The sequence below is a fragment of the Phoca vitulina genome, unplaced genomic scaffold (assembly GCF_004348235.1).
Source record: "Phoca vitulina isolate PV1807 unplaced genomic scaffold, GSC_HSeal_1.0 scaffold26, whole genome shotgun sequence".
NCBI classification, from domain to species: Eukaryota; Metazoa; Chordata; class Mammalia; order Carnivora; family Phocidae; genus Phoca; species Phoca vitulina.
In genome coordinates this window covers 26,244,036-26,372,114 of record NW_022589729.1, presented here as the reverse complement: position 1 = coordinate 26,372,114, position 128,079 = coordinate 26,244,036, and the positions used below count along the sequence as shown (strand labels likewise).

Genomic DNA, 128,079 nt, shown 5'->3' with positions numbered 1-128,079 from the left:
CAAGTATTATTAAGAATATGGACAGATTGGAATCCATATATGCTGCTGATGGGAATGTAAAGAGGTACACCCAATTTGGAAAACAATCTGGAAGTTGTTGAAAGGTTAAACATAGAGTTATTATAGACTCAGTAATCTATTTCTAGATATATACCGAAAGAAATAAAAATGCATATTCACACAAGCATTGTAAATGAATGTTTCTAGCAGAATTATTCATAATAACCAAAGTAGAAACAACCCAGATGCTTATTGATATACATAAAACATATATATTATATAATATTATTTGGTTATAACAAAGGAATAAAATACTATTACATGCCACAACATGGATGAACCTCAGAAACTTTATGTTAAGTGAGAAAAGCCAGTCAGAAAAGACTACATATTATGTGATTCCTTTTATAGAATATGTCCAGAATAGACAATTATATAGGGACAGAAGGTAAATCAGTAGATGCTTAAGGCTGGAGGAGGGAGGCAGGGGCTGATAGCTAACAGTGGTAAATATTCTAAAATTGATTGTGGTGATGATTATACAACTCTGTGATTATACCAAAAAACACTGAATGCACAATACATTTTAAATGAGTGAATTGTATGATGTGTGAATTATATCTCAATAAAGCAATTCAAAAAAATAGTGGCCAACATTTTAAAATCATGACAAATACCAGGAATTAAAAAATAAAATGAAAAATTAAGACAGTATCAGAATTTATAATGAATTTATACTAACTCAAAGATTGATGGGGTTGAATAAAAAAGTAAAAACTTATAACTCACACTGGCTATCTATTAAAACAGCTGATAGGAGGAAGGCAGGTAGAAGTTTCATTTCTCCTCCTCAATTCTGAGGGGGAACTCTTGAAAGGGAACTGTTAAAAATTTTAGAATGATAAAATACATAAAAAATGTTTTATTTAGAGAATAGGAAACAGTATTTTATTTAAAGATTTTATTTAATTATTTATTTGAGAGAGAAGGAGCATGGGGGGGCAGAGGAAGAGGGAGAGAGAATCTCAAGCCGACTGCCTACTAAGTGCAGAGCCTGCCATGGGGCTCAGTCTCACGACCCTGAGGTCATGACCTGAGTCAAAATCAAGAGCCAGATGCTTAACTGACTGAGCCACCCAGATGCCCCTGTAACAGTATTTTAAACTTGGATATTCTCGCTCAGTTTCTGAGAATTTCTTTCTCAAACTAATTTGTGGCACATATTTCTAAACAAGTTGCCTGAGCAGCAGTATAGTATTTGAGAAGCTTTGCTATCCTTAGCTTACTACTCTCCTCTAAGATATAAAGAAAGTTAAAAAAAAAAAAAAAAAAAGGAGTAGGATTGGAAATTCTAGAAAGCATTTCTTAGTTGTCAGGTGAGTAAATTATGTGATATACAAATAACTAGAAGAATGTGATCCAGACCCATTCTCAAGAGAAAGACAATCAACTGATACTGAGTGTGAGATTATCCAGATATCGGAATATACAAGTATTTTAAACAAGCTTTATAGCTATTCTAAAGGTCAAAATTAAAAAAAAAATGCTCTCAATGAATAAAAATATAAGACATTAATAGAAAAATAGAAACCATAAAAAAAAGAAATTCTAGAACTTACAGTTCAATACCTGAAAAAAAATCTTCACTGGGGAGACTTAAAACAGATGGAATTGATAAAAGACAGTGAGCATAAAAATAAATGGAAATAATGGAAATAAACAATGGAAATAATCCAATTTAAATAAAAAAGAAAAAATTATAAAATGAATTTGTAGGAATGGTTGGACAATAGGAAAAAGAAATATGTACATGGAGTCTGAGAAGGAAAGGAGAAAGAGAGAATATGGGAAAAAAAATACTTGAAGAAGCAAGACCATCAATTCCTCAAATTTGATGACTGACATAATTATATAGGATCTAGAAAATTAATAAAGTCCATGCAAGATAAATACGAAGAAAATATATTATATACGAACTACCAGAAACTAGATATAATGAGACTCTTGAAAACAGCCATAAAAAAAAATGATGCATTACATACAGTGGAACAATAATTTCAATGAAGGCTGACTTCTTATTGGCAGATATGGAGGCTAGAAGATAATGGAAAACAGTTTTTAAATACAAAAATAAAACATTCTGAACTCAAAATATTATGTCTAGTGAAAAAAATCCTTCAAGAAAAAAAAACCAAATAAGCACATTTTCAGAAATAAGAAAAGTAAAATAATTAACCAGGGCAAGCCATTGCCAGGAGACCTGCACTATCAGAAATAAATGTGCATCGGGAGTTAGGAGGCAGAGAAGTTAAGGGGACCCTAAGTTTGTCTGGTTCCTCTAATACAACTAGATGGTTATCAAATCATTCTGAACACCTGAGGAATCAATCAGAGATCTGAGAAAACAAATACTGCAATTCTACAAATAGAAAAACAACCACTGTTTGGAAGGTAGGAGGTGCTGAGACTTGAATCTAGTGTGACATAGCCGAGGCTAGGCGGAGGGGAGGGAGCCTGCTTAAGGAGGCTACCCTAAAGTAGAATAAGCAGCAGAGTGCAAAATCGGAACTTTTAGAAGTCTGCTACAGTGGGGGACCTGCCTGGCTTAAATGTGCTCAGATGACGAAGCGGGGTGGAATCCCAGGTGTGACAGGGTGATCTGAGGATCCCTGGGGTCTCAAAAAGATCAGGTGGTGCCTGAGTGCAGCCGAGCTCCCAGGCATTCGAGGGGAGAAACCAGCTAACAGTGAATTAGGCGCCAGCTATCTGCTCTGTGTTGCCATAACCAGCGAACCACCGCAGGGTCATGCGACTGCTTTCCAGGGAGGGGTCTGGCAAAAGGCAGAAGGGTTGAAAGACCCTACCCGGGAGGAACAGCAGAAGTCCTTAAAATTTGGAGTTTTGAAACTCAGTTGCATGGCCGAGATAAAAGCACTAGGCCACAGGCTGGGTGAACACAGAGTTCTGACGGAAACTGGGGATACAAGAGTGCTTCATTGCTCTTTTGTGAAGGCTCAATGAAGAATGGTGGGTGCAAATTTTCAGGAACGGGGCCAGAGAGCAGGGCACAGCCATATTCGTCCCACCCATCAGTGCTGAAAGCTTTCAGGGATCAAAACAGCACCATCTAGTGGAGTCCAGAGCCGCTTACACCGAGCGCGGCCTCCCTGCACCGTGGAGGCTCCTGTCCGCTAGGGCAAGTCGGCCTGAGAATCAGTACAACAGGCCCCTCCCCCAGAAGACCCCCTTGAAGAACTCGTTCACACCAAGTTTACTGATCATGGAGGGCTCCAAAGCTTCAACCCTTGGGGAAAACAGTATATAGCAATCTTTGTATTTTTATTCTTTATCCTTTTAGTATTATTTTTTCAGTTATTTTCTTATTTTTTTAATTCTTTTTCAATTTTATTTTTATATATATTTTATATATTTTTTCTTATTTTTTGTTTCCTATCATTGTATTTTATTTTATTTATATATAATTTTTAGTTATATATAATTATAATGTATAATAATATATATACATATATAATATATATTATATACATAATACATATATTAATACATAATATGTATATTATATAATATGTATAATTATATGTAAAATATAATCTATATTATATTATGGATAATACAATATGTAAATATGTATGATTATATGTAATTATAATACATAATAATATATATTACATAATATACATAATATTACATACATAATTACATACATATATTAATACATAATAATATTATGTATATATATATCTTTCTTTCTTATTTTGGGATCTAGTTTCTTTTAACAAGCAGACCAAAACACACCCAGGATCTAGCTTGTTGTTGTTGTTGTTGTTGTTGTTGTTATTGTTTTTGTTATTTTTTTCTTTTTCTTTCTTCTTTAGAGTGGAAAGAGAGACCAAAAGTAACAAAGACCAGAAAGGAACAGAAACAATCTACAGGAAGAGTGACTCTTCAGGTAATACAATGGCACTAAATTAATATCTTTCAATAATTACTCTGAATATAAAAGGACTAAATGCTCCAATCAAAATACATAGGGTATAAAAAATACCCATCAGTATGCTGCTTACAAGAGATACATTTTAGACTCAAAGACCTCCAGATTGAAAGTGAGGGGGTGGAGAACAATTTATCATGCTAATGGACATCAAAAGAAAGCTGGAGTAGCCATCCTTATATCAAACTATATTTAAAACCAAAGACTGTAATAAGAGATAAACAAGGACACTCTATCATAATAAAGGGGTCTATCCAACAAGAAGATCTAACAATGGTAAATATTTATACTCCTAACTTGGGAGCAGCCAAATGTATAAATCAATTAATAACTAACTTGAAGAAATTTATTGATAATAATACAATAACAGTAGGGGACTTGAACACTCACAGCAATGCACAGATCATCTAAGCAGAAGATCAACAAGGAAAGAAGGCACACTGGACCAGATGGACTTAACAGATATATTCAGAACATTTCATCTTAAAGCAGCAGAATACATGATCTTTTCGAGTGCACATGGAACAGTCTCCAGAATAGATCACATACTGGGTCACAAATCAGGACTCAACTGTACAAAAAACTGAGATCATACCATGCATATTTTCCTACCACAATGCTATGAAACTTGAAGTCAACCACAAGAAAAAAATTGTGGAAGGACTACAAATATGTAAAGGTTAAAGAACATCCTACTAAAGAATGAATGGGTCAACCAGGAAATTAAAGAAGAAGTTTAAAAATACATGGAAGCAGGGCGCCTGGGTGGCTCAGTTGGTTAAGCGACTGCCTTCGGCTCAGGTCATGATCCCGGAGTCCTGGGATCGAGTCCCACATTGGGCTCCTGGCTCAGCAGGGAGCCTTCTTCTCCCTCTGACCCTCTCCCCTCTCACACTGTTTCTCTAAAAAAAAAAAAAAAAAAAAAAAAATACATGGAAGCAAATGAAAATGAAAACACGACAGTTCAAAACCTTTGGAATGCAGCAAAGGCAGTCCTAAGAGGGAAGTATATAGTAATACAGGTATACCTCAAGAAGCAAGAAAAATCTCAAATACACAACCTAACCTTACACCTAAAGGAGCTGGAAAAAGAACAGCAAATAAAGCCTAAATCCAGCAGGAGAAGATAAAGAATAAAGATTAGAGCAGAAATCGATGACATAGAAATAAAAAAACAAAACAAAACAGTAGAACAGATCAATGAAACTAGGAGCTGGTTCTTTGAAAGAATTAACAACATTGATAAACCCTTGCCCAGACTTATCAAAAAGAAAAGAGAAAGGACCCAAATAAATGAAATCATGAATGAAAGAGGAAAGATCACAACCAACACCAAAGAAATACAAACAATTATAATATTATGAGTAATTATATGCCAACAAATTAGGCAATCTGGAAGAAATGGCAAAATTCCTCGAAACATATAAACTACCAAAACTGAAGCAGGAAGAAACAGAAAACTTGAACAGATGCATAACCAGCAAAGAAATTGAAAAACTAATCAAAAATCTCCCAACAAATAAGAGTCCAGGGCCGGATGGCTTCCCAGGGGAATTCTACCAAACACTCTTCTGAAACTCTTCCAAAAAATAGGAATAGAAGGAAAACTTCCAAACTCATTCTATGAGGCCAGCATTACCTTGATCCCAAAACTAGATAAGACCCCACTAAAAAGGAGAACCACAGACCATTATCCCTGATGAATATAGATGCAAAAATTCTCACCAAGATACTAGCTAATAGAATCCAACAGTACCCTAAAAGGATTATTCACCATGACCAAGGGGGATTTATTCCTGGGCTGCAGGGGTGGTTCAACATCCACAAATCAATCCACGTGACATACCACAATAAAAGAAAGAATAATAACAATATGATCCTCTCAATAGAAGCAGAAAAAGCATTTGACAAAATACAGCGTCCTTTCTTGATAAAAACCTTCCACAATGTGGGGATAAGGGGAACATACCTCAACATCATAAAGGCCATATACAAAAGACCGACAGCAAATATCATCCTCAATGGGGAACAACTGAGAGCTTTTTCCCTAAGGTCAGGAATATGTTGGGGATATCCACTCTTACTGTGGTTGTTCAACATGGTACTGAAGTACCTAGTTTCAGCAATCAGACAACAAAAAGAAATAAAGGGCATCCAAATCAGCAAAGAAGAAGTCAAACTTTCACTCTTCGCAGATGACATTATACTCTATGTAGAAAATCCAAAAGACTCCACCCAAAAATTGCTAGAACTCATATAGGAATTCAGCAAAGTCCCAGGATTAAAATCATCATAGATAAGTCTGTCACATTTCTATACACTAACAAATAAGCAGCAGAAAGAGAAATCAAGGGATCTATCCCATTTACAATTGCACCAAAATCATAAGATATCTAGGAATAAATCTAACCGAAAAGGTAAAACATCTGTACTCTGAAAACTATGAACAGTTATGAAAGAAATTGTGGAAGACACAAAGAAATGAAAAAACATTCCATGCTCATGGATTGGAAGAACAAATATTGTTAAAATGTCTATGCTACCCAAAGAAATCTATACATTCAAAGCAATCCCTATCAAAATGCCACGAACATTTTTCACAGAGCTGGAACAAATCATTCTAAAATTTGTATGGAACCAGAAAAGACCCCAAATAGCCAAAGTAATGTTGAAAAAGAACATCAAAGCTCAAGGCATCACTATTCCAAACTTCAGGTGTATTACAGAGCTATACTCATCAAGACAGTATGGTACCGGCACAAAAACAGACACATAGATCAATGGAACAGACTAGAGAACTCTGAAATGGACCCTCAACTCTATGGTCAACTAATCTTTGACAAAGCAGGAAAGAATATCCAATGGAAAAAAGACAGCCTCTTCAACAAATGGTGTTGGGAAAATTGGATAGGCACATGCAGAAGAATGAAACTGGACTACTTTCTTACACCATACACTAAAATAAACTCAAATTGGGTGAAGGACCTAAATGTGAGACAGGAATCCATCAAAATCCTAAAGGAGAACACAGGCAGCAACTTCTTTGACCCTGACTGCAGCAACTTCTTGCTAGACACATCTCCAGAGGCAAGGAAACAAAAGCAAAAATGAACTATTGGGACTTCATCGGGATAAAAAGCTTCTGCACAGCAAAGTTAACAATCAACAAAACTAAAAGACAACCTACAGAATAGGAGAAGATATTCACAAATGACATATCAGATAAAGGGTGAGTATCCTAAGTGATAAAGAATTTATCAAATGCAACTCCCAAAAAAACAAAAAATCCAGTTAAGAAATGGTCAGAAGACATGAACAGACATTTCTCCAAAGAAGACATACAAATGGCTGACAGACACATGAAAAAATGCTCAACATCACTCAGCATCAAGGAAATACAAATCAAAACCACAAAGAGATACCACTGCACACCTGTCAAAATGGCTAAAATTAACAACTCAGGAAAACAACAGATGTTGGTGAGGATGCGGAGAACCCTCCTACACCGTTGGTGGGAATGCAAACTGGTGCAGCCACTCTAGAAAACAGTATGGAGGTTCCTCAAAAAGTTAAAAAATAGAACTACTCTATGACCCAGTATTTGTACTACTAGGTATTTTTCCAAGGGATACAAACATAGTGAATCAAAGGGGCATATGCACTCCAACGTTTATAACAGCAGTGTCTACAATGGCCAAAATACGGAAAGAGCCCAGATGTCCATTGACAAATGAATGGATAAAGAAAATATGGTGTATATATATATTATATTCCATATATATATATGGAATATTACTCAGCCATCAAAAAGAAGGAAATCTTGCCAATTGGAACAACATGGATGGAATTAGATGGTATTATGCTAAGTGACATAAGTCAGAGAAAGAAAAATACCATATGATTTCACTCATATGTGGGATTTAAGAAACAAAACAGATAAACACAGGGAAAGGGAAGGAAAAATAAAATAAGATAAAAACAGAGAGGGAGGCAAACCATAAAGGATGTTGAACTCTTGGAAATAAACAGGGTTTCTGGAGGAGGGGGTGGTGCGATTGGTAGTGGGAGATGGGCATGAATAAGGGCATTTGATGTAATGAGCACTGGGTGTTCTATGCAACTGACTAATCACTAAATTCTAACTCTGAAATTAATAATACACTATATGTTAACTAAATTCTTAATTTTAAACAAAAAATTTTTTTAAAAAAGAAATATGTGTGCATCTAACATGAATTTTCAGCTATACTCTCTTCCTTCTCAGGGTTTTTTCCTGGTAACCAACCTCAGTCACCTGGTTTGAGAAGGAAAATATAAGTCACTCTTGCAAACCAGTAGCTCTTCTCAGGTGTCCCAAAACCTGCCGGTCCTATTACTTACTGTTGGTTCTTAAATGAAATACATTTAAGAAGATGAAAGTCATATCATGCATCTATTCTGACCACAACAGTATCATACTCATCAAAATATTGTTAGTAAACCACGTTGAACAATACATTAAAAGATCATTCACCACAATCAGGTGGGATTTATTCTGGGGATGCAAAGATGGTTAAATATTGGCAAATCAACGTGATACACCATATCAATAAAACTAGAAATTAATCACAAGAAAAAAAACTAGAAAAAACACAAACATGTGGAGGCTAAACAAGATGCTACTAAACAGCCAATAAGTCAATGAAGAAATCAAAGAGGAAATAAAAAAAATACATGGAGACCAATGAAAATGAAAACGCAACAGTCCAAAATCTTTGGGATGCAACAAAAGCAGTTCTAAAAGGGAAATCTTTAGTGCTTCAGGCCTATCTCAAGAAGTAAGAAAAAATCTACTAAGCAATCTAAACTTACACCTAAGGAACTAGAAAAAGAACAATAAACAAAGCCCAAGGTTAGCAGAAGGAAGGAAATAATAAAGATCAGAGTAGAAACAAATGAAATAGAAACTAAAATCAAATAAAAAAACAAAAAACAATAGGAAAGATCAATGAAACCAGGAACTGGTTCTTTGAAAAGATAAACAAAATGGATAAAATTTTAGCCATACACAGCAAGAACAAAAGAGAGGACAAAAATGAATAATACCAGAAACAAAAGAAGAAATACAAATGATTTTAAGAGACGCCTATGGAGAATTATATACCAGCAAATTGGACAACCTAGAAGAAATGGATAAATTCCTAGAAACATACAATCTTCCAAAAGTGAATCAGGAAGAAATAAAGAATCTGAACAGACCAATTATCAGTAACAAAAAAAAATCAGTAATCAAAGAAACAAAACAAAACAAAACCTCCCAACAAACAAAAGCCCAGGACCAGATAGATTCATAGGTGAATTCTACCAAAGGAAAAGAAGAGTTAATAGGTAAAACACCCATTCTCCTCAAAGTATTCCAAAAAATAAGAGAAAGAAAACTTCCAACCACATTTTACAAGACCATTAACACCCTGATATCAAAGCCAAAGACACTACCAAAAGAGAAAATTATAGGCCAATATCCCTGATAAGCATAGATGCAAAAGTCCTCAACAAAATATTGGTAAACCACATTGAACAATACATTAAAAAGATATTCACCACAATCAGGTGGGATTTATTCTGGGGATGCAAGGATAGTTAAATATTGGCAAATCATCGTGATACATCATATCAGTAAAAAAAAAGTAAAAATCATATTATTATCTCAATAGATGCAGGAAAAGCATTTGACAAAATTCAACATCTGTTTATGATAAAAACACTCAACAAAGTGGGTTTAAATGAACTTACCTCAAAATAATAAAGGCTGTATATGAAAAACCCACAGCTAACATCATACTCAATAGTGCCACTGTGGAAAACAGCATGGAGTTTTCTCAAAAAATTAAAAATAGAAATACGATATTATCCAGTAATTCCAATACTGGATTTTTGCCCAAACAAACAAACAAAAAAACTAATTTGGAAAGATATATATATCGCTATGTGTATTGCAGCATTATTTTCAATACCCAAGATATGGAAGCAACCCAAGTGTCCATTGATAGATGAATGGATAAAGAAGATAGTTCTTCTTATAGTTATATAGTTATATAGTATAGGGCCTAGTTATAGTTATATAGTTCTAGGGCCTAGAGGGTATTATGTTAAGTGAAATAAGTCAGACAGAGAAAGACAAATGCCGTATGATTTCACTTAAATGTGGAATCTAAAAAACAAAGAAACAAAAAGCAGAAACAGATTCTCAAATACAGAGAGCAAACTGGTGGTTGCGAGAGGGGAGGATGGTGGTGGGGGAGGCGCTGGGCAAAACGGGATAAGGGGAGTGGGAGGTATAGGCTTCCAGTCATGGAATGAATAAATCATGGGGATAAAAGGTACAGCGTAGGTAATATAATCAATGGTAATGTAATAGCATTGTATGGTGACTGATGGTGGCTAGGCTTGTGGTGAACACAACATAATGTATAGATTTCCTGAATCACTATGTTGTACACCTGAAACTAATGTAACATTGTGTGTCAACAATACTTCAATTAAAAAAAAATTAAGGCTGAGATGCCCATATGTTCCCTGAATTTTCCAGATTAGAATAAACTGAATAATGGAGCAAGAAGACAATTTGCAGTGAGTTGAGGAACTATTACTGCATATCATTTCTTGTCGTTTATATTTGTGCTTTACTGTATCTTTATTTATTTTTCTATCTTTTTTTAAGTCAATTTTTATTTACTTACTCTTTGTATGTTTCCTATTTTATTAAGGTTTCTATTTATTTGGGTTAATTTCTTCCTTTTTTAAAAGATTTTATTTATTTATTCAGGAGAGACAGAGAGAGAGGGAGAAACAGGCTCCCCACGGAGCAGGGAGCCCAATGCGGGATTCAATCCCAGGACCCTGGGATCACGACCTGAGCTGAAGGCAGACACTCAACCGACTGAGCCACCCAGTCACCCAATTTCTTCCTTTTCTTTTTGTTTTACCTACTGTTCTTTCTCCAACTATTAGGTTGTTTAATACGTTTTTAAGAACATTAATTGATATAGTTTTTAAGCTAATATTTTCTCTGAGCACTATTTTATCTATAGCCCATGAAGTCTGATATGTAATGTTTTCATTATGTTTTCTAGAAATCCTGCAATTTTAGTTCATATTTTCATTTCAACCCAACTTGTCTAAGAGAAAGTTTGTACATTTTTAGGATAGCCTTTTTTATTTTGCTTAAGTTGTAAATGCATTGCATATAACCAGAGAATTTTTCTTATATAATCTATTTGGAATTTAATTAGATTTTTTTATGGCTTAATATATACAGCCAGTTTTCATGACTGCTTCATGCCCACTGTTATTTGGGTACAAAATTAACATAAATTTATAAGATGTACTTTATTGACTACTTGTTAGAATGTTCTATATCCTTTACCTATATTTTGTTCACATGAAGTATTTTAGACTGAAACAATTACTCACTTGCCTTATTACCTGTCTGACGTAGTTCCTGCTTTATAAAATTTACTCCCACAAGCTTCAGGCAATCTCTATTTGTCCTTATGATGAGAAACAATAAAATTAGCTTACAACTTCTTCCTTTCTTCTTCTTCCCTCCCTTTCCTCCATCATTTAATTTTATTGAATGTTAAGATCTTTCTTGGTGTTTATATTTGTTGTTTTACAGATATTTAGAATTCGATTTCATTTCAGCTTTAAATTACATTATTTGATTTCCATCTACAACCTATGAAGGAAGGAATAAAGGGAGGAAGGAAGAAAAAACAGAAGGAAGGTAGAAAGGAAGTGAGGAAAATGAAACAACTGAAAAGTCCATCAATTAGAGAATAATTAAATATATTATGTTACCACCAGCTTTTGAAATACTATTGACATCTTATAAAGAATGAGATCAGTCCATGTGTATTGATATGGGGATAGGTCTATCATATACCAAGTGAAGATGAAAGTCTTAGAATATATACAATGTATGATATGCGATATATATACCACCTTATATAAAAACAAAAATATGCACATATGTATAAAAATACATTTTTAAGTGTGTATAACAGTAGCATCTGGAAGACAGAGCAAATTCTTTACAGTCAGAATCTCCGGAATGAGGAAGTAGATACGGAGTTTGGGAGGAATAAAGGGAATTTTCATTCTTTATCCTGTTTACATTTGTATTGTTGGAACTGTTTTACAATGTGGAAGAGTTGGCTCTTACACGCGACAAAAATAATACATTACTTCAAAATTGTAACTTAAAAAATACCTGGTCATAGAAAAATTTACTTGATGAATTTTTTAATCTTTTTTAATCTTTGGAAAATTTAATTTGGACCATACTTTCTTTCTCTTGCTGAGAACATCAAATACCTCTGTATGTTTTGGGTTCCATGGACCACAAAGGGGCAGTGGGTTTCTGGCAGTTACACTGTACCCAACTTTCTATAGAAAGATCAGACATTTTCCAACCTTGCTTTAGAATGTTTCCTTAAAAATGATTTAAAGTTTTCTTACAATAAATGGCAAGTAAAACAAAGTAAGGCTTTATTTTCTCCTTTTTTCTTTCTTTTTTTCTTTTTTAGAACTTACATATATTCAACATTTTATTTACTTTTTATAGGATATTACTTTTTAATGGCATAATTTTTCATGCATATAATTTTTATATATATTGATACATATACTATAAAATATTATAAAACAATACCTTAATAACGTTAAATATTACTGATAGTGGATTGAACAAAATAAAAAGGTATTCTTTTTTTTTTTTTTTTGATGTTGCATGTTGGAGGAAGAAGGAAGAGAGACTTGTCACATCAGTGTTGGTCCTCTGACGAGTGCTCCTGGGTCCCCCAAAGGGCACCCGTGGCACTGAGGCCTGGACGCGCCCCCGCACTGAGGAACCTGAGGTGCCAGGCAGCCAGTCACGGCACAGGGGGGTCTGCGGACCACCTGGTTCTTCGCGGTGCTCACAGAGCTCCTGGCCTTCAAGAATAACAACGGAACGAGTACCAAATCATGACCAGAGGTTTCCCACCTGCTACTGCAATACCATAGGTCCCCTTCTGCAGGCCTTGTAATGTAAATTTAAAGACTGAAGTATATAAAATACAACACAGGGCGCCTGGGTGGCTCAGTCGCTAAGCGTCTGCCTTCGGCTCAGGTCATGATCTCAGAGTCCTGGGATCGAGCCCCCTGTTGGGCTCCCTGCTCCGCGGGAGGCCTGCTTCTCCCTCTCCCACTCCCCCTGCTTGTGTTCCCTCTCTCACTGTGTCTCTCTCTGTCAAATAAATAAAATCTTTAAAAAAATACAACACAATGTTCATTTAAAGACTAGAATAGTTCCTGAGAAAATAAAGTATATAAAAACAAATTAAAATCCTTGTCAGTTAAAACCTTGCCTATTGTCTGATGATTAGTCTTAAATTACATTTGAGAAGAAGTGTATTAGGCAACGCACTTCTCAGTTTGGGTTAGACTTTTTATACTTCTCATGCTCTCCATTTTTCCTCCAAAGGAATCATGCTGAGTTTCCCTGAATTCAGTTTTAATGTGTAATGTTCTCTAGGGTTGCGATCTTGCACTATGAAGTAACAGATATCTACGGTCTTAACTTCCCTTTGAAAAATCAGTCTCTCTCTGCAGAACCAGGCAGCACCCTTTTAAACTTTGGAATACCCTAGGGCAGTCACCACGGCAGGGATTCTTTGATCGTTGACTTAGCTGCCCCATACAGCAGAGGTGGCAAGTCACCTAAACGCAGTTTGCTTTCATGTTCATCATGCTCAAGATAATCTTACAACCTAACGTTCTCTAAAAAGCAAAATGGCCATTATTGCAACGTTATTCTCAACACCTCACACATCTCACTGAAGTGATAACTCATTGAAACAGTTTGCCAAACCACCTTGATGGATTGCGCTGGCTTATCACCTCATTGTCTGACTTTTTCAGTTTCTCTGGTCTCCTCAATCCTGCCCACATATCCCACCACATTCCCAGCAGTGACTTCCCTTCCTTCACAGAGGAGACAGAAATGACCTGACGTGAATCACCTCCCAGCCAAGAGCCACCCTCTACTTGTGCCTTGGGTCCCATCTCTTCCTTTTTCAAGAATCCTCTGCGATCTGTTGTGCAATATGTTCTCAGTATCTTCCACTTGTCCTTCTTTACTCACCCATTCTCATCGAATTAGAACATGCTCAAATTTCTTCCATTCTATTAAAAAAATTCCTGCTTTATCCCTATCTCCCCCATGCCACCCTACTTCTCTCTCCTTCACTGTCACACTTACTGCCAAGCTCACTATAGTCATGTCTCTGGTTTTTGTACCTTACGTTTATTCCTCAACCTGTTCCTCTCTCAATTTCACACTTAATGATGATGATGTTCCTTTGAAGGTAATCAATAACATCGAAATAGCATTTTCAGTCCTCCTCTCTCCTGGTTTTCATTGGAGCAGTCCGGCCACTCCTTATCAGCTTCTTTCATCATTCCTTTTCCTATGGCAATCACTACACTTCAGATACCCTCAAAGCCCTGAACTCGGCCTGCATCTAACCCTGAAAAACTCATCTATTGCCTTAGTTTTGTAGACATCTGCTAACTGATAACTGCAAATTTTTTCAGAGCTCTGTTCTGACACCCAGGCTTGTATAAAGCTCATAGATTGGGTTCCCAGACTGTGGGATGGAAATTAGCAGCCAGGAGCATTTTTAGGGAATACTCTTAGAATCCACATCTGTGGGAGGGAAAGGCGGGAAGCAGTGACGTCTGCCAACTCTGGGTACCTCTGCAACTGGGATATCCCTTTAGAAGTGTCCTCAGTTGGAATGGAGGGTCTTTTCTTAATCATTCCTATTGGGCAGGCACTGGTTAATGGCAGGCCACCCTTGGAAGGAGCTATGACCTTGGGAGGAAAGATTTTCTTCAGCTGAATCAACTGCCTTAGGAAGCTGGTAATTGAGAACTTCCAGCAGCTGAGAGAGTAAGTCTTTTGTTTCTGAAAGGAATCTGCGTCGGTCATCGCAGCATCGACTGCAAGAATCAACTGCTTACTTAATATTTTTTCTTGGCTTCCCAAGAGATACTTCAAAAGTAACATTTTTGACACTAAACACTTCATGCTAAACTCCACTCCTTCACACTGCTTCTTCCTCCGAGTCCTCCTACCACACTTAGATGGCTATCATCCACTTAGTCAAGCCAGAAACCAAAGTGTTCTACTGAACCTTTTGTCTGCCTCACCCCCACCCACATCTGATCAGTCTAAATGTCATGATGACATCACATCCTAAATACCTCTTGCTCCAATCTAACTTGTACCCTCCCTGCTGCTGCATCTGTTGATTTGCAACCCTCCTGGGAGTTTCCCAGGTAGAATCTGAAACTGGCCGCTGTACTCTGTGAGCTGGATAGGGCAGAGGGCAGGGAGACCGAAGAGAGGCAGCCCACTCCAGGTTGGTAGGTGGCAGATGTAATAAGCAAAGGGAACTTACAAATGAAGCTTGCCTTGCACGGCAGCAAGATCACAGGATCCCTGCACCTGCTCATCAGATCTTAAGGTTTATATAGAGGCCTTAACTAGGTTCAGTCATGCGTACCATGCAGGTGTTCTCAATACCCCATGACTATCTATCTATGTCTTTGGAGTAACCTCTGGAAGTGGGAAAGGCGGATGGAACCTATATTCCAAGGACAGGGGAGGGAGTGAGGAGCTGAGATCCAGCTCACAGGTCAACCGGTGGCCACATCTTTTCGATGACCTTCCCCAACAGCCTCCAGTGTAAATTACCATCATAGTTTGCTTGGATGATGGCATTCTTGTCTTAAAAGTGGTTTCTCTATGCCTACATTTCCTTCCCTTCAGACCAGTCTCTCCCTACAACAGTCAGTGGTGTCTTTTTAGCAATTACTATAAACATCTCATTTCAATCAGTGACTTCCAATATCTTTAGTTTGGCCTACAAAGGCCTTCATCACGGGACTGCAATCTCTCCAGGTTTACCTCGCTTCACTGTCTCCTTCACTCCTTTCCACTCATTCCACACTGGCTATATACTAACTTCTTGGAAACATCGTGTTCTCTGCACATGCTTTCCATATGATCCTCCCTCACCCAAAATATTTTCTTTTCTCCCTTCAAGTCTCAGCTTATATATCACTTCCTCAAGGAAGCCTTTCTTGAGCATCCAGGACTAGGTTGCATCCCCTGGTGTTCATTGAAAAAGAGAGTGTCTTTCCTGGCACATGTCATCTTGTATAGATTTGGTTCACATCTTCCTTTCCCACCAGAGCACATGGTCCATAACAGCAGAAACAATGTGTCTTATTCACTGTTTTACCCCCACTGCTCAGCATGGTGCCTGCTTAATATTTGACTTAGTGTATGCCATTCCCTCTCTGTGGGATGTCTTCTCTAGGCTTGCAGACCTCAGGCTTTTCCCAGATGGCTTCCAATACACCCCCTAAAAAGTTAATTACCGCCTCCTCCATGCCACCACTTTACTTTGCATATACTTCCATTGTTACATTTTTCACACATTCATTTATTTAGCATTTAGAGTTTACAAATTGATGGCTCATGAGCCGCATTGCTCACAAAATATTTTTAGACTCCCTCTCCACATATAAAAATCAGTAGATTTCACTAAAAAATCAGAAGATATGACAATACTAAATATGTAGTCCCAAGACAGTTACCCACCTTGAGCAAATTTTCTGTTTTCTGGGATATAGCAGGCGCTCAATATTGTTTATTAATGGATTAATTGATTAATTGAAAATGATGAACACTTTTCTATTGATATTTAATTTCAATCAAATTTCAATTTTATAGGATCCACTGTGGACAATGACTATAGAATATTAAAAGAATAATTATGAACTCAAGGACAGTTCTGAAATATACATGTTGAACATTGAATGAATTCATATTTAATCCACAGAATTAGGTCCAGTTGTTCTTCATTAGCAAATTGAAACTTGAGGGTTTAAAGAATGTCATCAAGGCGCGTGGGTGGCTCAGTCATTAAGCGCCTGCCTTCGGCTCAGGTCGTGATCCCGGGGTCCTGGGATCGAGCCCCACGTCGGGCTCCCTGCTCTGTGGGAGGCCTGCTTCTCCCTCTCCTACTCCCCTTGCTTGTGTTTCCCTCTCTCGCTGTGTCTCTCTCTGTCAAATAAATAATAAATAAATAAATCTTTAAAAAAAAAAAATGTCATCATATTGAGAAGATCTTGAGTTAGGTGAACTGAATGGCTTCCAGATAAGAAAATGTGCTATTCTAGTAACAACAACCAGTCCTACTAGGGGGTTTTAGAACCTGGTAGTGCTATTACACATGCTTATGAATGAACACTAATAACAAATGGAAGTATAACTGTTACTTTAAATGGAAGTGTAACTGTTACTTCAAAATATTACTTGAAAGTGTAAAATATAAAAATGGAAAATGTTCTTTTTTTAGCCACGTTCCTTGGGCAACATTTTAACATGTAGATAGTTCACCACCTCACAATTTGATTAACCTTGAAGCTAATACTACAGTTAATTTTTGAAGCTCTTTACATTTAGAAAGTGTAAAGGGCAGTCTTTTCTCTATTTAATAAGGTAAATCCTCTAACATGATGTATAGTTTCTTATCTCTAGTGTTTGGTTCTTTAATATTGACAGAAAGATTGAATTAAAAGTACCAGAAAACCCTAATGTTAATGAATATGATAAAAACAAATATCTTGAAGGCAATAATATAACACAATGAATGGATATTAGGAAACAGAAATACTTTGACATGTAGATCAATCTTTTTAACAGAGGGAAAGCATGCAATAAAGGTTAGGTTACATGTCAGATCAGTCAAATTAGAACAGAAACAACATGTTCTGGCTTATTTATAAATAAAAAAAATGTTCAACATCGACAATTTAGATTCAAATCTTCAAGCAAGTTAAAACTTAGAGACTTGTAATTTTTCTTCTAAAAATTATGTTTTATAAAGGATTTTATGATGTGTTGATACACTATTCTTCTTTCTGCCATACATTTTTATGTCATGAAGCGTTGTTGATAAGACAGCATCCTTGATGAGAAAGAGAGAGGAAGGAAGAGAGATTTTTGAAATAAGCACCATTTTTGGTCAAGTATTTGTTATAACTTAGCCCTTCAACACTTCATATAATTAGTCATTGTTTTAGCTAGTTATTGATAAAAGCAAGTAGACAGACTTGGTGAATTATACCACAAATTCCTTTTTCAAATCTCAGTGTCATTTGATAGAATAATGCCATTTTTTAAACAATTTTTCTAAGTTACTTACCTCTTTTTCTCTTTGAAATGAGAAATACAAGATACACTAAGACACTTAAACACATATAAAATTTTTCTGTCCTGATTTTACCATAGTTAAAAATTTTTAAAGTTTTCCACCCATGTGTCTCTTATGAATGTTTTTATAGACTGTTCAAAGTATCTAAAAAGTTATCCTTATGTTGTTCATATAGTTCATTGTTCACAATGATGAGAACACATACACTTTGCCATTAAGTTATTTTTATAATATTCTTTTCTAAAAAAGATCTTATTTATGTATTTTAGAGAGAGAGAGCAAGCACAAGCATGAGCAGGGGGAGGGGCAGAGGGAGAAACACACTCCCCGCTGAGCAGGGAGACTGATGTGGGGCTTGATCTCAGGACCCTGGGATCATGACTAGAGCCAAAGGCAGACTCTTAACTCTGACTGAGCCACCCAGGCACCCATATTTTTATAATATTCTTAATCAAATATAAAGTATAATTTCCATTTTATACTGTATCTTTAAAAGTGTCAAAATCCTGATTCTATAAAATGATTTACATCATTTTATTGTATTATTGTAATATTTTACTAAAAACAGGATTATATTTCATTCATCAAGAAATATAAAATAGGGTTATTGTTTTTCTTTGTCTGACTTATTTCACTTAGCATAATACCCTCTAGGTCCACCTATGTTGTCACAAATGGCAAGATCTCATCCTTTTTATGGATGAGTAATATTCCATTGTATATATAATATTCTACATCTTTTTTATCCGTTCATCTATCAATAGCACCTGGGCTGCTTTCATATCTTGGCTATTATAAATAATGCTTCAATAAACAAAAAGGTGCATATATCTTTTTGAATTACTGTCTTTGTTTTCATTGGGAAAATACCCAGAGGTAGAATTATTGGTTCGTATAGTATTTCATTTTTAATTTTTTGAGGAACTTCCATACTGTTTTCCATAGTGGGTGTACCAATTTACATTCACACCAACAGGGCATGAGGGTTTCTTTTTCTTCACATCCTTGCCAACACTTATTTCTTGTCTTTTTGATTCTAGCCATTCTGACAAGTGGAAGGTGATATCTCATGGTTCTGATTTGCATTTCCCTGATGATTAGTGATGTTGAGTGTCTTTTTGTCTGTTCATGTGTCTGTTGGCCATCTCTGCCCCTTTTTAATTGGATTATTTGGGTATTTATTTATTTATTTTGAGAGAGAGAGCATGAGCAGGGAGGGAAGGGCAGAGGGAGAGGGAAAGAATCTTAAGCAGACTCCACACTGAGCATGGAGCCTGACATGGGGCTCAATCTTATGACCCTGAGATCATGGCCTGACTAAGCCAAAATCAGGAGTCAGACACTTAACTGACTTAGTCACCCAGGCACCCCATTTGGGGGGATTAAAATTCTTCATATATTGGGGCACCTAGGTGGCACAGTCAGTTGAGGGTCCAACTCTTGGTTTTGGCTTAAGTCGTGATCTCAGGGTCCTGGGATCAGGCCCCACATCAGGCTCCATGCTCAGCGAGGAGTCTGCTTGGAATTCTCTCCTTCTCCCTCCACCCCTTCCCACTGAGCTCACTCTCTCTCTCAAATAAATAAATAAATATTTAAAAAATAAAATAAAATTCTTCATATGTTTTGGATATTAACCATTATCAGATATATCCTTTGCAAATATCTTCTCCCATTCAGTGGGTTATCTTTTTGTTTTGTTGATGGTTTCCTTTGCTATGCAGAAGCTTTGCATTTTGATGTAGTCTCAATAGTTTATATTTGCTTTTGTTTTTCTTTCTCAGGAGACATAACTAGAAAAATGTTACTAAGGCCAAAGACAAGGAGATTACTACCTGTTTTCTTCTAGGAGTTTTATGGTTTCAGGTCTCACATTTAGACCTTTTACCCATTTTGAGGTTTTGTGTGTGTGTGTGTCATGTAAGAAAGTGGTCCAGTTTTATTCTTTTGCATGTAGTTGTCCAGGTTTCCTCATACCATTTATTCCTCATTGTATATCCCTGCCCCCTTCATCATAGATTAATTGACCATATAAAAGTATGGGTTTATTTCTGGGCTCTTTATTCTGTTCCATTTATCTATGTGTCTATTTTTATTCCAGTACCATACTATTTTGATTACTGTAGTTTTGTAGTATATTTTGAAATCTACAATTGCAATACCTCCATTTTTGTTCTTCTTTCTCAAGATTGCTTTGGCTTTTTGGGGTCTTTATATAAGTCAGACAGAGAAAGACAAATACCATATGATTTCACTTATATGTGGAATCTAAAAAAACAAAGAAACAAAAAGTGGACATAGATCTATAAACATGGAGAACAAATTGATGGTTGCTAGAGCGGAGGGGGATAGAGGGATGGACAAAATTGGAAAAGGGGACCGAGTGAGAGAGGCAGGCTTCCAGTTATGGAATAAGTAAGTCATGGGAATAAAAGGTACAGCATAGGGAATATAGTGAATGGTATTATAATAGCATTGTATGGTGACAGATCATGGCTACACTTGTGGTGAGCATAGCATAACAATAGAGTTGTTGAATCACTATGTTGTATACCTGAACCTAATGTAACATTGTACATAAACTATACTCAAATAAAAACCAAAAAAGAGGGGCGCCTGGGTGGCTCAGTTAGTTAAGCGTCTGCCTTCGGCTCAGGTCATGATCCCAGGGTCCTGGGATCAAGCCCCGCATTGGGCTCCCTGTTCAGCGGGAAGCCTGCTTTTCCCTCTCCTACTCCCCCTGCTTGTGTTCCCTTTCTCGCTGTGTCTCTGTCAAATAAATAAATAAAATCTTAAAAAAAAAAAAACAACCAAAAAAGAATGAGGAAAAAAAAAACAAATAAAAAAGTATAAAATATGTACTTTTAAATTATCTTATGAGGAAACACTTTCGTGTTTCCAAGCTCTTACAGAGACATGTGTTCCTGAAAATAACTTAATTTTAATCATTGTTATTAATATGCTCTTCTATCACTAGAAAGATTTGTACAACTTTGTTTCCCATCTTTATAACTTATACTTGGACCTATACTGGGAAGTGGGAGAAAATGCAAACATCTCTCTCAAAGTATAGGTTAATTTTTCCACATTTAAATACTGCACATATAAATCAGTTTATTTTCCAAATTGCCAAAGTGTCACAAATATGAAATAGCAAACAATACTCTGACTTCAGACAACTCAGAAAGTTTGTTGAATTAATTAATACTTCTAGGCTTAAAAAGTGAAATTATTTTTTCCTATATAATGACCATGAAGTAGGGGTTTTGTAGAACTTATATTTCTGAAATTTATAACATAAAGAATCTCTTGAATAACAATCTGAAGAAAATAATTAGTTGTAGGCACAAGCTTCTTCTTACCTTTCTCTGTGAATGCATCTTGGATATTTTAAGTGCCCTCTGTCACACTGCACTCTGAGTTCAGATCCAGTAATAGAGAATTCAGCTATATACGTATTTCTCTTACAAAGAAACTCAATATACTCGCCATGGAAAATATGTGGTCTATCATCAAAATCCCATTTCAGGAGTAAATTATTATTTTCCATTTCAACAAAAGATAATGTGCAAGGCTCTGAAAAAATAAAAAGAGGAAAATTATCTTGACACATCTTGGCACTAACAGGAAGCACTGTGGTTCCTATTCATGATGACCTTAAAATTCCCAGGCATTAGAGTGGCAACTAAGTTAGAATTAATATTTGAGTCAGAGAATATGTTCAATGTTCACAGAAAACAATCTGCCATTTGTCTGTGTGGTCCTGGATTTGGAAAAGATGTATGTCCTGCCAGTCACTTAGCTTTATGCCATTATGGTTTTCAAAGATAGTAAACAAAAAAGGTGGGTTTTTAAATTTTTTTATTGTTATGTCAATCACCATACATTACATCATTAGTTTTGGATGTAGTGTTCCATGATTCATTATCTGCGTATAACACCCAGTGCTCCATGCAGAACATGCCCTCGTCAATACCCATCACCAGGCTAACCCATCCTCCCGCCCCCCTCCCCTCTAGAACCCTCAGTTTGTTTTCCAGAGTCCATCATCTCTCATGGTTCATCTCCCCCTCTGATTTCCCCCACTTCATTCTTCCCCTCCTGCTATCTTCTCTTTTTTTTTTTTCTTAACATATATTGCATTATTTGTTTCAGAGGTACAGATCTGTGATTCAACAGTCTTGCACAATTCATAGCGCTCACCATAGCACATACCCTCCCCAGTGTCTATCACCCAGCCACCCCAACCCCTCCCCCCCCACCCCCCACTCCAGCAACCCTCAGTTTGTTTCCTGAGATTAAGAATTCCTCATATCAGTGAGGTCATATGATACATGTCTTTCTTTGATTGACTTATTTCGCTTAGCATAACACCCTCCAGTTCCATCCACGTCGTTGCAAATGGCAAGATCTCATTCCTTCAAAACAGGTATTTTTATAAAAAACATTGATAGTTACCAATAATTATTGAAATAATGTTCTTTTTCTTATTTTTTTCTTCAGAAAGCTTAAATAAAATCCCCATGAGACAAAGTATTTGTTTGATTATTAGATAGATAAAATATTATGGAAATGTAGAAAGAAGCTGGATTGTCAACAATGACTCAAACTCTATGACCTGATGGCATCCAGAGTGGTTGACAGTTTCCTCTCTTTGAAATTTCCAGTTATTATGGAATATCAATATTAGATTAAGATGTTTTGAATTCTAAGCATTGAAAATATTATTGTGTCCTTTCACTAATGCATTAAAACAAAACAAAATAAAAACTTAAGATAATTATTAGGATACTCAACAAATTCCTTTGATTTTTTTCATAATAAAAATATCGCTATTTTCAAAATGTCAAGTTATTTCAGAAAATGAGTTGTTTGTGTCCTTATTTGCCTCCTGGATGACATGGCACCAAACAGTAGGTCCTGAGACAGGTTAAAGGTCCAGAGTTGCTAATAGAGCATATAAATCATATATAACTGTAATACATTAACAAACTTCTTTATTCAATATTTTCAGTAAGTATTTATCGATTCCCTAAGTGTCAGATGTTATGCTAGAAGTTCTATAGACAGAATAAAAATGAAGAAAAATAATCAGAAAGACTCTAAGAGAATCTTTATAGTCACTGCAAAATATCTTTGAAAATGAGGTCAAATAGCACTATAATTTAAAATGTTATAGTTCTACAAAACATAATATTTTAATTAAAACAAGTTAAAAATTAATTCATGGACCTTCTGTTCTCAGCTATGACAGAATAGTCTATATCAGACCAGCTAATCAGAATAGTGACAGAATAGTCTACATCAGACCAGTTTTTTCTACTAAAAACTAGAAAATTTGAAAACTGACATGAAGCATGTATTTCAAGGAATTAGAGCATTTCGAAGGCACTCAATACTCAAGATGCCAAGGTTCTGGTAAAAGCTCATTCAGATGAGTCCAACATTCTGTGTGGCATTTCCTCTTTGGGCATTTGTTGATTCTCAGCATGAGCTGAGAGACTGTAGAGAATGGTCAACAGCAAACATAGAGCTAGCAGAGCTTTTGGAAATCTCATGTTGTTGAGGATAGAAAAACAGAAGTTTAGGTCAGACATGACAGCCAGGACTTGAGTGGTCAAGAACCCAGAGGAATGGGAGATACAGAGAATGAATGTGATACTCTGCACTGGCTGTTTGCTCCCTTGAAGCATTTGCCTATTCTTGGCTTGTGCAAAGAGAGAGGATAAAGAGCCAAGCAGAAAGTGAATGAAAAGCTACATTAAGCTTTTTTGGCAGTCTCCCAGTAATATGAAAGGCAGTCAAGAAGGAGGAACCTTGGTATAAACACCAAACTCTTAGTGAAGAACCCTGCAGGGTTATGTTCTATTAGTAGGAGCAAACAAAGGTCTGAAAATAAGCTTAGAAAAAGCTGCATTTCTAATTAGATTGAAGCCAATTTCCCCTACACTATCAGCCAAAAGAAGAGATGCATATTCTCTGGAACAAGATGACATCATCGTTTCAAGTCTCTAAAATTTTCCATACATAATATTTGATATTCAATCAACTGTTAACAGAAATAGCAAAAAATTAGGCTAGAAATCAAAGTAGGCCTACAGATGATCCAGATAATGGAGTTAAAGATAAGTGTGATTAACATGGTGAAGAAATAGATGTTAAGATAAAGTTTTTCATCAGACAACTGAAATCTACAAAAAAAAAAAAAGCATAAAATGATATTCTAGAAATACAAGGATATTGAGAGCTCAGTAGATGAGTTTAAAGCAGATTGGACACATCTAAAGAAAGGATTAATGAATTGGAAGATACATCAGTAGAAAATTACCAAATGGGAACAAAGAAGATTAAAGGCACCTTCCAGAACTATGAAAAACATCAAGCCACAGATTCAAGAAGTGCTACCAACTTGAAGCATGAAATGCTCAGGGGCGCCTGGGTAGCTCAGTCAGTTAAGCATCTGCCTTTGGCTCAGGTCATGATCCCAGGGTCCTGGAATCCAGTTGTGCATCAGGCTCCCCGGCTCAGTGGGGAGTCGGTTTCTCCCTCTGCCCCTCCCCCATTCATGTGCGCACGCTCTCTTTCTCCCTCTCTCGCAAAAATAAATAAATAAAATCTTTAAAAAAAAGAAAAGAATGAAATGCTCGGAGAAACACATACCAAGGCCCTGCATAAATAGCCTACTGAAAATAAAGGGGAAAAGAATCTCAAAACCAGCAGAGTACAAAAAGAAACTTAGTTTCAAAGATGTACCATTAAGAATGGCATTGACTGGGACACATGGGTGGCTCAGTTGCTTAAGTGTCTGCCTTCAGGTCAGGTCATGATCCCAGGGTCCTGGGATCGAGTCCTGCATCGGGCTCCTTTCTCAGCGGGGAGCCTGCTGCTCCCCCTGCTTGTATTCTCTCTCTCTCTCTCTTTCTCTGAAACATGAATAAATAAATAAATAAAATCTTAAAAAAAATAAAGAATGGCATTGACTAACAAAAACTATAAAATGCAGGGGCGCCTGGGTGGCTCAGTTGGTTAAGCGTCTGCCTTCAGCTCAGGTCATGATCCCAGGGTCCTGGGATCAAGCCCCACATCAGGCTCCCTGTTCAGCAGGAAGCCTGCTTCTCCCTCTCCCACTCCCTGATTGTGTTCCCTCTCTCGCTGTCTCTCTCTGTGTCAAATAAATAAATAAAAATCTTTTTTAAAAAAACTATAAAATGCAGAAAAGGATAAAAATGACATCTTCTAAAGCATGGAAAGAAAAAGAGGGAATTCTATCTCTGGTAAAATTCCTCTTCAAAAGTGAAGGAAAATAAAGAAATTTGCAAGCAAACAAAAACTGAGAAAATAATAAAGAAATAATATTTTTCAGGCATGTGCAAAATGATCCCAACCAGAAATAGCAACAAACAGAAGAAGATGAGAAACAAATCACTCCAAAACATATCAACAAGTCTTAAAGAATATTTTTGGAAAACATAATATTCATTGTATCTTTGGAACTTAAACTATATGTAGAATGAAAATGCATGACACAGTAATACAAAAAGTGGGAAGGGTAAATCAAGCTAAAGTGTTCTGGGTCTTGGAGAGGTGGTATAAGTCCTAATTTATATTCAACTGTAGTAAGTCATGGTTGAATTATGTAATTTATGTGATAACAATTTGAAAGGAATCCAAGAGGAAAGTATAATCGACAACCTAGTAGGGAGTGAAATGGTTTAAAAAGAATTGATTTACCCCGAAGAAAGAAAAGAGAGAGAGAGAGAAGAATAAAGAACAGATAGGATATATATCTAGTACAGTAAGATGGTAGCTATAAACCAAATACATCAGTACTTATATAACATGTATATGGACAAATAATATAAAAATTTGTCAGACTAAATAAGTATGCTTTAAAATAAACAACTATATATTGCTTACAATATATACACATTAAAAGTAAGAAACCAAAATGTTGAAAGTTAAAGAATGAAAAAATGTATGCCTTGTAAATACTTGTTGAAAGCTTGTACATCTAAAGTAGACTTCAGGCAAAAACAAACAAAAACAAAGTATTAGTATAGATAAAGGAGGACTCTTTTAAAATTATACAGGGCCAGTACACCAAGATTTAATATGCTTCAATTTGTGTGTACCTAGTAGAATAGTATAAAAAAACGAAAGCAAAAATTGAGAGAATACGAGAAATGTTTTTAAATGCACAGAGTATAAGGGACTTTAACATACTTCCTTTGGTGACTGATAGAAAAACAGACACAAATCAGCACAGATATGAATGAACTTAATATGAAAAACAAAATTCAACTGACATATATGCAGCAACAGTGAATCCAACAATGACAATTATTTGTTTATTTCAAGTACAAAAGAATGTGTACCTACAATAAACATATGCTTGTAATAAAGTAAGTATCAATGAATTTCAAAAGATTTATATAATTCAAAGTGTGTCTCAATGGATTCAAATTAGAAATCAATAACAAAAGGAAACTAGAAAATCTTCCAATGCTTAGAAACTAAAAAACAAACTTCTACATAACTCAGAGTGCATACAAGATATCAAAATGGGTATCATGTATTTTTTAACTGGATGGCTGAATAATAATAAAATTCCAAAATATAAAAATGTGTGAGATAAAGTTAAAGTTGTGCTCAGTAGGAAATTTAAAGATATAATTATATCCTTACTGTATCATTAACAAATTAAATTAAATTTTCTTTAAAAATCCTTTAAAAAAGAAAGGCTGAAAATCAGTAATATAAGTATCCACCTAAAAAGCTAAGAGTAATAAAATAAATTTAAGAAATTAGAAGAGAGAAAATAATAAGAATTTAAATTATTAAAAGTGTAAGCAACATTTGATGAAAGGGTAACAAATGTAAATACTAGTTGTTTGAAATGCCTAATAAAAGTTATAGACCCAGGGCCTGGATGGCTCATTTGGTTTACTGACCAATTCTTGGTTTTGGCTCAGATCATGAATGATCTCTGGGTCCTGAATTGGAGCCCTAGGTTGAGCTCCAGGCTCAGTGGGGAGTCTGCTTTCTTTCTCCCTCTCCCTCTGCTCCTGATCCTCCCCCTCTCTAAAATAAATAATCTTTTTTTAAAAAAAACCCAAACTTCAAAAAAAAAAAATAGTAATAGACCCTTAGCAAGACATGTCAAGAAAGAAAGATACAGCTTAATAGCAGCAAAAACAAATGACATATCACTAAAGGCATTAAAAAGAATGTAAAAGGATGTTGTAAACAAGATTATGTCAACAAATTTGACAATTTAGATATTATTGACAAATTTCTATAAACCACCCTACCAAAACTGACAGCTGTCAGGATCTTTCTTTAGAGAGAACTTGATGTTCAAATGGCATGTTCGGTGGATTCCTACAATTATTAAGGAAGAAATGGTACCAATCTTACACAAATTCCAGGGAATTGAAAAAGAGGGAGCTTACCAATTCACCATATGAGGAAAGCAGAAACTTCATACCAAACCCAAAGGAAAATAACAAAATAACAGACTGATCTCTCTCATAAAAATAGATGTGAAACTTCTAAGTAAATACAAGCAAATAAAATACAATAACATGTAAAAAGCATAATTCATCACAACCAAGTGTGATTTATTACAGGAATGTAATCATGCTTTAACATTCAGGAAGAAGCAATATAATTCCAGGGGGAAAAAGTAATAATATGATTATTTTAATAGACAGTGCTAAAATTAAACACTCACTGAAGATTTTTTTAAAAACTCTTAGAAAAATAGAAATTAAACTTTCTATATTTTTAATTTGATTTTGAAGTATTTATAACACTATAATTAAAGATGAATTGTTGAAAGTTTTACTTATGAGATTGGGAAACAAGATACCCACTACCTCTTCTACTCAGTATTGTACTCAAGTCCAAGCTGGTGAAATAAGATAGTAAATAAGTCAGATATGGAAACAAAAAAATATTTTCTTTTTATTTAAAGATATGGTTTTTTATGTCTCCTGATAATTTTCACTAATAAGGCATAACTTGCTTCAACTTTCTATCTTTGTTTCCCCATTGCACTCATGTTTTCTATTATAGTACCAGTCACATGGTACTAAATGATAACTGTTAACATATGTACCATACCACCATGACTTATTCATCTTATAGCCCCATAAAACACCAGTACTTAGTGTATGGTTTGTATTTAGTAAATATTTGTTAGGGCAAGATGGACTATAGTTATTTATGATCTACAGGAGAGAATAGAAACCAGTGATGAAATAGGCACACTGATACACAAAGATAGCAAATTAAGCATTATAATAGTATTATATTAACTAACAGAGAAGAGAAAGTGGGAAAAGATATGGTTTTATTTTATTAAATAGGTGGCTATTTCGTAGTACATACCTAAACACAATGGTGGCGTAGTCCACACTCCCTCTAAACAATAGGACTCCTTAGATCCTTGAAGGAAATGGTGATCAAAACATTTGTATTCTACCGAGGAACCATTTTCATAGATGTCTGACGTTGAACTAATTATGACTCCATTTTTAATAAGTGGAGGAGATACACACATTCTTTTAGATTCTGAAAAAATGATTTTAAAAGCATACAATGAATTTCTATAATAAACATCCAATACTTTAATAGTTGCTATAGATATAAAATAAGATAGGGACTCCTGGGTGGCTCAGGTGGTTAAGCACCAACTCTTGATTTCTGCTCAAGTCATGATCTCAGGGGCATGGGATTGAGCCCCACCTCAGGCTTTGTGCTCAGCGTGGAGTCGGCTTGAGGATTTCTCTCCCTCTGCCCCACCCCCACCCCACGCTCTCTCTCTCTCTCTCTAAAAAAAAAAAATAAACAAAAAGAAATAAAATGAGATATTTCACGTAAAAGCATTTTTAAGATAGCTGTCAAATTTTAACTATTGAGAGCATAGTTCTACAATAACTTCATACTATAAAATTGATTATTGCAATTAGAATCTCATATTATAATATTGAAAAACATATTTAAAACTGGCAAAGTATTAATAAACATTATTTTATTTTTCCCTTTTTATCTAGATGTGAAAATGTATGAAACCCATTTGAAGCCATGCTTTCTGCATGTATTCTCTTCCATTTTTTTCTTATTAAAAGTAATAGTTCCATATCTAAGCAGCACACAAAATCTTTCAATCTGATCAAGCCCTTTTCTGAAACAATAGTCTCCAGCAAACCCCAAGAAAAGCAATGTTTTCCAGAGTTATTGATTGTTCACATTAGGGGGATCAGTCCTCTGACAGTCTGGTGATATCTATAAGATCTATTAATTTCTCCCTTTATAAAACTGACTTATTGGAATTAAAAGATGTCAGCATAGTCATCCTATTTAGGTGTATGTGCTTACTGGAAATTGATCAGATCATTCCCAATTTATAGATTAGAAGATGATGGTGGTGAGTTGGGTAGGGTCTGTCTTATACTTTGAACCCAAGTGGTGATATTGATCACTTGAGAAATTGTCAGAAAGCATTGTTTTACCTTTTCTAATACATAAAGGATATTTCACTTCTCCTCTATTGCATTGTACAGATAATTCAGACAACGAGGTTGATGGAGATAAGTCATATCCTTGTTTACATACAAAATCTATTAAATCTCCATGTAAGACCTTTCCTTCATACTTCCACTTCATCTCTATGTTATTTCTGTACATGTAGTCCACATTAATAGTACATGGCTCTGTAAAACAAAATGTTCTTTTAAATTATTTATTCATTTGACAAATATGAAGTTTAATGTATTTTTAAAAGAAAAATTTTGACAGGTATCAAAAGCAATGTTTTATATTTAATATTTACATTATTAAAACTCCTCACACATATACATAATAAAGTATACACTTTATTGCTATCAAATGAATTTATACATTTCTTCTTATTATTATTATATTATAAATTAAAACCACTTAATTTGAACATTAAAAACTATTATTTAAGGGGCGCCTGTGTGACTCAGTTGTTAAGGGTCTGCCTTCGGCTCAGGTCATGATCCCGGGGTCCTGGGATCGATCCCCGCATTGGGTTCTCTGCTCAGCAGGAAGCCTGCTTCTCCCACTCTCACTCCCCCTGCTTGTGTTCCCTCCCTTGCTGTGTCTCTCTCTGTCAAATAAATAAAGAAAATCTTAAAAAAAAATCATCTAAGCTAGAAGAGACACACTTTAGACTTAAAAGTGAAGAGATACAAAAGGATATACCATGCAAATAGAAGCAAAAAAAAAAAAAAAGCCAGTGTAACAATACTTATATTGGACAAAAGAGACTTTAAAATAATGACAGTAACAAGAGATAAAGAAGCATTATGTAATCATTATGATTAAGAAATCATTCTAACAAGAGCATATAATAATTGTAAATATATATACACCCCAAAAAAACAGTCTAACCTTGTACCTAAAGGAGCCAAAAAAAAAAAGCCCAAGATTAGTAGAAGGAAGGAAATAATAAAGATCAGAGCAGAAAGAAATAAATGATGTAGAGACTAAAAAAAAAAAAACAATAGAAAGGATCAGTGAAACCAGGAGTTCTCTGAAAAGATAAACAAAATTGATAAACCTTTAGCCAGATTCATCAAGAAAAAAAGAGAGGACAAAAATAAATAAAATTAGAAATAAAAGAGAAGTAAAAACTGACACCACAGAAATACAAAGGATTATAAGAGAATACTACAAAATTCATATGCCAGCAAATCGGACAACCTAGAAGAAATAGGTAAATTCCTAGAAACCTATAATCTTCCAAAACTAAATCAGGAAGAAATAGAAAATCTGAACAGACCAATTACTAGTAACAATATTGAATTGGTAATAAAAAAACCCCAACAAACAAAAGTCCAGGACCAGATGGCTTCATAGGTGAATTTTACCAAACATTTAAAGAGGAGTTAATACTTATTTTCCTCAAATTATTCCAAAACATAAAGGAAGAAGGAAAGCTTCCAAGTACATTCTACAAGGCCAGGATCACCATGATACCAGAACCAGACAGACACTACAAACAAAGATAACTACAGGCCAATATCCCCGATGAACACAGATGCAAACATTCTCAACAAATTATTAGCAAACTGTATTCAATAACACATTAAAAAATCACCATGATCAAGTGAAATTTATTCTAGAGATGCAAGGATGTTTCAATAGTCATAAATCATTCAATGTGATACACATCAACAAAACAAAGGATAAAACTGTATAATCATCTAGTATATGCAGAAAAAGCATTTGAGAAATGTCAATATCTACTCATTTAAAAAACACTCAATAAAGTGGTTTAGAGGGAACATACCTCAACATAATAAAGGCCATATATGATAAACTCACAGCTAACATCATACTCAGTGGTTAAAATTGGAGAGCTTTTCCTCTAAGATCAGGAAAAAGAAAAAGATGTCCATTCTTGCCACTTTTATTCAACATAGCACTGAAAATTCTAGCCACAGCAATTAGAAAAAAAAAAGACATCCAAATTGATAAGGAAAAAAGTTAATGCAGATGACATGATCCTATACACAAAAAACCCTAAAGACTCCATAAAAAAACTATTAAAAGTAAAAAATGAATTCAGTAAAATTGTAGGATACAAAATTAATACACAGAAATCAATTGCATTTCTATGCACTACTAACAGAGTAGTAAAAAGAGAAATTAAGAAAACGATTTTATTTATAAATACGCCAAAAAGAATAAAATACCTAGGGATAAACTTAACCAAGGAGGTTAAGACCTGTACTCTGAAAACTATAAAACATATTGATGAAAGAAATTGAAACTGACACAAAGAAGTGGAAAGACATTCCATGCTCATGGATTGGGAGAATTAATATTGTTAAAATGTCCATACTAACCAAAGCAATCTACAGATCCATGCAATTCCTATTAAAATACCAATAGCATTTTCCACAGAACTAGAACAAATAATCCTAAATTTTATATGGAACCACAAAAGATTCCAGATAACAAAAGCAATCTTTAGGAAGAAGAACAAAACTGGAGGTGTCACAATCTCTGATTTCAAGATATATGACAAAGTTGAAGTGATCAAAACAGTATGATACTAGCATAAAAATGGACACATAGATTTATGGAACAGAATAGAGAGCCCAGAAATATATCCATGCTCATATGGTCAGTTAATCTATGACAAAGGAGGCAAGAATATTACAATGGGAAAAAGACAGTCTTCAATCAATGATGATGGGAAAACTGGACAGCAACATGCAAAAGAATAAAACTTTTTAGGATAATATAATAAGGGCCTGATCTTACCCCATACCCCAAAATTAACTCAAAATGGACAAAAGACCTAAATGTGAGACCTGAAACCATAAAATTCCTAGAAGAAAACATAGGCAGTAACCTTCTTGGCTTTGGCCTTAGCAACATTGTTCTAGATATGTCTCCTGAGGCAAGGGAAACAAAAGCAAATGTAAATTATTGGAACTACATCAAAATAAAAAGCTTTTGCACAGCAAAGGAAACCATCAACAAAACAAAAAGTCAACTCACTGAATGGGAGGAGGTATTTGTAAAGGATATTTCTGATAATGGGTTAATATCCAAAATATATGAAGAAGTTATACAACTCAACACACAAAAAAAACAAATAATCCAATTAAAAAATGGGCAGAGGACCTGAATAAACGTTTTTCCAAAGAAAACATATAAATGGCCAACAGACACATGAAAAGATGTTCAACATCACTCATCACCAGGGAAATGCAAATCAAAACCACAATGGCTAGAATCAAAAAGAGAAGTAACAAATGTTGGTGAGGATGTGGAGGGGGGAAAACCCTCGTGCTGTGTTGGTGGGAATATAAATTGGTGCAGCCACTGTGGTGAACGTTATGGAGGCCCCTCAAAAAATTAAAAATAGAAATACTATATGATCCAATAATTCCACTTCTGGGTATTTACCCAAAGAAAATTAAAACACTAATTCAAAAAGCTGTATGCACCCCTATGTTTATTGCAGCATTATTTACAATAGCTAAGATATGGAAGCAACACAAGTGTCCATGTAATGGAATATTACTCAGCCATTAAAAAGAATGAAATCTTGCCATTTGCAACAACAAATCTTGACATCTACAACAACTAGATGTATCTAGAGGGTATTATCCTAAGTGAAATAATTCGCAGAAAGACAGATACCATATGATTTAATTTTATGTGGAATCTAAAACATAAAACAAACGCATAAACAACCCCCCCCAGAAATTAAGTCATATATAAAAAAACAAATTGATGGCTGCCAGAAGGAAGGAGGGTATGGGAATGGGCAAAATGGGTGAAGGGGTGTGGGATATATGGGCTTCTGATTATGGGATGAATAAATCATGAGGATAAAAGGTACAGCAGAGGGAATTTAGTCAATGGTATTGTAATTGCATTGTATGGTGACTGATGGTATCTACATTGGCGGTGCTCATAGCATAACATTTAGATTTGTCGAATCAATATGATGTAGTCCCCAAAATAATGTAACATTGTGTGCCAACTATACTTCAGTAAAAAAATATATATATACATATATGTATACATATATATGTATATTACAATCACTTAGGTTAAGCATGATCTTCTCCCTATAAAATAAAAATCATGAGGGGCGCCTGTGGCTCAGTTGGTTAAGTGTCTGACTTTTGGTTTTGGCTCAGGTCATGATCTCATGGGTCTTGAGATCAAGCCCCAGGTGGGGCTCCATGCCCAGCGCAGAGTCTGCTTGAAGATTCTCTCCCTCTGTCCCTTCCCCCACTCATGCGCATACTCTTTCTTTCTCTCTCTCTCTAAAATAAATAAATAAACCTTAAAAAAATAAAATAAAAATCATGAAATAGAAAATGTATTTATTGTACAATATTTGTGAGACACCTACCACTTGAGGTACATCAAAGAACAAAGCAAAGATCCCCACCCTCATGGAACATACCTTCTAAATGGGAGAAACACGCATGGACAAGCAATAACTATAATAAAGATGGGTGTATAATCTGTGGCCATCTTTAAACCACATGCAATAAATAAGATGGGAAATGAGTAGTGGAGGGAGAGGAGGGGCTATCGAAAGGGATGAGGTAAGAGAAGTTACACTTTTAAGTTAAGTGGTTGTGATAGGCCTAAGTAAGAAATAGTATTTGCACAGATGAGTGAACCATGGCATTTTCTGAGCGAAGGGTGTTCCAGGAAGAGGAAACACCCCTGAGGTGAGAGCATACTTAGCTTATGTGAGGAAGAGCAAGGAGACCAGAGTGGCTGGAGTAGAATGAGATGGGAAGATCAGTACTGGGGGGGATTAAAAAGGTTCATAATGTCTGGAACAATAATTCATAGATGGAAGATTCTGCTCCTTATCACACCATTTTTTCCCATTTGTAGTGAGAATACTTGCAGTTCCTAAGGATAAATAAGATGTACCAAGCTCTGCCCTCTTGCCCTGATGACAATAAATAATCTTCCCCCATTCAGTATTTGCTTTGATTTATTAGCACCAAGTCTATGTGTCTAGAGGCAATTTTTCCAGAAGCAGAATGATAGATTTCCTTAAACCTTTCCAGTCTTTATCCTCAGAGATGACTGTATTTCCATTCAATGCATTATCAGTCACATCATCAAAAACTTAATATCAAAAACCTTTATGAAAATATGAGAGCAATAGAAAAGCTATAGGTAGACATATCTGAATTCGAATGAGAACAGCAGCTAAGAATGACTTGGAATAGAGAAGCCACAAAGGAGATGTTGAAAGAGCTTAAGACTTAAAATATAAACATATAGATATATACACAAACAATATAAATAAATAACAGGAAAATAAAAATGGTTGCAATATACATCATTGTATCTTGTATCATTGTCAAATGAATAATATAATTTATGTAAATAAAACTTTTATTACAAGTATGAAAAATCAAAGTCATTGAATAAAACAACCTCTGGCCACTAGAAAATTGAAAAATGCTCAATTGAGTATACTTAAATAAACCAAATGAAAGATATTAATATATTAAAAAGTTAATATATTAATACTTAAACAAATCAAATGAAAATAAAATCAATTGATTAGTACTTAAATAAACCAAGTTAAAATAATTTTAATTGTTGGGTTAACAATATATGAAGATTAAAATATTCAAGTTGACAAGGATTAAGACAACTACTCTTTAATCCACTGATGGTAGAGTTGTAAATCAGATTAACTTTCTGAGGGACAATTTGGCAATGTTGAAAACACACTAAACTTCCATCAAAAAGTGACTAATTTAATTATGGCACATCTGCATTATGGAATACTAGGCAGCCATTAAAATGTATATTGTAGAAGTATATCCAACCATGTTCATAATATAGTTTGTGGGAAAAAAACGAATTAAATAGCCTCTCATGACAGCATATATTTTTTGTAAATATGTGTTGTGTGTGTGTGTGTGTGTATAAAAAGGTTTAGAAAACCATTATCTAAGTCATTAATAGCATTTGTTTCAGCCCAAGTTACTGATATTTTCTGTTTTCTTCTAGTTGCTTCTATATATTTATTAATTTTTTTGGTAAATAACAATGATTTGCATTTATAGTTTGAAATGCTAATATTTATAATTAAGTGACTATTTTATTTTAACTTAGAGAAAGTTTATGATACCATTACCTATTTGTAAAAGTCACAACGTAACAAGTTCATTGCAACTGTAGTGACCGATTACATTACTTTTAAATGTAATTCTGACTAGCAAAATTAAAAAATGAGGCAAATCTATAGGCTTGAAATGAAAGGTGAATATTATGTTCTGAAAGTTATCTCAAACGAGATAATTATTTAGATAGCTCTCCTAATTCTCCACTTGAATCATTAATGTTAGTTACACCATGTCTTAATTCAAAATACATTTAAAATAATCATAAACATGTTTTTATTTGCTCAACAAAATAGAACAAAGGTGACCATTCAAGTGAGGAATTGACAGCCAAGAAAGCTATTAACAATATGCTCTCCCAAGGAAAGAATTGGATTGATTATTCTCTCCAAATGACATTCTGGGGACAATATAGGGAGAGATGCTGAGGATATCAGTTAGGAAAAAAGTAATCAGTCACAAAAATGTGAATCTACTTAAGGCCATTGAAATGCACACTTAAAAATGGCTAACATGGTAAAGTTCTGTTGTTCAAATTTTACCACAATTTTTAAAAAGTAGTAGGTAAGAACTAATGTAGTTTTAGACCCTCTGATATTAGATATTCTGCTTACAAAAATGAGAAGGAAAAACACTTTGGAAAAAAAGATTTATACAAAAATCATCATTTCCATGCTATAAAATGTTATATAAAAAATAACATAAAAATACAAATGTAATGGTATGAGAAATTCAATGGGTTGTTATGAAAGGAATAAGTTCTAGGGATCTAACGTACATAATGGTGACTATAGTTAACAATATTGTTTTGAATACTTGAACATTGCCAAGAGAGTAGATCTTAAATGCACTCATCATAATGACAAGAACAACAGTAGTACAACTATGACTATGTGAAGTGAAGGGAATGTTAATTAACCTTATTGTGGTAATCATTTCAAAACATATATGTGTATCAACTCATGGCATTGTACACCTTAAATTCATATTATATGTCAATTGTATCTCAATAGACCTGGGAAAATTAAAAAAAAAATACAATGCATCCTCTGTCTTACCTAAGCAAATAGGTGGGGATGACCATCTTCCTTGTTCACAATGAGATACTTTTGCTCCACTCAGTAAGTAATATTCATTGCATCTATATTCCACCGAGGACCCTGTTGTGTAGCTTGCCAGTAATCCGTCAACAACAGCCCCATTTATTACATCAGGTGGAGGCTTACAATTCTCATTATTTTCTAAGAAAAGAGGTTATTTTAAAATTAATATGAATTTATAACAACCTAAGGATATCATATAGTTACTCATACTACTGTACCTCATTATTTGTATTACATAGTTTAGGACAGTTGATTTCTAAATTCTCCAGAAATGAGAAAAATGTTATTCAGACCAAATATTCTAAAAATTTACTAAGAATAAACAGTAAATGTTTTGCCTAAAAACACATATCTGTCACTTTTCTTATGAAGGAATCATGATACAGATATTCTTAAAATGTATAGAAAGGTAAATAATAACCTGAAGATTATGGTCAATTCTAAAACTATTTTTTGTCATTATCCACTTTTATTTTTTAATTCTCATTCTTTTCATCCCAGATCTCAGTCAATCCATGGATGAAATTGTCTACTTTTTCTCTCTTTAGTTTTTCTCTTACTCTGCTCATTTCTTTAGCATCCTTAATAGCTTTTCTCTTATGCAATAAATATCTTAAGTAAACATGTTTGTGGAGATCTTTCTAGGAGAGATCAAGAAATGAGAAGGGTGACAGGAAAGGTAGCACACAGGAGTGGGTGCGACCATAGCCTGGTTGTGCGTTAGTGAAACCAAAGACCAGGGACAGGTCTCAGAATGTATAGTATAGGGCTCAAACTGGCCAGATGCATAAGTAATATCAGAAGGATTGACCCAAAGGCAGGAACAGAGTGCTCTAACATGACTTTGTAGGACATGAAGGGAGAGAAAGTAGATCATGATCATGGCCAGTCACCCATTCCACTGTTACTTATGTGCTTTCATCTAAAGCTCAGAAGTCATGGTGTCAAACAGGTCAGATAAGAGTGCTTAATTAGCACTAATGTATATTCAAAAAAATTTTTTTAGTTTCCCAATTCTTTATATTGGGTTAAATTCTACAGAAGGCTGCATACACACAAAAAAAGTAGCAGAGTAGGTGCTGAATCAGTGTGTTTTCTAAGAAATACGTGGATTAAATAAGGAAAATGAAAAATTTTTACACAACAGGCTTAGCTATTGCTGGTAAGTGTAGCATACATACCAACACACTCAGGAGGATGTGTCCACTTTCCACGTTTACAAGTTATTTCTGTTGATCCATGAAGATGATACCCACTTTTACATTCATATGCCACTTTATCCCCATTGTAATAAATCGTAGAGTCCAGGTTTGCTGTACCATTCTCAATGAAGGGTGGGTCCCCACAGGCTGTCTTCTCCTTTTCTTCTGAAAAGAGACAAATTAAAGAGAAGAGACCATTTAGCTACACACGCAGACTTCATCCTAGGGAAAGCTGATTAAGGTGTTTCTAACCAATGCATTTTGGAGGTTCTGTCCATTTTCCATTTTTACAACGTATTTCTTCTGATCCTTGTATCTCAAAATTAAGTTCACATTCTACGTGAACTGTTTCTCCATCACGATAAGTTGTTGAATATGTTTGAATTTTGGAGTTTAGAGGCAGAGGCGGAGGAGGACATCGATTTCTTCTTCCTTATTAAAAAAAATCACCATATTTAGTCATATAATTACAAAAAATAATATGTAGATTTAATAAGCACATTCGTAGAGCCAAGTACCATAGGAAGTATGGAAGACAGACCCTAGGGTCACCCCTTGATCTCCACTTTTGATGTTTTTGATGTTCACTTGCTTGTGTGATAACCCTCCTCATAAGCAGGAATTGTGACTTGCTTCTAACCAATGAATGCAGCAAAGAAGATGGGAGTATGTGATTATGTATGCATGATACGCAACAGAGTATGGTAAGGCCATTCTTGCTGAGAGACCCTTTTCCTGCTGATTTTGATAAAAAGCAAGCCCCCACATTGTAAGCTCCCAAATGGGGAGGCAAGGGGCAGAGGGCTGCCTCCAGCTGGCAGCCAAGAAGAAATTGAGGCTCTCAGTTCAGCTGTCTGCCAAGTACTCAGTGCTACCAATAACCATGAGTTTGAAAGCAGATTCTTCCCCAGTCAAGCCTCAGATGAGACTGAAGCCCCAGCTGACATTTTATTGCAGCTTTGTTCAACAGGAGGGCAGAGGAGCCAGATAAGTTAGGCTCAGACTCCTACAGAAATTATGAAATAATACAAGTGTGCTCTTTTAAGCTGCTAAATTTGTAATGGCATTGTTATGCACCAATAGAAAACTAAAAAAGCAAGAAAATTAAAACAGCATTCATTATCTCCTCTAATCCTAAAATAACTTTATTAAGCAGGGACAATTATTTCCCTCATATTATAGATAAATAAACTGAAACTTCTGAAGTAAGTAAATTAACTATGAAGTGGTGGATCTGTTCTTGTACCTATGTCTATATGAATTAAATAAAATCTGTTCTTCAGTATTCTAAAACACAGACTGTCTTAATTTTCTATTGCTGTTGTGACAAATTATTATAATTAAGTGGCTTAAAATAGCACAAATTTATTCTCTTACAGTTCTGGAAGCCAAAAGTCCAGAATCAGTTTCACTGGGCTAAAATCAAGTTGTCAGAAGAGCTGCATTCCTTCTTCAAGCTTTATGAATCAGCTTCTTCACCTTTTCAAGCTTCTGGAGGCTGCATGCATTCCTAGGCACATGACCTTTCCTCCTATTGCTCCATCCTCTTGCTTCCATTCCATTGTCACATCTCTATTCCACTTCTGTAGTCAAATTTCCCTCTGCCTCCCTCTTATAAAAAGGCTTGTGATTATATTTAGGGTCCACATGGATAATCCCAGAAATTATTCCAACCTCAAGATCTTTAACTTTATCACATGTGCAAAGTCCCTTTAGCCATATAAGTAAGGTAACATTCACTGGTTCTGGGGATTAGGATGTAATTTATTATTATTCAGCCAACTGCACTGCCTACCCTACATCTAATGACTATTTACTAGAGAAAATAACAGGCACATTGGCATGCTAATTTGGATGGGGGGGTGGAGTAGCTATTAAGTAGGTTTACCATTTATTTCTGAAATAACATGCTATAGACAATTTGCTAACAATCTTCTTCTCTACTGTTAGACCAAGGCTCTTGGGCAGGACTGGAAAATTCAAAACAAAAATAAAAACATTGAAGTTATCATTTGGTGCATTTAAAGAATTAGGATCATTCCGGGCAATCTCATCTCATACCCCTGGTCATCTCCCTCCCCTCCTAGCATTTGCTTCAAATCTTCACCCCCTCTTCCAAGTTCTACTTTCCTGTCTTCCTCTTATCTATCAATAATGACATTAATTTCTATACTACAGAGAAAATAGAGGCTATCAAGACCTTTACCTCTCCCCATCCCCCCAATCCTCAAACTCCTACTTATCTTTCAGTTCAAATGTTATCCATCACCTCCAAAAATGCTATCCCGCACCATACCAATCAAAATCTTCAGTGTTTGTTCAAATACTTTATACCTGACTTTATTATATTTGTCACATTGTGTCAATTACTTTTTCAAATTTGTTCCCTCTGCTAGGCTTGGACTTCCTTCATATCTCATTGTAGGTATGTTTAAATGATGCTTGAATTGTTGTTTCCCAGTAGGTGATCATACTATCTGCTTGGACATGTCCAGTGGTAGAAACTTACCATAGACATTACATTTTAGGAGAGCTCTTACTCGAGGACCATAGTTTTCATTTTTACTCTGGGTAATATTCTGCTGATTTTTCTGTTCTTTACCCCCACCATTTTGAAGACTGTTTTTTCACATCAGGAAATATGTAGCCAAATAGGAAAGTACCCTCACAAAGCTGCCAGCTTGGGATAATTGGGTCTAGTAATTCCCAATAAATAAAATTTATTCATTATAATAAGAGAGTTTAAAAGTTATATCCACTCTACAAACTAATGTAAAATTTAAGATTTCTTCCAGATTAAATATTGCTGAAAATATCTAGCAATGATTTAAAAGACCATACATATTTTTAAAAATAGCACTCCTCTTAATACCCTCTAGTTCCATCCACGTCGTTGCAAATGGCAAGATTTCCTTCTTTTTGATGGCTGAGTAATTGTACGTCAGTCAGAGAAAGACAAATACTATATGATTTCACTCATATGTGGAATTTCAGAAACAAAACAGATGAACATAGGGGAAGGGAAGGAAAAATAAAATAAGACGAAAACAAGAGAGGGAGGCAAACCATAGGAGACACTGAATTCTAGGAAACAAACTGAGGGTTGCTGGAGGGGAGGTGGGTGGGGGGATGGGGTAACTGGGGGATGGGCATTTTAAGGAAAGCACTTGAAGTAATGAGCACTGGGTGTTGTATGCAACTGATAAATCACTAAATTCTGCCTCTGAAACTTAAAAAAAATAGCACTCAGAACAAGAATTAGATATCATCAGAAACATTTTTTTTATAGAAATTAAAGCTGATTAAGACATGGTGTTTTATTTGTACGAGTGTGAAATTTTAAAAATTACCTTCACATACAGGAGATTCTGGGTACCAACCAAAGTTATAGCACTGAATTAAGTCAGATCCACTTAGATGATAATTTGTATGACAGAAAAACTGAACTACATCTCCTTCTTCATATGTTTGCTTTATAGGATGAAAATAACCATTTTCTATTAATCTTAAAGAGCACTTTAATTCTAAAATGAAAGAACAAATAAAATACAAAAGAGTGTTATTTTTTCTGTTGAATAAAATTCACCTACTACTTATATACCATATCTGGAATAGAAATTAGTAAATTTGCCATATGTTGTTATATATAACAAAACTTGTCAATTCCTATATTTATTAAATATCATTAGGTTTATTTTAATTTAATTATCTGAGCTAAAAGAAATTCTTTTTCTATTTGAGAGCTTTAAATGATCAAAGCCTATGATCAAAATAATTAAAACCAGAAGCAAAAAAAAAACCCCAAAAAAGTATGAAAAATGAAACATGAGTGTGACAATTTATATACACTTCTGGACGAGAGGAAGTTTTTAAAATGAGACTAGATTGTCTTTAAAATGAGAACCTACTGGTACATTTTGGTGTGAGAGACCATCCATGTGTGTGACATTCTACCTCCTCGGTCTTCTTCCCTCCAGTGGTATAGTAGCCAGCAGCACATTCATACTGTACTTTGTCCTTCACTTGGAATGTTTTCTGCGTTGTGGAATAATTTCCATGGTATAATTCAGGGACCAAACATGTTTCTAGAAAAAAAATCAACGTTATTTATTCTATGAAATTTATCACTAAAACTATGATATTAAAAAGAAATCTCAAAATGTATTTTCACAAAATCTTAAGCATATTTGGCTGAATCCACCTTTGGCCAAATTGAAAAATAGCCAGTTTGCCTTTGAGTCTCTATTTCCTTTTTTTATACACCTTGTGTCTTAATGCCACCAGTCTTCTAGTCTTGAAATTCTAGTCTAGTATACTTGGCAGAAGGCCACAATTCAACTGAAGCCTTGTACAGCTTTTTTGATTCTGTGCCATCTGAGGATTTGTACAATTTAAACAACTAAAAACACACTAACAAAGTATACATATTCAAATTACTGGATTATTTTAAGTATACCTGATACTGGTTTACCAATAAAGATAATGGGCATTGTCTCAAATTCTTCTCTAATAAAGGAAACAGTAATTTATATATGTTGCAAGAAACAGGTTTAAGGTTTTTTCATCCTATTCCATTCCATTCCTTTTTTTTTTTTTTATTTTTTTTTTTTAGGATTTCATTTATTCACTAGATCCTGTGGTAATTCTATGTTTAATTTTTAGAAGAACTGCCACCCACCCAAGTGTCCCTCAATGGATAAATGGATAAACAAAATGTGTATATATGATATATCTATATATGTATATATATATTTATATATATACACAGTAGAATATTATTTAGCCATAAAAAGAAATTAAATTCTGATGCATGCTACAACACAGATGAACCTTGAATACGTTATGCTAAGTGAAATAAGTCAGACACAAAAGGATAATATTGCATGACTCCTCTTATACAAAGTACCTAAAATAAGGAAACTGATAGAGACAGAAAATAGAAGTTACCAGGTACTGGGGTAGGGTGGGGGATAGAGGGATTTGTTGTTTAATGGGTACAGAGTTCCTGTTTGGGTTGATGAAAAAGTTTTGGAAATAGTAGTGATGGTTATACAACATTGTGAATGTACTTAATGCTACTGAATTGTACACTTAAAAATAGTTAAAATTTCATGTTATGTATATTTTACCACAATTAAAAAAAAAGATCAAGGTTTGCCAACGGTTGGTGGAAGGGAAAAATGGATGAATAGGTTGAACACAAGGGATTCTTAGGGCATTGAAACTATTCTGTATGATATCTTAATGGTGGATACATGTCATTATACATTGGACAAAATCCACAGCATGTATAAGACAAAGAATGAGCCCTAAAGTATGAACTTCAGTTAATGTATCAGTATTGGCTCATCAATTGCAATAAATATACTACACTAAATGAAAATGCAATAATAGGGGAAAGTGTATGTGGCCAAGGGCAAGAAGGGATACATGGGAACTCTCTGTATTAGCTGCTCAATATTTCTGCAAATCCAAAACTGCTCTAAAAATAAGTCTATTAATATTAAAAAAATTAAATAGGAACTAATGGAGTAGGTGAGTTGTGGGAGTTGATAACTCTTGGGTTAAGGAAACACCTAACACCTAAGAAAAACAATATAATATCAACTTCTTGCATTTGCAGACATACTGAAAAATTAATTCTATTAAAGAAAAATGCCTATCAATATAAGAAAGTACTAGCCTCACAGTCTCTTATCTTCAGTTTCAGGAAGTGATTCTTAAACACATACCATGTTCCTTCTTACAGGTAGGTTGCGAAGACCATCCATCAGCAAGACACTGAACCACTTCTTCATCCTTTCCTCCAGTGGTTTTATATCCTGAATTACAACCATAACGCATGTTCTCTTGAATTTTGTACATTAATGTTGCATCAGAGATGTAACCATTTCTCAGCTCAGGCTTAGTGCATTTTTCTATGGGAAAAAAATCTTTGCTTAATTTGGTGAAATTAAGTTTGTCTTTTACTTAGTTGTAAAACCAAGGCAAAGTTTAATATTTTTCTTGGAATTTAAAGGAGAGAGAAAAATCTCACTCAGTTCCCTGATTTGATTTAATTTTGGAATTATCTGGATGTTCTGCATCAGATTTCTTCAAAAACTGATTCAACTTGACAATGACATTCTTTGTTATTAACTTCAGTTCTTGTAGTGACTCCCACCCTAACACATCTACTTTTAGAAAATATAACAGAGCTCTTTCACTAACTAATCGTCATTAATGGCAAATAGAAGGAATTTCATTTGGATTTACTTCCTAATATTTTTAAATCTACTGTGTGTGACAATTTTTAACACCGTGTAACACAAGCACATACCCAGCCTATGGGTCCTTAAATAAGTCTGCAGATACCTTAATGTGAAAACTTTGTTCATTCTGTTTTCTTTTAACTCAGCAAATGATCACCTGGCCACACAATAAGTCCGTGTAGCCAGTCCATAGTCAGGCTGTGTAGACCGTGACTGAATCATAGACATGTTACTCAAAACCTTTGAGTTTGCAGAGTTATTTTTTAGCAAATACTTGCAACAATGTTGTGTTAGATAATAAATGTACCTCAGCACTGAATGAGCTCAGTAATTTTTTTAAGCCCTACTATTAGACCCTCATAACAAACCAATTCAGAAAGGTTAAGAGACTTGTCCAAGGTTAATATTAGTTTAAATATATGTAGTACTTGCTGTGTGGCAAGCACTTTATATGGATTATCTTAGTGAGCAAGGTTTATGCCCATTTTATAGATGAGAAACTTAGGTTCACAATGCTCACTTTCCAATGGTGGATCAGAATTCAAATGCAGGCAGGTGAACAGCAGAGGTTGTATCTTAACCATTAGACTACATGCTAACCCTGAGTTCTTCTCTTCTGGTGCCTATTTCAAAGCTCTTGCTAATGTTTAATTTATTTTTAAGCTCTAGTTAGGAATATTTCTTTCTTTCTTTCTTTGAGTTAATCTGTGGTCTATGTTGATACTAAAAGTGCAATGCTTAAATTTATGGTCTGTTCTCAAGTCATGGAAAGGATAATTATCCTAAATGGATATGTTCACTAGATATATCAAGCATGGTAACCATCATACTCATTTCCTCTTCTAAATGAAACAAACCCAACTAAAGCCTCTACTCTGCAAAACAGAGCTTAGAGAATCTTTTGTTCAAGAGAGGTCAGCTGATCTAATGGAAGCCCATTAATAGTTTGACCATAGGGTAGCCTGGCATGAAATAATGAGATGAACCAATCAGATTTCCTTTTTCTAAATTTGAACTCAAAATTCAGAAAACACATTTTTCTGAATTTGTGGGAGAAGTTGGCACACAAAGGAGAGATGAGTCTTTCAAAGGATAAAACACTGGAGTAACAATTTTATTCTTCCTAAGTCCAGTGTCAAGCATTTTTCTGGCTTCCTATGCATTATTATCTGTATAAGTTCCTCATTCCTTAAAGTAACTCATTTGCATCTGTTTCTTGCAATATGATAATACCATTTTCAATAATTATCCGTATTCTCTTTACAGGGTACTGTTAAAAACAAAGACAATAACATTTTAATAAGAAATATTATTTACAGAATTTCAAAATACGTCTTCATTTTGCAAAAGAGACAGTGGGCCAGTAATTTGTTCTTATTGACCAAAAGGTTTCACCACCCACCAGGTTTTCTTGGACCTTTATGGACTGATCTCTTTAAATATTATAAACATTTTGTGGACACAGCCCACAGACTCACTGAAGCAACGTGGTTCTGGAGACCAGCCCTCTCGGGTACATGTGATTCGCTCCTCTTGTTTCCCAGTTTCAGTGGTATAACCAGCCAAGCAGGAAAACAACAGTTTTTCATTTATTCCCATTGGAAAGTAATAGTTTTTAAAAGAATAGTAATATTGGGCAATCCTTCCATTTTCCACACTAGGAAGACCACAGGGTTTCTCTGAAATGAGTAAATATCAAGCTGAAAACTGAAAAACATATCTAAAACCATGGAATGTGTGATCAAATGGCAGTAAATTTTTTAAATTCAAAGTGTTTGCAGTGACTTTAACTTGTACTTATTTTTATTACCTGACTTTTTAAGGGGATTCTGTGGCAATCTTTTTCAGTCAGAATTAATCTGCTAGCAACCCCAATAACCAACAGTCAGAATAAAACTGGTCAGGCTACTTCCTCAGGGAAGCTTTCCCTAACTTTGTAACACAGCACTTTCTCATAGACATATAATGCAAGCTGCATATGTAATTTAAAAATTTCTAGTAGTCACATTAATAAAAGGAACAGTTGAAGTTAATTTTAATAATATGTTTTATTTAACCCATTAAAATATTAAAAATGTTTTTCATTTTTTTCTTACTAAGTCTGAACTCCAGAGTATATTTATACTTATAGCCCATCCCAATTTGGACTAACCACATTTCAATAGCTGTATGTACCTAGTGGCCACCATATTGGACAGCAGGGTTCTAGAATAGATGAAGTTCTACCTAAATAGGCAAACCCACAAAATTTTGAAATGAATGGTTTTTTTTAAAGAAAAAGACAGAAAACTAATTAAAAATAATAATTATAAATAATAAGAAAATAATTAAAAAATAAAAAATAAGTTTTTAAAAAAATCTTATTTAATAAATTTAAAAATCTTGTTCGAGCAAGAGATTTACAAAACAGGACATGTAAATGGTCACAGACCTCATAAAAAGTACTCAGCTTTCTTTGGCAATATTAAGGCAGAATGTACACCTGCCATTTTTAAAAAGCACTCATCCCTTATGAACACTGCTGCAAAAATTCTCAACAAAATACTAGCAACCAGAATTCAGCAGCATATTAAAAGGATCCATGAGTAAGTGGGCTTTATCCTTGGAATGCAAGGATGGTTCAACATATGAAAATTAGTCAATGTTACACACCACATCAACAAAATGAAAGAAGGAATAAAAGTATTTATCTGTGCACTCAAAGACATGTAAAAGAATGTTCACAGCAGCACTATTCATGTAGTCCCAAACTGGAAACAATCCCAATGCCCATTCCATGGAAGAAAAGATAAACACAATTTAGACATGCATTCAATGGAATATTATACAGTAATACAATGCTGAATGTCATGCAGCAGTGGTGAATGCTGAATAGTGAATCTCACAAACATATTACTTAGTGAAAGAAGCCTGTCACACATAAGTAAATATTATATGTACTGACATAATTTTTTATTGAGGTATAATTGATGTATAACATTATACTAGTTTGGGATATACAGCACAATGGTTCCACGTGTATATTTGCACATATTGCAAAATGATCTCACAATAAATCTAGTTAACATCTGTCACCACAGAGTTACAATTTTTTTTCCCTTGTGATGAGCACTTTTTAGAACTGCTCTCTTAGCAATTTTCAAATAGACAACACAGTATTGTTAACACACATGTGAACATATATAGGACGAATTGTAACAAAGAAATAAGGTGATTATATGACACATTCATAATTCTAAATGTTATTTGTGGTTAGAAGGAAATTAGAGGTAATGATGTGTCCATCACAAGTAAGATGGATAAGTAAAATATCTGAAACACTATGCAGCAGTTAAAAGCAACAGAATAGATTCAGCAACATGGAAATGTATTTAAATGATAGCAAGTAAGACAAAACAGTACAGAGGTCAAATTGATGTCAAGCTTTCATTTATGTGAATGTAAAGCACATACACAAAACAAGACATAATTCAGAAAGATAGTTACATATTGTATTTAAGAACATATCAAACACACGATAATGGCTCCATTATCAGTTTGATGCTAGGGGAAACGGAATTCAGGGTCAGGGATAAAGGGAGGAAGTGTATAAATAAAGCAAAAGTGGAACCTTTCATAGGCCAATGATGATTGCCTGCTACAAAATGAGAAGTACCATTAATTCAATTCTTGCCCCTAATATTCCTAATGGGGATGAGGGAAAGCATGGAAATATGAGATTATTGTTAGCTTGTTTGTTTGTTTGAGTAAAAGAAGATTATAACCATATAATAATTAGGAAATTATCTGGGAAATGCAAAGTCTTTTTTTTTTTTTTTTAAAGATTTTATTATTTATTTGTCAGAGAGAGAGAGCACAAGCAGGGGGAGGGACAGGAAGAGGGCTCCTTGCTTGCTCCCGCTGAGCAAGGAGCCCAATGCAGGACTTGATCCCAGGACCCTGAGATCATGACCTGAGCTGAAGATAGATGCTTAACCAACTGAGCCACCCAGGCATCCTGAGGAAAATGCAAGTCTTCATGGTATATAGATGACAGAGAATTATATCAGCTGGTTTTTCCCTATTTAGACAGAAAAATAAAACCAAAGGAAACTATTCACGCAAAAATTATCTTATTATGGAATTGAATGTATCAAATAAGATGAATTCTATTTATTTCACTTTCATAATCTTAATTGCAGACCCTTTTTTGGTAGGAAATTTGTAGCAAACTATTACCTACAAGGCAATTATAATCCATAGGATATTTTATTTCAACAGATTCCCTAAGGTGTTTATTTTAGAAAAGTCTTATTACTGTAGTTTCCTCTTTTGTATATTCACTCTTGCTGACACCTAATTATCCTTTCTTGTTTCTTATCCCTACAGCCTAATAACACTATTAACTATTCCTAAATAACCCACACTTATATACTGCCTGCTTCACTCACACTTATTCACACACCGAGCTCTGGCTATAAAGATTTCTAAGAGTTAGGGAATCCATGGGTTGGTTTGGACAGTCCTAACTTACACTGGTGTCTCACATAACTATTAATAGAGCTCCATTTCACTCTCAAAAGTGTCCTTATCTGCATAACCGATTATACAGTCCTCCTCCTAATCACTACTTACAAATTTCAACCAATGAATAAATTACGATAAAAATCAAAAGGTGAAGATTCAAAAATCTTGATGATTCATGGCTATTTCTTTTTTAAATTTCCCACACTAAGCTCTCATTTTATGAACAGAGAATTAAAATTGTACAAGCTGTGCAATGTTAGGAATAAATTCTAGTATGAAATTAGAATTAAGGTTAACATATGACTTCTAAATGGTGGTACTGTTAGACTGAAAATCCTTTAAAGTGTTTAGATCCTCACCTCCTATGTCACAAAACCTAGAGATACAAAGCTGTTTTTTTTTTTCTTTTTTGTCTCTTGTTTTTCTAAGTTTGTCACTATAAGAATAGTTTACTAGTTACGCCCAAAGGAAAAAAAAAATCTGCTTAAGTATTTATAACAAATTATAAGAAGCATGCTTTTTATAAAATTGATACACAAAAATGAAAGACTATAAAAGTTCAAGTTACATGAATGTTAGAATTTCCCTTTATAATTTTTAGAGAATAAGGAATATGAAAAATTAGTTTTACCTTCTGCATAGAGTTCTCCTGAGATGATTAATATGATGATAAAAGCCGACTCTTTTGACCTCATCTTCAATGGTGTGCCCAACAAAGATTTTAACAATTCTAAAGCACTAGGGAGTCATTAAGTACACAATACTTTGCCTGAAGAAAAAGTTAATTATTTACAACATCTTTCGAAGTGTCTTTGTAACAAAACTTATATTTCATTTAAAATATTTTCAAATAATTCTAAAATAACACGACTATGTTAATTGACAATACTTTTCATGCCAGAGTCCAATAAGAACACGATAACTTATAAGGGCAACAATAGCAACAGCACAAATCATTAACTCAGACTGCATAAAATCAAGGTAAATTTTCAACTTCAATTCCCTATTGTAAGTCCATGGAGTAAAGTTCACCTGTGGCCATTGATTTCTTTACCACCATTGATCAAATGGAGAGATGAACTTAGAAACATGACATAATGGATACCTCATGTTAAAACACAGTTGTCTATGTTACACTGCTTAAAGAGAAAAATGACCTACTTGTCTCAAGCAATGATAAAACTATATTATTGATAGTAACGTCTAATATTTAGAGCATTTGTATTCTGTGGCGAGTGATGAAATCAGCATGTGCTATGTTATCATTCATGTGTGAAAAATGTTTTGGGTGATCACTATATACCAGGTCATGCTCTAATCCTGGGTATATAGCAGTGAAAAGAAAAAGATTAAAATTACTGTCCTCATGGAGTTTACATTCTAATGGGTTTTAATTTAAACTATAAAATAATATAGTGAGGTGAGAGCTGTTATTATTTTTATTTTGCAACTTTTTATTAAAATAAAATATATTCAGAGAAAAGTACACATGCCATAACAGCACAGAACAATGAATTCTCACTAGTCGAACACATTTCACAATAAGAAACAGAATATACCAGCATCTCATAGGTTGTGGGATTGAGTCCTGCATCTGGGCTCCTTGTTTCATGGGGAGTCTGCTTTAATGATTCTCTTCCTCTGCCCCTCCCCCCACGTGCGTGCACGTTTCTCTCTCTCTCCCTTCTCTCTATATTGCCATGGTATCTTATAACACTCCTTTGGTTTAATTTTTAATCAATGAATATAAAATAAATCTTTGTGAACAGTGTCAGAAAAGTACACAACCTCATTTTTTAAAAAAAATATTTTATTTGAGAGAGAGAGCGCACCCACGTGCGCTCTGGCAATTGTGGGGGAGGGGCAGAGAGGAAGAGACAAGCAGACTCCCCACTGAGCAGGGAGCCCTGTTCAGGCTGGATCCCAGGACTCTGGAATCCTGACTTGAGCTGCAGGCAGGCACTTAATTGACTGAGCCACCCAGGTGCCCCACAACCTCATTTTTTTCCAGAGAGTTGTCATGTTAGGAAGATTTTGGAGTCACTCAATGCTGATTTATAATCTCAATATCGAGATTGTGTCTTTGGAAAATGAGAACTCATTTGTACCTACATTTCTACATTTCTAAAATAATTGTAAAAATAGTAGCTACCTCAAGCATGTTATGGAAATTCTGCTGAGGATAATTTAGTACTCCACATTTTACTGATCCCTAAAAAAGTCGCTATTAAAAATGGTTTTAGAAATAAAATCCTAAGCCAAATTTCATAAATACATTCCAAGGAAGTATATCTCAATTCAGGGGGGAAAAGGGGTAATAATGCATTTAGTGGAAATATCAAAAGATAATAAAGATGAAATTATAAATGTGTCATTCTCTCTAATTCTCTTTCCTTCTTTCTTCCTTCATTATCTCTCAAACTTACCTGTCGATAATAAAAATCTAAAATCTCTCTACTTCATATAGGTTTTGAATAGCCAACTATAACAACAGTTTCTTTTTAATTATATAACTGAGTATATTCTATGGACTATATACATACTTGACAAAATATCATTTCTACCCAACATTTTTCCAAAATTGGCACATTAGGGATAAACAACGAAAAGTTTGGCTCACTTCTCTTATTTGTATCTCCTGTAAAGTTTGCTTAATACAAGCCAAAGTACACTTCCAAGACTTTAGGACACCGCAGCTCTTATACCAAACTAGATTTTACCCAGTAGATGCATGCTCAGAAAAAAACAGATGTCAAAAGTGAATATCATAAAGCAGAAGCCACATTTATGTTGGTTCTACCATTTTGCCTGGTTTGAACAATCCTGGAAGCACATGGCTTTACTGAAACTGGTGCAGCAGAAGCCTGAGACTCTAGTATCTAGCTTCATGGATGTCAAGGGGCAGGTTATGGAGTATTTACTGTTGATAACAATTACAGTAAATATGGTATGGTCCTGACCCCAGCATTGTGCAGGTGTGTTCCTGATTCAACTTCAAGATCTTGGCAGAAACAGCACATGCCCAGGCCAGTTTTGTGGTGTGCTAGTAGGAGTACTGGGAGCATATATATATGTGGGGCAACATCACAAACTGTATCTTACATCTAATTGGAGCCTCAGTATAACACTGATGGAAATTAAGGGAAAGGGAAAATCTTGATATTATTAAGAGAAAAAAAGTTACCTTCAAACAAGCAGTAATAAGACTGATGAACTTCTTAACATAAGTGATGAAAACAAGGAGAAAGTGGAATAACATCTTTAATATGTTAAATGAAAATAATTGCCAACCAAGAATGCTATAACTACTAAAAATATTTTCAAAAATAAAAGAAAGATGTTTTCAAATAAATAAAAATATAAAGAGTATGTCAATAGTAGAACTCTACCCAAAGAACGGCTAAATGGAGTGCTGTAGACTAAAGGAAAATGAAACATGAAAATTCAGGAAGGAAATAAGAGCAAAGAATAGGGGGTCGGGGAAGGAGCTTAGGTCTGTGGGTAAATATAAGAGAATATTAACTGCACAAAAGAAAACTAATAATGCTTACATAGCAAATAGATATGTAGAATTAAAATGCATGGCATCGATAACACAAAAGCCAGGAGGGAAGAAATGGACTCAGTGTGCTTTGTTTCTAGGACTTTCAAAGAAGTTGGAGAAGTAATAATGTCTACTTAATTATCATTACTCAAGGTTCAGTATTAAAATTTCTAGGTTAACCACTACAGAATAATGTTTTAAAAATGTGTAATTAATAGATTAAAGGGATAAAAATAATCACAAAAAACTCACACATGATAATCCTAAATAAAGACCAGAAAGTAGGAAGGAAGGAACAAAAACAGATTTCTGCTTATGGCTAAGATGGAGTAACAGGAACTGGATATACCCTCCCACCTGAAACAACTTAAAAAAAAAAAAAAGACAAAATTTAAAAAACAATAGTTTTTAATACATTGGAGATTAGTCAATGAGATGAGCCCTGTGATCACCCCAGCCTAGTGCCTGAGGGTTTCTTGCCACACTACACAGTATGGTGGTCTTCCTGAGGTGAGGAGATAGAACTGAGAATTATGAAACCAAAGCAGGTAGGATTCAGAGTGCAAAGTACAGGAGAGAAGTGAGCTGCCCAGACAGATCTGCAGAGTGTCCACATTAGGTTTTTAGCTGAGTACTGACCAGAACATCTGAATGAAAAATGTATCAGAGGCCAAGAAAGGTATCACCTGAGAACGTTAAAGGGAGGAATGCCTGGAGTCCACTTGGGATTGGGGAGAATTCCTGTTCTCACAAATCAGAGTGGAACTCTTCATGATTTACATGGCATTCATAGTGCTCTCAGGAGGTTTTTACCTTAGTAGTGGGGAAAAGCTGAGCTTAAAGCAATACCAGAAAGGATCAGTTCCCAAGTAAAGTAAATGAATTCCAGAACAAACTCAAAAGTATTTATAGGAGTACAAAATTATCCAATAACCAAAGAGGTAAGATTCACAATGTCCCCAAAGGAGAGAATGGGAAGGAAAGAAAATATTTGAAGAAATAATGGCTGAACATTTTCCAAATTTGAGGGAAACTACAAGAACATAGATCAAAGATGATCAAACACTAAGAACAAGACGCATAAAGAAAACTAGAGTAAAACAAAACATAATCAAATTGCTTAAACCTAGAGATAGAAAAATTTAAAAGCGCTCAGAAGAAAAACACCCCAGAGGAACAAAAACAAGAAGAGAGTAGACTTTTTGTCAGACACATTGCAAGTCAGAAAACAGTTGAAACAACATCTTTAAGTACAAGAAAAAAAAGAAGAAAGAAAGAAAGGAAACCTGCAACCTAGAACTCTATACCCAGTAAAAATACTTATAAAAAATGAAAGCCAAAGAATAGATAAGCAAAATATGTTTTTCAGACATATAGAAGCTGAAATTCTTTACTAACAGGCCTGCATGATGAACCATATTAAAGGAATTCCTTCAGGCCCAAGGAAAATGATGCCAGATGGAAATCTGGATCTACATAAAAACTGAAGAGCACCTTAAAATAGCACCTATGTGAGCAAGTTTAAAGATTTTTAGATTATTTAAATCTTTTAAAAAGATATCTGATGGTTTAAAGCAAAAATGTTGAAAATAATAACAAATTACTGTGGGTTTATAATATACTAAAAGTAAAATGTTGACAAGAGCACAAAGATTGGGAAGGCAGAAATGTAGTATGTTACAAGGTCTTTATACTATATGTGAATTGGTATAATATCACTTACAGGTGGATTCTGATACGTTAAAGATATTTACTAAAAACCTGAAAGTAACCAATAGAATAACATAACAAGGAGTTATAGGTAATAGCCAACAAGATAGATAAGTTGGAATCATTAAAAAAGAAAAAAAGAACCTATTTAATTAATCCAAAACAGATCAGAAAACAAAAGGGTGGTAATGAGGGAAGCAGATGGGATGAATAGAAAATAAACAGCAAGAGGACAGATTTAAACTCAGCCATACCAGTGATCACATTAACTGTAAAAAGTCTAAATATCCAAAGTAAAAGGCAGAGATGGGCTGACTGGATTAAAATATAAAGGCCCAACTATATGCATTCAACAAGAAACCCATCTTACACAAATATACCAATAGGTTAAAAGTAAAATATGGATAGATATACCATACTGTAGTGGGTTGTATGGTGGCCCAAAAAGATGTGTCTATAGCATAATCCCCACAGTTTATGAATGTGACCCTTTTTGGAAAAAAGGGTCATTGCAGATGTAATTAAGTTGAGAATCTTGAGATCATTCTGGATTATCACAGTAGGCCCTAAATCCAATGACAAATGCCCTTATAAGAGTGAGGCAGAGAAAAATTATATAGAAGAGAAGACAATGTGGCCACAAAGGCAGAGATTGGAGTGATGTGGCCAGAAGCCAAGGTACATCGGGAGCCACCAGAAACTGCAAAAAGCAAGAACAGATTCTCTCCCAGAGCCCTCAAGAGAGAGTGCAGCCCTGCCAACACCTTGGTTTCAGATGAATGGTTTCCAAAACCATGAAAGAATACATTTCTGTTGTTTTAAATCAACAATTTTGTGGCAATTGTTACAAAAGCTCTATGAAACTAATCCACATGCTAACAAGATCAAAAGAGAACTGGAGGGCGACTGGGTGGCTCAGCCAGTTAAGCGTCTGCCTTCTGCTCAGGTCATGATCTCAGGGTCTTGGGATTAAGTCCTGCATTGGGCTCCCTTCTCAGCGGGGAGTCTGCTTCTCTTTCTACCCTTCCCCCCTGCTCGTGATCTCTCTCTTACTCTCCCCCTCTCTCTCTCAAATAAATAAAATCTTAAAAAAAAACAGAGAAAGAGAGAGAGAACTGGAGTATAGAACAATGTAAATGTAATAAATACCAATGAACTTAAAATGATTAAAATGTTAAGTTTTATGTTATGTATATTTTAACACAAATATTTTTAATGTAAGACAGAGAGAACAGGAGTTGCTGTATTAAGTCAAGTGAAATGGATTTTACAACAAAGAATATTACCAAGGATAAATAAGTTCATTCTACAATTATAGAGTGATCAATTTATCAAGACAACATAATAATCCTAAAGATTTCCACAACTAATAAAAGAGCTAGAAAATTTGCAAGTATTTGTTATTTAAACACATGTATAGGGATGCCTGAGTGGCTCAGTAGGTTAAGCGTCTGCCTTTGGCTCAGGTCATGATCCCAGGGTCCTGGGATCGAGCCCCACATCAGGCTCTCCACTTAGCGGAGAGTCTGCTTCTCCCTTTACCTCTGTGATCTCTCTCACTTTCACTCTCTCAAATAAATAAATAAAATCTTAAAAAAAAATAAACACATCTGTAAATAATCCATGGATCAAACAAGAGATCAAAAGAGAAAGTATTTTGAACTAAATGAAAATGAAAAACATAATAACAAAATTTGTGAGATATAGCTAAAGCAATACTTAGAGGTAAATCTAAAGCACTGACTACCTATGTTAGAAAACAAGGATTTCAAAACATTGACTCACCTTCTACATCAAGAATTAGAAAATGGGGGCACCTGGGTGGCTCAGTTGGTTAAGTGTCTGCCTTCGGCCCAGGTCATGATCTCAGGGTCCTGGGATCAAGCCCCACATCATCAAGTCTGCTCCCTCTGCCACTCCGCCTGCTTGTGGTCTCTCTCTCCCTCAAATAAATAAAATCTTAAAAAAAAAAAAAAAAGAATTAAAAAATGAGGACCAAATGAAATTGCAAGTAAAGAGAAGAAATGAATAACTGATCTAAATTTCATATGAAGATGCAAAGGAAATAGAATAGTCAAAGCTACTTTGAAAAAGAACTTGGAGGACTTATACTACTTTGATTTCAAGCGTTATTATACAGCTACAGTAATCAACACAGCATAATATTGGCAAAAAAAAAAAAAAACAGATCAGTGGAAAAGAAAATAATTCAGAAAGAGACCATTACTTATATGGTTAATTGATTTTTGACAAATGTGCAAAAGCAATTCAGTGGAGAAAGGATAGTCATTTCTATAAGCGATGCTGCAACAATTGGTTATCCAGATGTAAGAAAATAAACTTTGATCCATACTTTGTACCATGTGCAAAAATAAATTTGAAATGGCTCAAAAAACACAACAAACAAAATGATACAAGTTCTAGCAGAAAAACATAGTGGAAAATCTTTGGAACGTTGAGTTAAGTAATGAGTTTTTAGACACAACACTTTAAGTATAAAGAATAAAAGAAAAAATTGGTACACTAGATTTCATCAAAATTAAGAAGTTCTACTCTTCAAAAGCCACTGTTATGAGAATGGAAAGACAAGTAACAGACAAGGAGAAAATATTTGCAAGTCATTCATCTGATAAAGGACTTCTATCCAGAATAAAGAATCCTCAAAACTTAGAAAAACAACCCAGTTTTTAAAAGTAGACAAAGACTTGGGGTGCCTGGGTCGCTCAGTTGGTTAAACGACTGACTCTTGGTTTTGGCTCAGGTTATGATCTCATGGATCATGGGATCCAATCCCCCAGGTCAGTCTCGGCATTCAGCAGGGGTCTTCTTGAAAGATTCCCTCCCTTTGTCCCTTTCCCCCACTTACTTGCACTCTCTAAAATAACAAATCTAAAAAAAAAAAGTAGACAAACACTTGAACAGGCTCTTCATCAGACATATGGATGGCAAAAGAACGCATGAAAAGATGTTCAACATCATTAGAATTAGAGAAATGTAAATTAAAACACAATGAGATATTTTTAAAATTATGTTTGACTGTAGGAAGTGTTCCTGAGGATGTTACCAATGTATAAATATACAAAGAAACATATTGGGCAGACATACTGCATTGCTTCACCCGCTCAGAGCGGTGGTCTCATTGAAAATTGTAATGGACAAATAAACCAGGAGGAGAAAAGATGTGAGGACCTGACAAAGTCAATTAAGTGAACTTGTTCACACACTCAATATGATATAAAGAGCAAAGAGGAGACTCTACTGGAAAAGCATCTAGAACCAGAGGTGAAAATGAGAATGAGGGGTGATGGATGGAGTGATACCACTTTTTATTTTTTGTTCCTTACAAAATTTTCTTTTCTGTTGACTGACCCAGTTGTCTCCAGACCCGCACTGCACTGCTGTGTACTAGTGGAGCTCGCTATCAACGCACAAGATGCAACGTTCATACCATTAAAGTCGACAGTACGTGCTCCTAAAGGAATGTCAGAGCCATCACACATTTCCCTTATGTGGCCAAATTAGGGGTATCTGCTGTCCCATTACTAAGCAGCAAGGACAGTCCTATAATTCTTTATCTGTCAAATCTAACACTTCTCACTGGGAATAGGACAAATGGGAGGCCATGGTAAGATTGATGTTACTGTCTGCTTTACTGGTAATTAGTAAAGCTGAGCCAGGGGAGGAAGGTCTGGGTTAAAACAGCAGGCAAGAAAAGGAGCAGGAGTTCTGGCAAACAAGAGGATTTTACCTGAAAATACTCTTAGCTGTCTCTCTCAGCTCTGGTGCTAATGGCTAATGCTAGAAGCCACTTGACCCCTTTTTCCCAGAGAAGAAAAACTGGACTCAAGCTGATTTATGAGTCTGCCCAGTCTCCACTTGGACAAACTGGAGATGTGATGCAACACTGTCTGGGATTTGAATACCGGTATCTGCCTGGAGCCACCTTTTGGCTCACCATTTGTGGTCTAAATTTCCTTGATTGGTTTCCAGGTAACCTGAAATTAACAGTATCCCCAAATTGCACAATATCAGAGATCTGCAGGCTGACTGTGAGGCTCTGAATCAAGACGAGTGTTTCCTGGGAAAGCTGCCCGGGTATGATGGGAAGGAGCTTGCTTCTGCTTACCAGTAGTCAGTACCTTGAACACAAATGGAACTGAAAGGTCTTTTAGGAAAATGGCAATGGAATTCAGATGGCCTCAAGGAAAGTAACCATAGAAGGAAGACCCTGAGCAACACTGTAAATCAATGTCTTCAGTAACACTGTGAAAGTAATTATGTTATTGGACTATTCTTTTGATGTACCTTGATAAAAATCAATCGCAAAGATTGACAGCAAGAAGAATTTATTTCAAATATTCAAACAATGTTCGGCAGATATGAAACTTAATGATGCTTTGGCAAAGCAAGGGCAAAGTTTAGATCAAATTCATTTTGTTTTCATTTAGATCGTAATTGTAAAATTGTAAAAAATACTACTATTACAAAGAAAAATACCACAATTACAAATAAAAAGTTATCTGCAGTAATAATGAAATATTATTCATAGGATAAAACTCTATATTCTGAAATAGGCTTCTATAAATTTATTAGGTAAAAATGTGTCCTTAATTTACACAAGCTTCAGAAGCTGTTTTAGGTGGTCCTCCACAAACATTTCTTGAAATGTGCAAGTTTTTAGAATATTTCCTTCTTCCTTTACATAGGTTGGAAATTTTAACGCACACTCAAATATATGTGCCCTCAAATATAAATTGAAATAAATATTTCTCTGCATTATTTGAGAAATAATAAAGAAGTTATAACCAAAGTATTTTCATTGGGATTCTCCCTCTTTGTTGAAAACGGAACTATAGAAGATTATTATCACTCTTTCTTTACAATAAGAATCAATGACTGAACAATATATAAGTTAAAAGCAAGCCTATTAGATGGGGCACCTGGAAGGCTCAGTCAGTAGAGCATACTATTCTTGATCTTGTGTTGGGATTTCAAGCCCTATGTTGAGGATAGGGCTTACTTTAAAAAAAAAAAAAAAAAAAGCAAGCAAGCCTATTAGCAAATTTAGCTACTGGCAACAAGCAATCCAAAAGATAGCATTTTCTTATTCAGTAAATGTAAATGTACTAGGTTTTCATTGCTACAGGCAAAAATTTAGAAGTTACAAAGATAATAAACCTGGAAAAAAGTCACCTATTGAGAAAAATTCAACAATTTTGAATATAGAATGCCTAATGTGAATTTATTCCTCTCAAGCATGAAGCCAAAATACAGTAGGAATAACAAGCTGTATTAGGGATATATAGATAAAATTTTCCAAGGATCTAAAAGTATGTATTTTATTTGCAAAAATCATAGCTATATAACAATATATTTATTTATACATTTAAAACTAAATTAAAAATGATACTGTATGGGCATAATGACATCTACTGGACATTTGGGTTAATAACAGTTAACAAGAAGGTTAATTTGAAACTCACCTAACTTCATCATTAATAAAATCATGTAAAATAAAATTAGATTGCAGTTAATACATTTATTTTCCTTCTTTAATATAATGTAATATCTCTGTGGAAAATAGTTACTTCTAAAGTAAGAAAGGTTTAATTACTTCTCAACCAGTCCTCCCAATCATCAACACAGACACAGACAAGCCTTTTAGCCTTTAGGTCTTAGAATCCTGATATGGATTTATCACATAAATTTAGGAGGAATGTTCTTCATATAAATGTAGGATATTATATAAAACTCATAAAAATTTAGTCTGGGGCGCCTTGGTGGCTCAGTCGGTTAAGTGTTGGACTCTTGGTTTCAGCTCAGGTCATGACCTCAGGGTCTGGGAAAGAGCTCCCAACTCAGTGGGGAGTCTGCTTGAGATTCTCTATCTTGCTCTCCTTCTGCCCCTCCCCTCTCACAAGTACGTGCACGCTCTCTCTTTCTAAAATACATATTTTAAAAAATTTAGTCTGAGTTTCAACAATGGAAAATTTTTTAATATCTGGAAGTCGTAATACTAAATAGAAATACTTTTTGGTTAGAACCATCTTAGGGGTGCCTGGGTGGCTCAGTCGTTAAGCGTCTGCCTTCGGCTCAGGTCATGATCCCAGGGTCCGGGAATCGAGTCCCGCATCGGGCTCCCTGCTCCGTGGGAAGCCTGCTTCTCCCTCTCTCACTCCCCCTGCTTGTGTTCCCTCTCTTGCTGTGTCTCTCTCTGTCAAATAAATAAATAAAATCTTTAAAAAAATAAAAATAAAAATATTTGCTAAAAAAAAAGAACCATCTTAAAGGAAATTAATACCAATAAACATTATATCCTAGTGGTATAATTTACCAAGGTAAATAGATTGCTTATACTAAGATTTTGTTAAATGAAAGAGAAAAGCAAAATATTTGGGAAAGTCAACAAAAATGTTTGAAAAATACTGAGTACTGAGAATTCCTAAAACACTTTATTAGAAAGAAAAAAATGGCAAAGAAATACCAAAAATTCTACAGTTAATTTCAATATATTCTAATGCACCAAAACAGTCTTTAGAGCTATCCTAACCAAATCTCAGCCAATTTCAGACTAATTAGGTTTAATCCTTATTCTAACAAATTCGTAAACTAAGTGGTTAAATGATCTCTGCATTTTTAGCTACTCTTTATTCATTTAAGAGAGTTAAAAACTTTTATGGCTTCCATATATGAACAGACTTTGGGATGCGATCAGATCTCAAACAGCCACTGGAATTAGGCTTCTGTGGTCCTGAAACCACATGGTTTAGTACTGGTAATAGTGACCCAAAGCTGTTGAAAATAACAAATTAGGTTTCAACACCTAATCATTATCAGGACTAGGCAACAAGTGTCTCTTGTAAGCAACAGCATGCTCTTTTCAGGTCAAATTATAACTCTAATCAGTTCAAAGTTAAGGGTTTTTAGTATATAATGGGCAGGTTGAATTTAATTTGCCTAGAGGAGCTCACTTGCCTATCTGGATGGTCCAGTCAGTCAGGGAGATAAATGGAGATGTTGTTTGTAGCATTTGTGAGATTATTTTGTCCTCTTGTCACTTCTAAGTGTGTTGGCAGAATCTTTTATTTCCAAAATTAGTTTTAGAAAAATGCTTCACCTATAAAATGAGAGTAATAAGCTATTCTTTCCCCTTTTGGAATATGATTATATTCAGACTAACATAATATTTTAAGATAATAGACATGAATAATAGTGTTAGAATCATTTTTATGACATAGTGGTTTCTTACATGCATAAAGCCATAAAATAATAAAAGAAACAACAAATATGAAAACAGTTTATTGTTATATATATATTTTTAAATTTTAATACAAAATCAGATTTTAGAAGTTGTACAAAAGAAAGCCAAAAACACTTTACACATTCATGATTAGCTTTAATATTTCTTTTTACTGTATATACTGAAAATGTTTACATTTACTAGTAAGGAATGCCAAGCGTGTCCATCACCATTTGAATAGCTTGTAGGGGATTTGTGATTTCTTCCATTTTATCTCTTCTCAAAACCCAATCTGGTTTAAGTCTGTGAAAAGAATAAAAATCTTGGATTAACAAAGTTCTTCTCTTAAAAGAGTTACCTTCACTATTTTGTTTTAACAAAAATGTGTCTCCTCCTGAACACATCACTTCCCTTACAACCCTCTCAAACAGGTGAGGGTTTATTGCCATTTACCACTGTCAGGCTATTTCTCACCATCCTTCCTCCTTTGAGGCTTATGCTATTTAGCTCACCACTGCCTTCTGGTCAACTATCAAACTCCCGGTATTTTGTTCTTTGTAAACTTGGTTCTTGGTCTTCTCTCAACTCCTGCCACCATTCTCAGTAACTTCAACATCCATGTAGCTAGCTGAAAATCCAACAATCTCATCTGTCAGTTTTGCACCCCCCTTCCTTCTGTACCACCTCAACCAACTCCTTCTGACATCATCACATGATAGTCTTCATCATCATCAGAAAGTACCCCACCACTGACATCTCAATTTGAGACTGCCATTCTCCCACCACTTCTGATTCATCCATGTCATTTGATTTAATACATCTACTGCACATATTCTTCCACCCCACTGAGATCTCTAATTCACTGCCCTCAACACGTACCCATCATCCATCAGAATGCTGACCTCACTTCCCTCCTTGTCTAGCTTAGGTCCATCAATATAATCTCCTTGGCAAATTTCATTAATGCTACTGTTTCTCTTTCTTATTAATTTCTAATGGAAAGTTCTATTTGGATTCCAAGTTGAATCCAAATATCTGCCTTCTCCATTCCTATACAGCTGAACTGGAAGAAAAGAAAGATCGCAGAACCAGGCTGATTGATTTTACATCAATAATTACAGAACTAAATGGGTGCCTGAAATTGCCTAGTATGCTTCCTTCCTCTTTCCCCAAGATGACCATTTTATTCCTTTCTTCTTTTCAAATGACCTTGCCACACCCTCTCTGGTCTGCTTTTGAACTGATGCTTATAATCTCATACTTCATTAAGAAAATAACATCCATTGGAGGGGAGCTCATACATCTTTCTCACATAACTCCCTACTATGTTATGCATTTCCACCTTCTTAGTCTTCCCATTTGGTTAAAAATCCAAATATCTATTAGTTGGTAAATGGTCAAAGTGTGGTATAGCCATACAATGGAACAGTACTCTGTGATAAAAGGAAATGAAATTCTAATTCATGCATCAATATAAATAAATCTCAAAAACATTAAGCTAAAAAAAGAATCCAGTCACAAAAAGCTATATACTGTATGATTCCATTTGTGTAATAATATAAAAAAGACAAAGCTAAAAGTATTGAAATAAGATCAGCAGTTGCCAGAATCTAGGGGTTAAAAGGAGATAACTGATTGCAAAGGGGTACAAGGTAACTTTGGTGTGATAGAAATATTTTATCTCAGCTGAGAAAAAGGGAAGCTGTTAATTCATGTTAATCACAGTTTTAAATATTTTATTTATTTATTTGAAAGAGAGAGAGAGGCAGAGCATGAGCAAGGGGAGGGGCAGAAGGAGAGGGAGAAGCAGGTGCCCCACTGAGCAGGGAGCCCGATGCAGGGCTCAATCCCAGGACCCTGGGATCATGACCTGAGCCGAAGGCAGATGCTTAACCGAATGAGCCACCCAGGCGTCCCATGTTAATTATAGTTTTAAAAACATAATTAGCATTAAAATTTCCCAATTTCTTAAATAGAAATCAAATGTAGAAATGGTTCTCATTAGTAAGTTTCAAGCAAGTAGGCTCTTTTTTATGTTATACTGTGAAATATGTAAGCATAAAACCAATTTACAACTACTACATAGTTTATAATTATGAGTAATTATAAAGCTAACTGCTATGTAACCCAGGTCAAAAAACAGTGCACTGTCAACACTGTAGGATTTATGATTTGTAGAGAAGTGCTGAGTCATGGAGATGGAGACAGGCAGGGAAGGAAGGAAGTGGGAAAGGAAAGAAGGATATTAAACATCATCAGTTAACTTAGTTCATCAAAATCAATTAAATCTTTTATTAATAAGGTAAAACCAGAAAATGCTAAATTAATCATTTTTAAATAAAATTTTAATTGCCTCAGCAAAATATAAAAGTCATACCTGAAGTTCTAATGTTATAAATTTTGGGCCAAAAATGAATTCATAAATAATAACAATTTTGTAGATTAAATCAGTATTACAATTCTAATTTATATCATCTAACTGAAGAATGTTGCTAGAGTTCTCTACAACAGAAGATCAATTTTTGTCATAAGAAAATTCATCAAATGTTACACTTAATAAAAAGGATGAATTTTACTGTTTGTAAGTTATATCCCAATAAACCTGACTTTAAAAACTATGTAATAGCATGTTTAAATTACTATATAAGTTTCTAAACGTTGACTCCACGCTTCTGAACTTCTAGCAACACAGAGCAGTAACTGAGTTTGCAACCGGGCATGGATCCAGGGGTAACACTTAGAATAGTGCAAAAAGGCATGAGGTGATTCAGGTGTGCTTTTGTGACAATAATCATATTCAGATACTCTTGTGTACCCAGAAAGATAATATTTAGTGGTCTTATCTTTTTGTTATGTCAAGATTCATCAACAGATTTGATTATTGTCACCTACAAAGATTTAATTCATCTAAAGCTTTGTTATCAAACTTGCATGAATTGTGGCCTAAAGTAGGCCTATTATTTCACTGGGGCTACAAATAATGATAGTTTCATATTCCTTCTACATTTATTAAACAATTTTTTTAATAGAAAACTCCTACATCAGCCATTGGGTTGCCCTAAGATACAGTATATATAAGAAAAATGGGACATACTTGATTTTTTCCTTTCACCCATAGTAAGCATCACGAGTTGTTTCTCTAGTATCCTTCAAGGGTAACCAATGATTTTTTTTCCTTAGTATCATCATAAACTCATGAATTTTTCATATGATGTGGTCCATTTGTTTTTCAATCCTCTTTAATCTATATGTGTCACCACTTAACCACTAACCTCCATCTTGCCAAGTCCAACGGGCATTTTTCATACCTTATCTAACAACCTCTCGGCAGCATTCCACACAGTTGATGTGACACCACTTTGGAATATCTTCTATCTAATTACCAATTCCTTTTCAGAGCTGTTGGCTGGTTCTTTCTCTGAGTTCTGGAGAAAGTGAGGTTACCCTGAGGTTCGGTTTGGGAATTTCTCTTCTAGGAATTCTCTTCCCCCGAGGTGATTGGATTTATTACCATAGCCTTAAATGTGATCTAATGATTCCTGAATCTAAGGATTACCAAATTTAAATCTCTAAACTGATTCTTCCTAGAACCTAGAATCAGGCCTAGAACCACAGCCCTGATTTTCTAAGAGCTTGTTTGTCTCTTAACTGTCACAGGAACCTCTCAGGCTTCCCAAAACAAAACCCATGATTCAATGCCCCTTCCCACTCTATCTTCTCCTGTCCTTTCTGACTTTTACTTCTTGTAACTATATCCCAGAGACAATTTCCCAGTTACACTATTTTAGCAGGTCCTCTGAGTTACTCTCTATCCTAGTAGCTACCGCAGTCTTTATTACTTTATTCACTTATTTGCCTATTTACTGTCATTCTCCTGAAGTATGTGGCTCCATGCTGTGTCATAATCACAAGTTCAGCACTTTAAAGCATAGGGTGCAGCTCCATACCATACTTACTCTGACACTGATAGAGGTGTCTACTTGGTTAACCAGATAAGCTAATACCCATTTTTTAAAAATTTCTAAAGGTACATGTCTTAAACTAGTTAAGCTACTATTATCTCTATAGGTTTGCTGTTGATTGAATGGCCACCCCCCCAAAAAAAGGTATGTCCACATCCTAATCCTTAGAACCTGTAAATATTACCTTATTTTGAAAAAGGGGTCTCCACAGATATGCTTAACTAAAGGATCCTGAGATCAGATCATCCTGTATTATCTGAACTGGACCTAAATCCAACACACGTCCTTTTAAGGAGGGTGGAGGAGAAGAGGCCCATGTGAAGACAGAGGCAGGGAATGGAGTTGTACAGCCATGAGCAAAGGAACACCTAGAGTCACCAGAAACTGGAAGAAAGGATTCTGCCCTAGAGCCCTCAGAGAAAGCGAGGCCTTGCTGACACCCTGATTTTGAACTTCTGGTTTCAAGAACTATCAGAGAATAAGTTACTGTTGTTTAAGGCCACCAAGTTTGTGATAATTCGTTACAGAAGCTCTAGGGAAACTAGTACAGGGTCTCATAAAGAACTTCTTCGGAAGGAGAAATTTCAAGTATCAGGATGATTAGGAGAAGAGCTGGAAGTTGATACTGTAGCCAGGTGGGATTTTTGGCAGCTTTCGAACAGTGTAGTTTGTTCTACGTGCAAGGAAAAAAAAGTTTATACTGCAAAGCTTATAAAAAGCTAATTGTTACACTTAGTACTTAAATATTTAATACAAGGAATTTATCAAATAACTATTAAATACCCAAAGCCACAGTGTTATTATTACTTCATTATTTCCTGAGATTGTCTACTTTAGATTTACCAAAGATTCTATTTTTACTCATATGTTGTTTCTCCATTGTCAAGTACAGTATCTTGCTTATAGTATGTACTCAAAAAATGTTTGCCAAATGAATGAATGAATGAATGAATGAATGAACAGTGACACAAAACTATAGAGTACATTTACTGCTTACCTTGAAACAATTCTGGTTCTTACAGGTGTTTCTGGAATAAAGGGGATACTTATAGAAGAATTCATCTTTTGTTTATAAAGTATTCTTTCAGTATTCATTTTATGTTTACGAGCTGTAAGCTTGTAGAGACTATAAATACGGTCAACAACTTTGGACCTACTTCGAACATCCTAAAAAAGAAAATATACATTTATTAAAACTAATAAAAATTTTGTATCCCTTCTATGCTAGTAAAATCAACCATAAAAACCACCATACAGTAAACTTATGAGTCTTTAACAAAAAAAGCCATGCTTTCCAAGTTGAGCAGTTAGACTGGTTTAAGTTATAAACTAATTTGTAAGACAATTACAAAAAAGGTAAATATTTAAAGATTGTATACCTAGCTTTATACTGTATAAAAGAGTAAATATTATAGTCAATAGACCTATTATATCCAGTTGCCAAGTCCTGTGAATTTTCTCTAGATTTCCAAAGTTATCTACTTATCTCTAACAACCCTAGGTCAAGTACAGTTTTTTGCTTAGACCTCTACATATCTATACGTCCCTCCTTCCTGGATGGTCTCCCTACCTCCACACACACTTTCCCAAATCCATTCTTCAATCAGTAGCCAAAGTCATGTTGGACCTTAAACTAGAACATACTCCCTCACGTAAAATCCTTCAGTGGTTTTGTTCTATCATAGCCTGTGGTCCCCCCATGTTTGATTGTAACACCTAGAGAGGTCTTACCATAGAAAAGCTTGAAATGTATTTATAGTTACAACAGGAGGATGAGGAGTCACATATATGTGGTATTCTACCTTGCTAGGATAATTTGTTACTTTCCTCGTAAATGGGAAATGGCTACTTATATAACTGTAATAAACTTTATTTTTCAAATTCAGTTTCTTTAATACATTAGAAAACCTCCTATATCAACACAACACACACAGCACACAACACAACATGCAAACAGCTCCTATATCAACAAAAAAGGCAGGTTTGAACATACACAAAACCCTATTTAAATTGTGACAATTACTGAAGGAAAAATGTAAAAGTCTTAAACCTAAAAACCAGGAAAGATAACCTCAAAGGAAGATAACTAATACTTACAGAGGCTCGATTTGTTGTTTTCAATAAAATAGCTAACAAACAACAAGTTTTTGTAAAAATGCTTCCACCCTTGTCTGCGACTTTGTCACCAGGCTTTTCTCGGTACATTTGCAAAAGGTCCAGCAATGTATCTATGCAATTTTCTACATCATAAACTGCTGCAGTAGTTTTCTCATACTTGAAGAGAACAGAATGAAAGCAACATAACAAACACATGTTAGCCTTAGAAATAGCCCAAGCAAAAGAAAAGCTTACGGCCAACTTTTTGGACTATTTATGGCAAGTCCAAAGGACTTCAGGAAATGACTTCTTGATATTACTATCATTTCTGGATCCATTTTATATGCATATCTGCATTTTAATTGTTTTCTTCCCAACTGACTTTAAAGTTCCACAAAATATGAATCAAATCTAAAATCTTTGAACATGAACTCCCTAAAAAGCTTAATGACAAGGCAATTTTACTGAGAACCTCGCAGGAAAAAGATAACTTATCTGTGGTAGTTAATCACAGGGTAAAATAATGATAAAGACTAAGAGTAGGATATATTTTTCCTGCTTCAAATACCTAATTGTATCACTAGATTCATACTGAAATTTGCATGGGAACAAATAATGCTCATGATACTAAGATAAAAACAACAATAAACAATATTAACAGTTAACAATTTGGCACTTTTATGTATGAAGCACATTCTATATATTGACTCATTTCATTCTCACAATAACATTATGAGGTGGATACCATTACTATACCCATTTTACAGTTAAAGAAAGTAAAGCACAGAGAGGCTAAGTAACCTATAATAAGCTGCAGAGCTGTGATTCAAACCCAGGCAATTTGGCATCAGTCTGCGTTCTTAACCACCACTTCTCAGTAAGAAAGTATCAGGTAAAGTGTTCTAAGTTGTGACTAAGGGGTTGGGTGGGGAAGACAAATCTGTCATCTCAGTATTTTTAAATGCATGCATTACAGTTTATACAGATACCTGCTACCAGTCCAAAGCCAAAAATCTTAAATGCTAATACCTATATGGAGTCTTACATACAGGGTGACTAAGTGATAGCAGTATCTTCATCATGTTTTGCCCGACATGATTATAAGAGGTTCTACTGTTTTGATACAATGCAGTGGATAAGAACACCAGCTCTGGAGGTGGACAAAAATGGATCTGAATTCAGCTCCATCACTTATCACACTCAAGTGTTTAGGCAGGAGACTTAACTTCTATAAGGATTATTATTCCTTCTCTATAAAATCAGAATAACAACATGAACTGCCTGAGAGGATTATTGTAAGAAAAATTAAATGATGTATGAAAAACACTAGCACGTAGGAGGTACTCAATAAATGTCAGTAATCATTGTTATTAATATCATAAAGACAGAAAAAATAAAATCATAAAAAATTAGTGTTTTTATGTACAATTATGTTAACAGAGTAAACATTTTCCCCCCTAAGACTCTTGCACATAAATGAATTCTAACTGGGCGATCTAAGTTCTAGTGGTGAACAAGCATGAACTTAATTTGCTGGGTCAGATTTCTTGACCAATGAACAATTCATTATTAAAATGGAAAACTACCTTAGCGACATTAAGCAAGACTTGTACAGCATATCTGATGACTTCCATACAAGGAACGCTGCGATTACAACTTCGGATCAAAACAAATATTTTAGAAACTGCTCCACTCTGGGCCATGTTCTCACAACAAAGTGGAGACAATCTAGTAACTACCTCTGAAAGGAGGGAAAAAAAAAAAAAGAGAGATAAATTCATAGCAACAAAATGAAATTTTAGCTAATATTGTATTATAACATTCTTTGTACACTCAAAGGTAAAAATGCATTTCTAACCTTATACAAGATATTGTTAAGAAAAACTAACCTAGGTGCTTTAAAGCCTCAAGAATAGCAGAAAGGTGCTTGTAGGTCAAAAGATAATGAAGTGCAAGTGCAGTTCTTTTGTAGAGTTTGTTTTCTTCTCGAATCTCCCTGTTAACAAGTTGAAGACTTAGTCGTATAGCTTTAATTTTTGTACAATCATTTTTCTTCCTCCAAGAGTATCCTCTCCATAATGCCTTAAAGAGACAAAACACAGTAATTTTAACATTAACCTCATGATATTTTGAACTTACATCTACATCTATTTCTACAAAATAAGTATTTTCAGTAAATTTATAAGATATAATCAGACACTTTGCAAATAAAACCTCAATTCATCTTCTAATGGTTAAACCAATTTTTATAAAAAGAAATATATATAATATTCCTGTATATAACCTGAAGCATCACTCGTTGACCAAACATGTCTAAATCTATACAAAATGCTAAAATACTTTTTCACCTCAATCCTAAATGTCTCTAGGGAAATTTGAAAATAAAGGGCTTAATAATGATATAGTATTTACGAGTTATTCAACTGGCAAACCTCAGCTTTTTAAAATATGACTGTGTTTTTAAAATGTTAGATATCATGTAGGTGAATTATGAACCAAAGTCTGGAACTAACATCATAATATTTCCAGTTACCTGAATTTTACTGATTCCATTATTAAATTTTTCCTGTTTTTTACAGAGGAGAAAACGGCGTACTGCTTTCTGTATTACTGATGCAGCCTTATTTTGCTGGCTCAGACATTCTTGAATTTCATGCTGACTTCTGATGATGCTATGATACTTCTGAGCAAACCTCTTTTGCTGTAATTTTGTTCGAAACCATCTCTGTTTAAAACATACAGGAATTTTCTTTACTTCAGGTTTTTAAAACAAATAAATACATATATACACATACATACACAAATGAAATAAACAGAACATTATATTGAAATGTCTTTCAACCCTCCCCAGTGGCATTACTTCTCCACTCCACTGGGTGCAAATCCTCCAGTCCTCATTGGGTATGTGTGAATTTAACCCTGTACAACAGAGCCTTCATTTCACAACTTACTCAAATTCTAGCAAGCTGTATGTGTCATTCTGCAGTTTGTTTTCTCACTCAATATTTTACATATAAGTATATGTTAATGTATGTAAAGAGAGTTCTTATCCAAAATACATAAAGAAGGCTTACAAATCATAAGAAAAAAGAACATCCAAAAGAGGAAAGGGCAAACTATATGAAAAAAAAACACACACACATACATTAAGAAAAAGCACACAATACACAGATAATAATTTGAATAGCCAACACATGAAACATTTTTTAAAACTGCTGGCAATCAAAGGAAACCCAAAGCAAAAATGAGATGCAATTTCCCATTCATCAAAATAGCAAATATCAGAGTCTTTAACACTATGTGTTGGCAAGAATGTAGAGAAACAGGTACCCTCAGACTTTGCTATGAGTATAAATGAGTATAATTATTTCAGAAAATAATTCATAGCTTTATTCCTGTGCCTTAAAACATCAACCTATTTCTAACCCATCAAGCCATCCTAAATACATCATCCTATAATCAAAAGGCTACATATTATATGACCTTAGCATAAGGTATTTGGAAATTATTTATTAAGATAGAAAATTTGTAACAAAAATTATACCACATAGTTTTACTGCTGCAAAGGAAAAGCTAACCTGAATACAGATGACTGAATTAATTTGCTTGTTAGCATTCTTCAAAGCCATGTGAAGTTTATATGCTCTTTGAATTCTAAAAGCAGATAGGTGATAATATGCAGCCGCTGTGAAGTGAAGAAGCCTAATTCTGGTTTTCTGTTCTAAAATCTAAAAGAGAAATAAAAAATTAACCAGATATTTGACTCTTAAGACAATTGATCAATGTTTATTTTTGTATTTCCTCAATACCAAATTATGTAAATTAGCAATAAGTTAACTTTTAATTATTAAGATTATTTACATTGTAACTCAAAGTGATTATAATCCTTTACTATACAATATTTCCACATGTGTAACCCCTAACTCAAGGTATAAAAAGCAAAATTATATTTTGGGCACCTTACTAAAGAACAGTATTTAATTTAACTAGGCTACACAAGAACAGCTAATTAGAGCTTTGAATGTACTAACTATAATGAGAGAAGTATATGAATACTAAACTCAAAACAAATTACAGTACTGGAGATGGTCATAGTAAGTCAGACAAAATTGTTCGAACCGATTTCTCCAGTTATTAGGCAGTCTTGCACAAATCTAGCACAAGACTCCTGTAGCAGAGCCTCTCATCAGTGGGCCTTTAGACTTCCAATTTATATTTAATGAACACAATATAAAAGATTTCCTTTTTCATTTCAAATTTTTTTGTCTTTGCCAGTGCTTCATATATTGGATGCTAAAAACATCATGAACTCTCTCAGAGGATTCTCTCTTCACTCTTCTTTCAGTTCCTTTGTTAAGATTCATTACAAGAGAAAATTTAGTTTGCATTTTTGGTGAGCATCTATGAGAAACAGGCTCAAAGAACAAAACTCGATAGCAGACAGTGATCTTGTTACATGGCTCTGCAGAAGCTGAATAAATTCAAGTTAATGGTTATATTAGCTCTGAAATTATTCTCCAAAATCTAAAATTTCTTAACACAATTTAACATCAAATACTTTCATTTCATAGGACTGAGATATTCTACTTATAAATACTTACTCTTTTTCTTACTAACCAACCACGCACTAGTGCTTGCAGAACAACTGTAGATTTTTTTAATTCTACATATTTTATCCTTTCACACTCTCCGTCCTTCCTGGCTCGTATATATCTCTGTATGGTCAAAGCAGCAGACTTTTGCCGAAGAAAAACCTGCCTTCCTTTGTATCTTCTAAAATTCGCTTGGATCAAACAAGCAGCTCGATGTCTCTATAAGGAAAAATGTGCAAGTGGCATTAATAGAAAGGCTTAATAATTTCAACCCACTGGAGGGTTCTGAATTTCTCCATGTAAAATGAGATGGTATAATTGTGATTTTTCCTTACATTTTTAGCTTAAGAATGTCATATTTCATATACAAGAAAAGGTGATGGTGTATAATTTCTAAACCTATATAGGTCTACAAGCTAAAAATTAAATTTTTATGAAGGTGCAAGCCAAGGTCAATAGATATCTGGTGCTCTTTCCCTCTCATCTTCTTGATACCTCTCATTGTGAGGGAGAAAAGGACTAATATTACCACAGGACAAATACACTTAATAAAAATGCTAGCAATGTAAAGAACAGAATGGGCATTGTAAACAGCTATCAGGGAAGCTGTTTGTTGCTTCAAGAACCATAGAGTACATCTTAAAACTAGCACATCTTAGTTTCAATTATATAACATCTCGACAACCAAATTCTAAGACACCTGAAGAAGTATATAAATTAAAATGGGAACTAGGTTTGCTTTAAAACATAGATTCCCCTGCCAACTGGCTGAATGACCTTGGGCAAGTCACTTTATCTCTCTAGACCTCAGTTTCCTCGTTTGTAAAATAGGTATGCTAATAATAACTACTTCAGAGGGTGACTATGAGAATCCAATTAGCAAATATACACTAGTAGGTATAATAATAATGGCTATATAGTAATAGTGAATATTACATGAATGTTGAAATTTATAAGTAGAATTTTAGTTTTGATTTCTTTAATAAAAGGCTATACGTACTGCAGCTATTCTAAACTTTGATGTTAAATATTTTTAATAGATCACCAATTGTAGTTTAAAGAACATATTATTAAGTGTTTGACTTCTAGTAGACAAAATATGCTACATCTATTAGGACTTCCTCCAAATAAATTATTTACTCTAAAATTAGTTACTTCAAACTTGGATTTGAGAATATTTTATAAATATACAAACAAAACCATTCATAAAAAGTATTTTTATGAGTGAATACAATTTTTAATTAACTGCAATGATGTGTTTAAAATGTATAGTTAACAAAAAACAATTTTTGTTTCCTAAAATAGTTCTTTGCAAAGGAGCTATTTTTTCTTTCTGCACCTACTTTCATCATTAAGAAGTATTCACGAGCTATTCTTCCAGCAAGTGTAGCTCTCCATTTTCTCTGAATGATAATTGCTGATGCTCTCACATTCAGAAACCTAAAAAGTAGTTATTGGAAAGCAATTACAAATGTCTTTAATCTACTCAATAAATATGTATTGTACACCTCACCCCCCCACGCCCCCACTAAATACTAGAGAAAGAAAATATAAGAAAGATGAGAATAAAAGAAAGTGGAAAAGTATAATTTATATTTAAATTGTAGCCATTAGAATTCTATACATACACATACACACACCCTGAACTGACACAATGAAAAAGAAGTTTTGCAATTAGCAATATTGGCAATATTCCAGGGGTAAGAAATATGAATTTCTAGAATGAGAAAGAATTCTGAACAGGATCAAAAGAAAGTACAATTATGTAGACCTAGACAAAGCCTAGATAAAGGGGGTGTGGGTAGAAATAATGGCAGAGTATAAAATCTGAGTCCATATTGCAATTGAGTCATTGAGCAGACGGGAGGGGGTCACAAAGAGAACTTGGGAGATTAGAAGAGCATCAGGCAAATGAGAAATGGACACTTGTTTGAAAGGAAAGCTAGGCATCATGTAAATATTTAAAAAGAAATATTCTGTAAGTAGAACTGGAGAAAAACTTAGAAAGTGAGAGCCAGAGATTAAACTTTAGGTGTCAACATGGTGTAATACATAAAAATTGAGAATGGATTTAACTTACATGTTGCCACATTTCTTAGAAAACAAAGCTGAGCATTAATAAGAAAAATTCAGCATTTTGGAACAGGAAACTTAGATACTGGTCCTTAACAGCTGATAGCAGCAACTATATCTTTATATGGTAAGCCCTGAGCTTCTACCCATGGAATCTATCAAGAAACTCTTCTAACACTAGTGTGTTCTCCTAACACAATCTTTAAAACCACCACTGATACAATAATTCATCAATTCTGGTAACTGAAGAAAAATTCTTACACTATGAAATAAAAAATAATATCGATAATCTGGTAAGAGCTTTAAAAAAGGTGTTTCAAAGAAATGAACAAGGAATAGGAAAATACAATGAACATAAATAAGTTGGTAATTAGGTCTTCATCATTAAGGTAAAAGAGTGTGGGGGCTAAGTTAAAAAAAAAAGAAAAGAAAAATGAGTGAGAAAACAAATTTTACCAGTAGCTAAACTGACAAACAAAATGGACTAATGCACTAATAAGGAAACCAATATTTTCCTGGGTTATTTTATTCACCTCCCCTTACCCTCATCCCCATATGAAACCAAATCAACTTTAAGTAAGTACTTTTTACTGAATTATATCAAGGCTCTATCTCAAAAAATAAGACAGTCTTAGAGATATACTTTGTTTCATTAATGGCGATAACACCAACAAAACAAACCATACAAGTTAGGCATAGCAAATATTTAAAAGAAAAATCAATAAGCACTATTACTTTATATAAAGACTTGGCTACCACACACACACATACTCCCCCCTGCCCCCCGCCAACAGCTATCACATATTACCGTGTTCTCTCCTGTTTGGTATAGAAGCAACCTTGAATGATTTTAACAGCTTTTAGTACAGCTAGATATTCTTTACGTGCTTTCCAATACCTATACCAGGCTTGAATCTTGCAGGCAGCTTTCACTTTATGTAAATATTTTCTGGTTTTATAGCTCTTCCACACAGCCTATGAAACACATAAATATAACAAATATGCAATGAGATATATTTTCTTGTAAATTGAAAAAAAAAATCAGTATTAAAGACAGCTAGTGTAAGATTGGTTAAGTAGAAAAAAATCAATTGCAGAAATATAGTCATATAATGACTCTTCTTTCGATTAGGCTCATTCATTCCTGATACCTATGAGCCTTCTGAAAACAGATGGGCTCACCATAGTGAACACCTACTATGTACTTTATCACACATAACCTGTGGCTGCCTGAGAGCTAAGACTAATATAACCCTAACAAATATTTCTAAATTGTAATATATGTACAATGTCTGAAAAGCCAGATATGTGCATTGTCCTCACTATCTCAATCCATTTGGAAGAACAGAAGGAAAAGGAACACACTGACTACTCTACTTCCTGGGAAGGAAAGGAATCCTTCCCACCTCCCACTTTGCCTCCCTCACATATATCCTGGGTTTTGTGTCCAGGCTGCAGCAAATTCCTGAGAGCAACTCTCTATCAGAGGACTATCAGCTTTTCCAATTTCTGTGACCTTGAGGCTGACTAAATGTTTAAGTGACAGTACAACTTATTAAGCCCTTAGCATTGTACTAAGCGTTGCAGGTCCTTACAACACCATAGGTAGATAATATCATTATCTAATTTAGTGATGAGTAAATCAAGAGAAATTTAGTAACTTATTGATGCACAGGTAAAAGGGGAAAAGGTATCTTATTTTTTCTCTACAAATATTTCATGAAATGATTAAGATCTCTGTTTTACAAAACAGAAACTGATGTTGAGGAAGAAGAGACCTGTTATACCACATGGCCAGAAGGCAAGAGAGTCAAGATCCGAACCCGGGTCTGTTTGACCCCAAAATACCTAAAACAAATACTGCAGCCATGCCTTACATGGGGATCAGGATCCAAAGTCAGCTGACAGGCAAGAATTATATGAATGTCAAAATTACTCTTGTGATGTCCTTAACTTACTCGAAGTATATTATGTGTGGTTTTTATGTAAACTAATCTGAATATCAACATACTGGTATTCACACCGGGAGCCAGGCATCAGTATTTCTAAAAATTCCAAGTGATTCCAATGTGCACTAAAGTTTGAGACCACTGATTATATGTTAAAAACAAGATGTGTAAAATATAATTTTTAAATTTAATTATATACGAGAAAAATAGCCAAAATTTCCTAAGATTGTTATTTTGGCTTTTCTATCATTTCAGTTGAATATAACCCTAACTAATATATCCAATTAACATACTTCAAACATTAACTTCTTGGCAGCATTTGGAATTTGAGCATTCTTTTCTTCCTCCCTCAATCCTTGGTTTCTTGATACCATAAATCTTTCAGTTTTGCTTGTTCTCTCTTACTACCATGTTTTGGCTTCTCCTCTCAGTATTCTCAAATGTAGACGTTCTTCAGGGTTGAGTTCCAGGCAGGCTCTCTTCTTTTACTCATTTTCTACATTATTCCTGGCTAATCCCATCACCCTCACGTCTTTAATTATCACATGTATGCCAATAATGTAGAAGTCAAATTTTGAAATCTGTATTACTCTCCAAACTCCAGACAAACACAGCCAACTGCCTTGCTAGACATCTCAACTGAGACATCTGTTAGGTACTTCAACCTCATCATGTACCCCAGACTGAACTCATCATCAATCTTCCAATCTGCTCCTCTCCTCACTCCCTATGTCAGAGAACAGTAACATCTGCTGAGTTACTTAAGCCATACACATGGCTTGGATGCTTGTTCATGCTCTATATAATGCAAATACTACCCCTTCCACTCAAACTAATCCTCACAATCCCATTGTCACTACACCTTACTAAACTATCTTTCACCTGACCTAATGCCAATAGCCTCCTGGCTGGTCTCCGCTCCCCTTCCAGTCCCTCTTCCACATTCCTGCCAGAGTCATTTTTTAAAAATAAAAATATGATTCTGGTTTTCTCCTTTTTAAATTCTTCTAGAACTTCTTTTAATCCAGTAGAAGAGACTAAACTTGTGTCTATGTCTTACAAAGCTATGCACGATCTCAGTCCCAGTACTGCCAGCCTAGTCTCCTGTCATTCTCTATACTCTACCACACATACTCGCTCTCTCATTTCTGAACTCTGTGTTATTGCTTACAGCTGCATACATGGGATACATTTTATTGGGCTATTTTTAATTCATCCTTTGGCTTAACATCTCAACTTAAATGCCACTTGTCCTGGGAAGCCTTTTCTGAGCACTGGGACTAACTTAGGTTTCCCTTCTTTATGTTCCCAGCAACATAAACCTCTCATTTTGTTTTATAATTAAGCTTCCTTGCTCAATTAAGTGCTTTAAGGACAGCAACTAAGTATATCTGTTTATGCCAATCAACCATGATAGCATTTGAGCACATTGCCAGCACTGGACATTTATTTGCTGAACGAAAACAGTATATCTAAGTTCAACAGCAAACCAACAAGATACCAACATATCACACCAAGGTTCAAAGCCCAGGTATGAACAGGTAGAAAATAAATTGCTTAAGTACCTAGATTCAATTCCTGGATCTGCCTCTCCCTGTGTGACATTAGCAACTTATTTAACCTTTCTCAGTTCCTTCATATTTCAAGAGAGAGAATACTCTACACTTCTCACTCACTGATATATGTATGTGTGTAAGAAATGCAGATATATTTTTGTTATATAGAATATATATATTTTATGTATAACAATAATAATATAGTGAAAAAATTATATAAAATTGCTTTGGAAACCGAAAGTCTAAATGCTCTGAATAAAGTACACATGTCTATCTAGCTTAAGTGGTCTTATTAACAGATTGGTAGGGAATAAAGTTATACCATTTGGCCTAAATTTTGCCAAATCTCACTTTACCTTAGCGTATATTTCTCACTTAAAAAATTTTTTTACTCTGTAGAGAACTCCCATTTATCAAACTATATCCTCAAAATTAACACCTATTGAAATGCATCAAGCATAGAGTGATCATGTTCAGAAGAATTCCAGTTCTGTGTTGTATTAGCTGAATTATTATTAGTGCCCTTTTCCCATTCTCAAAAATGTTCCGTTTTGGAAGATAAATGAAATGGTCACATAAACGAAGTATTATTCTTTATGACCTGCTTAAGTTAATTTTACAAATTCTAACAAGTATTGGTTAAAGAAAGAATTCAAGCTTTACATTTAAATATACAAGTACCTGGATTTTTATGGTGCTCTCTTTAATTTTCTGAAACTTCCGTTTCTGTATAAATCCTCTTGTTCTAGCTTGAATAATGATAACGCTGCTCCTAATTTGTAAATACACTTGTCTTTGATGTTGTGCAGACAAAAAGGCTCTGTGGTGATTTTGTAAAACCACTGCTGCCTTCCTATACAATAAAAACTGCCTTCTTGTTTGCCATGTCCTGAAATACTGCTGGAGGGTCACAGCCGCTCTTTTCTGCTGAACAAATCTTCTCCGATACACCGCCATCTGAAGGAAGGACTGAATTCGCAGGGCAGCACACATCTGCGTTTCCAATTTTCTTGTGACCATTTCACAAAAAGCTTTTTGAGTTGTTACTGCAGCCCCTCTTTGAGGATGCTCTGCCTCCTGGGAACAAGCCACTAGAGAAGCTCTATGCCACTTCTGAATCCTCAGTGCCGAGCTGTGAACAGCTCCATGCGGAGTTTCCATTCTGTGAGGGCAGAATGCAGATTGCTGGGCAATGGCTGCCACGTTTGCCTCCAATAGGTTTCTCAGTGTCTGTCTAACTTTCATGCCTCTAAAAGCAGCCTGAATAATTAGTACAGATTTCTGAACTGCTAAAAGTCTTTTTCTTTCCATTTTTACTCTGACATATGACCTATAATAATTCTGTATAACAACAACGGCAGTTTTCTTTGCTTGATAATCGAGTTTGGCCCTGTGCATTCGGTAGACTGACTGAATTAGTGTGGCAGCCAGGTGCATATGCTGGATATCCTTTCGCACCTCAAAACCTCTGTATGGAGACTGTAGACAAATGACTGCTTGGGTGCGCGCTGCAGTTAGCGCTCTGTATCGTCTTTGAACAAAAACTACTTTTGCTCTCAAGTGGAGATAACGCTTCCTTATTTTGGAGGCTTTAAAATGCTTCTGAATAATAGTGGCAGCCTGATGCTGTTCCTGAATCTGTCTCCTCATGATCAAGTCCGGGAAATCTGCCTGAATACAGGTTGCTGCTTTCCTGATGGTATCGTGTTGAAGAGCTTTCTTTTTATTTGCTCTGTATCTTTCTTGTATTACTTTTGTAGCCCACTGAATCTTTTGGTAAAATAGATACTGTCTATACATTCTATATGTGCTTTGTATTATGATAGCAGCTCTGTGTTTTTCCCTTAAAAGTTGTCTTGCCTTCATTCCCTTATATGCGGCCTGAATGACCAAAGCAGAATGTCTTTGTCGGACATAATCTTCTCTTTGCAATCTCGCAGCCCTGTGTGTTCGGTAATGTTGCTGAATTAGAACTGAGGCATGTTTCCAAGTCTGAAATGTAACATATGTTCTGTGCATTCTGTAAGTGGCCTGGATGAGAACTGCAGCCCGGTGCATCTCCTGTAACTTCTTCTTTGCCACCAGCCTTCGGTAAGATGACTGGATTGTAATGACTGCCTTTTGTAATTTCAAGAATTGGTGCAAGTGATGCTTGGCACAAATGGTGGCCCGATATTTCCTCTGAACAAAAATAGCAGCTTTTTTGAGGGAAATGAATCTTTTCCTCATCACTAAAGATCTAAACCTGCTTTGAATAAGGGTTGCAGAGGAATGCATATTTTTCAAATGTCCTCTAGCTTTCATCCCCCTAAAAGCAGCCTGAAGGATCAGAGCAGAATGTCTCTCTCGGAGAGAACGTTGTCTCTGTAGCTTTGCAGCCCTGTTTGCTCGGTATTGCTGCTGGATTATGGCTGAGGCACGTTTCAAGGCCTGGTACCTCACATATGCTCTGTGCATTCTGAAAGCTGCCTGGATGACAGTAGCAGCCCTGTGCATCTCTTGCATCTTTTTCCTTACCATCCATCCTCTGTATGATGACTGGATTTTAATGATTGCCTTTTGTAACCGCAGGAATTGTTGGAAGTAATGCTTTGCACAAACAGTTGCACGATATTTTCTCTGCACCCAAAGAACAGTTTTCCTGAGAGACAGGAATCTTCTTCTCACCCTGAGAGTTCTAAATCTCCTCTGAATAAGAGTTGCAGCTAAATGCATAATTTTTAAATGTTGTCTAGCTTTCATCCCCCTAAAACCAGCCTGAATGCGTATGACAGAATGCCTTAATTTGTTATACTTTTGAAATTGTACCTTTCTTTCCTTCACTGCCCGGTACCTTTGTTGTACTGTTTTTGTTACCTTCTTTAACTTACTAAAATAGGTTTGCTCTCTGTGTCTTCTATAATATGACTGAATGAGTGTGGCTGCACTTTGCATCTTTCTGAGAGTCTGTCTAACTCTTATTCCTCTAAAACTTGCCTGAAGAACAGTGATAGCTTTCAAAATTGTCAAGTACTTTGCACGCTGAATTTTACCTTGACAATATGCTCTGTATCTTACCTGAATTATGACAGCTGCTGTTCTCATTTTATGGTATCTCATTTTTGCTTGATGCATTTTAAACATGGCTTGAATAACAGTGGCTGCCACATGCATGTGTTGGATTTGTCTTCTTACTCTAATACCTCTATAAATGGCTTGAATTTTAACTGCTGTCTTCCTGAAATTAAGATATTCCTTACGTTGATGGCTTGCAATTTTAATACCTCGATACCATCTCTGAATTATAACAGCTGAAGCTCTGCAGGTTGCATAGTATTTTTTGGTTTTGTAAGCTCTATATGTGGACTGTATGGTGACTGCTGCTTTGTTGCACTCCTTTATTTTTTGTCTTACTCTCATACTTCGGTAAGCTGACTGTAGAATGACTGCAGCTGCTCTGGTTTTCAAATACAACTGACGCTGTTTCCTTCCAACACTATAAGCCCTATAATACATTTGAATCAGACAAGCAGCTTTTTTCATGATTTCCCACATCTTCTGTTGCACATACATTCTACAGTATGACTGTATGATGACAGCACATGCGTGTTGCTTTTGGATCCTCCTTCTCACTGTTTTTCCCTTCCATGCAGATTGAAGTGTCAGTGCTGCCTTACGGAGTTCGATGTACTCCCTGCGTTGTTTCTTTCCTGCAGTCCATGCTCTCAGATGTCGCTGGATGACTAATGCGGCTGTTTTTAACAATCTAAACTGTTTCCGGGCTTTGGCCATTCTAAAAGCAGACTGAATCCTCACTGCAGCTTGACGTTCCCTTTTGATCTGCTTTCGAACTTTCCAGCCACGATAAGCAGATTGGAGAGAAATCACAGCTGCCTTGGTCTTTAAAAATTGCGTTCTAACACCACCAACAGTCCTGTGTGTCCTGTACCATGTCTGAATCTTGATAGTGGACTGAAGCACATACTGATATTTCTTCCTTCTACTATAGCCTCTAAAAGCAGTTTGAATTTTAAGAGCAGCTATAGATTGTTGTTTGATTAGCTGGCGTACTTTATAACCTCTGTAAGCTGCCTGCAAACAAGTAACAGCTCTTTTGACTTGCAAGAAGTTCTTCCTCTGACTGATCTGTGCTTTGTGCGCATGATAGTAGTTCTGAATGATGACAGTTGCTTTATAAATTTCCAGGTAGTGCTGCCGTGTCTTTCTCATTCTGAAGTAAGACTGTAGTGAGATAGCAGCTTGTCTTTGCACCCGCATCTGCTTCCGAACCAGGTGACCTCTAACGGAAGCTTGCAGTTTGATACAGCATTCCCGCACCTGCGTGTATTCCTGTCTCTCTAGTGCGGCCATTTTTGTGGACCGGTACTGTCGCTGCATACGTAGCGTCGCCGCTCTCAAATGTAAATATTGTTTACGAGTTTGTTTCATCTTGACAATTGACTGTAACTTCACTGTAGCACTTTTTAGTCTCAGAAATTTTTTTCTGGAAATATAAGCTCTGTAACATGATTGAATTTTTATAATGGATGTGAGGATGTGAATAAACCTTTTCCTGGCCTTCATCCCTCTATATGCAGACTGTAGAACAATGACAGCAGAACGTGTTTTCTGGTAAGATGCTAGAACTTTCTTTGCTAAAACATAAGCTCGAAAATGAATCTGAATTACAAGGGCAGCTTTCTTTACCTTCGTATATTTCTGTAATTGTTGCTGTTTTCTTACTTGCGCCTGCAATTTGGTAGTAATTTTCTTAAGGTTTAGAAATCGAAATCTGTCTTGCCTCATCCTCCAGTAGGACTGAAAAACACAAGCAGCTCTGGTTTGTCTATGTAGATTGCGAGCTCTCATCCTCCTGAAAGCGGCCTGCAGTCGGATGGCCGCAGCCCGTTTCTGCAAATAGCTGGTGCGCTCAGTTTTTCCTTTCAGATAGGCTTTGTAGTACTTTTGAATGGTCAGTAGAGCCTCTTTTTTTCTTTTATATAACTTTTGGGCTTGAAGACACCGGAATCTTGTCTGAATGATAATAACACAAGATCTAATGTGAATATATTTCCGTAATTCTTGGTGCATTCTATACCATGATTGTATGACAAGAGCAGATTTTTCTTCTTTAGCTCGTTTCCTGCCATGCCATTCTCTAAAAGCTCTCTGCAATATTATTGTAGCTTTTATTTGTAATTGCATTTTATGTTGCTTCCATCTTCTGAACATAGATTGGATTATGAGACATGATGACTTTAGCATCTTATACCTCTCTTGATCATGTTTTCTTCTTAAATAAGCACACCAATGTCTCTGAATTGTAACTGCAGCCCAAAGATGTCGTTTGTAAGAAGTAATAGCAATTATCATTCTTATCCTAGACTGCAGGATGATTGAGTAATATTTCAATTTCAGAAACTGTTTTCTAGTGGAATATCTTCTCCAGTACCTCTGAAAAAGGTAAGAAAGAAGACAAAGTAAAACACATAACTTTCTATACTCAACACCTCTGCAAGTATTAATTTTTCTAACCTTTTGCTTAAAAATAAACATGTTAAATTAAAAAACAGTATTATTTTTGGAAAATACTTGTCTCTTTTGTTTGTAGTTTAGTTTCTATATTGATATAGCTATAGCCAATTCAGAAATCCTTGTCTCAATCCTAGTGGTATTTATATTTGTATTTGCATTTGTATTTCTAGAGACAAAAGAAATACAAAGCAAGTTTATATTCTAATAGAATAACATATAAGAAAATAGTCAAAATAAATCTATAGTAATATTCTGCTATCTATTGATTCTAAGTAATTTCCTATGAATGTATCTTTGGATTTTGTATTTTCCCCTTAATATCAAGGCTGCTAAACTATCTTGTAATGATTGGAGTGTTATGTGAGGGATCCTACACAGGTCCAATAATATAAACAGAGGAATCTGAGAAACAAGTGAGCTAGATCATTCTTAGTCATATTTTTCATTAAGAATTAAATTACTACTTCTTCATAAGTTTAGGAATTATAGACACATAGTCAAAAAGTAGAATTCTGAAAAGATATGAGAAGTGATAAACCATTTATCTCTTGAATAGCCAAGGTTGTTTTCTTCCCATACCACCCACATTCCCTAACTCCTTCGTTAGGGCAAGAGTGGGGGGAGAATTCCCTACTGCAGCTTACTTTCTCTTATATAAGTGAAACAGTATAGGGGCTAGGTACTTCCGTCTCCTGGAGCCCTATACCCATTGTTATGCGCCTGTGCCTGGTCCAAGCACACCTATCCACAGAAGAGGAGAGTCAGGAACCCTCTAAGTCTTTCCCAACAGATATTGCCTTATTCCTTTACTATGTGTGGATTGTGATTTTGTTCCTACTCTTCAGCCTGGTAAGAAATAATGAGTATATACCACATTACTATGAAGAGATGCCCAAGTAATTAAAACATTTATCCAACTATATTTAAGCATATTAATGCAAAATGGTGTTGAAAACTGTAAGCTTGATGCAAATGTGAAGTATTTTATTATGCTGCCTCAAAAAAGTAGGGAAAAGTAAAGCAGATACTATTCAGAGTTGCAGTGGCCATTCTTTTTCTTTTCTTCCCTCTAGATGTTTGTTTGTGAAACCTTCAAACTCAAAAATCAAAGTTTCAGTGTGGATAGTTTATTCTACACTCTGATAATCGTTTGTTCTGAATACTGTTACCAGTGTCTGTTACTGAAGCGTCAGTCAGTGTTGATATGGATCGTGGGAGATAAGTTCATCCCCTCTCATCACAGTAGAGATTTAGCAGCACTGCCAGGGTCTATTAAAACTAAGTAGCTTTTACTAAAGAGCATTACATATAATTTTCTCATTTAATTCTCACAAAAACACAGTAAGTTAGCATTCTTTGTTCATCTAAAGAAAAGAAAACTTATGATGTAAAACTTTTTCCAAAGTCACATAGCCAATATCAACCAAGAGTTGATATTGGGGCCTAGATTTTAATATCTAATAAGGTGCTCTTTCTTCTCCACCATAGATATCTGTGGTAGATTGCTTTCATAGCTCCAATTCTTCATTTCTCCCTATCTCCACAATGTTTGCCATATTTTGTACTTCCTCTTACTAAAGATACAGAGTCTTTGCTTCATCTCAGCTAGGGTAGTCACAGAAAGAACACAGCATACCAGTGTAACCAAAGATTTAGCTTTCTCGCCAGAGAACCAAACAGGGCAGCCCTAAACACACCTGCAGAGTCCCAGGGAGACTGAAGAGAAGGGATAGCTCAGGAAAGCAATCCCTTAATGTTATGAATTCTTGGGTTCACCATTAAGCTGTGTACATGTGGGTCTGACAGCAGACTAGCCTTTGAGTATTGAATTAAGAAACACAACACCACCTAGGTCCCAAACTGGCCACTCGGTGACATACACATGGGACTGATACAAATATCACTGTAAACGCTTTAAAAAAGGAACTGATGTTGAAGCCATACCCATAGAAGGTTGATAAGAACTTGTGGCCTGAACCCAACAAGGCACACCACCTCATAAAACTAAAATATCCACATTCACGTAACTTTTAAAATATTCAAGATGTAATTAAAAATTACTTGGCATAAAAATAAAAGGAAAATTTCAACTTGCATAGGAAAAAACAGTCAACAGATGCCAATGAAGATGACCTAGACATTGGAATTACCTGCCAAAGACTTTAAAACAGCAGATGTAAAAATGTTCCAAAAGTTGAAACTAATGGGAGAATAGAAAGTCTCAGTAAAAACATCAAAGATACAAATAAGAACCAAATGGAAATATTAGAACTGAAAAACACAATAATCAAAAAAAAAAAAAAAAAAAAAGCCCAACTCATTGGAATGGCTCAATATAAAGATGATAAAAGAATATACTGTAAGATCAATACAAATTATCTAGGCTGAAAAAGAAAAATGATTTAAAAAAGAAATACCTCAACAAACTAAGAATAGAGAGGAACTTTCTCAATATGATAAAGAACATCTATTCAAACCTATAGCTAACATCAAACTTAACAGTGAGAAACTAGATGCTTTTCCCTTAAGATCTGGAATAATGCAAGGATGTACCCTCACCACTCCTATTCAACATATACTGAAAGTCCTGGCTACTGTATTAAGAAAAGGATATAAAAGGTATACAAGAGACAAAAATAATAAATCTTTCTTTGTCCACAGGTGACACGATCATCTATGTAGAAAATCCAAAGAAATGACAAAAAAACCTCCTGGAACTAATAAGCAATTACAGTAAATTTGTAGGATATAACACCATTAACATTATTAGCGAAAGAAGAGAAACACTTCAAAATGCATCTAAATATACACAGTATCTGTATGAGGAAAACTAAAACTCTAATGAAAGAAATCAAAGAAGATCTAATTAAATGGAGAGATACATCATGTTCATGGGTAGAAGACTCAATGTTGTCAGTTCTTCCCAACTTAATCTATAAATTCGAAGCAATCTCAATCAAAATCTTACCTAGTTACTCTGTGGATACCAGCAAACTGATTCTAAAGTTAAATGGAGAGGCAAAAGACCTAGAATAGCAAACATTATTAAAGAGGAAGAAAGCTGGAGGACCAACATTATCCAACTTCAAAACTTACTATAAAGCTATAGTGATTGAGACAGTGTGGTATTGGCAAACTAATAGACAAACAGATCACTAGAATGGAATAGGGAGCCCAGAAGTATACCCATGCAACACAGTCAATTGATCTTTAGCAAAGGAACAACAACCCAACTGAGTAGATAAAGGATAATTTTGTTTGTTTTCAAAAAATGATGCTGGAATAAGCAGACAACCATATGAAAAAAAATGAATCTAAGCACTGACTCTTTACCTTTCACAAAAATTAACTAAAATAAAGCATATATCTAAATGTAAAATGTAAAAATCATAGAATGTATAGGAGATAACAATAGAACATCTAAGTACTTTGGGTTTGGCAATGGATTTTTAGATATAATGCCAAAAGTATAATCCATGAAAGAAAAAAAACTGATGTCAGACTTCATTAAAATTAAAAAGTCTGCTCTGTGAAAAACTGTTAACAGAACAAAAAGATAAGCCACAGACTAGGAGAAAATATTTGCAAAATACATATCTGATAAAGGATTTGTATCCAAATATACAAAGAAGCCCTAAAACTCAACAAGAAATAAAAAATGGACAATAAGAATTAAAAAAATGGACGAAAGATCCAAACACATCATGAAAGAAGATAAACAGATGGTAAATAAGCATATGAAAAGATGCTCAACATCATATAGCATTAGGGAATTACAAACTGACACAATGTGATGCCAATATACATCTACTAGAATGGCTAACATCTAAAACACTGAACACCAAATGCTGGCCAGGAAGTAGAGCAACAGGAAGTCTCATTCATTGCTGATGGGAATGCAAAATGGTACAGCTACTGTGGAAAACAGTTAAGACAGTTTCTCACAAACCTAGTTTTATCATATGATCAGGCAATCCCACTCCAAGGTAACTATCCAAAGAAGCTGAAAACTTAGGTCCACAGAAAAACCTGTACACAGATGTTTATAATACCTTTATTCATAACTGCGCCAAATTAGAAGCAACCAAGATAGCCTTCAGTAGGTGAATGGATAAAAAAAAAATACTGAGGTACACCCTACAATAGAATGTTATTCAGTGATAAAAACAAGTGAGTTATCAAGCCAAAAGAAGACATAAAAGCAACTTAAGTGCACATTGCTAAGTGAGAGAAACCAATCTGAAAAGGCTACATACTGATGGATTCAAACTACAGGACATTCTGGAAAAAAACAAAACTATAGAGACAGTAAAAAATATCAGGGGTTGCCAGGAATTGTGAGGAGGGGTGGAATACAGAGGATTTTCAAGGCAGGATTTTGATCAAACACACATAATGACACCACATAAACAGTGAATCCTAATAAACTATGGACTTTAGTTAATAATAATGAATCACTATTGGTTTATAAATTGTAAAAAATGTACTACAAAAAAATAAAGCAAAGCAACAGAAATGATAAACGTCTGCATTAACAGCATAGAATATTATTCTCATCTGTTGTTTAAAATATTTATTATGATTGAAAGCAAAAATTATAACATTCTCTGATGTGATTTTAATTGATTTATGTAGATGTAGTAAGCAAGACAACTAAACATAAAAGTGGGAGATGGGGCACAAAGGGACTTAGATAGTGGTAAGTTTTCTATATTCAACTTTAAGTAATAAAATATTAATTCTAAGCGGATTAAAAGTTACATATACTATAACCCCTAGAGCAATTACCAAAAAACAAAACAAAACAAACCTGTACAAAGGGAAATAGAAAGAAAACAGACTAAAGTGTAACACTATCAAGTATTCAAAGAATTGAAAAGCCAGGAAAGGAGAAAGGGAAGAATGAAAGAATGGAAACATTCAGAAACAATAAAAAGATAGACCTAAATTCACAAATATCAATAAATGCTTGAAATATAAATAGTCTAAACCACCAATCAAAAGACAGAGATTTTCAAAACATAAAAACTAAATGCTGTCTAGATTTCATGTCCTACATAATCATGTAAGTAATTAACAAGTAAAAGGAAAGAAAAAAATATAACTTCCAGATGACAGTCAAGTCCACAACCAAGCTGGAGTAGTTATATTACAGCCAGCAAGGTAGACTTCAAAGCAAAGAAAACTATGAGGGATAAAAAAGAACATTACATAATGATAAAAGACCCAACTCACCAAGGAAACAGAACAATTTCAAATGTGCATGTGCCTAATAACAGAGCTTCAACATACATGATGATAAAAACAAAGAACTGAAGGAGAAAAACGTATCCCATTACAGTTGGGAGATCTGAACACTATTCTTTTACTGAGAGAGCAAACAGAAAATCAGTCAGGATATAAAAGAACTAAATACACATCATCAACCAAATAGATCTAACATTTAGAGAACACTTCACCCAACAACAACAGATTACATATTCTTTTTAAGTACTCAGACCATTCACCAAGACCAGGGATCAGGAAACTTTCTGTAAGAGGCCTATAGATTAGGAGAAAATAGTTGCAAATCACTGACAAAAGAATTTGTCTCCAGAATATGGAAAGAACTCTCAAACCTCATTAAGATAAGCAATTCAATTACAACAATAAGCGAAAGATTTCAACAGATACTTCACAAGGAAGATATCCTAAAGAAAATTAAGCACTTGAAAACATATACATCATTAGTGATTAGGGAAATGCAAAATAAAACCAAGATTAGATACCACTACACATCTAAAAGAACAGCTAAAAAACACTGACATCACAGTGTTGGAAGATGTGGAGCAATGAGAACTCTTATGCACTAGGGTGGGAATGAAAACTGGTATAGGCACTTTAGAAACCAATTTGCCAGTATCTTATAAAGTTAAATATACACTTACCAAATGACCCAGCAATCCCACTCATAAATATTTACCTTAAAGAAATGAGATCACCTAAACCTGGGAACAACACAAGTATCTTTTAACAGGTTAATGTATAATTAAATTGTGGTACCTCCATACAACAGAATACTACTCAGCAATGAAAACAAACTATTGATACATGCAACAACTTAAAGGAGCCTCAAAGGCATTATGCTGAGTGAAAAAAAGTGAGTCTCAAAAGGTTACATACTATATGGCTCCATTTAGGTGACATTCTCAAAAAGGCAAAACTATGGTAACAGAGAACAGAGTTATGGTCACCTAGGGCTGGGTGTGGGTGGAGGAATGACCACAAATAGCATGCAAAAGTTTTTCTGGGTGATGGAACTGTTCTGTAACCTGACTGATGTAGTGATTACACAAATATGTACAGGTGTTTAAGTTTATGGAACTGCACAACAAAAAAGGTCTATTTTACTGACTGCTAATTTAAAAATTAAAATTTTAATTAATGTTAATTAAAATTTTTTTAATCTAAATTTTTAAAAATGTATCATATAGATAAAAACAAAAATATTTAAGACCTCTTGCATCAAATCATAAAACCAAGTTAGGAGACATTTAAACAAGACCAAAATAAATAGGGAATAGATACCATGTTCAGTATTTATTAAATCTCAATCAAATTCCAACACTTTTAAACTTCAGATTCAAAATGTATATCAAAATGCAGAAGAATTAAAATAGCTAAAAACTTCTTTTAAAAAAACAAAGAAGGAGCGGGGCACCTGGGTGGCTCAGTTGGTTAAGCGTCTGCCTTCGGCTCAGGTCATGATCCCAGGGTCCTGAGATCGAGCCCCGCATCGGGCTCCCTGCTCCACAGGAAGCCTGCTTCTCCCTCTCCCACTCCCCCTGCTTGTGTTCCCTCTCTCGCTGTCTCTCTCTGTCAGATAAATAAATAAAATCTTTAAAAAAACAAACAAACAAAAAAACAAAGAAGGAGGACTTATCTACTAGTTACTCAGATTTCATGTAAAGCTAGAGTACAAGGCCCAAAGAAAGACAAAAAAGAACAATGGAACAGAAAAAAATTCTAGAAACAGAAGCACAGATATAAGAATATTTGATGTATGCTAAAGGTGGTACAGTAATGAGGCAAGGATGGTTGTTTCAGTAAATCAAATGAAACAACTGGATATCCATATATAAAAAAAGAAAAAATAGTCCCTAATACAAATCAGGAGAGATCTAAATGTGAAAGATAATACATTAAAGCTTTTAGGATATAATGTAGAAGAATATCTTCAAGGCCTTGGATTATGGTACACAAAAAAACACTAACCATAATAGAAAATTAAGAATTTTCATTTCATAAAACAGTAAATCACAGTCTAGGAGAAGGTATTTGTAACACCCAAATCCAACAAAATTCTAATAACCAGAATATTCAACACCTCTTACAAATCCACAAGAAGACAATCAGAATGAAAAATTGAAAAAAGAGACTTGAAACAGCACTTCACAAGAGAAGATTTCCAATTTAAAAAGGTGTCCAATATCATTAATTATCAAGAAAATGCAAATTAAGCCTACTCTAGGATACTACTACACAACCACCAGAATGGCTAAAATTAAACAATTTCCAAGTATTTATTTACCTGAACATGGTACATGAACACTCATAAATAGCTGGTGTGTATTACAATTGCTTTACAAACTTTTTGGCAGTATCTATGAAAACTGAAATCTATACACTCAAAAAACAAAGAATTGTACTCATAGGTATATATCAAACAGAGTGAATACATTTCACACCAAAAGGCACATTCATAGAAGCATTCATTACTCATAATAACTCACAAATGGAAAGCCAAATGTCCATCAACAATAGAAAAGATAAATAAATTACAGAATATTATAGACTGAAAGTTAAACCACAGTTACACTCAACACTGATAAATCTCACAAATTTAATAATGTAGAATAAAGAATTTACATGGTTTGAACCTAGCTACATAAAATTCAAAAAACAGGGAAGACAAAATTATAGTGTTTAAAGAAGATGTATAGAAAAAAAGTATATATTAGAATAATGGTTATGGGTGGGGGAGGGAAGGGTTAATGGATTGTGAAATGGCTTCTGAGAAGCTGACAATATTCTATTTCTTGACCTGGTAGTGGTTACATGGGTATTAACTTTGTGAAAAACTATCAGGCTCTACATATGTGTTCTGTGCAATTTTCTATGTAATATTTCACATTAAAAAAAGGTTCAAAAAAAGATAATTTATTAAATCAGAATCTTTCACTTATCAATAGTAATAGCCAGACACAAAAATTTCCAAATTTATAAAACAGATAAAATTATGGGGTAAAGCTTCAATGACATTTACATAGGGTAAATTTAAATAGTACACCTCTCTGTTGTTATTAAAATATGATCTAATAACATATAGATATAAAGAATATGTCTACTATGTAAAGTAGATATGTTAAAATTTTTTTTACTACATAGAAAACTAACATAGGCATTCTATAGATTATAGGTAATATTTTGTTATATGCCAACTAAATGTGCTATAGAGGAAAACGTGCACACATTTATCCCAAAATAAGTTTCCAGGACCCATAGTAGAGATTAAAGAAAGAGCTTGGTTGAGTCTGTGGATATATAAAGTAAAATGGTGCAGTATGTCATCATGTCCCATGGAGCATAAACCTCTAATATAAAACAAAGAAGACAGAAGAGGTAAAGAATTAGACTTCAGAGAAGAGGAGGCATTTCAATTTGTTTGAGCTTTATGCTGAATATAGTAAAGAGTTTTGGAGGTAGTAGGAAGGTATTTAATATTTGTTCAAGTACCAGAAAAATTTGAAAGCCTAAAATATAGTTGAAAACTTTATATTTTACTTTCTTCCTTAAAAATGTCATTAAAACTTTTTAAATTCAAAATACCAGGATACTATACCTGAATAACCAATGCTGATTCATTTTGAACTTTTTCTAGTTTTTCCTTTTTTAACATTAATAATTTTCTCTGTGCTAAGAGTCTTCGCCAATATTTCTGAATGGTCAATGTTGCATTAATCTCCTTTTTCAGTCGTTGTTTAGTTAGGAAAGCGATTATAGCTGATTGAATAATTCTTGCAGCTTTGTCTTGCTCCTAAAAAAAAAAAAAAAGCAAATATGAATCAAAAGCTTAATTACTTAAGTTTGTAAGAAGATCATCTATTAAATATTAATCAAATTGATCCTGAAAATAAAACATCCCCCAGACTTAAGATATGCTTCTCTTTGGCGTATAGATACTTCCAGGAATATTGAAAGGTCTGATAGGTGGACGTGCATATATATTTATATGATGGAACAAAAATTCCTAGGAATATAATCCTAAAATAAAGATCACAGACATGTTTGATTTATCACAGATCTTCAATAATCAATATAAAGGCAATTTAAATGTGGTATGTTTCTCAGATTACGGCCCAGAGAATTCATGCTTGGTTTTAAAAAAAGCAGTGGGCCATATGGAGAAATAAAAAAGAAAAAAGGAGACCCTAAAATAAACAAAATGCCTTACAATGTATTGCTTTGTAACAACTTGAACAAAAGAATTTACAAAAAGGGAGAAGCAGCAAAATATCTACTTTTAGCACAGAATACATTATGGCTTTAAGGCACAGACAATCAAGACGACAGAATATTAGGTTACGAGAAGTGGTAGCAGGACTGCTCGATAGCATAAGTGGCCGAAGAAGAGCTACCTGCCCTGGGAGCACTACAGGCTGGTACCCTACATATCTCTATTTCTGTTACTTCTAATAATGAATTACCAGCAAAAACAACATAGGTCAAATACTTACTAGGCTTCAGACACCATTCTAAACACTTCATGAATGCCCACACAACCATAAGAACAGATGAACAGGTAACACTTTTATGACTATGGGGAAACTGAGACAGAGAAGTCAAGTAGACTGTCAGTCCACTGGTAGGATAACCAGTGCTGGAACTACGCAATCACTTTGCCACACTCTCCAAGGCCAGACTTATCATTTCAGTTATCTGAATTGGAAACTAGAATATAAGTTACTCCCTTTGGTGGAAAGAACAATGTATAGCATGTCTGATAACCCTTTATGTAGCTATTCGGGACAGCTCACCATCCAAGGATGGGCTCTACACAGACATTAGATTCTAATTATTAATTAATTATAATCAGGTGTTGGTATCTATGGGTGGAAACTGCACAGTATGGGAACACATTCAACTATGGAAGGGATCAAACAGCCACTCTAAGAAAGGAAAAATGTAGTTAATGGATTGAAACAAATACTAAGAAATGGTTAGAGTTATATATTAGGTCACTCCTAAGTGAAAGAAGACTAGACAATTCTAAAATTGGGCTGAGGAATTATGTCCAACAAATTGATGAAGCCATCTAACATCACCGTCACTGCCCCTGTGAAGCATATGGCCTTTAAGACTGCAGATACCCAAATTAAAAGCATCCCCCCTCCCACCCACAATTTCAAAACATATTTCAAAGCTACAATAATGCCTGTGGTACTAGCATAAAGACAGGCATACAGACCAATGGCATAGAATAGAAAGCCCAGAAATACACCCTCATATACATGGATAAATGATCTTTGACAAGGGTGTCAAGAGTGATCAATGGGAAAAGAACAGTTTCTATAACAAATGCTGCTGGAAAACTAGACAATCACATACAAAAGAAAGAAGCTGGACCCTTTTCTTGTACCATATACATAATTAACTCCAGATGGATTAAAGTCCTAAATGTAAGATACAAAACTATAAAACTACTTACAGAAAACATAGAGAAAAATCTCATATTTAGCAATGATTTATTGGACGACACCAAAAGCACAAGCAACAAAAGCAAACAGACAAATGAGATTACATCAAAAACTTAAAAAAAAATTTGTTCAGCAAAGAACACAATTAACAAAGTGAAAATTTAATCTACAGAATGAGAAAAAAAATCTGCAAATCATATATCTAATAAGGGAACTTCTAGAATATATAAAGAACTCCTATAACTCAACAATAAAAAAAAAATCAAATAACCTGATCTAAAAATGGACAAAGGAATAGACATTTCTCCAAAGATGACATACAAATGGCTGACACACAAATGAAAAGATGCTCAACAACACTAATTGTCAGAGAAATGCAAATCAAAACCACACTGAGGTATCTCCGCACTATTAACAAGTATTAGCAGGGACGTGGAGAAGCTGGAATCTTTGTGCACTACTGGTGGGATTGTAAAATGCGACGAATAGTGACCAATTTGGAAAATAGTATGGCAGTTCCTCAAAAAAATTAAAAAATGAAACTACCGTGTATGATCCAGCAATCCCACTTCCGGGTATATATTCAAAAGAACTGAAAGCAGGGTCTCAAAGAGATACACCCATGTTCACAGCAGCATTATTCACAAGAGCCCATAGGTGGAGATAACCTAAATGCCCACAGAAAGATGAACGGATAAACTAAATGTGCTATTTACATACAATGGAATACTATGCTGACTGAAAAATGAAGGAAATTCTTCCACATGCTACAACATGGATGAACCTTGAGGACACATGCTAAGTGAAATAAGCCAGTCACAAAAGGACAAATATTGCATGATTTCACTTATATGAGGTATCTAAAATGGTCAAATTGATAGAAATAGAAAGTAGAATGGTGGTTTCCAGGGCTAGGAGGAAGGGGAAATGGGGAGTTATTTAAGGAGCACAATTTCAGGTTTGCAAGTTAAAAAATTTCTGAAAATTTGTTTCACAGTAATGTGAATATATTAACACTACTGAACTGTAGACTTAAAAAGAGTTAAGATGGTAAATTTTATGATGTGCTCTTTACCACGATTAAACAAAAACTGGGTTAAAAAAAAAAAGCATTTCCTATTAGCTTAAAAAAAATAGTCAAAAGTTGCATTTGAGTCGAAAGTTCTAAGGGCAAGGGGCACTCCTAGATACAGTAGGCTAAGGTAAGTTGACACTTACCTGTTTGTAGACCATCTCAATCTCAAGCAAATTAAAATGGAACAATTTTATGTGACATTAGAGAAGCCACAGATGGAAAATAGACAAATCCAAAGAGGCAAATGTACTACAAAAACTAGCAACTGTTTGAAAACTTATATAAACTGATGGTAAAAATTCCAATCCTGGAAGTCACTGTTTCTTCTCTAAATCAGACTGCATGTCATCATTTTTAATTCTATACTGTTGTTAAGCCAACCTATTACAAGGTTGTTTTATTTTACCTTGCATATGGGCCACATACAGGGATTTACTTTGCTTTACAGTTTATGCCTACTCTTTGACAGGAAGAACTAAAAGGTAGAATGTGTCAGGTACCCTTGGATAATCCTGCTTCATTCATTAGGTAATTAGGCCACTGGTCATTTTTCACTTGTCACTACAAGAACTTGAGCCAGTCTATTCTCAATGGATAGTTTATATGAAGTATAAAAATGACATGAAAATACAACACCTGAAAAATTAGCTATCCCAAGGTAATATTTATATGTTTATTAGCTTATAATATTTCTATGAGAATATACAGGGGACCTACTGCTTAATGTTCCAAATAGCAAATGAAAAGACGTAATTGGATGCTAGTGTAATTGTATAAGAGATGGAGCATGGTCGCTTGGAGAAAGGAGAGAACCAGTGGTCTTCAAAAAACAGGGAAATTTCTACTACCTAGATCGGAAAAATTTCTACTTCCTAAATCAGGAAAAGGGATCTCACCAGCAAAGAGCTAATAAGAAATCTTTCTAGTTTATATCTTATTAGTATAAGGTCGTCTTGAGCAGAAAATAAAGCAGATTTCATTTACTACCCCCCCCAATTCTGATAAATATCTGTTTCATGGGATTTTAAATCTCTCAATGTCATATAAACAGAATTAGTGAAATAATTTGAGGACCAGCCAGGAAAGAGTCTTTGCTGAAAACTCTCCTAAAGCAATTTTCCTATAAGCTTCCAGAAGTACAAAGTTATCCTCTAAGGAATATGTGGGCAAGGAGGCAGATTCTGAGAAGATAAGGGGCAAAAGAAGGCACAAAGAATATATACGGTAGCAGAAAAGACCATTTGTGAGTATCAGCCAGTTCTAGCCAGTACTGCCTAGTTCCCAGAAGTTATTACCAAGAGTTTGAGTGGGTAAGAGCAAATTATTTCAATTAGCGTTATTTCCGAGTCTGATAAACTATGACAAAATACATGGTATGTTTAAGAGTTGCCAAAATGTAGCTGTTTTGTAGTTATTAAGAACTCTATCATAAATGCACAGTAACTCAAAACTGAGGAGGAGTATAAGGTGGAAAGTATTTCTGAAATATCTGATAAATTTATCAAGCATGGATGCTTATTTTGTTTGATTTTCCAAATAAGTGAATACAGGATCATTATAGGGGTAGGGAGAAAAAAGCATTAGAATAGTTTGTTCAACTTGATCAAGGAGACCATTTCACAGATGGTTAAAAATTGCATTTTTCTCAGAATTAAAAAAAAAAAGCTTACATTAACGTAAAATTTTATACTGTTGGGGTCACAAAAGGAAACAAAAAATAACATCACTATCCCTGTGCCCAGGTCCCAGACATTTTGAGAAATAAAACAATAGAAACCAAATTCCACATTTAAACTAATAAAGGATACACTGGAAAACAGTTTCATGACAGACAAAATGAGCTGGCTAACTGAACTGCAAAATCGGACACTGACACCCAGCCTCAAGGGGCTCCAGCGGCAAGATCAAGCCTCCCAGAACACCGCGTGAAAAATTCATGGAAAACTGCTCCCAGAGATAGGTTAGATTCCACGAAGAAGAAAAGAGCTGAGTCAGGTATCCTCAGTTCATTTTGACAAATTTACAAAGGGGGTAAGTTATTCTACTTCCCCTAGAGCAAGCGAGAGGACAGTGGTTGGAAGATACACCCAGTGAAGGAAACATCAGGAGTTAGGGAGAAATACCCATCCCTAACTCAAAACACACACAATTATTAAAATTATGTCAATAACTTCATACATCAGTAAAATGTAAAAATCACATCGGGAATCAATCAACTGGTATTTTGTGAAGTACAATTCACATTGTAGTGTTTTCATTTTGGGGGAGTACCTGTTGGCGTTTTAGATCTGTTTTTAGTTTGTATTTTCTCCAAGTTGTCTGTATAAGTCTAGCAGCTCTTGCTTCTTTACAAAGATCCAAAAGCCTTGCACAAAGAAATGACAAATAAGTGATAACCACCTAAGAGAAAACAGAAGAGATGAAAACAGAAGTTTGACAGAGAATATGCATCTTACTGTCACCTTCTGAGACTCTTGTTATTAGTTGAGAAACTCTTACCTTTTCGTCAGGAATTGTATTGGACATATCTGAATGATTAATCATAGCAGGTATTCCACCAAGGTCTCTAACTGCAGACCTAACCAATTGAAAATTTTTCTTTTCATTTTCTAGAAGTTCTTTGTATAGTTCTGAAGTGTTTTCTACTATGTAAATAAAAAAAGAGATTAGACAGCTCCAGTCAAAAATCTGATGTGACAAAGAAAACACTTGAAAAGTTAATCAGGCAAAAGGGACTAACCATGATCAAATGCTCTGAGAGACAAATCCAGAGAACTTCCATCAGATTCAGATGATGAATTTAACACCACCGAACCAGTTTGTGTGCATTCTACGGTTTGAGTAGTACGCTGACATATAGCATCAAAAGGCACGTAGTAAGGATGGTAGTGATGGATCAGGTAACATAATACACGGCCATCTGAGAAAGACACTGTAAAATTCTCCACCTGATTGGAAATTGCAGAAAAATGATTAACTGTATTTAGACAGTAATATGGATATTAATGGTTTTGTAGTCCGTATTTCCTTTTAATAGCTATGAAAATCACATTAGTGGCTAATAGTACCTAGGATAACATTGCATTTATAGCCAAATTCTCATTTATAAAATACTCTTTCAAAAACAGAATTTGATTATTGTGCTAGGAGAAATAGGGTCTCTCAAAAAATTCATGTCCTTCCTAGGACCTCAAAATATCACATTATTTGGATATAGGGCCATTACAGGTTTAATTTTCACAGTGGAGTAGGGTAGATTCATTCTAATCCAATGTCCGGTAGCCTTATATGGAGAGAGACACAGAGACAGACACACAGGAAGATGTTATGTGAGGACAGAGGCAGAGATTGGAGTAAAGTATCTATAAGCCAAGGAATGCCAAGGACTGCCAGCAACACCAGAAGTTAAGAGAAAGGTATGGAACACATTCTCCCCTAGAGCCTTCAGTAGCTCTCTGGTATTTAGTGAAAACACAGAAGATCATCCATATATCTGACAAATTTTCTACTAACAATATTGTTCAAGGTGTTAACAGTTTACTATATTTAGTAACATGTACTCTATCATTTTTCTGGCTTCATATTCTCTACCAATATTTTATTCATTTTCACATATTTACATTTAAAGGTACCCTTCATAAAGAAATACAGTATCAATCTAACAAATGATTACAAAACACTCAACTTAGATTTTTTTTCCTCCTCCTTGTACCCAGTGGTCTGGTTCTCTATTGTCCCCTTCTGCATGGTGAGTTTATTTGCATTTATCTTTAAGATAAGGGTGTGATCCTTAGGTGCCCCACTCTATACAAATGTCTCTTATTGAGACTCCTGACTAGGGCATTTTTTCTTTCTTAGTAATACATAAAAAGATTGTTCATTCTACAATTGTTGACAGATTAGATAAAATACAGTATGTGAAAACACCCTCACTCATTTGAGGAAAAGTTTGCTTATATATAAACTACATTATTTAAGAAATGCAATAAAATATTTTATGAATAAAGTTTGACTTTAACCAAAATGTACTTAAAGATAGTGAGCTAAAACAAAAACAAAGAAACTTACTTTTTTATTATAGAAAGCACAAACAGCATTTACCCACTCCATCAACAGCTTTATGCTTTCACTATATTGTTCAAAGGAACCACTATTTCTTTTGTCTTTTTTCTTATTGATAATAGCATCAGAATGGCATGATCGTGCAGACATTGTTTTCTTCATACTCTGTGTGTGTTTTAAAAAGTCAATTTCTTCTTTTAACTGATCTAAATTAAGGGAAATATCCACCTGAAACACACACAAAAAAGGATAAATATCTTTATGTTTTTCATATATCATTTTTAACCCATAGAAGTTAGTCACTGTCATCGCTGTCTTCTTCTTCTTCTTTTTTTTTTTTTAAAGGCAAACATAGTTCATGCAGAAGTGATAGAATGCATAGCGGCTAATGTATAGTGTGTCATGTGTAAGATTTGGGGTCACACAAGCCTGGGTTCTAATCTCATCGCTGCATCCTATAATGCTATAGCTTCTAGCTTCAGTTTCCTTACCTATGAAGCAGTGATAACACCTACCTTACAGGGGTGTTGTGAAGATTAAATTGGAATATATATAAAGCAATTACCCCAGTTCCTGGGACAGAATAAACCCCAGTAAGGAACAGTTATTGTTAGTCTATTTGATGAAAAATGCTTTTATAAATCAATACTAAAATTTGATAAAAAGTGTAAAATTTACCAAATGTACAATACCTGAAAAGCAAATGCTATTTTCCAAAGTAATGCAAGAGTTTTTTCTCTGTGCCTATCCACAATATCCTTAGATAGGATTGTATTTCCTGTAAATGAAAAGACAATCTGTTAGCACAATATACGTACATATCAATTTTTGGTGAGAAGAAAAAGTTTTATCTTTACTCAATTTTTACCATGCTCATCATTTAACTGAATTCCTTGTGATCTAAGAATTTGAAGAACAATGTCAACATTGTGCATCTTTTGAAGACGACTTATTGCAGGAATCCTGAGTTTCTTTGAGAGATTCCAGTCCCGTGTGAGAAGTTCCATGATTCGCCTAACAATAAAGGAATTTTCAGATGACACTGTCATATAAAAACATATATGAAAAGCTCCCTGCATCAAAAGGTGGGGCTCAAACCAGGCCCCAAAATATCATAAATATTCTGCCTTTACCCTCCCCACACTGAGACAGTAAGGATCTGCCAATGTATGATTGTCCTTATCATGTGAAGAAATAAACTTAACTTTCCTTTAAAAAACAAACAAAAAATGCAAGATGAACTTTATTTAAATACAGTTATCACCCACATAAATCCCCTAATTTAAAGGATTTTAGGTGAAAAAGATCCCAAAAAACTAACTGAAAACTGTTGCTCCATAATTGGCAAATAAGAGTCATTTCTCATTTTAAGCCTGCGGTTTGAGGTCTATGAACAGAATGTAAGAAAAAAAGATGAGACATACACAAATGCACACATGAACAAATTAACAGAGTTCTATAGGAAAAAAGAAAAGGAAAGGAAGGGAGAAAGTATATTTATGGAGGGGCTACTGTATTCTACACACCAAGCAAGTACTTTCTTTTCTTATTTTAGTCCTCATAGTGAGTCCCACAGTCAGGCATTATTATCCCATTTTTTTTGCAGATGAAGAAACCAAAGCCCAGAGAAATTTAGTAAACTGCCTATAGTCACACAGTTACTAACAGTCACACAGTTAGTAGTATGGACTAAAACTCAGATTTAACAGATTCAAAAGCCATTCTGTTATATCTGTACCAGATTATTGTAAAAATATTTGAGCACCTACCTTAAAAAGACATATATACTACAACTTAAATTCAAACGCCTAATATCATCTAGGTCACTAGTATTTTATCTACTAGACAATAATCGATATTTCTACAGAAAAAGCAAACCCCAATGGATTATTGTAGATAGCTAAAATTTGGCAGAATTGTTTACAGAACTAAAATTTGGCAGAACTGTTTATATAACCATAATTTCTGAAGGTTAGAAAGTCACTTAAGATCATTCCAAGCTAACCACCCAACTGACATATGAAGTATTTCTGCAACAGGTAGACCAACCTGTTACCTATTGGCATTAGTGGACTAACCATTCTTAAGCATTCTCAAATGACCTTGAAGATCCAGGATCATTTTGCTGACACTGAAGTAAGCAGAAATCTAGTATGCAAAATCAAGTCTCTTAACTAGTTAGAATTCCTGACCAACTAAAAAGCATCAACATCCAACACTGCTAAATCCTTAGTAACTATCCTAAAAGCCTAAAAAATGTCTTCCATTGTGGAAAATAGCACTGAACATAAAACCAATCACTGCCCCCCCCTTGGAAAGTGGAGAAAGTCTAAAAATGTGAATTCCTATTGGCCAGAAACAGATGTAGTGGCTTGGATTTATGAAATGAACAAATTAAACAAATATAAAAATAACATATGAAACATTTTCAGCAAATGCTCTAGCCTATATGGAAACTGCTCAAGTGAGAAATAGTTACAGTAAGGTTCAAAAGACTATTACCTTGTTGTGAGAACATATAATCAGAAAAGAATGTTCATGGAAATTCAATTTAGAAGGAAGCAAGTGACATGTATGTTGTTTTTGAAGAACTAGGGATTCATAAAGATCCAGAGATCTCTTCCTCACAAATGTCAAATGTAATATCAACTGGAGAGTTTCCTAGAAACAAGACAAATGTCCCCCATGCAGATATCCTGAAGAGGCCAACTGCAGTACTGTACTGTGCTCATGGTCACTCCTTCCACAGCAGGAACTGGTAATTCACTGGACTCATACAAAAGCCAATTTTGAGGATTTTAGTTTGTTACCGAGAAATATTATATGATTTGAAGCCAGACATCCTGAATTTATGTCCCAATACCATGGTATAAAACTTGGTATAAAACTGTTACTTCTCATGTTTAAAACAAGGTTAATAATACTACTAGAATTGGTTCCAAGTAATAACAGTACTTATGAAACCCTGTCAACATAATGTGTTACTTAAATGTTTGAATTTTAATTAGTTCCATGCTTGTCCCAACTTCTATTCTGGGGCATCACTGGTCACTACTCACAGACCCTCGTCACTGTCATCATGAAAAAAAAATGTGCATAGGCGACAAGGTTTCTGGACCTAAAATTGACACCATTTTACAAAAGTGTTGCAGATACTTATTCCAATCTTTTTTACCCTAAAAAGAATTTATTGCATCACATGAAAGAGCAAGAAAGAGGGGGCACCTGAGTGGCTCAGTTGGTTAAGTGTCCAACTCTTGATTTCGGCTCATTTCATGATCTCAGGGTTGCGGGACTGAGCCCCATGTTGGGCTCTGTGCTCAGCAGAGAGTTTGCATGAGGATTCTCTTGCTCCCTCGACCCCTCCCCCAACTCTCTCTCTAAAATAAATTAATTAATTAAAAAAGAAAGAAAGACTATGTAAGTACAGAAAAAAAGTGTTTTCCAGAAAATTTTAGTCTATTCCATTAAGTAAAATATTTCTATTTCTTATACTTACACAAGACGCACCCCACATTGCAAGTCTACAGCAAGATTTGTAACAGCAAAATCAAATTCATCAAATGGTGTCTGAACATGGTGAACAGGTAATCCCAATAAGCTAAGGTGACGGGAAAGGTCACCTTCACCACTTAGGAAGTCTCGTGAAAAAGCCAGAAGAATGTCTTTACTAGTCTGTGGAGAAACAAGTTGCAGGTATTAAATCCCAAAATTGTAATTTTGTTTACAATAACAACAAATTCTTATCTTGTGCATATAGAAATGAGGTAAAATTAATGGTAGCATAACAAAAGTCAGTTTCATATCATATGGTAATAATGTACATCTATTTCCAATTTAAGGCCTTTTAAAAAATTGCTCATAATTAATAACAGACTCCAAAAATCAGAATTCATTTGATAATATGCTAAATTAGGAAAGAAATTTCCCCTCCAGTTAATTCCTCAGAGTTCTCAAATCAACAAAACTTAATAGGGTTGTGTGCTGGTGAAAGGTCAACCAATAAGTTAGGCAGGGTTAGAACCACTAATAAAACAGACTAGATAGGTATTCCTATCCTATTCCACTCCAGAGTACTCTTCTTTGGGAAACTTAGAAGTTTTTAAAGAGAAAATATACAATAAAAACAAGTCAAAGTCTTAAATGTGAAATATAAAAGAGAAAATGAACACTATACCTTGAATTCAGCATCTTTACAGAAGAGACAAGGGTCATGATCAATAAGTTTGGATATTTTGGCATAATCAAGGAAACAAACCAACAGCAATAACTTTTTCAATGTAAACTTAGACAAAGCTTCTTCATGACCTTAAGTAAAAGTACAAAAAAGCATAGCAAGTTAATCTGTGAAAGACAAGTTTCACCTTAAAATATGATAACATACTAACAAAGAAAAGTAATAATAAGCACAAATAGAACACTATGTGCCTTTCTTAGTGCTTTAAATGTATGAAATTCATGTAATACTCATAAAACTGTATGCTTCTAATATTTCCAGCTCATGGAGGAGAAAGCACAGACACAGAGATATCAAGTGATTTAGTCTGTCTCATGCAACAAATTTTTAATAAGCACCTACTCTATGCCGGTGGCATCCTAGATGCCACATTTATAGTAACAAGCTAAAAGAAATATGATCTCCACAGGGCTTACAGCCTACTTGTGAGGAGAGGGTGGGTAGAGACAACAAAAAGGTAAAAATAATTACAGTGATGGAGGAAGTGATGGGGAATGATGTGTGTAAAGAAAGGGAGAATATTTATACTGGCATCTCTAAGAAGGTAAAATTTAAACAGAGACCAGAAAGAATAAGAAGAAGCCATTTATGCATAGTGTGGAAAGAATGCAGTGGAGGCAGAACTACTCACCATCTCTATATAGATGAGGAACGGTGGGGTGTCTATACTCAGCGGCTATATCAGGATTCCAAAGTAAGCGATTCAGAATAAACACAGCCAACCCCATGACATCACTGTTGTCTTCCAAAGATAGAAGTTCTCCAAAAATTGTCTGAAAAGAAATTAAAGTCAAGACTACGTGACCTTTAAGAAGCAAAAGGATACAACAAGGGGAGAGCAAACTACAATCTTCTAAGGATTTGGCAATGTTCTATTTTCTAAGTAGTATGGAAATAACATGGATATTTGCTAAATAACCTCTTTAAACTCTATATGCTTTGTGCATTCTTTAGTGTATATGGTGTACGATGAAAAAAGGCAAACGCTCAGGACTAAGATAGATTCTTAAAAATCATCTGACAAACCATATTTACATTTTAATTTTTTCCTTCAAAGAACTATCAAATGTAGGCATGTTGTTCAAATTCAATTTTAATTATCCTACTAAGTATATCATGAAGGTACAACAGAAACTTAAATATTAAAAGTTTTCTAATAGTTAACGGGTAGAAACCCATCTGCAAATAATCTAAAATGATAATTTGGGAAGTTCAGATCTGTTTATAATTGATTTTTAAAAATTTGTTTATTATGTTCAGTTAGCCACCGTATAGTACGTTATTAGTTTTTGACGTAGTGCTCAATGATTCATTAATTGCGTATATCATAATTGATTTAAATATGAAATTTAACATCAATATGCTTATTACTGATTTTTTTTTTTTAAAGATTTTATTTATTTATTTGACAGAGAGAGACACAACGAGAGAGGGAACATAAGCAAGGGGAGTGGGAGAGGGAGAAGCAGGCTTCCCACCAAGCAGGGAGCCCGATGCAGGGCTCGATCCCAGGACCCTGGGATCATGACCTGAGCCGAAGGCAGACGCTTAACAACTGAGCCACCTAGGCGCCCCATTATTAATGATTTTTAAAGCAATTAGAAAAAACTAAAACCATATCAAATTATATTTTATAACTTTACATTGACCAAACGTAGAGATAAAAGCATGGAAAATATATGCCAAAATAGAAAAACTTTATCTTTATTTACTAATTTTTTTGCCTTTGATGTTTTCTTAAAATCCTCAAAGGTCATGACCACCACCAGAACCTTAAGGTGTTCATAGTTACTCATCCCTCCTTTCCATCTAAAAGGATTATACATTCCCACCAACCAACATGGACTTGCTGTGTCTCTTGTGGGAGGATAATATTCCTACCTCATTTGTGTTTGGCCAGATAATGTGCTCTGGTCAGTGGAATATGGATGGAAGCGACATATACTACATCTAAGCAGAAGTTTTATTTTTTATTTATTTTTAAAGACTTTATTTATTTATTTGAGAGAGAGAGAGAGAGACAGCGAGACAGATAGCAGAAGCCGGGGAGGGAGAGGCAGAGGGAGAAGCAGACTTTCTGCTGAGCAGGGAACCTGAGGCGGGACTCGATCCCAGGACCCCGAGATCACGACCTGAGCCGAAGGCAGACACTTAAACAACTGAACCACCCAGGCACTCCCAAGCAGAAGTTTTAAAAGGAATTACAAATTTCATACTAACTCTCTTGCTTTTTACCTTGGCCCAAATAGAGGGGTTCTACTCCAATTAAGGTTCTAGAATTATTTGACATGTGAAAGCAGAGCCAGTTGATATGTAATTTTCTGATTAACAAAAAGCATACTAAATTGAAATAAGAAAACTTAGCAATGATACTATCAAACTGTGTGACCTCAGTAAGCTTATCATTTGTTCTCTTTGGGCCTCAATTTCTTGATAAATAAAAGCCAAATTATTGTTAACAATTCCTTTCAGTACCAAAGATCATTCTATTCTAACACCTGGAATAAGCTGAAGAATAGAATATCCTACATGACAATGGCAAAAAGCCTAAAGAAAATGTAAAAGTATACTAGTAAAAGATGAAAGAAAACTGGAAACATAGAGCATTTTTAAAATAGAATCATATCTTTAATAGTCAACTACTAATGTCTTTTTCATTCAGTTAGTTTAAAACTCTAAGTATTACTGAGCCATGCGCTAAGTGAAAAACTCAAATTTGACAACATTTTTCTGAGAAGTGTTGCATCAAAATGGTTACAAGTTTAGGCTCTGGCGTCAGATGGGTATAGATTCAAATCCTGACTAATAACTGGCATAAAGCATGTCACTTAAAATCTAAGCTTCAGTTTTGTCAGTGAAGTAGAAATAATAAAACATACCTCACTGGGATTTGAAGAGGTTTAAATTAGAAAATATATTTAAAACAGCCAAGTATATCATCTGTAAAAGCTCAAAAAGGAGCTTACAATACTTATGATATCCAGTACCAAATTATATATATTTAAGAAAACAGGAAAATTACTATGTGATGATATGGCAATAATATATACTGGCAAGATCTAATTACCTACTAAATATTTATTAAAGGACCTTAAATTTTATACTGAAAGACCAATGAAGCTAACAAAATGACTTTATAAGTGAAACCATATTTTATTAAAAAATCTATTAAAAATACATAATAAGTCTACTAAAGGTATATATAAAAAAAGTATATAATAAAAAATATAAAATTTTAAAAATTGAAGCATATACTTACCTCTAGGCCGATTCGTAGCCATAAAGGATTATATGACAACAGCCAATTCAGGACTTTTTGCCGTTCTCCTGAAATGCATGTGAAAAGCAAGTAAGCTCAGACCACTAATCAAATAGAGACAATAAACAAAATTTTATGGAGAGAAATCAGTGGAAAATAGGGATAATCACTTATATGAAATCAGTTAATTTAAATACATGCCATTCTTAAATATATATGATCATATTAAAGTACATGAGATTTTAGGCAGCGAAGTCAAATCATGTATATATTTGACTCTGAAATATAAAATCTTGAGTGTTTTTAAAGAATTAATCTCAAGTGGTGCCTGGGTGGCTCAGTCAGTTAAACATCTGACTTGATTTTCGCTCAGGTCATGATTTCAGGGTCCTGGGATCAGCCCTGCATCAGGCTCTGCACTCAGTGGGGGGTCTGCTTGAGGATTCTCTCTCTCCCTCCCCCCTCTCTCTCTGGCCCTCCCCCCACTCATGTACATGCATGCTCTCTCTCTCTCAAATAAATAAATCTTTAAAAAATATAAATAATCACATCTTTAGATATAAAGAATCTTTATAAAGATTTCTATAATCTTCTTACCCACATCTTTCCAGAGGTGTCTATCTTTTCTAACAATTAACCGCCTAGCTTCAATTTCAATTTCAAGCTTCTTAATAGCTTTAACCATTTTTTCAGAAGTAAATAAGCGACATGCTGCACGACGTAATCTATTCAACCTGCACCGAGCAGTATAAGCTCTGAGAGACATTTCATCTTTTGTAGGAGCTCTAAGAACACTGATTTTATGTTGACTCTCCACTCCCAAAAGAGTAGCAGCATTTACTGGGCAAAAACAAAAGGAAGAATGTTTCTGGTTAAACAATATATACAGATGTCCTTAAATCCAGCAATAAATGCAAATTTAAGATGGCCAAAACAGGGTCTATTCTCCGCCCCTTCCAAGCTTGCTCTTTTCTTTCCTATCTCAAAATATGGGTGTCACCATTCACTCAGTACCCTAGGCCATTCTATCATTGCAACTTGGGGCTCTACCTGCAAAATGGATCTCAAGTCTAACCACTTCTCACAACCTCTACCACTATTACCCAAGTTCACATACTATCATCTCTAATCTACGCTAATGAAATAGTCTCCCAACTAGTTTCTCTGTTTCCATCCTTTTTAATAAATTAAAAAAAATAAGTCTCTAAAGAATGTGACTTTAAAAAATCAATTAAATTTTGAAATGCAACTTGAATTTTTATAAAACATATTTTCTCTCAAGAAGAAAACTAAAAATCAGGCTGTGTTTACTTTTGGAGAAAAAAGAAAAGCTGCCTTAGAGATTGTCTTGCCAAAGGGCCTTTTAATGTAAACATGCTATACAGTATTCTCTAACAAATACAGACAGGCCTCTGAACACTGCAACAAAGGAGAAACTATGTTTCCTTAGCTTGAGTCGAACTGATCCTGTAATTTCTATGCAAGAGTGTCACAAGTGAAGTTTCCTTCTCTCTCAGGAAAAAAGCCTTCAGAGGTCTGAAGGACAGCATGTTTCCATCTTGTTCTACACCTGAGTCTCCTCTTTTCCAGAACATGCACTGAGATGTTTGCCATAGAAGACTGTTAGATTTATTCACCAGGACATTATACTTTATTAATGTGGTGAAGAGTGAATTGGATTTCTTAGTAGCCATGTTTCACTCTTAACTCAGACTGAATCTATATTAAAATAAAACTCATTCCCCTGAAAGGCTGGAATTGCATTGGCTGATGAACAAGAATGGAAAGCAAAAGGAAAAAGCAAAGTTTAGTACCTTTAGTAAAGAATTCCCTACAAATTCTCACCTACACAATCTTTAGCATTCATGTCAATGAATTAGTGAACCATGCCATTAACTATAATATATATGCATAATTAAAAAATGACAATTCATATTAAGAACTGTTAAAACAAGAGCATTATTTAATTTAAACATTAATTTAATGTTTACCTTCAGAAATATTTGTTTTTACAGTGAAGTCATCAGGAGTTAATATAAAATTTAGCCACCAAGTAAAGCCCTGCTCCTGCTTTTCCTTCCAGCGTTCATCATAAAACATGTTTTTTGCAGCAAACGGCATTGGGTGTCTAGGAATATCTAAGAATACAGTTGGTTTATTGTGTAAGAAATTCTCTTTTAAATTATCATGCAATATATAGCAAAAGACCATTTTTTACTAGCAAAACCACCTTTAAAACACTGAACAATATTTGCTTTTCCACTACTTGCTAAAAACAGTTGAAAAGGTTTTAGGTATAAAATATAATCAAAGTTAGAAGGAAAAAAGTACCACTGTACCTCCTGGTTATTTAAAAATCCTAGTCACCATGAGTTAATTTCACCGAAGTCTGAGGAAATATCCTGTTATTTGAATACACATATTTACAATTCTCCAAGGCTTTAATTCAATAAAAAGTATCAATTTATTTCTATTTGAAATGCAATTAATGCTTCATCCCATGTCAGTTTTTCAGTTACTTAAAAAATAATGAACATTTACCTGTTTTTAATGGTTTTATGAAGGTCAAAGTAGACTGTGCCACAGCAACAATGGGTTTGGTCCTTTTGTTTGTTTTAGAATTAGGAGTTCTATATACTAATGAATCTAAAATAAATTAGAAAGCAGAATAATAGCATTAAAAATGAAATACGTTCCATGAATGAACTGTTTTAAAGTTGAATTTAAGTTCTTCAATATCACATCCATTTAGCAAATACTTAATAATTACTATGTGTCTGGTACTATGCTATGAACTTGGTGGTCAATAAAACCTACATCTGGAAGTTACAGACCAGAAGCTACACTTTATCTTGTGTCTGCAGAAGCTATGATTCACATTCAATCACCATTTATTGTATGTATATATTGCAGATTCGGTGCTAGGTGCTGAGAATGCAGAATTGCAGATATGGTCCCAGCCCTTGGAAGTTGTCAGGCTAGTACAGAAGTTTAAAAGAAATTATAATACACTACATAAGGGAGAAGTACATTTAAGCAGCTATGAGAACAAGAAGGGAGAGCTAACTTCACCTAGAAGGGTAGGACAGCCTCCCTAAATGCGAATATACTTGAGCTGACTCTTAAAGTGGAAGTCAGGCATGAGGAACGTGACCTGTTGACAGAACTGCAATGTGGCTGGAGTAAAAAACACCTATCAGAAAAACAATAGAAGAAGAGGTTGAAAAAAGTAGAAAAGAGTTAAATCGTAATAAAAATAGTGGCTAATGTTTGAATACTTTGTTGCAGGCACTATCACAGTCTTTTAATATAGAATACCTCAGGTAATCATCCTGGCAAACCTCTCAGAAGTGTACTATTATTATCCATATTTTATATAATTAGGATACTGGAGCTTAGAACAATTAAGCTACTTGGTCAAGGTCACACAAGCTAGTAAGTGGCAGAGCTACGCAGCATAGGCCCAGAGCCTGCACTATTAATCAGTTTGATGCACCTGGTATGCCAACGAAAGATTTAAATCTAGGAAGTAACACCATCATTTACATTTTAGAAAACAGTGGCCAATGGAATAAAAGCGGTCAAGACTAGAGCTAGAAAGCTAAGAGGAAGCTATCACAGTGGCCCAACTTAGCTATTATGAGAATTTAAATTAAAACAGACGCAGTGGAGATAAACTAGAAAGAAGAGTTATTTTAATAGTAGAACCTACAAGCCTTAATAATCACTGGCTAGGCGAATGGTAAAGAATGAGAACTTCAGAGGATTTCCAGGTATCTAACCCAGGTGACTGAGGGAGATAGCATGTGGTATCTACAAAGGAAACTGCGATAAAAGTCACAGTGGCAAAGTGATATAGTTTATAGGTTAATATAGGTTATATCAGAATAGCAGTTTACTCCCTCAAAAGCAGATTTCATACCAGATGATACACCTACTAAATATAAACAAAGAGCTAAGAAAAGGCAGAAGAGAGCAAACTATGACCCACAGGCAAAATCCAGCCCACTGCCTGTTTTTATATGGTCTACAATCTAAGATTAGTTTTCACATTTGTAAATAATTGGGGGAAAAAATCAAAATGATTGTATTTTATGACACATGAAAATGACATGAAATTCAAATTTCAGTGTCCATGAATAAAACTGTATTGGAACACAGCCACATTTATTCATTTACACATTGTTTGTGGCTCTTTTTCCTTCTATAGTGGGGGAGGTTCAGTAGTTGTGATAGAGATCATTTGGCCTGCAAAACCTAAATATTTATTATCTGGACCTTTAGAGAAAAAGTTTGCTTAGTTTTGATTTACTGGGATTGCAAATCTACGCCAATTGTGAAAGTAAGGAACACAGTCAAATTGTGACATATTTATGAGGTTATACGTCTCTTTGTATTTGAACCTTTTAAAAATAAAGAGGGAAAAGTCCTCATTCCAAAACACCACAGAATCTGGTACCTCTGCATGGAATCATTTTATTCTGTGGGAATGCTTTCATGGGACCATCTCACAGCTCCTTACCACTCAGAAAGGCCAAGTAAAGTGCCTCCCTTTCTGTGCTTCCATGATTCCCTGGGCATAGCTCAGTCAGAGGACCGAGAGCAGCTTGAAGACAGGAATTATACCTTTTTTCCTTGTATCCATAGATCCTAGAACAATGCATAGCACACAGTAGGCACCTTATCAATACTGAATAAATGCATCTTGGAAAATTGACTTCTTTCTTTGCTCTCATGGGTTTGCCAGAATGGAAAGAGTCAGTTATTCTTAGTGAGTGTTACCATGCTTTCATATGGGCTCATAAGTCAGATACTCAATGTGTCCAATTCTCTTTAAACCTCACAAAGAGGCCCAACTAGGTGGCCACCTTAAAGAAACTGTCATTCATTCATCATTTATTGTACATCTCGTAGGAGATCACAACAGGTATAGGTATGTTCTTTATTATCAAAGAATTTGTTATCTGGTCAGATAATATCTATAGGAAACAAGAAATACAAGCAAAGAAATAGAGTTAACATATGAGATGTTACATATGCTGAATTCAAATTTGCTTAGGGAACATACCTAGAGGGAAAGCCATCAAGGAGTTAATAAAAGTTGACTATAGTACTTGAAACAAGTGAAAGATTTGAATTAGTGAGAAAACAATAGGTAAGAAAGTTAACAAGAGGATACATGGTCAGGAATAAGACACGGATGCCCACTCTTGCCACTTTTGTTCATCATAGTATTGGAAGTCCGCACTAGAGCAATTGGGCAAGAAAAAGAAATAAAAGGAATCCACATTAGAAAGAAGTAAAAATGTCACTACTTGCAGATGAAATATTATATATAGAAACTCCTTAAGACTCCATCACAAAACTGTTAGAATAAACTAATTCAGTAAAGATGCAGGATACAAAATCAATATACAAAACTATAAGACACTGATGAAAGAAACTGAAGACACAAATAAATGGAAAGATTCCAGACTCATGGATTTAAAGAATTAATGTTGTTAAAATGTCCATACTACCCAAAGCAATCTACAGATTCAATGAAATCCCTATCAAATTTCCTATGGATTTTTCACAGGAATATAACAAATAGTCAAGATTTCTGTGGAACCACAAAAGCCCCCACATAGCCAAAGTAATCTTGAGAAAGAAGAACAAAGCTGGAGGCATCACACTCCCTGATTTCAAACTATATTACAAAGCTATAGTAAACAGTATGGTAGTGACATAAAAACAGGCACACAGATCAGTGCAACAGAATAGAGAGCCCAGAAATAAATCCACACATACATGTTCAATTGATTTACATTCAAAGGAGGGAAGAATATATAATATAGTCTCTTCAATAAATGGTATTGGGAAAACTGAACAGCCACATGCAAAAGAATGAAGCTCTACTACTATATTATGCACAAAAATCAACTCAAAATGGACTAAAGACTTGAATGTGAGACCAGAAACCATAAAGCTCTTAGAAAAAAAACACAGGCAGTAAGCTCCTTGACTTGGTGATGATTTTTTGGATCTGACATCAAAAGCAAAGGCAACAAAAGCAAAAACAAACAAGTGAGACTATATCAAACTATAAGCTTCTGCACAGCAAAGGAAATCATCAACCAAATCAAAGGTAACATACTGAATGGGAGAAAACTCTGATGGGGGTTAATATCCAAAATATAGAAAAAGAACTCAAACAACTCAATAGCAAAAAAAAATCCCCCAAATAATCCAAATAAAAAATGGGCAAAAGATCTGAATAGACATGTCTCCAAAGAAGACATACAGACGGCCACCAGACACATGAAAAGATATTCAACGTCACTCATCATCAGGGACATGCAAATCACAACCACAATGAGCTGTTATCTCACACCCGTTAGAATGTTTACAATCAAAAAGAATTAATAGTGTTGGCAAGGAAGAGGAGAAAAGGGAACCCTGGTGCACTGTTGGTAGGAATGTAAATTGGTACAGCCAATGGAAAACAGTATGGAGGTTCCTCAAAAAATTAAAACTAGTGGGGCGCCTGGGTGGCTCAGTCAGTTAAGCGGCTGCCTTCGGCTCAGGTCATGATCTCAGGGTCCTAGGATCAAGTCCCACATCGGGCTCCCTGCTCAGCGGGAAGCCTGCTTCTCCCTCTCCCACTCCCCCTGCTTGTGTTCCCTCTCTCGCTGTATATCTCTCTGTCAAATAAATAAATAAAATCTTTAAAAAAAAAAAAAGTTTAAAAAAAAAATTAAAACTAGAGCTACCATATGATCCAGCAATTCCACTTCTGGGTATTTTTATGAAGAAAACAGAAACACTAACTCAAACAGATACATGCACTCCCATGTTCACTGCAGTATTACTTACAATAACCAAGATATGGAAACAACCTAAGAGTCCCTTCAATGGGTGAATGGATAAAGAAAATGCTATATATATATATATATATATATATATATATATATATATATATATATATGGAATATTATTCAGCTATAAAAATGGATGAAATCTTACCACTTGTGACAACATGGAAAGACCTTGAGGGCATTCTGCTAAGTGACATAAGTCAGACAGAGCAAGACAAATACCATATGATCTCACTTATATGTGAAATCTAAAACAAAAACAAAAACAAAAACCAAGTTCATAGATACAGAGAACAGATTTGTAATTGCCTAAGGTGGGGAGGAGTGGGGGTGAGGGGGGTCAAAAGTATAAACTTCTAGTTATAAAATACCTAAGTCATAGGGATGTAATATACAGCATGGTGATCAGTTAATAATACTGTACTGCCTATTTGAAAGTTGCTAAGAAAGTAAATCTTAAAAGTCCTCATCACAAGAAAAAAAATTATGTAACTATGTATGAGGTTAACAACAGCAAAAAAAAAAAAAAAAAGAAAGGAAGATAAATGGATGGAATGACAGGACTAGCATGGCAAAGAATGTCGTGGAATATAAGTTAGCAGGCAGGCTGGCTACATAGAGGTCACATGAGGACGACCTTAAATGGCAGAATAACAAGCCTGGAAATAATCTGATAACAGCAGAGAGCCACTCCAAGTTTCCTGAGCAAGGGAGTGGGAAAGCCAGATATTGGATACCACTCATTGCCTCCATCTATTTTGGCACATCAGAAATTTGAGGCCAGTGGATCCCAATCACTATCATCTTTGGTCAATGCCCAAAATAAAATCCTTACATTTACCTGTTCCTTCTCTTACTTAAACCATAACAGTATAGCAAAATATGGTAGAAAAAACATTTACTTTGTAGTTAGGGAGACTTGAGTTTCAATTATAAACTTTATTTTAGTAGCTTCTGTGACCTTGGGCAAGTTAGTGACCTTTTTGAGTCTGATATAAGGGAGCTGGAGAAGGAAATCATTCTATATAGATGGGACAATAAACTTGAAATACCCTAAGGACAGAGCATGTTTGAGGATTCAAGGATAACAAGGAAGCCAGGGTGGTACAAGCAGAGTGAGCAAGGGGGAGAGAGGTAAGAGTGAAGTGGGGAGATGCGTGGTAATACAAATCTTACAAGGCCTTGTACATCATTGTAAAAACTTTGGCTTTCAGTGAATTGGGAAGCCATTAGAGGGTACAGAACCAGAGAACATCAGAATCCAACTAATTTTTAAAGTATTACCTTGGTTGCTATATGGAAAATAGACTATAGAGAAGCCAAAGGTGAAAGCAAGATCTATTAGTAGGCTCTGCAATGAGAGACTAAATCAGGTGCCACTGGAAATGGTGAGAAGTGATCAGATTCTGTATTTAGAAGAAAGAGAAGATAGGATTCATTGAAGGACTGAATTTGGAATCAGACAGACTGAATTTATAAAGAGAAGGTTGGAGAGAAATACACTTAAGGACATTACAAGGTTTGGGCCTGAGATGAGAGGTCCCAACAAGAAGTATTGTGATGGGAATGACATGCCAGGTAGGAGTATCATGGTAGAGGGGACAGCAAAGGTTTGGCTTTGGACAAATTAAATAAAGATGTTCACTAGACAGTGAAGCAGAAATGTTATATGTTGGATAAAATAAATTTGAGGTCCATCCTAAAGATACAAAATTGGGAGGCCTCCATGTATGGATAGCACTGAAAACTATGAGATGGAATGAGATCACTAAGGGAATGAGTAAGACTCTGAATATGAAAAAGGGGGACGCCTGGGTGGCTTAGTTGGTTAAGCGGCTGCCTTCGGCTCAGGTCATGGTCCCAGGGTTCTGGGATTGAATCTCACATCCTTGCTCAGCAGGGAGCCTGCTTCTCCCTCTGCCTGCCGCTCCCCCTGCTTGTGCTCTCACTCTCTTTCTGACAAATAAATAAATAAAATCTTCCAAAAAAAAAAAAAAAAAAAAAAGAGTATGAAAAAGGGTCAGTAACTAAGCCTTCACTTATTCCAAGATTTAGAGGTTGGGGTGATAAAGAGCACTCCACAAGGAAAACTGAGAAGCAACAAGTAGGAAAAGAACCAGGAGGGAGTGGGGATGGCAGCATCATGTGTTCCAAGAAGACAGAGGTTCAAAGTATCAGTTTGTAATAGTTCAAGATGAAGATTGATAAATATTTATCAGATTTAATAGTGTGGAAGGAGGTTTTAATAACCTCAACAAGAAAAGTTTCAGTAGTCAAAACCTGACTGAAGTGGGTTCAAAAAAGTGGAAACAGCTAATACAAGCAACTTTCTAAATGATTTTTTTACATTAAAAAGCACCTTTTAATTCAGGTAAATGTTTACACATAAAAGTATACATATCTCAGTGAACGATGACAAAGTAAATACTTAGGTTCTTTCAAGGAGTCTTGCTCAAAAGAAAGCAGAAAAATGGAGCAGGGGCTAAAGGAGGGATAAATGGTATTAATAAGTTTTCGTTTTTTAAGGGATGGAATAACAGCATATTTGTATCAGAAATGACTCAGTAGGTATGAGGAATTCTTAATCTCAGGAAACAAACTGAGGGTTGCTGGAGTGGGGGGTGGGGTGGGAGGGATGGGGTGACTGGGTGATGGACACTGGGGAGGGTATGTGCTCTGGTAAGCGCTGTGAATTGTGCAAGACTGTTGAATCTCAGATCTGTACCTCCGAAACAAATAATGCAATATATGTTAAGAAAGAAAAAAAGAAGAAGAAGAATGTAGCAGGAGGGGAAGAATGAAGGGGGGGAAATCGGAGGGGGAGAAGAACCATGAGAGACGATGGACTCTGAAAAACAAACTGAGGGTTCTAGAGGGGAGGGGGGTGGGAGGATGGGTTAGCCTGGTGATGGGTATTGAGGAGGGCACGTTCTGCATGGCGCACTGGGTGTTATGCACAAACAATGAATCATGGAACACTATATCTAAAACTAATGATGTAATGTATGGGGATTAACATAACAATAAAAAAATTAAAAAAAAAAAAAGAAATGACTCAGTAGGGAGTAAAAAATTGGAAGATATGGGAGAAAGAAGACAATCACTAAAGCAACATCCTTGGGTAGAGGGCACAGGATCTCTCGTACCAGGAAAGAGCCCAGCCACATCGAGTGCATAGACACTTCATGCTTTAGTAAGTGGGAAGAAAGCAGTGAATGAAACACAAGTAAGGGTGGTAAATGTCGAGTGTGTTAAGGTTTTCTTCAATACTTCTACTGACTCAATGAAGCAAGAAGCAGATCATCAGCTTAGACAAGGTTCAGAGGATTATCTCTGGAGCCTAACTGCCTGGGGTAGAACCCTAGCTTTATCATTTACTACCTCTGCGATCTTAGGGAAATTATTCAACTTCTGGGTGCACTGATTTCCTTATTTTGAAAATGTATTGATAACAATTATTTTGTGTGATTGTTATTAGTATTAAAGGAGGTAATAGCAAAGCACTTACAACTGGGTCTGACAGAAGACATGCTCAGTAAGTGTTACCTACTATTCTCAATCATGGGAGAGGAGGAAAGAAAAGTGTTAGAAGTTTCAGGAGAAAAGAAGGGAGAGATGAGACAGTCTGTAGCCAAGTGATAAAAGTCAATAAATCCAAAAAGACATAGTCAAAAAGAGTTAAGGGCTTACTTGAGATTTGTGGTCATTAATTTAAAGACCAACCAGCAAGATTCAGGCACAGAGCAGGTAGAGTTGGACTGGGATTGGAATTTGCTAGACAAATATAATGAGGGGAAGAGAGATGAATGGAATGATCATGAGTTATGTAATCCAAGCTGTAGAAGTAGGAAAGTAAGGACATGTCAGAGTGAGGGCTGCTGAAACCATGATGGATTAAAGGACTGTATGTGTAGGAAGGGGAGAAAAAAATGTTTGAGTTGGGTTTCTAGAGAAAATGCTAAAATCATAGAGATGGTGATTAGAGATGGAGATGTTTTTAGGACTAAGTACGTTGGAACTAAAAGGCCCAGATATTGGAAAGATCCTACAAGGATTTTGAAATGATAAAAAATAATGATGGTTGTTTTGGAGAAGCCAAATGAACCAAATGTAAAAATCTTGAGAGTAGTCTTTCATTATTACAAAGAGGAATATAGGTGGAAGAGAATGAAAAATGAACTTCAAGCTGTTTTGTTGCTGTTTGTTTTCGTTTGTTTTCAAGGATAAAGAAGAAAAAAAATAGTCTAGAAGTAGATGTAAAAAAAAAAAAAATAGAAGTAGATGTGAGAAGGAAGGTGGACCACTAACCCATCAAGAGGCCCAGGGTCAGAGGAATAGGAAAGAAAACAGACACAACTTGAGAGGGTTGCAATAAAAACAGTGTTTTCAGAAAAGCCAGGTTTCAGCAAGGTAACAGAATGAGGGAATGTTTATAAAAGACAATGCTAATGAAGGACCATGAGTTCAGAGGGCACAGACAGTTTAAAGAGCTGGAGATTAGGGGATGTTCAAAGAGAAATGAGATAATAAATGAGAGGATGTTCAAATTAGGGGGATGTTCAAAGAGAAATGAGATAATAAATGAGAGGATGTTCAAATTAGGGGGATGTTCAAAGAGAAATGAGATAATAAATCAGAGAAATGAGATGTGTGATACTTCTTGGGAGTTCTAGGATTCATTTAAATTATCTGCTAAGTAAGTAGTGTGATTAGTTTTCCTGCCTGGAACTTGACTGTCATGAGGTAATTTGGGTCAAAAGGGCATGATGGAATTAGTCCTGTTTTTGAGGCAGACTTGACGGTAAGGCTGCGAGTAGTGGGGAAGGAACAGTGATGTTTTTCCCAAAGGAATGCAGAGCTCTGGGACCCTATCTTCATTCCTAATTAATGGCTAAGTAAAGGCTGAGGGAGAATAATGTCAGGAGGTGCACAGAGTATGCAAAGGCCTCTTTTGCATTTTCTCAGATGGTATGATGGGGGCCAAGGCACATCACTGGGTCTTCCAGTCAGGGCTTGGACCTTAGTGAGGCAAGTAAAGTACTTCCCCTGGGTATAAAACTTGAGGGGTGCCAAGTAATTCTGTAATCAAGATAAGTATTTTAATGCAGTTTTTTTTTTAACTGAAATTAATGCAAAATATCAAAGTTTCATTAAGAACAAGATCAAAACTATTTTAGGATTCGGCCCCATCTTCTGCTAAAGCAAACTGGTAAATGAAAAGTGCAACTTAATTCAAGCTTATCAATAGGAAATTTACTAAACCAAAAGAAAGAGCAAATATGCACCCTATAGGTATACTTTCATTAAAGATTTTATAAACGAGACTCACCAGTTTTCTTCTTCAGGTTTAATTTCTCTCTGTTCATATGTTTTGAGATGGGTATTACCAGTTTTTTCGTTTTTTTAACAGTTGATGTTTTAGATTCCACAGGAGAAAAATGGATTCTTTTGATTTCTTGTACCTCTGTATGTTCTGTAACTGTAATTCTAACATTTGCTTCATCCCTGTCTCCCTCACTCTTTCTTTTACGGGCAACTAAAGTGGTTTTTGAGGGAGGAGTTATTACATTTTTATAACTTATAGATTTATTGCATACTGGATCTATAACTGGAAGACAAGACTGAAAACCATCTTTCTCTTTTTGATTATCTGTTACTGTTTCAAATTTGCCTGCTATACTGTTGAGACATTTTTTTGCCTTTGGTTTATTGGTCTCTTTTTGGTTTTCTCTGGTACAAGTGGGTTTACTTTTAGTAACAGTGGCAGAAAGTATTGGGCGTCTTTTAAGTTTATCATGGCTGTAACTAGAAATATCCTGAATTGCAGAAAATTTAGGTTGATTTTTTGTAGAACTGTAACAATTTGACTTAATTTCTAAAGCTTTGGGTTCTTCAAAAATAGCTTTGGGAGATTCTGAACCCTGACATTCAGGAATATGAGGTAAAATTCCATTTGTTCTCTGATCTTGAGGAGACTGTGAGAACTGAGAATTTTTATTTGATGATGGTGATAATTTACATGTTTGCTGAGATATACATATATATGCCATATTATCTTTTACAAATTGATTTGGGGATAGAATTGGATTAATTGACTCTGATTCTAGATCCTGATTTAGTCCATAGTTATCATTTATGAAAGAATCAGGACTTAAGATTGTCCGGTAATTTTCATGTACAGTTTTTGATTCCAAATGCACATGCTTTGAATTATCTTTCATAAACGTATCTGATGAAAGACACGCCACTACCTCTAGTTCATTATTAGCTGCACGGCTGTTATTTACAAAGGAATCTGGACTTAGAAAATTTCCTTGGCTTTGTGTAATGTTCAAAGTGGAAGAACAGTTTGGGGTAAGGATAAGTTTACTATTCTCTTCAATTTGGCCATTAATATTATTTGTGGAGTTAAAGGAAGTTTCATTTACAACTTTCTCACTAAAATTAAAATCTTCCAAAACGCCAGCACCTTCTACTTTCAACAGCTCCCCGTTTTCACAGGCATGAAGAGATGTGTATGTTGTAGATCGACGTACAGAAAGAGGCAAGGAAGTCTCACTATGGCATTCTTTGAAAATGGGACTAATAGGTGATATTGGTATTTTATTTTCTTCAAGGATTAGAGAACTGTTTTCTGTTGGGGAACAGCCTTCATTCATAGCCAAATTTTCACAAGCTTGTAGTGGGTTCCTAACTCTGTCAACATTTTGTGAAACACAAAATGTTTTGTTAACATTTTGAATACAGGAAATCCTCTTATTACTTGAAGAGGCTGACATTTTCTTCTTATTACTCGTATTCCAAAGACTCCTCTGCAAAAAATAAGCAAAACATACAGGTTAAGTTGATAGCTACTGAATATTACCTTTAAATTAGCAATATTATATATGTTACCTCAAGACTTATCAAAATAATCTTTCAGAGGAGTTAAGATGATGGAGTAGTAGGGGGACCCTATGCTTGCCTTGTCCTTCAAGCACAGATAGATAAACAATCATTCTGAACACCCAAGATATCTAGAAATAAACCTAATCAAAGAGGTAAAAGATCTGTACTCTGAAAACTATAGAACACTTATAAAAGAAACTGAAGATGACACAAAGAAATGGAAAAACATTCCATGCTCATGGGTTGGAAGAACAAATTTTGTTAAAATGTCCATACTACCCAAAGCAATCTACACATTTAATGCAATCCCTATCAAAATACCACCAGCATTTTTCACAGAGCTAGAACAAACAATCCTAATATTTGTATGAAACCACAAAAGACCTGAATAGCCAAAGCAATCTTGAAAAAGCAAAGCAAAGCTGGAAGCATCACAATTCTGGACTTCAAGCTCTATTACAAAGCTGTAATCATCAAGACAGTATGGTACTGGCACAAAAACAGAAACATAGATCAGTAGAACAGAACAGAAAACCTAGAAATGGACCCACAACTATATGGTCAACTAATCTTCAACAAAGAAGGAAGGAAAGAATATCCAATGGAAAAAAGTCTCTTTAACAAATAGTGCTGGGAAAATTGGACAGGCACATGGAGAAGAATGAAACTGAACCACTTTCTTCCACCATACACAAAAGTAAATTCAAAATGGATGAAAGATCTAAATGTGAGATAGGAAACCATCAAAATCCTAAAGGAAAACACAAGCAGAAAACTCTTTGACATTAGCTGTAGCAACTTCTTACTAAAAGGTCTCTGAAGGCAAGAGAAAGAAAAGCAAAAATGAACTATTGGGACTTCATCAAGATAAAAAGCTTCTGCACAGTGAAGGAAACAATCAATGAAAGTAAAAAGGTAATCAAGGAATGGGAGAAGATACTTGCAAATGACATATCTGATAAAGGGTTAGTATCCAAAATCTATAAAGAGCTTATCAAACTTAACACCCAAAGAACAAATAATCAGGAGATGGGCAGAAAACAAGAACAGACATAACAGACATTTCTCCAAAGAAGACATCTAGATGACTAACAGACACATGAAAAGATGCTCAACATCACTTATCATCAGGGAAATATAAGTCAAAACCACGAAGAGATAGCACCTCACACCTGTCAGAATGGATAAAATTAGCATAGGAAAAAACAGATGTTGGCAAGGGTGCAGAGAAAGGGGAACTTTCTTACACTGTTGGTGAGAATGCAAACTGGTGCAGCCACTTTGGAAAACAGTATGGAGGTTCCTCAAAAAGTTAAAAATAGAACTACCCTCCGACCCAGCAATTGTACTATTGGGTATTTACCCAAAGGATACAAAAACACCGATTCAAAGGGGCACATGCACCTCAAAGTTTATAGTAGCATTATCAACAATAGCCAAATTATGGGAAGAGCCCAAATGTCCATTGACTGATGAATGAATAAAGAAGATGGGTATATATACACAATGGACAATTAGTCATCAAAAAGAATATGTTGCCATTTGCAATGAGGTGGATGGAGCTAGAGTGTATTATGCTAAGGGAAATAAGTCAGTGACAGAAGGACAAATACCTATGATTTCACTCATATGTGGAATTCAAGAAACAAAACAGATGAACATAGGGGAAGGGGGAAAAAAAAAGAGGGAGACAAACCTTAAAGAGACTCAACTATAGAGAACAAACTGAGGGTTGCTGGAGAGGAGGTGGGTGAGGGATGGGCTAAATGGGTGATGGGTATTAAGGAGGGCACTTGTGATGAGCAATGGGTATTATATGTAAATGATGAATCATTAAATTCTACTCTTGAAGTTAATATTACACTATATGTTAACTAGAATTTAAATAAAAATCTGAAACAAAAAAACACAAACAAAAGACTTCTCAAAATTTTTACATGTTCTTACTTTCTTAGAGTAAATCACAAAATGATTAAAACTGATTACCTTTTTCTTTTTCTGCTCTTCTGCATTTCCTAGTAATATAGCTTGGTGTTTCAGAACATCATTTACAAGAAATGTCACAATCTCTCTTACTCGGCCTTCTTTTAATGGTGTCCAGTTAACAGAAATAACTATTTTTTCTTTAGGCTATAATCAAAGAACACATTTTGAATGAGTATAAAATAGTGATGCATAATAATCAAAACATATTATGTACAGTTTAGAATACAGTAGATGATTAATAATTGTTAGTCACCAATGCTCTACACCCTAATAAGTTTAATAAGTCAAATATATTTTCTTACCCTATCTAATTTCATTATAAGGAAAAAAGCCACTAAGAGTAACAAGGTTCAACAAGAAAATAAAATTATAATAAAATCTTAATTGCATCTACACCCCATAGGCTGGCAGGAATTTGTCAAATGCAAAACCCTGACAATGACAAAACAAACTGTCTCCATCGTTTTTCAGAGGAAAAAAGACAAGTTTTGTTTTAAAGTAGAAACCATAAAACATCATAAACAGCTAGTTTTATGGACTCCAGGAAACAAACTGAGGATTTCAGAAGGGAGGGGGGTGGGGAGATGGGTTAGCCTGGTGATGGGTATTAAAGAGAACACGTACTGCATGGAGCACTGGGTGTTATACGCAAACAATGGATCATGGAACACTACATCAAAAACTAATGATGTAATGTATGGTCACTAACATAAACAAACAAAAAAAAACTTTAAAAAAGTGAACTGTTTTATAAAACAGCAAATTCTAACAAAATAAATTGAAAAACCCCATAAAACAACTCTAGTCCACATAACAAAAAGAAATAAAAAGTATTATATAGATGGAAAAAAAAAATCTATCTTCGCATAGAACGAAAAGCAGGCATTCCTAAAGTAGAGGGGAGAGACAGGTTCTTAAAGTGTAACTGAACCACTGCTGGCTCACAAGTTAATGGACCTCAGATTAGAGCTCTTCCCACTACCTTATGAAGCAGTTGTATAGACTAGTCAGACTCCCTCAGCTAATGGTTTATTTTCACACTTTCAGAGGTTCTCAATGGGAAGGCCACAGCAGTCAAATAAGAATATAAATTCTCTAGCTTTTGGTAAGAGGGATGGGAACATTACTATGGCCAATGCAATGCAGAAAAGCTACCCAGGTTGTTCTTGAAGCAACAGTTGTAAAATTAAATTTGATTCACCATTAAAACGACACTGTAGCAGAGGAGAAAAAAAGGAGTATGATATTAAAACATATGCACGACCCATGCTTGTTTTTTTGCTGTAGACACATTCAGCCAAAACAAAGCTCACTATTTCACCTGCATAAGTAGTTACCCTGACTCTATTTGGAGTCAGTTTCCCTGATACATATGGACACTAAAACGCATATTAAGATGACTGATAGGAAGCAATAATTTTTTTAAAAAGCTGCTCTAACCAAGTTACTCCTGGCAATCCTAAAAATAAATAAATAGATCTATTAAAATGCTTCTAAAGATGCACCCTGCACGCGCGGTGATGTGCTGTCACCTCCCAAATTAGCACTTACCCTAACCATCTATACCGCAGGTGGGATAAGGACTAGCCCAGAATCAGTGAAAAGGAGCTAAGGCGTCCTTCGTTTGTGGGTGTCTTTTCCAAGTCGCGCCCCGCCCCGCCCGCCCAAAGAGGGCACAGGAGAGCAGGGAGCGGGGGCCCGGGCCCGGGCACGCCCCGCCCACCACCTACCTGCAGCTCGAACCAGCGCTGCGAGACGCTAAAGCCCTGCTCCGCGGCTGGGAAGTGGGAGATCTTCACTTCAGCGACCTCGTCGTTAGGGTTGTCCAGGACCAGAGGCAGCGTCCGCGAGGCTCCCAAGCGCACATCTCCGAAGCAGAGGAAAGGCGACCTGCAGAAGTGGCTGAGAGACAGGACCGGCGGGGAAGCTGCCGCATCCTCGGCCGCGGTGCCCCGCAGCCCAGCCGGCGGCTTCCGCTCGGTGGGGCTCACCTCCCAGCTTCGCCCCACACGCCGGGTCGCCATGGCAGCTTCGAGACGCCGCCTAGAGATTCTGGCGCAGCTCCCACAAAGCTGCTGCGGAGCGGGGACCCCGGCCGCGGCCCCTCGGAGGCGGCTTTGGTGGTCGTACAGCGAATTCTACCCCCTTTCGTTTCCAGTGGCCGACACGCCGGAAAAAAAGAAACAAACGCCACAAATTCGCAAACTCCAAAGAGGAGCAAAACAAGTGTGGCCCTAACCTCCGTTTAAACTTCTCGCCTCCACCAATGGGCGCGCCCGGGAACCGCCCACTTCCTCACAAGGCCAATCAATGGGCAGCAGCCTCCGGCCAATGGGACGACAGCGCCTTATTTAAACGATTACAAGGGCAGCCGCTCGCTCTGCGTGAAGAGGGCGAAAACCTTGGTGGAGTCTTGGCGACACCCCGAAACCCGTGGTTTAGAATTGAAATTAGCTTATTTGTAAACAGGTTGGGTTAAAGGGGACAGAGTAACAGCATTTCCACAGTAAATGTAGCAATCATTGCGGGTGCCCGAGACAACCTTAGGTAAAACCGTTAAGTAGGCAAAAATTAATTTAAATCATTCCTCTCATCTAATAGACCCCACCCAGAATTATATTAATTAGCTTTCCTTTTGCGGTTTCCTGGGGAGAGATGGGAGAAAAATGAAGAAAATTAAATTTACAGTTGTGTGAACGTGCTTATTTCAGTGACTGACCATACAAGTGCTCAGTAATTTTCCATGCTGGTTCTTACCTCAGGATTCAGGGAGCAAAACTAGATAAACAAGGAAAACCGAGATTCCCAAGAATTCGTATGTAATGGTTTTGACAGCCAGTGCCCTTGACAACTTCTTGGTTTTTAACTGTAGGTATCTAATAATAATGATTATGGCTTGCATATTGCTGTTACTATATTCCAGGGATTGCTTAAAGTCCTTTACACATTTACCTCAACTTTCACTTCAACTCTGTGAAATAGTTCCTATTATTTGTATTTTACAGATGAACAATACAGAGCATACAAGACAGCAAGTTGCAAAGCTAGGATATGTACACAGGCAGTTTTTAGTCTTGCTCTTACCCACTATACCATACTGTCGCTAAAGATAGTAAGAAACTATAATGTATGGACGTGTGTATGGGTACACGAAGTATATAGAAAGCAAAGTCTGAGTAGAAAAATGAGAAAGGGGAGATATTAAATTATATTCACTGATGCCCAACATAACCTGAAGTTGAATCCTGTTACCTTAACAATTTTTAACAAAATTATTGAGGTTTTTTTTTTTTTGGGGGGGGGAAGCCTTTAGGATTGATGCACAATAAGAACACTACTAGTTTTTTTAAGCAAAAAATGTTAATATTAATTACAATGATTTTCAGGTACACTTAATTTATATTATTTCATATTATTGTTATTCATCAAATTAACATTGCAAATATAAGTCCTCTTAAATCTTAAGTCACTGAAATGTTTGGTTCAACTCTTTTAACATGGTGATAGCACATTTTGTTTTATGTTTTCCCTTCATAGTTTTTCATGAACAAATGCTATTAACACAATTTTTTTTTTAAAGAAGCACTATGAACTGTACTGGATATTTTTTATTTGCCCCTTCACTTCTACTCCCCACTGTTTTCCAGACTGTTCTTTGCTGTGGGATTCTGATCTACATTCTGTATATGCTACATTAATAGCCTTTTTACTCTGTGGCTTCTGTTTTGCTTCAAACAGGGAGGTCACTAAAGAAAAAGAGGGAGGGGAGGGTACTTACTTCCTCCCCACTCCCACCTTGGGCTGACTACATCTCAACATTAAAAGCGACACATAGCTGAACAGGTGCCCTCTTCACATGGGTCTTTCCCCTCATCCCTTTGGATCTGGGGGAGGGAATACCATAGTTGTTAATAGTTCCTGGGTATTGCATTATTGCTTGTTTCCCTACATCCCAGTCACATCTTTGCAAATGCAGGTGACCTTAGAACAACATGGGTTTGAACTGCACTGGTTCACTTACAGGACTTTTTACAGTACTATAAATGTATTTTCCTCTCTTATGATTTTCTTAACATTTTATTTTTTCTAGCTTACTATATTGTTAGGAGTATAGTATATAATACATATAACATGCAAAATATGTGTTGCTTATGTTATTGATAAGGCTTTTGGTCAACAGTAGGCTATTAGTAGTTAACTTTTTGAGGAGTCAAAAGTTATGCACAGGTTTTCAACTACACCAGCTGTCAGTTCCCCCAACATCCACATTATTCAAGAGTCAACTGTATTTCGCAGCCTCTCTCTCAATCTACACCTTGGGAAAATTGGGGATTTCCTTATGACCATTTCGTAAAGGAAGGAAAAGCCTGGTTTATGGACGGAACTGTATGGTAAGCCAGATGTTCCATTTGTTTATGGTCTTTGCATTCAATTTTTAAGGAGGCATGCAGAGTATGTTCTGCATTCCCATGCTGTTAAAATGTGTTCAATAAAACCTAGATATGCTTTATTAGGACCAAAGAACTTTATATTTATTTTAAATATCAAAATAACACAAAGAACTAGTTCAATATACAATACACTTCCTAGTCTTCACAGAGAACTGAATTTTTCTATACATTTGTACTTATGAAACATGAGACAGCTAAAATATCTATGTAACTCACAAGATACTTCACACACAGTTGACAAAATAATGAATTTTGATATTTTAGATTTTTCTTTGTAATTGCTTTTAAGTGTCCTTTAATGATTAAAAACAAAACTTATGATTTGAGACGGAAGGCTAAGTTCAAAAGCATTTCCACTTTAATGTACATCATAAATCCCTTTAATTAGAACACTTACTACACAACATGGAGCAGCTAAATGCCCACCTCTGTATTCATTCTTTTTGGCAGCCACACTCATCTATTGTAATACAGTTGTATCTATAGGGATAAGAAAAGTCCAATTGTTGGAAGAAATAAAAATTTTGTAATTACACCACAGTACACTGTCCAACTTTAACGCAAGCAGGAATACCAAGCAAAGAGGCAAAATAACAATGAGTATACATGCTCTTCATTCAAGAAATGTTTTAGAATCTCCAACAATAATGCAAGCACTGAAATTACTTTTTTACTTAAGATTTAAAAAAAGATACGTCCATCTTTATATAACCTCTATTCTCTGAATATAATTTTTATTTTCTCTTTGTATAAATGGCTGCAGAGGCTAAATTTAAATTGTCTTGGGCTTCTTCAATAGTCATAGATTTAAGATCAATACATAGCAAGTTGAATGAAACATGAAGAGTAAACAAAACATAGTCACTCTACCAAGACCTTCTTTCTCTCATCTTCCACACAACCTAATCCTATTATTTCTATCTTATTAATGCTACTTCCAAAGAGAAGAGCAGAAAGCATGCTAATATTCTAGGATAAAAGTATCTTTAAGTTGAAATAACATTAGAGGAAACAAGAGGGTGATCCCCCAAAAGAACACTACAGACTTTACCAAGAGAGGAATGTGTAAAAGAAAGGGGGAGGATCTAAGGAAGAATTGCCTTTAGTTCCTAGAAATTATTTAGAAAATTATTCTCACATTATCCATTATTCACCCTAATCACAAGTAACATTTATCATAACACTATTTAAAGTTTTAGAAATGCTACTTGTTCCTTATTAAAGAATACACTTTTAGTTACT

General features: G+C 35.1%; 2 protein-coding genes across 2 annotated transcripts; both read right to left on the bottom strand.

The window, feature by feature from the left end:
* Positions 1-17,880: 17,880 nt before the first annotated feature.
* On the bottom strand, positions 17,881-49,749 carry F13B (coagulation factor XIII B chain). The gene is made up of 12 exons (XM_032422422.1): positions 49,681-49,749; positions 46,022-46,222; positions 44,025-44,210; positions 42,201-42,377; positions 41,643-41,816; positions 38,545-38,724; positions 38,272-38,457; positions 37,046-37,228; positions 29,838-30,038; positions 28,714-28,896; positions 21,684-21,897; positions 17,881-18,078 (listed from the first exon to the last, which is right to left on the bottom strand). The coding sequence occupies exons 1-12, from the start codon at positions 49,742-49,744 to the stop codon at positions 18,045-18,047; spliced, it is 1,983 nt and encodes a 660-aa protein (XP_032278313.1). The 5' UTR covers positions 49,745-49,749; the 3' UTR covers positions 17,881-18,044.
* An 11,830-nt stretch (positions 49,750-61,579) lies between these two features.
* Positions 61,580-125,006, bottom strand: ASPM (assembly factor for spindle microtubules). Its single transcript, XM_032422359.1, has 28 exons — positions 124,117-125,006; positions 122,387-122,530; positions 118,842-120,324; positions 109,197-109,301; positions 108,647-108,793; positions 107,253-107,495; positions 106,656-106,723; positions 104,028-104,169; positions 103,337-103,467; positions 102,659-102,834; positions 100,028-100,173; positions 99,852-99,937; positions 99,166-99,387; positions 97,838-98,045; positions 97,597-97,742; positions 97,369-97,497; positions 92,168-92,362; positions 78,454-83,205; positions 75,076-75,242; positions 73,538-73,634; positions 72,204-72,413; positions 71,181-71,330; positions 70,136-70,327; positions 69,492-69,684; positions 69,189-69,343; positions 67,603-67,779; positions 66,503-66,672; positions 61,580-61,846 (listed from the first exon to the last, which is right to left on the bottom strand). Exons 1-28 carry the CDS (start codon positions 124,408-124,410, stop codon positions 61,744-61,746), a joined length of 10,431 nt encoding a protein of 3,476 aa, XP_032278250.1. The 5' UTR covers positions 124,411-125,006; the 3' UTR covers positions 61,580-61,743.
* Between the last annotated feature and the right edge of the window lie 3,073 nt (positions 125,007-128,079).

Coding starts and splice junctions, on each gene's coding strand:
- F13B (XM_032422422.1), bottom strand. CDS start 49,744: ATGAGGTCAAAAGAGTCGGCTTTTATCATCATATTAATCATCTCAGGA. Junction 41,817..42,200: donor TCTCACACCAAAATGTACCA/GTAGGTTCTCAT, acceptor CTTTCATTTTAG/AATTAAAGTGCTCTTTAAGA. Junction 28,897..29,837: donor TCCTTTATGTATTAGAAAAG/GTAAAACAATGC, acceptor TCATTTTTTCAG/AATCTAAAAGAATGTGTGTA.
- ASPM (XM_032422359.1), bottom strand. CDS start 124,410: ATGGCGACCCGGCGTGTGGGGCGAAGCTGGGAGGTGAGCCCCACCGAG. Junction 100,174..102,658: donor CAATGTGGGGTGCGTCTTGT/GTAAGTATAAGA, acceptor CTTTATTGTTAG/GCGAATCATGGAACTTCTCA. Junction 83,206..92,167: donor AATCAGCATTGGTTATTCAG/GTATAGTATCCT, acceptor TACCTTTTTCAG/AGGTACTGGAGAAGATATTC.